Raw genomic sequence first — 144179 nt, 5'->3', positions numbered from 1 at the left:
CTACATATCGATCAAATATGAACAAGACAGTGAACCACACTGCCATGTACAGGTTGGCAGCGCTCATGTAGATAACAAACTTACAAAATCCAATATAGGAGAAGAAGGCGTATATAAACTGAAAATGAAAAATGTGATGCCCATTGAAGAGCACCATCAGAAGAGGAGTTGTTGCCATGACGACCATGTCGGCAGAGGTAGAATCAAAAAGGCAGCACTTTCCCCTGGAGAGAATTATTATTGTCAGAAATCTGGCTGTGTGTGAAATTTAACACAAGGTCTAAAAACAGAATCACTCAATGATCAAAGTCTGGAATTATTTTGAAATATACCCAATGGCGCTCCTTAATTGCACATGAGTTTCGAAATTTCATGATGCCACAACAGCGCATGGGACACTCAGAATAGAGAGAGTGAAAGTTCGGCTCGATTTCAGCATCTTCTCGATCAGTGCTTCAACTATTAAGTAGATAAAAGTATACTGTGGCATTTGACCTTCATTTAGGACATCCGTGAAATTAATGCAGACTAAAACGTAAATCTAATCCACCTCCCTGTTTTCATACATTCATAACACAGTAAAATGAAGTGATTCAATCCCCATTCAACATGACCACAATCTTTCTGCAGTAAACGCTTAATCAGCCAATGAAGGATTTAAATCAATTGACATGAGAAATCTTCCATTCAAACATAGGACAGAACAAGTTATTAAGTGGGCAGCAACTATGGCAGGGCAAAATGAAAATGAAAGGCATGGTTATCAAAATAATGATTCATACTTGAATTTATTTCACTTTGATTCTCGTCCCAACATTCACACAAAGTCAATCAAGCAAATTGACAGATTAAATGGATAAACCGAAGTTTAAAAAACGTGATATAAATCGACAGTTTAAATCAAGGTTTTCCACAAGCTGCAGCAGCACGGCTGCATTGGATTGTCCCTTTATTAGATTCTGATGATATTAACGAATACAGACAACTTCCAATAAGCGCCAATTGATGTCAGTAAAATTCTGATAACTGAGATTCTCTTTCCGAAATGAAGGGCCGAAAAGCCTCACATTGCTCCTGTTTTCTATGTTTCTAATAGATGCGTACCTGTTCACTTAGTACATTGACAGAAGATGTCTCAGGCATCCCATTCTGCTCTGCAGATAAACAGTGATTGAAGCCACACACTCAAGTCACACAGCAGGGAGACTTAAATGTTTGTCCAAAAAATCGGTGGCAACAAGGCAATAAACACCTAACCGATCACATTTGAATGCATTTGTTCGATAAGATTCTAAATCTTCCCTGCTCATTTTCATGTCCTAATAGATTTTCAATGTTATAATTTTACCCTGCTCCACCACTTCCTCTGGCAAATCATTCCATACGTGCACCACTCTCTTCGTGAAAATGTTGTCCCTCAGGTTCCTTTTAAGTATTTCCACTCTCACGTTAAACCTACGCCCTCGAGTTTTGTACTCACCTACCATGAGGAAACAGGCCTTTGCTATTTACATTACCAATATCCTAATGACATTATGTACATCTATAACGTGATCTATCTGCCTCATACCAAAAAGAGACAAAACACCCAGCGTATCAAAATCCTCTTTAACTAAATCCCACAGTTTCCGCAACGTCCTTGATTTGTTCTATGCACTCTTTGTAATTTACTGCATCCTTCCTAAACAAGAGCGAGGAAAAAAACATGCACGCTATTGTAGAAGCAGCATCAACAATATTTTGTACATTTGCAACTTGACACCCCAACTTCTATACTTAGTGCTACGAGCAGTGAAGGCAAATGTGCCAAACACCTTTGGTCACCATCCTGTCCAAGTGCAACGCCTTTTTCAAAAAAAACTATGTATCTGCATCCCTCAGTTCTGCTGTTCAATAATACTCCCTACAGCTCTACCACTAACTATGTAAGTTCTGTCCTGGTTTGCCTAACCAATATGCAACACCTTTCATTTATCTCAATTAAGTTTGAGTTGTCACATCACTTCTCAGTGGCCAAGTTCAAGGCCTCTTGAAATTTGGATAACTTTCTTCACTCTCCTCAATTTTAGTGTCATGCGCAAATTTACTAATCATACTGCCAATATTATCATGCAAATTGTTGAAATAAATTTTCAAACAGAAATGTTGCCAAAAGTGATCCTTGTGGCACAGCACAAGTCAGAGCTCTCCAGTCCAAATAACTATCTCAACCGCAATCTCCATGTTGCTGACATACCAGGAACGCCAAAGGCTTCAAGAATCGGGTAATAAGTTATCTTAATCCTTTGAATTATCGGTTGCGCCATTTGCAGAAGAACGTCTGGAATATACACAGATTGATACTGATACATTGAATGTGTTTGATCGCGGTGAGTATTCCCTATTTATAAAACATCGTGTTCCTGGTTGAGATACACGTCTCGCAATATATCATCGCCATGTTTGCTGAAGAGATTTCACTCAACTTGTCCATGAGGAGATGTCACAGCTGAGTAACAGATGTACGTTTCACTAAAGCTAACAAATGGAGATGATTGGCACATACCGACAGGAAAAGGAGCATATTATTGTACTCAGTTACTGTGTTGGCGTTCTTTAATTTTTAAGGATTATGTTCAATTTTAAAGTATATTTCATAAAAGTTGTCGATTTCACAATCTCACAAGATGACTGGGGATCCAAAAGTGATGGAATTGATCCGCATAAGAATCTTCAGGAGCTTGGCAGAATAAATGTTGAGAGGATATTTCCATTTATTGGACAATCTCAAGGACAGATAGACACACACACCATCACAGTCTCTCCTGCTCACAGACAGAAACACAATCACGTGCAGTCGCGTAAATACACACACATGCACACACACACAGAAATATCGACACACGTGTTACAAAAATGGAAACATAAGACAGAGAGAGACAGAGCTATACCTGGGAATCACATGGAGAGCAGAGCATTCTGAAACAGAACCTCAGCAATTATTCGCATGATTTGCCCCATCCTCTGTGTCAGGGGTTTAGGGTCAGACAACCTTTCATATTAGTGTGCGATTAATGTCGCCATTCTCTCTTGCTTTACCAAATTTATAAAGTCAATGTCAGTGCTTTATGAAATGGCGGCCTTTTACACACATTTAGTATTTAACAGACTCACTTGAATCTGGAATTCTGTCTGCAAGGAGGAAGGGAAAACGTGTCAAAAATCATTTTCCTAAGATCCTTGCAAAGGTATGACATGGCTACAATTTTTGAACGTGAATTAAAATTCAAATTCCAGAGCCTGTTTACAGTGAATGCTTGAGACAATGCCAGTTTCCATACTTGCTGAGATCGAATATGTGAGAGACTCAAACGCACAAAAACTGAATTAGATCAGCCACAGACTCGTAGATGTGCAGCCTTGGAGAGATATGTCGCAGCGTGTGAAGTCTATGTGGCTTGTCCCCATCCCAAGATCAAGTGTTTATCAAATCCCACATTAATCTGCTATGTGGTCAAATTGTGAGCTGTCCACAAATAAAATGAATTAATGCACCTGAGGATGCAGAGGTTAAGAGAGCGAGACACGGAGAAGAAGAAAGATATATGTGTGATGGGAGAGATGTGGTGTGGGGCTGAAGACAGGGAGATGTGGGGGAGGCAAAAGCAAAGGAGAAAAATGAGAGAAAAACTGGTGGAACAGAGACAGACTCTGTGGAAAGACAGAGAGATAAGAGCTAAACGCTGATTACCATTTTAGCAACGAGGCAGATCTGAATATTGCGACGGTAAGCGAGGGTAATTTTAAGGGAACACACATAATTCTGACCCTGGCTCGACGACGGAAAGCAATTTCAAATATAATAGAGTGCAGAACACACTTCCCGTTGTAGTAATGAGATTTGGAAATTAGTTATTCAAGAAAATGAAACATATCGTCACATTTGGGTCAGCATGGTGGTCCACTGGTTAGCACTGCTGTCAAACAAATCACACCCGTTAAAACGATCCTTCAACAGTAAGAAATATAAGGGAATCGGCATAAACATTCGGTAATAAAACGTCATAATAAGGTAATAATAAGACTTCCTGGTAGTAGTATTGAAGTGCCCAAATGAAATCATGAAGAAAATACAATTCATCATTGCGTTATTTATTTGATTTTCATTTTCTTTTGTGCTGGACGTAGATTCACAATATACTTCGGGAGAGAGTTCCAATATTTGGACCAAGTGACAACAAAGAAACGATTGCATCGTTCCAAATTGGAATAGTGAGTGATTTGAGGGGCATTGATAGAGTGTAGTGTTCTCGTGTATCTGCTGCCCTTGTCCTTCCATATGTAATCGCTTGTAGATTTGGAAGATGCCATTTAAGTAAACTTGGTGAGTTTATGCAGTGTATCTTGTAGATATCTTTCCACTGCTGGTGGGATATTATCTTCCCTCTACAGTCAGGTTTACCAAAACATAAAATTGTACTAACCGCACACTTCTTTTTTACAAAGCAATAATTAGTCCTGTGTTACTATGATCTCTGCCAGCCTGAAGTCTCCTTCCTCATGAAATAAGGCTTGTTGACTGCTCTGTGCCAAGCTCACGTAGGTCTGCCCTCTGGTGGCATCAGAACATATTGCCTCAGTCACTTGCATGGAATTTCATCAATAAAAGAAAAAAGACGTACTGTTTCTGCTCCCAATTTAATATGGAATATAAGACAACTTATTTCAAACACGTATATCATCCAATGTTCTGTTTATTTTCTTAATCCATGTGGTCACTTCAGAAATGCTGTCAGGAAGTCCGTAGACAAATTCAATACATTTCAAATGCAATTCCTGAATAGAAACCAGAGTCAGGCTTAACTGTGTTCCTTTCTCTATCTTTCATCTTACTAATGCTGAAATGTATATTTCAATCAATGAGACTTGCACCGCTCCAGTTTCAGCTTGCTTTATTTTCAGAAGATCAGACAAACAAAGTTATTCTGCATATGAATCACTTGGCGGACATCAGCCACACTGTCTGCACCAACATGCATTGCCCATCTCGAGTTGTCCCTTGAGAAGTTGGTTGTGAGCTGCCTTTTCGAACTAATGCAGTCCATGGTTTGTAGGTACACCTGCAATATCCTTAGGGAGGGAATTCCAGGATTTTTAGCCAGCAACAGCGAAAGAGCAATGACATATTTGCAAGTTAGGATTATGAGTGGCTAGGTGGGGAACTTGCAGATGACATAATTCCTCAGTATCTGCTGTCCTTGTCCTTGTAGACAGAAGAAGTTGCCAGTTTTGAAGGTGCAGACGAAGGAGCCTTAGTGAAATTTGGCATGCATCTTCTTGGCAATATCCACTGCTACGAAAGGGAAACTGAATCAAATCACATGTTTCTCTTTCTGTTCATAATAGATAAAACAATGCAATCATCTAAAATCTTTATTCTACGATTACAAAAAATTAATTCAAACTGTTCGACTATTTTAACCATCCTCCTCTCCTTTAGCTCCGTAATCCTCCTAACGTGTTTCTATTCTGATTCTCACTACTTCGTATTATTCACCATTGCTTTCTGGTGAACGGTTGCTTATGTCCGTCAGTGGGAAAAGAACTATTTATGATCAATAATCAGTGCCGTTTTAAAGAAAAGTCTGGGTGAAAATATCCTGTTTCAAATCTATTCTTTTAACCATGTACACTTTGGTTTAGATTGCCGTCTTACGAATCATTTCCTTCCCTCAAACGTTCAGCAAAATTTAAAGCTGTGTCCTGCCTCTCCTTTTCAAAGCAAGCACTTCTTTCAATTTTGTTATGACCTCTACCAAACTGAATATTCATTGATCATTCAGTCGACAATACGCACTGCTTACTGATGGTAAGTGAAATGAAAACACATATTTCTCCATCTGTATATGATGCATAGCAGTCGACTGAAACAACTTGCCTTATGATTTCAAAAGTGTACTTGACTTTTGTCGTTTTAAAATCGCGTGATCCTTCAGGACATTATTGGTGTTCACATATTTCTTTGATATTTCTTCCTTCTTAGTGTGATCTTTAATCATTTTCTGGTGCCCGATTGCTTTGAATTTTAAGTCTATAAAATAATACCTGCAGATATAACTAGCGGTGATTCAACAAAAGTGTGTTGAAGACATCTCGTTTATAAGTTGTGGTGTTATCCAGTTCAAGTTTACTTCTAATTGTTACCTTATCCACAGTCAACATTATTAACGTGTAAAGTAATGCCAATCGCATACTGCTTCTTCTTTTCAAAGTAAAACGTTATTGCAATAGTATTATGATCTTTTCCAGAGTGAAGTTTCCTTGGTCATTCATTATGTCTTATGTCTGGTTGACTGGACTCGAAGTCACGCAGATGCACAGAATGGAAACTTACCATTCAGTCCAACGCATTCATGGCGACCAGATATCCTAAATTAATCAGCCAATCATTTGCTAACACTCAGTCTACATCCCTCTAAATCCGTCCGATTCATCCCATCCAGATGCCTTTTGTACCAGTCTCTACAACTTTATTGGGAAGCTCATTCCATACACAAACACCCTCTTTGAGAAAATGTTAGAGTTTACTCTAATCTGCCTGGAGTGACATTAGATCATAATGCTTCAGACTCTTCACTGGAATCAAAACGAAGGTACAAAGTGATTTCTTTCTGCTGTTAATTCTATTATTTCTAAACTGCAGTCCCTTTTCCCAGGCCAAATCAGTCCAAATAATAATGAATAGAAATATGATTTGGAAATGGACATTTCCACCCCATACTGTTTTTCCTTTCTAAGTTTGTACAAAACTTTAATTTATTTGTGTAAATAGTAAAAAAAAATCGTGGTTTACATTCACAGTCACTCTGTGCAATCACACACTCCGTCTAAACAAAGGAGAAAGCAATTTCCTAATCGCGAAACAAGTTGTCATATTGATCTGAGGTCTGATCCTGCATTATAACACTGATGGTTGGGGTTTGAGGGTGACGGTGAGGGCGAGACCAAGTGTGGTCATTGGTGCAGGGCTTTGAGTCCACTGAAGGTGGCAGTGCAGGTAGGTAAGATAGTAAACAAGGCTTATGGCACGTTTGCCTTGTTTGGAAGAGGTATCGCATATAAGGATTGGCAACTAATGCTGCATCTTTATAATTCATTACTTAGGCCACACTTGGAATAAGGTGTACAGTTCTTGTCACCACACTATTGGAAGGATGTACAGAAAATGTTTACCAGGATATTGGATGGTATAGGGGATTTTGCTGTGAGTAAATTTTGGAAAGACTGCGTTTGTTTTCATTGGAACACAGGAGTTTGGGAGACGGCATGGTAGAAGGGTTTTAGGTTGACAATAACATTGATAGAGTGGAAAGTAAGTGGATTTTTTTCAGCTGAGAGGTCAATGACTAGGGGAGACAGGTTGAAGGTGCGTTGCAGTAGGGTCGCCTTTGGCGGTTGGCAGTGGGCAAGTATAAAATAGATGTGTGAGTCAAGTTTTTCACACAAGGATTGGCGAGTGGACCGCGCTGGCATGAGTGGTGGTGGAAGAACACACAATGGCAGCATTCAAGAAACACAGGATGGTGAAAAAAGGAGATTGGCACATGAGACGTCACTGATCAGAGCATTGAAAGTAGAGGCTGGGGTGTCATTTCGCCACTTTACAATATATTGTTGAAGCCACTTTTGAAATATTGTGAACATATCAGAACGCTCTGCTTTTGGAAGGATGTTGTTAAAGCAGAAATGTACGTTAAAAATTTAAGGATGTTGCTGGGACTGCAGGGTTTACGTGAAAAGTAGGCACTTAATAGACTGGCTCGTTTTTCCCTGGTTGGTAAGACAAATTGAGAGGTCACTTTATGCAGGTAAATATAATGATGAGGTCATCAATAAAGTTAATGGCAAAGACTTGTTTCCCCAGGGTAAGGGAGTCCAAAACTAGAGGGTGTAGGTTTAAAGTGAGAGTATAATGATTTAAAATCACAAAGAGGGCGGGATATATATGGAATTATCTGCCTGAGGTAGTCATGGCACAGGATAAAATTATAACATTTTAAAATAATTTGGACAGTGAAATCAATAAGAAAGCTTTCAAATGATGTAGAACAAAACAGCAGCCAAATGGGATTGTTTAATTTCGAGATACCTTGTTGTCAAGAATGAGTTAGAGCAAAGTGTATGTTTCTGTGACTCTGAGTCTGTGGTAACAATCACTGAATGATCACAGAGCAGAAAGCGAAGACTGATACATCTCCTGTCAATGTGCTCAACGGACAGGTATATTTCAGACAAAAACATAAAAAAGGGGCAGGACGGGTCTTTTGGGCCCTTCATTCAGAAAAGTTGATCTGAGTTATCAGAATTATATTGGCACTTATGACTCTATCATATTAACATGTGAGAGCGCAATGGGAAATGACACTTGGCTTTCAATCGTGCCATGCAATTCAATGGCATCATAGATGATGCGGCATTCTTCACATCCACTTTCCTGAATTTCCTCCTTAACTGTCTGTTCTCCTACTGAGCAAGAATTTATCTCTGCCTAAAAGTGCATAAGGTTACTGTCACCACAGCTCTCCCTGACCAGGAGTTCCAAACTCTCAACCGGCTGACAGAAGAAATTCCTCCTCAGTTCAGTCTTAAATTGATCCCTACGCATTCTCTGGTCTCCGGATTCTGAAACTATGCACTCTGGTCCATTTTCTTAATTGCCTCTGTTTTCATCATTCTGACACTATTCCCTCTGGTCCTAGAATTTCCCTATGAGAGGCAATTTTCCGTTCAGCATTGACTCTGAAAAGCCCCTTTATTGATCCAATATGTTTCAAAGAGATCCAATCTTATTTCTCTCAACTTCATTCGAATCCTAACCTGATTAACCTTTGTTCCTATGTCAATCACTTTAAACTAGGGTTCTCAAGCTATTCCCTCACTTGTGGTGTCGTGACGCTCAGGTTAAACAAATACCAGTTCTCTTTCCCGAATGACAGAGTAGCCCTAGTTTATGCTAGAATGATGGAAACATTCCCATTATCTGTTCCAGTACAAATCTAGGCAAGGGGCTTCATGTTTTGATGAAGAGTCACCGGACAGGAAACAAGAACTCGACCTTTCTCTGTCCACAGCTGTGGACAGTCCTGCCGGATTTCTCCAACAGTTTCTGTTTTACTATCTGATCTCCAGCATCCACACTTCTTTTTTAATTTGAGACGCTTCCTGTGATTAATAACTAGCACTCCCAGCAGCTATCAATCTTCAGTCAATAAATTTTACCTAAAAGTCGCTTTGTTCAACATTAGAATCTCGCACTTCCTCTAGAATTGGCCTTGAACTGCCATGAAAGTCAATGGAAGAAACTATTGATGGCAAAGCTTTAGATTTTCATTACAGTATAAGGTTTGCAGTACATTTATGTCAGAACAAGCATGTAATTTCACTTCTAACAATTTTACGAATTTAAAGAGAAATAGTAGTTATAAAGAATCGAATTCCCATACATTTTACGCAGTATCTGTCACACAAAGGCTGATGTGCCCTCCCAATGACTGTTGTTGCAAACACATTGATTAACATCTCTACTAATTGATTCTTGCTAAAGTAACTTGCTCAAGCCAGGATGTGTTTTTAGCTTTAATTGAAAAATTCTTGGAGTTTTGATTTGTCCTGCATGCCTCCAAGGAGTAATTTTCAAAGCCGCACACTTATGGGTCAACAATTATCATTTAGTTATCGATTTGAATGCAAAGGTCCAATTGGCTAATTAAACTAGAGGTAACAATTGATACGGTCAGCCCGAAGTACAGGCTTATTTCTGATCAGAAACTTCTGAAAGAAGCTATTCAAATAACATAATTCAACACAATGATTGCCAAGAAAATGAAACTCATCTTTACAATGACATTCTGTTTGTAACGTGTTGTTTTGCAACACTGTACCTGAGTGAAAATTTGAACAAGTTCTCCATCCTTTTGAAAATAACACCAGAGAAACCCAAAAGGCAGTGCACAGAAGGGTGTTCTCGCTTGCTTAGTGTCTCTGACAATTAATCATATTGCCATAAAATAATTATTGTGCAAATGTGCAAATTGTTACCAGTTCAACTGGGTTAAAACACACAGAATCGGAATTGACGGAAAAATGGTTATAGCAAACTATGCAGGGATTGTGTTTCCTTCATTGATAACCATGGATTCGTTGCCTCCCTCAGATAGAAAGAGTATATGACTTTCCCATAAACTATTCAATTGTAATGCATCACAAGTTGAAAGGATTGAGAGACTTTTTCGAGCTATCTACATACCGTAGAACGTAAAGGGCAGCACGGTGGCACAGTGGTTAGCACTGCTGCCTCACAGCGCCAGGGACCTGGGTTCAATTCCCGCCTCAGGCGACTGACTGTGTGGAGTTTGCGCATTCTCCCCGTGTCTGCGTGGGTTTCCTCCGGGTGCTCCGGTTTCCTCCCACAGTCCAAAGATGTGCGGGTCAGGTGAATTGGCCAAGTTAAATTGTCCGTAGTGTTAGGTAAGAGGTACATGTATGGGTGGGTTGCGCTTCGGCGGGTCGGTGTGGACTTGTTGGGCCGAAGGGCCTGTTTCCACACTGTAAGTAATCTAATCTAAACATGTACTATGTCCATATCGATCAGAAATCTTCACAGTTACTTCACTCAGAAGTGGTAGTCATCATCTCCTCTTTTGTTAACTTCTTCATCGGAAGTAGACTTGAACGTGTGATCAACATTTCATGTTTTGAGATCAGGCCGACATTACCTTTATGTGGGACGGGGTAAAAAAACACAAATTCATGGTACATCTTATAAACTTGCGCAGACAGAATTTACCAATCCAAATAAATGGAGAGGTAGTTCCGAAGCTGATATCTGCCAACAGGCAAAACATTACAACTTCATATCCTCCATCAGTGTTGAAAGTGGCAAGTTGTTCCAAACAGCATATGTCTCTATCCGCTCTAGGTGGAATCTTAAAATCATTGGGTTTCTAAAAATTGTGAAAAAAGTATATTAAAATTGGGCAGTCATGTCAATGTTTTTGTAATTTATTTTCTGTCATCGATTCACAGAGGTCTCTTATCTTGAAACTGACACTTTCTTTGATATCTCTGGGCAAAGGGTAATATTGTTCTTCCATTTCTTATTCGAAAAAGACAATAATATATTAAAGATTTCACAATACCATTGAACACAACATGTCTTAAATTGTGTGTTTGAATATATGTTCATGTTTCTGCCTGCTTATCTAATTATCTACATATCTATCTATCTATCTATCTATCTATCTATCTATCTATCTATCTATCTATCTATCTATCTATCTATCTATCTTTCCATGAGTACACGCTTTGTCTTCAGGTAAAAACAAATGTGTTAAGTGATTTCCTGGAGGATATTCTTCTCACTGTATATTTAACGTGCAGTTTGTTACTCTTCTCAGGACCAGTTTTAGAAACATTTTCTTTCGTCTTTCAGAAACGGTAGAAAAGGGATATTTCATTGATTATATAATTGCGAGAAGACGTTAGTTGAAACAGGAACTGAGAAATGTCACCATTTTTTTGCAGGAAACGGGTACTTAATTGTGACCCGAGTCTTTATCACCAACATGTTGTAAAGCCGTAAAATCAAACAATTCATTGAAGTGGTCACAAAATGCATGCAGACCTGATGAACACATTGGGGCAATGAATCATTGAAAGCGCTGAGTTCCAGGCTCTGATCATGTCTGTGAGACACATCGTACTGAGTATCACTCTCTTCGGAGAACATGGAAATCACAGAAAAAGAATTCAGTGCATGGGAGGAAGGATTGTCCTTGTGCTGTAGAATATCGCCACAACAACTGTGTCCACGGTGCTGGAGACTTTTCCTCTATCCTTCAGCATCCACAGCATACCTTTGCCAAAATATTCGATTCTGAAGTGGGCAATATCACAGTGCAATGCATTGATGAGTACCCCAGGTGGATTCCACAATGAAGACAGTGGATCTTTGGCCCTTTGAATCTCTGCTTAACCTCTGAAGAGCATTCACCGCAGATTCACCCCACGCCTGTCACCCCCATAACCGATGGCTGATCCTCTTAACGTGGACAACTTTGGATATCATGGGTCAATTGAGCATGACCAATCCACCCGAAGCTGCACACCTTTGTGTCTGTGGGAGGAAAAGCGAGCACTCGCCGGAAACTCAGGCAGATACTGTGGAATGTACCAATTTCACACAGTCATCCAAAGCTGTAATCAAACCCAGGTCCCGTGCCTTGTGAGGAAGCACTGCCTGTCACTGAACCACGGCTCAATGCAAAAGGCGTGTCACTGTCTATGTGCTGTTCGGCAGACAGACAGACAGGTTGAAAAGTAAACAGACATACAGACGGACAGGTAGATAGTTAGACAGACAGATGGACAGATAAATAGACCAGCAGAAGCTAATTTCCATCGTTTTCTGACATTTATGAGTTGACACAATCGAGGATATTTTTTTGATTAAGATTCTGTTAAAATGGTGAGTTTTGTTTGGAATAAAGAATGAGCAGTTCTCCAGATTCAAGTGTTTCTATAGGCGAACTGCATCAGAGATTATAACTAGTAGTTGCTGTGAACAGCACCCAACAAAGATTTTAAGGCCATAGGAAATAGGAACGGGACTGGGCGTTTCGTCCCCAAGACTGCTGCAACATTCAATATGAGGATCGCTGATCTGACAATCTTCACGTCCACCTTCCTACTCTATTCCCCAAAACCTTTCTTTTTCTCACAAAACCTGACAAGTTTGCAATGTTATGATCTGGCCCAGTGGATCGACAGCAAGTTTAGCTTTACTTCATTAAATACTCTTACCCTTGTTCATCTATTTGATTCAGACTATTATTCAAATTTTTCCTTCCGCATTACCACGGAAAGAATTGCTGTGCACCCTGGCACACTGATTAATGCCGCATGGGAACACGAAAGTAGAAAGTAGAACACATGTGCATAAGAACCATGAGTCACAGCGCCATATTCTGAGCCTCCAATACATTCTGCCGCTTTACGTCTTCAGCACCGACCTGACAAAAGTACAATTCAACATTCCTGTCTCCACATTGCCTGTGACAACTTAAACACCCGATCCCCTGTCACATCCTTGGAATCTTTACCTAAATAAATGCAATGAACTTAGCTTTGAATAGGTTTGCATCCCCAGTTACCATGAAAGACTGGGAAAGGTATTTCGCCAACATTCAAAACTCTCTGGCAGAAAATAAATGCTTATTATGTCGGTCTCCAATGGAACATGGGAGGGCAAAATTGAATTCAGCTACAAGGGTTCCAGGTGGATTTCTATACTCATATTCAAACGAATAGAGCAAACTTCATCAGAAGAACTGTGCACACCAAAAATGCAAGGAACAGCAGAAAAAATCTTGAAAAGTCTTGAGAATCGTGAAAGGTGAGCGCAGTACACATCTCAGCGATTTTTTTGGGGGGGTCACTTCCTCCATCGTATGGAAAATAAATGCTGGGTAGTCATGGACACCCAAGTTCGACGAGTGAGTCAATAAAAAATACTATTGCACCACATGAAACCTCCTCTTTCCATCGAACGAAAATCAAAGTTCCATTTTGAAGACCAAAGGCGTGCAAGTGCAGGACAGGCAACGACAATGATTGACGATCGTGGTTTGCTGCATTAAGACAAACCTGTTTTTTCAATCACTTTTATAAATTCAACAGTGATAGAAAATGGGCGTGCAAGTGATGTAAGTATCCAACGTAAAGAATGCATACCCCCAAATTCTTCTCTTAATGTGGAAAGGTAAATACAAACGGTGAAGTGAAAATTCAAGACCAAAGTGTTTCGTTTTTTTTGTCAAATTCCGATTTTTGTGCAGAATGCTGAAATTTGTGAGGGAAATAAATGAGGTTTTGTAAGAATGGGATTTTGTGAGAATGCATCTGAAAAGAAAACGCACAAAGATTATGTTGCATTTTTAATTACAACTGGGAGTCTGGGGAAAACACGATTGTGAACTCAAAAGATATTCATGAAGAATTTTGTCTAAAAGGAGGGCAATTTATTTTCAAGGTAATTATGCTCTCACAGAATCATGGAGCACAGAATACTCTCCTCGATACATCAATTTTGTTCCAGCATAAACAAACTGCTACCTGCAATCGTCCCAATTTCCTGCACTGAACCAGTAGACTTGCATGTCGTTACATTTCACCTAATCATCCAAGTTATTTCTAAAGATTGTGTTGATTGCCGCCTCTAGTACCCTTCAAGCAACTGCATTCTAGACCCCGACCTGACTCCAAGTGAAAAGGTTTCTCATTACATCCCCACTAAAACTGCTGCATTTCAGTTCCAAATTATGTACTCTTGCAACTTACCCTCGTACAAAGGGAAACATCTTTAAGTATACTGTCCATTCCCTTCACAGTTTAAACTGCTTAGGTCATGGGGTTTCCAGTCAAAAGATAGACTAATGATTTTTTTTTCTGAGAATATTTAACTTTCATTCCATATTGTTCAATTAAATCCTTGAAGTCGGTGTTTAAGATAGATGGAGAGTGTATACTGGTCCCATTGTATAAATTCCAGTTGTTGAAGCTAGACTCAAAGTTAGTGTTTATTTTCTTGAACCATGAAAAGTCCAAATACAGAGAACAGTTGCAAGTTTTTTTAATGTTTTATGCAATCGTGTATGGTGAGCGAAGAAATTTTGAAATGAAGCTCACAACCAGGGGTCACTCACATGACGATGAAATGTGAGGATAGCTGCAAACATATGTGAAATTGAACATAATTTAAAAGAGGGTTTCAGCGTCAATTGAATACAGGACGCAGATACAGATATTTGAAACAAAAGCTGAAGCTCAGAGAGTTACTTTTTTTTAATTTATACATTTGCACGATGACATCTGGGCAATTATTAATGGTCCATCCAGGCAATATTGCCCAGATTGCAACGAACTGTCAATTACATTGTTCTGGCTATGGAATCTCATCAGGGGCAGACCAAGAAAGGATGGGAATTTTATTTCCCGAAAAGACATTAGTCAATTCAATCAGTTATGACAATGGGTAGTAGTCTCAATTCCCTAGGAAAGAAACCGGGAACTCCCTTCCTCAGAGCATTCTGGTTCAGTAATTGAATTCGTTCATGAAGGCAGCTCAACATCACCACCTCAATTGCAATCAGGGACAAGCAATAAAACTTAGGCCCAGCCATGAACTCCCATATAAAACTAAAATTTGGCCTTATTTTAATCTGAATTTCATTGTAATAAATATTCAATATCTGCGACAAGAAGAAGTCAACACATGTCCCCAGATATGTTGTCCTGGGTTTTGCACTACCAGTCCAGTGCATTACCAGTACACCAGCACAATCTCTCTCTTTGAAGTTCTTATCTCAATGAATCAAGTATTGTAACACTATTACCAAACAATAGAACTGGAAGAACCTTCAGGTCAAGGAAGATGCAGCATTGCCACTTTTCAGACTAAATACTCCAAACTGTGGAAGAAAAAAACCCTGGAATTACTCTCTATGATCTAGTTATTTTTAGATTCCATGTGAACTGTGAAGAATAGCAATGCAGCAAAGTTTGGAATCAATGGAATATAAGGTGACCAAGGAAGAGGAAGGCAATATGGACTGGAACCCCTTGTGAATGCAATTTTTATCAATGTCAATATTGAACTTAAATTTGTTGAGAAACAAAAGTTTAAGAATTAGTACAACAGTATGTTTATAGTCAGGGCTGTACATAATGGAACAGTCGATGTACGGAGGCAGGAGCACAATTCTGCAACGTTAACAAATTATGGCATTGTGAAATGTTCAGAGTCTTAATTGACGTAGAGACGCCAGTTTTAGATTGGGATGGACATAGTCAGAAGGCACACGATATCATGTTACAGTCCAACAGAGCAACTTAAAAATCACAAGCTTTCAGAGCACTGATCGATGATAAGGTGAAGTGGATGGAAGTGAACAAACATAGAATACACAGGTGGAGCGTTGTTTTGTGTGACTTTTGACTAAGTTTCGAATTGATACTAATATCGCAGACAGGTGCTGTGGAGGTGGATGGATTTGTTGAACAAAGCAATGAATTTATTATTTTTGCTGAGGAGAACGTATGCAGATTCATAAGGTGTGGTTGTATATGCCTTGCGGTTACCAGAACTGATATTAGGGGTCAACAAAAAAAAAGTCTCATGTTCACTCCCTAACCCAACCCTTCCAATTGTTTCATTGTTTATGCTTCCTTGACTCCTCTTTGTCTCTCAATGTTGAGAAATAACACTTGAAGCCATGGTGGGGGTTTAACGCAGGTCCACCAGAACATTACTGTGTTTGGATTAATAATCCGACAATAGTAACGCTGGGCCATCTCCTCCCTCTTGATACTTAAGAAAGTATAGATGATCTGACTTTAATTGCTGCATGGGTTTTGCATGAAGTCGGAGAATACAAATGGAAACTGATGCATCACACTCTTTTGGTGTCACCACGATCATCAAATGACGGACATCTTCGATTTTGTTTTGCCGAGGAGCTGTCCTTGTTTCTACAGCTTCAAGCGAGAAAATCGTAACATTGCAGGATCAACTAAAGATTTTACTCTATTTGATAATGTAATTCCTGACGTTGTATACTCAGATACATCCAGCCACACAGGACCAGAGGAGCAGCAACCTTCCTTATCTTGTCATCATCCTTCTGCAGCTGTACCAACACGGACACACATCACCTTGGAATGTGAGGTGTTCTGAAACTTATTTTTGAATTTTACCTCTTCGATTTTGATTAATCAGATGTTTATGCACTGTGCATTCACTTTTGTTTAAAAAAAGGGTCATCATGGCTTATTCCCAGAAATGGGGAATATGATCATTGTTTATTCTCTGAATTTTGAAATGTGTGCTATCTGATCGCAGACCAAACTATTATTTCAGTCAGTATTTTGTTGTGTTCTGCTCTCAGCCTCCTCATAGGAGGTACATCCAGTAGATTACGATGCATGGGTTCCATGGTGAGTTTGTTGGATTCAGCATCGGCTTGCTCGTAGAAGGCAGAGAGAAACGTTGGAAGCACAACATTTTCTTGCTGTTGGTCCGTAATTGGTGATGTTACAAAGGGATATGAACTGGAACTTCTATTGTTTGTGACAGATGTTAGAACATAAAACGGTACAGAAGTGGCCCAGACTCTTCAGCCCATGATATTGTGCCGAACATGAATCTAAATTAAATTAATCCCTTCTTCCTGAACTCCATTTCTTGCATGTTCATAAACTTAATATAAAGTCCCTTAAATACCCCTACCTGCCGCGATCAACTTCCCTGGCAGGATGTTCCAGACTCCTTCTGCCGTCTATGGATAAACTGTTGCATCTCTCATCTCCTTTGAACATGCCCCGTCTCACCAAAAATGCGTGCCACCTGTTATTAGCCATTTCAACTTTGGAAAGAAGATTCTGACCGTCAACCCTATCTATGCATCGTCAGTTCCAACATGCCAAAACTCGATACTGTAAAGAACTCATCAGGGCACAGACACGGGATTCACAGAGAATCTACCCTTGGTTGTTGAATACTTCCCAGCAACGGAGTGACAATGCCAGATTCTGTGCAGCCTGTAACATATCATCATGAGGATTAGAATCCCATCAAGATCTGCCTGGCATCTCCACTTGTCGGCTTAACCAATTGCCAGAACGTAAACCATTGATCGCAGCAACTGGCGACCCTTCAGGACAAAGTCTACCACAACACCACACAATCCTGCCATGCCAACTAGTGCAAGAAGCGTCAGAGTGTCGACAAGGATACTACCATATCACGTGAGGACACCATAACGTGAGTCTGCAAATGTCGTCTATCTCATATGCTGCAGGCAAGGAAGCCCTGAGGTATGGTACATGGGCAAGACAAAGAGGACGCCATTACAATGGATAAATAGACAATGTGCAACAATCGCCAGAAAATGTTGTTCCACCCCAATCAGGGAACACTTCAGCTGTCAAGGGCATTCAGCCTCGGATCTTCAGGTAAGTGCCCTCCAAGGGATATGAAACAATAAGAGTTTCCAAGCAGATTCTGATTGCCAAATTCGTTTCGGGAGAGGATGTCCTCATTTGGGATCTTGTGTTCATATCATACTACAGATGACAATAATACCCTAGACACTGTCAGACGCACATACATACCAGCACACATGCGCACTAATAGACACACACTTATACACAATCGCCTTCACACACTGACGCAGATGCTCTCTCATGTACATGCACTCTCTGATACACACACATATACACCCATAGGCGCAATCACACGAACACCCTCTCACGCGCATGTACCTAGTCACAATCATGCCCACACTCTGTCAGGTACAGACACGCAAACACACACACACATTCACTCTCTCTCCCCCTCTCCCATACACACGCACGCCAAGACATTTATACGCATGCGCACACTCACTCACCCTTTCTCTTTCTCCCTCTAATGTGCATGCACAGGCATGCACACACACGCAGTGTCTGGGATGAATTGACATTTGCAGATTTATAATTGGAGATATATTCTATTCTGTTTTAGAACACACAATCTGTGGACAGTCAGTCCATGTCACATTTTTAAAAATTCAATTTTCGAAATACAACCAGTCTGACTCAAGTTTGCAATACAGACGACTCGAACCTTAGACGAAAATGTATTTTCTGAGATCAGATTTCAATTTTAATTTTAAAAGCTTATGTTTTCTCGGGAATACGCTTTGAAAGAGATTCTTGAATGTACGTACTAATCAATCAAAACCTGCATCCCTTCTCATTGATTAAGACTTAACAGCAATCCAGGGAGTGTGGAAGCAGATACAATAGGTGGGTTGAAAACACTTTAAATAAGCATGCATGGATTAGAGGAATATGGACTAAGGACAGTCAGAAAGTATTAGATCAATATGGCGCAACATTAGGTGGGTTGAAAGCATTTTAAATAAGCACATGAATGCGCAAGGAACAGAAGAATATTGACAAAAGACAGGCAGAAGGTATTAGTTCAATATGGCGTCACGTTCCACACAATATCATAGGCCGAAGGGCCCCTTCTTATGCTGTATTATTCAATTTTCTATGTAGCAGTCTCCTTAATCTCAATGCAGTTAGCAAAGTTGCAACTTTATCTCAGTTGGCTGAATAACAAGATTGCAGTGTCGAGTACTGCTAACACAATAAGTTCATTTGGTGTTCAGGTTACACTAACTATGAATGTTTAATATTGCCTATGGCCTGAGATGCTGGAACTCAGGTTCAACTATCAGCAGTTGTTTCTCTCTCATTACAGTATTGATGCAACATTCCAATCGATATCCTATTATATATGAACATGTAATCTGCTTGAGTGATTCTACCTCCGGGTGCAAACCATTCACGTTATCAAATTTACACGTAAGTGCTGGTTCCTGGAGAACGTAGTGAAAAACACAAAAGTACTTTCAAAAATAAAATGAAGCACATACGCGATACTGATTTAAATTCCGATCAAATCGTACAAAGCGTGTGTGGAAAATGTGCAATTTTCAAACTGACATTTGTACTCTATGTACAGAATGCTTATTTAAAACAAAACAATAATCACTGTAGCCATAACATAAACTCTGTTTTCTTTCTATAGGTTCTGCAGGATCAGCAAAGCTCAACCAAAAAACAATCTGCTTTTTGTGGCAATACTTGTTGAATTCAGTTTGGAGTGAGAAACGCTGAATGTAACAGTGAAATAAGCCAGCTGCTGCAATGCAGCTGTGAGATGATGGAAATGGAAATTGTGCAAACTGCAAACGAAATGTTCAGGATAAAATGCTCTTCAAGAAGGATCCGAGCTTCTGCCAAAATGGGCAGAACTGAATGCTGCCAGTTATTTTGTAAACTGTGAAAAAATCGCCCTAATGCTAGCCTTGCTCATATAATTTATCTTTCAGTCCATTGTTCTTTATTGCAGATATCTCCACAAGCACACTGGGAAATGGGAAATAACGTATAACTGACTACAGAACACATCATGTGCACACTATTAGAATTGAGGAATTGTCATTACGAATCAAATCTATTTCTTTGAGGTTTCACTGGTTTTAAAATGCCACTTTACTCCCAAATGTGTCATATTTTTGCTGATTTATATGAGCAAAAAAAATGTCTTTGCTACAATACATTTCGTGCAATCAAAACAGTTTGTCCATTGTTCCGTGGGACATGGACAATGTAGGAAGATCTTGACGAGTGAGGAAAGAAAATAGCTGCTAACATATCGCAGAGATCTGAGAAACATTGCAGTTTACCCAGAACATGTTGGCAGACTGCGACAGTTCACACAAATTGACAAAAATAGTGCACATAGATCACCAGCCTGATGAAGGGCTTATGCTCGAAACGTCGAATTTCCTATTCCTGAGATGCTGCCTAACCTGCTGTGCTTTAACCAGCAACACATTTTCAGCTGTGATCTCCAGCATCTGCAGAACTCATTTTTTACACATAGATCACCAGGGAAACCAATGTTTACAAAAACTGGATACATTTGTCTTGGATACTTAGGTACGTGTCAGGCAGGGAGGAAATGGTCGGAGGAGGCAGCCATGGTTCACTAAAGGAGTTTAATCACTTGTCAAGTGTAAGAAGAAGGCTTATGTTGGAATGAGACGTGAAGGCTCTGTTAGGGCTCTCGAGAGTTACAAATTAGCCAGGAAAGAGTGAAAGATAAAGTTAAGAAGAGCCTGGAGAGGATAAGGGACGTCTTTGGCAGATTGGATCAAGGGAGACCATAAAGGTTTATCCAGGTATATCAGGGAGAGAAGAATGACTGGAGTAAGATTATGGTAAATCAAGAACAGCGGTGGGAAGTTGTTAGTGGATTCCAAGGAAGTCGGGGAAGCGCTAGATGTATATTTTCATTGGAGTTCATACAGAAAGGAGACAATGTTGTAAAACAGATTACTGAGATGTAGACCACTCGACTAGATGGGATTGAGTTTCAGAAGGATAAAGTTTTAGAAATTATGGAAAGTGATAAAATAGATAATTCCCCTGGCTTTGATGGGATTTATCCCAAGATTCTCTGACAATCCGAGAATGAGGTTTCAGAGCATTTGGCTTTCATCTTTACGTTGTCATTCTTTACACGACTAGTGCTCAAGACTGGAGGATAACAAATGTTGCCCCCCACTCCTTCTTTCAGAAGGGGAATAGAGATAACCATTAGAATTATAGAGCAGTGAACCTTCCTTCGGTTCTGAGTAAAATGTTGGAAAAGATTAGAAGAAATATGATGTACTATCATCTAGAAAGGAATAAGTTCATTAAGCATAGTAAACACGGTTTGTGAAGAATACGTCGTGACTCATAAACTTTACTGAGTTATTTGAAAAGGTGACTAAATACATGGAAAAGGGTAAAGTGGTTGATGTGGTGTATTTGGATTTCTGTAAGGTGTTTGATAAGATTTCCCATGATAGGCTATTGCACAAAATGTATTGGCATGTGGTTGAGAGTGGTTTGGATCTGAAATTGGCTAGCTGAAAGAAAATAAGGTGTGCTGGTTGATGGGAAATGCTCATTCAGGAGTTAAGTTATGAGTGTTGTACGGCATGGATGGCTTTCAGGGCCACTGGTGTTTGTGATTTTCATAAATGACCAAAAGGAGGACCTAGAAGGATGGGTTTAGTAAATTTCCGGGTGACACTAAGTTCGTTGTAGTAGTGGATAATACAGACGGATGTGACAGATGACAGAGGGACATAAGTAAAGTGCAAAGCTGGACTTAGAGATTGGAAATGGAGTTTAACGTGCGAAAGTATAAGGTGATTTGGAAGGAGCAACAAAAATGACGATTGCTGGGCTAAAGGTAAAATTCTTGGTTTGTAGATGCGCAGCGAGACCTTGGTGCCCATATATTAAGTCCTTGAAAGTTGAAACTCTGGTTAATATAGTTATTAAGAAGGCATACATTGTGTTCGCTTTTATTGGCAGAGGTTTTGTGTTTCGGAGCCAGGTCATGAGGTCATGATGCAGCTGTACAAAACTCACATTTGGCTGCACTTGGAGTATTCCATACATTCTGATCACTGCATTATATGAAAGGTGTGGAAGCATTGAGAAGGGTTCAGAGGAGATTTAATAGTGTATCGCCTGGTATGAATTGAAGGCCTTACAAGGAAAGCCTGAGGGACTGAGGTTGTTTTCATTAGAGAGAAGAAGTTTGAGAGGTGACTTAATCGATACATATGAGATAATCAGACGTTTTGATAGGGTTAACAGTGAGAGTCTTGTTCCTCAGGTGGTGCTGGCGAGCAAGAAGTGACAGTTTTAAATTGAGGGGCGATAGGTGTGGACGGACGTCAGAGTTAATTTCTTCACTCAGAGAGTAGTCAGGGCGTGGAACGCTCTGCCTGCATCAGTTGTATACTTGCAATTCTTAAAGACATTGAAATGGCCAATGCATAAACATATGGGTGGGAATGGAATAGAGTGGGATAGATAAGCTTCAGATTGGTTTCACAGGTTGGTGCAACATCGAAGACTGAACAGCTTGTATTCCACGGTAATTGTCTGTGCTCTATGATATATCTCGCTCTATCAATAGATTTTTTTTGTCTGTTCCATATTTCTGAGAAGAGATAAGTTCTGTTTGATGACACTGACTCAAAATAGTGCACATCGGTACCAGTGGACACATGTTCTATTTAACCTCATGTCATCTCTCAAAGGAATTGGCAAGGTCTACTCTTAATAAACATTTGGTGTAAACTTATCGCAAATACTCGCAAAAACAGAGTAGTGTTTGATGTATCACACAGGGATACATCATTCACATCGGTACAAATCAAATTATGACATAAATATGAGTACAATTCAGATTGTTAACAATAAAACCGTATGTAACCATACAAAGAGTGTTTAGCCCCTTCGGCCAGTTGTGCAATTTAATTCCAGCATTGCTGATAGAACTCTTCTCATGCCCGCTATGTAAGCAACGGAAGAACTTCAGGACAGGAGGCCGCCTTTCAGCCACCCGAGCCTGTTCTGGCATTTGTTGATTTCATGGCACTTATATAGACTCACTCCATCCTTCTGCCTTTGTCCCATTTTCCTTGATACCTTTGCTTTATACTGAATATTGAACTTATATTGAAAATTATTGTTTAAAACAGCAACTACTTTCATTGATGTACACAACTGTATCTTAACATCTCTCCTGAACACAGTAGCACTAATTCACAGAATATATGCCTCATTGTAGAACCCTGAAAAATTGTTTCCTTACCAACACTCTCTTCAGATCACCTCTTAACTTTCAAAACATTGAGAAAACAGTCTTAGGTTTTCAAACTCCCGTCATAATCCTGCACTGCGGTTACTGTTTTTAGAAACTTACATTTTACTCAAACCAAGGTGAAAATACTATGTTGCGGTGTAAAGCCCAGATATGTCTTAGTACTGCATGCGTGTTATAGCCAGGAATTTCAATTATTATAAGAAGATGCCAGTCTCCTTATACCCCAGCCCTCTAATTGTAAAGACCAGAGGTTTCCATTGGCCAAATTATTTTCTGCCCCTGTTTGTAGTTTTTAATATCGATATACGTGAACCCCAAGTCTGCTAAGGTTTTGCCAAATTAACGAAAAAAAATACTTACCTCTTCGGTTGTAACTTACTTTAGCAGGCATTCAGTTTGACAATTGTACATTTGCAAAGGCGAGATTACAGACTGGCCGTTACATCATTACGACTTTCATGGGGGAAGACAAAGATATTTGGTGACGAGGGACAGCCAACTGAAATGGTCTGTAGTACCAAATATTTGGATGCTTGAGTACTGTGCATATATCGAAGAGTACTAACAATATAAGGCTAAGTTTTTTGAAATCATAGACATCTGTCTATTTTGTTGTTTCACTTTTTAAACCAGGTCCGTGTGACGATACCGTAGCTTTGAAAGGGGAATGTTGTCCTTTTTTGTGAAGCAATTTTCAGACAGACATACGAAGATTCTGCATAAAATCTGTTAAATGAATCGCTCGTGAGGCGTTGGTTTATTTGAGTTGGAATAAAAGAAACAGCCTGAATGGCTGTGGTCAAACTCTCACAGAACCAGGATCAATACTGTTGGCTTTCTGAAGTTCTTGGGTCTTGAAGCAGGATGTGGAATCTGTTACCCCTCTGCCTCTTACAGCTATAATCTGGCGTTCTCTTCCTGCTCCTAGAATTCAATGTGATGCGATATTTTTTGATAAGATGGCATTTACCAAATGTGCGTTTATGGGACGTTTAAACAGTGGAACAATTAATTGCTCGTAATTATTTGTATGAATGCACACAAACCCATTAACGTATGCGTTTTGTATGATTTGATCCAATATTCTGATCGAATGAGAGTTAAGCCAATTGTTTTTTTTCATTTTATCTGCATTTCAACTCAAGTGAAAAATGAAAGTGCATTTTGCCAAAGCAAGCAGTTTGAACAATTAACTTATATTTGTAAAGTAATACACTTGCATTTGAAATAATTAAAAGTTAGCGATCTTAACATACTTTGAGCAGGTTTCGTCTTGTCCATAACGTACAGATTTTTTTTTGTATGAAGAGAAACATCCTGATCAGTCAACAGTGACAGGACATATGTGATAATATTCAATAGCACAGATATCGGATTCGCAGTCAAGATAATAAAGAGTGGAGAACAGTTCTTTATTTTTTCATGATGCATTTTAGACAGACATGGTAAGAAAACCTCGGTATCATTGATTGCATGAGTCAACTTGAATTTTATTCTTTCAACAGACTTTTGCTATCATTTACTTTCATATCCAACAAATTTACAATGCATGCACTGGAGATTTTGAGAAGTTACACCAGCCCTTCTCTGCATTTTCTCTGGGTATTTGCACAAATGCACAGTGCTTGAAAAGGAACTCAAATGCTTCAGCATGGTTCCACCTTCAACTGCGATAATTGTTGGATTTCCAAAGGTTTCTCAGTAATGATTGATGTTTGTTAGTCTAGTCGTTAGCCAGGTTACCACAGCTGCTGTCCACAACACTACGAAACTTCCCGATAGAGCAAACAATAACAGAATAGTTGTCATTCGATTCTTCATCTCGGGATCACATTGATTGTAAATTACGTGAATCCAGACTCCTCTTTGGGCTTTACTTTTATTTATTATATTTCTGATTTTCAATGCATTAAATAGGACAATTGAAAGGAAAGGAAGCTCAACTAAACAGATGTTTTAAACCAGATCTACATAATTCTAAAATTTAGGAAAAAATGCTACACATTACTGGCAGTTCCATATCACTTTGTTAATAATGTGTTCATATTCATAGGCAACAAAAATGCGGATATCCTCAATGCACATGTAGCTACAGCTCATGGTTATAATTGTGGCTGTAATTCGCTTAGTAAAGACCTTGTCTAAAACTTTGCACAAAACATGATGACAAATCTATCAAAAGTGAAGGCGACTGTCAATCAAACTGGTAAGTCGAGCTCAAAATAAGTCATGCAGGAATTAAACGTTCAAATATGCGTATGAGACAGAAAAGACACATAAGAATGTTGCACATCCAAGTTACACATAAGAATGTTACTAACGATGAGATTAATGAGCATGACCAGTAAGTCTTTTGTTACCACAGCAAGAACATAGATAGGAATGAAGCGCAAAAGGGGATGGTTCTCTTGCACAAGAATGACAATCGTTACCATTTTTGCTGTTAGCAAGGCATAGGAAAGTAACACTTACTGTTTTTTTTTCTGGCATAGCCATACAGGAAGTAGCATTAATTGTAACGCAAGTGAGTCTACATGTGTAAAAAACAAAATTTGACTTTTTTTGATTGTGTGCCATGGCTCAGTAGGCAGGCTCCAAGTGTCATACACATTAAGTCGCTTGTTTTAACATTGTGATCATGAAAGTTTCAGTGAAAATTATAGGTTCAAAGCAGATTACAGTAGCGAATAAAGACCATTAACACATCAAGTCTTCCCCGACCAAAAATAACCAAGAAAACATTCTAAGATTATTTTCCAGTGCTTGGGAAAAACGTTGCTTGATTTTGCTTTACAAAGCAATGGAAATGGCATTTTTAAAATGTTTGGAGGAGCTCAGCGTATGCCACTCTTTCAAACATTGAACTCCAGATGCTCATAAGCCTTCAGATGAAAATGTTTTCCATCTCATTTCCTGCAATCCTTCAGTCCCTAATTTATATGTACACCCCATGGTGACTGATACTTCTAATACTGCCAAACGATTATTCTGGTCTACATGCCTATGTCTCTGATAATTCCATGCGTTTCCAACATATTCTCTCCCAATCACTTCTGCTCAAATGCTCGTGCTATCAATCGAAGCAATTTTTCTACATGAGAAAATCCCAAAAGACCAGGCAAGATTCTGGCAAATCTGCTAGGGTCCTTTTCGAGGGCAACCTCGTTCCCCTTATTATGTTGATTCTAGAACTGGTCACCATCCATTATTTCAAAAGTTAGCTTGTCCAATTCATTCACTGGTTTATTTTGGAGACATGAAAATTCCGACAAAATTGTCAATCTGCATTACTGATACACTCTGTTTGCCATTTCGTGTGACCATCCAATTTAAAAAGGTTTAAACAACGTGCTCCAAATTTAGCTTTTCCTTTATTATTCTGTTATATTAGACAACGAAAGACATTTCGTAAATCACGAAGGAATTGGACAAATTCATAAATCTGTGAGATATTGCGATTGGAATGATTCAGTCTGCATGACTTTACCAAACTGTGTGGGTCGAGGTTACTCGCTAAGATCAAGGAAGAATTTGATACGAAATATGAAGAACTTTAGTCACCATAAAAACTTGAACAAAAATGGATCGTTCTTGTTGGAATGAAGAAGTTTGAGGAGACATTAAGACAATCTGTTAAGGCAATACAGCCACAGAAAAAAAGTTCCATTATCACGTTAACCTCATATTCAACAATGTTTATTAAATTTGGTTCTGTTCCGATGGCTGTGTTCTGGCTAGGGCTTACCTAATATTTAACTCCAATCTGAATTATTTTAAACCATCAAAATGTAATTCTATTAAAGTAATCTAAAGGGTTGTTTGTTGAATAAGATATCTAAATATTCCAGAGTTAATATTTCAAAGAACAAAAGAAATGGGAGCAGGAGTAGCTCATTCAGTTCCTCTAAACTGCTCCTCCATCTTTTACCATCAAAACTGGTTTCAACCTTATTTTCCTGATTGATTTCCGTAACATTTTTGCCCATTACTAATATATCACTGTTAATTTCACTGTTATGGTGATTTCATTTTGTTCTCCATTTCCGACCCAGTATGGGGGCATTGAATTTCACACGTTCACAATCCTTTGAGAGAAGTACTTTCTCCAAGTTCTCCGTTTTCTATCTGCTGCACATTAAACAACACGATTATCTGTCTAACCAGACAACCCATATGAAGAACAATCCTCTCTCTGCATCGAATCTGTCCATCCAATTTAGTATTTTGCATACCTCAAAGTTGTGATGACATCAGCAGATTATTAGTTCAGTGAGACGAGGAAAATGTCGATAGAGGATTGACAACTGAAGCCAGGGCAATATCTGCAAGTACGTTGCTGATCAGAACTTTCCCACTCATCAAGCATCCATGCACACGGTACGTTCCAAGGTCATTTTATTGGGCATGGACATGTCGTCCCATTGGATGTAAAAAGAAAGTTTATTCAGAAATTTCTCATTCTTTTGACGAAGAAGAAAGTTCTGTTATTCCTGGGGCAGAGAGGGTTTTATCGGGGAGTTGTGACACGTTTTAGCTCCACAGACTGATTGTTGAAGAAGTGCAGAAAATCCCCGTGAACAGAGGAATGTCACCAGGAATTTGACCGCCTAAAGGCTGAGTTAACCATTGGCCCAGTGTTGGACACACATAGTTACGCAAATCCATTGAAAGTGATTGTTGAAGCAACTGATGTGGGTGTTGGTACTGTGCACTTGGAAGAGCACGTTGAGACAGTTGGAAGACATGCTGTGTTTTTTTTCCACATGTTGGGGAATCATCAATAGAAATATTTCAACACTGAGAAGGAATAATTGAGTTTGGTGATTGCGTTGCAAGATTTCATCATTTCTATTGCCAGTAATGTGTCTGAGACAATTGCATGTACTGATCATGAAAACTTAAAGAATTTGGAAAGAAAATAAGAATAAAAATGCCATATTGTTTCGATATATAGTATTATGCAGTCAGTAAAGGAAAATTTATACACAAGGCATGACAAGGGAATGCTCTGTCTCATGCATTGTCATAGCTTTGATGAAGGAAGGCATAAATGGTTGGTGGCAAGAGGGAAGTGAACAGAAATTGATTGCGAATGCTTGCCTGTTGAGAGTCAATATAAACTATTGGCATTGTGGTGTACTGGTAGTACAGGATTAACAGTTTTAAAAATCAGGCCATTTGCATATTTTTGTTTCATTTATTTAGGGACGATTTGTGACGATTTTGTGGATTTAAGAGGTGCACATTTTCCTGTTTTCTTTTAATGACGAAAGTTTTACATAGAGATGCGGTCAGTCTGCTCAATGCTAATAGAGTAAGCACCACGATTGAGGCAGCTTTGGACTTTAATGACAGAAGGAGGCCAATCAGAAACACGAGTTTGCACCGTCATTTATTGAGGTCAGGGCCGAACTTACCTCACTCCATGATGCTGCCTTTGGCTCGTTTCCTTGAAACCTTAGTTTTAGCATTCTGCAGTTGCTGGAGAGTTGAAGCTGGATGTGCAAGTTTTTGTTCATGTCTCTGTTTCAATTCAAAGCCTTGTTTCTGTTCCTGCAGTTAGGATTGAGAAAGCGTCCGTTTTACTGAGTCTTCCTTTGCCAAGGTTGTGTTTATGTGATGATATTATACTGAAGCAGGCAATTATCAGTAGATTACATGTACAAATATTGTTTACTATTTCGAAAAAGTGACAGTGGAGCCAATTGTATTTCATTTATGTTGGATGTATTTTAAACGTAGTGTAAAAATAAGATCTGTTTTGCTTCCAATTGAATAGTTTTCCCAATCAAATTATGCCTGGACTGTAATGTCTTCCAATTACCTTAAAAAAAACAAAAAAAGTAGTTTCTAGACACTCTTCTTAATATATCTTGAGAGGGTTTGGATTGCTGCACATCAGAAAAAAAACATTTACAAGCGAAAGGGATGCATTATCATCCCCCATTAAAAAACAAAGCAAACCAAATATGGAATAATGCGAACATCACTGTCTTAATCAATAAGCGTATGGAACACTGACGTGCTTTCTAAAAATTAACTTTCTTTGTGCAGATATCGCAACAAAATCCCAGTATTATACAAAACATCACTGAACTTGAATTTTAATGAAAACAGGCATTCTCAATTATCTTTTTTCTATTTTTAACCAATTTACAATGAATGCACAGGGCGATTTGAACAGATCCAATAGTTCTTTTCTGAATTTCTTCTGGGTCAATATGTAAATGCACATGTTTGAACAACAACTCAAATACCTCAGCATGGCTCCAGATTCAACAGCGATATATGCCGGATTTCCAAGGTGTCCTCTGTAATAATTAGGCTTTGTCTGTGTCGTCATTACAAGCGTTAGAGCGGTTGTCATCCACAACATAATGAAACTTCCGGAGATAGCAAAGAGTAAAATAATAGATTTCATTCGATTCTTCATCTCAGGATCTGTTTGATTTTCAGTAGTGTAACTCCGAAATTTTCTGCGGGCTTTACTGGACACTAGTATATGTCTGATTGTGAATGAATTAAACAACGCAATTAAAATAAAAGGAAACCAAACTAAACAAGTGCTGAAAAACGTGATGTACACTACCCCTGTAACTGAAGAAAAGAACACCACACGTGGGTTGCAGTTCCATTTCACTTTGTTAATAATGTGTTCATGCTCGTAAGCAAAGAAAATGGGAATATCCTTAATACAGAGGAGAATGCAGATCACCGTTACAACTGTCGCTGAAATTCGCTCAGTGCAATATCTTGTCTTAAATTTTGGACAGCAGATGAAGACAAAGCGATCAAAAGTGAAGGCTACTGTAAACCAGACTGATACATTGATCATAGCACAAACCATGTACAAATTAAACTTACAATTATGCGTATGAAACAGAAAAGATAATGGAAAGTGATACATAAGAACATTATGAATTATTACGTTATTGACTATGACTAGCAGGTCTGCTGTTGCCATGGCAAGCATGTAGATGGAGATACATTTAGAAAGGCCACAGTTTCTTTTCACAAGAACAACAATTGTCATCATGTTTGCTGTAAAAAAAGTTAGAGGAGACCAACCTTTACTCATTTGTTAAAACAAAATCAGAAAACAAATTAAACTAGAATTGATTACAAGACCATAAGACCATAAGACATAGGAGTGGAAGTAAGGCTATTCGGCCCATCGAGTCCACTCCGCCATTCATAAATTGCTGATGGGCATTTCAACTCCATTTACCAGCGTTCTCCCCATAGCCCTTAAGTCCTCGAGAGAACAAAATCTATCAATCTCTGCCTTGAAGACATTTAGCGTCCCGGCCTCCACTGCACCCTGTAGCAATGAATTCCACTGGCCCACCACTCTCTGGCTGAAGAAATGTCTCCGCATTTCTGTTCTGAATTGACCCCCTCTAATTCTAAGGCTGTGTCCACGGGTCCTCGTCTCCTCGCCTAATGGAAACAATTTCCTAGCATCCACCCTTTCTAAGCCACGTATTATCTTGTACGTCTCTATTAAGTCTCCGCTTAATCTTCTAAACTCCAACGAATACAATCCCAGAATCCTCAGCCGTTCCTCATATGTTAGACCTACCATTCCAGGGATCATCCATGTGAATCTCCGCTGGACACGCTCCAGTGCAGGTATGTCTTTCCTGACGTGTGAGGACCAAAACTGGACACAGTACTCCAAATGGGACCTAACAAGAGCTTTATAAAGTCTCAGTAGCATATCGCTGCTGTTATATTCCAACCCTCTTGGTATTAGAGACAACATTGCATTCGCTTTCTTAATCACACACTCAAACTGCATGTTTACCTTTAGAGAATCCTTGACTAACACTCCCACATCCCTTTGTACTTTACTTTACGAATTTTCCTACCATTTAGAAAGTAGTCTATGCTTTTATTCTTTTTGCCAAAGTGCATGACCTCGCATTTGCACACGTTGAATTCCATCAGCCATTTCCTGGACCACTCTCCCAAACTGTCTAGATCCTTCTGTAGCCTCCCCACTTCCTCAGTACTACCTGCCTGTCCACCTAACATCGTATCATCTGCAAACTTCGCTAGAATGCCCCCAGTCCCTTCATCCAAATCAGTAATATGTAATGCGAACAGCTGTGGCTCCAACAATGAACACAGCGGGACACCACTCGTCACCGGCTGCCATTCCAAAAAAGAACCTTTTATCCCAACTCTCTGCCTTCTGTCAGACAGCCAATCCTCAATCCATCCCAGTAGCTCACCTCGAACACCATGGCCCCTCACCTTGCTCAGATGCCTCCCATGTGGCACCTTATCAAATGCCTTTTGAAAGTCTAGATAGACCACATCCACGGGGTTTCCCTGGTCTAACCTTCTTGTCACCTCTTCAAAGAATTCCAACAGGTTTGTCAGGCATGCCCTCCCCTTACTAAATCCATGTTGACTTGTTCTAATCGGAATCTGCTCTTCCAAGAATTTAGAAACCTCATGCTTAATGATGAATTCTAGAATTTTACAAACAACCGAGGTTGTGCTAATTGGCCTATAATTTTCCATCTTTTGTCTTGATCCTTTCTTGAACAAGGGGGGTACAACAGAGATCTTCCAATCATCCTGGGCCTTCCCTGACTTCAACCAGGATCTCAACCAATGCCTCCGCTATTTCCTCAGCCACCTCTCTCAGAACTCTAGGGTGTATCCCATCGAGGCCAGGAGATTTAACAATTTTTAGACTTCTTAACTCTTCTAGCACTATCTCTTTTGTAATGACAACCATACTCAACTCAGCCCCCTGACTCCCTTTAATTGTTGGGATATTACTCATGTCTTCCACTGTGAAAACTGACGCAAAGTACTTGTTAAGTTCTCCTGCTATTTCCTCATCTCCCATCACTAGACTTTCTGCATCAGTTTGAAGTTGCCCAATGTCTATTTTGCCTGTCGTTTGTTTCTTATGTATTGAAAGGAACTTTTACTATCATTTCTAATATTACTGGCTAGCCTACCTTCATAATTGATCATCTCCTTTCTGATTACTCTCTTTGTTATCCTCTGTTTGTTTTTGTAGCCTTCCCAATTTTCTGATTTCCCATTGTTCTTGGCCACTTTATAGGATCTCTCTTTTTCTTTAATACATTTCCTCACTTCCTTTGTCAGCCATGGTTGTCTAATCCCTCCCCGGATGATCTTTCTTTTCTTTGGAATGAACCTCTGTACAGTGTCCTCAATTATACCCACAAACTCCTGCCATTTTTGCTCTACTGTCTTCCCCGCTAGCCTCTGCTTCCAGTCTATTTTTGTCAGTTCCTCTCTCATGCCTTCATAATTACTTTTATTTAACTGTAACACCATTACATCCGATTTTGCCTTCTCTCTTTCAAACTCCAGACTGAACTCTACCATATTGTGATCGCTTCCTCCTAAGGGTTCCCTTACTTTAAGATCGTTCATAGAGTCTGGTTAATTGCAAAGCATTAGGTCCAGAGTAGCCTACTCCCTTATGGGCTCCATGACAAGCTGTTCCAAAATACCATCTTGTAAGCATTCCATGAATTCCCTTTCTTGATCCACTAGAAACATTATTTACCCAGTCCACCTGCACGTTGAAATCTCCCATGATCAATGTGACCTTCCCTTTCTGACATGCCTTCTCTATTTCCCGGTACGTGTTGCGTCCCTGGTCCTGACCACAGTTAGGAGGTCTGTACATAACTCCCATTATGGTTTTTTTTGGCTTTTGTGATTCCTCAATTCCACCCACACAGACTCCACATCATCCGACGCTATGTCATTCAGTGCCTTAGATTTAATTTTGTTCTTAACTAACTCTAAAACCTGCAAGTTCCTCATGGCATATCATGGTGGTGTAATGAGCAATGACTCCTTACCCCAAATGGCATATGTTTGGATGACATTGCATTCATCTTTCGATCTCGATAGTGTCTGTTATTGTCATAGAGTCAGAGATGACGACAAGAGAGAAAAGCCCTTGTCATACATTGAAGTTTTCACCGTTCAATAAAAAGCTCTAGCTATTATAATTCTATTTAAAAGGAAATGGCACCTTTATTACCATGCATTGGCAGTACAAAGCAGATCGAAAATCCTCTGAAATGTGACAACAATTATAAACTCTACCACATAGTAAGCATTGATGCCAGCTTCCAAACTACCTCGGAAATATATCAAAGAACAATAGTTGGGTGTAAATTTGTAAAGTTCAATAAGGGTAACGAGAAATGAAGATACTCATGGCGTTTGTACGTCTCGCTGATAAAAGCTATTTTCCCTAAATGAGCATTTGTCGACAAGAGGTAGGTAAGGATCATACCCTTACAGGCTGAGAGAGAATACGTTAGAACCTTTATCAACATATGGTGGTGTCATATCGAGCAAACTAAGTGAAATCTGTTTGCATCTTCCTGAGTTTTATTCAACGTTCTCGTTTCCACCATGCACTGGGACAGGCAATTCCTAATTTCACAGCCTTTTGAGGTTAATAAATCTCCTCTATCTGTTTGTAATCCATTCCTCCGCATCCCCTCTTTTAGGTTGCCCCACAAAACGAAACATCCTCTCTATATGTATTATGTCAAACATCTATCGCAGAATTCAAACCTAAAGCATAAGATGACATCAACAAAATTATCAGTTCAGTGGAATAAGGGAAATCTGAATAGATGTTTTATAATTCAGCACGGGCATCATCTGCGACTGCATTGCTGAGATCCGAGAAACCTGATGTCTTACCAGAATACATTTCGTCCTTGGAGGAAATTCACACAAATTAACAATAAAAAAATTAAACATGGCTTACCAGGGAAACCGATAATTGCGAGAATTGGATAATAAATCTCCTTTATCAGCACAATTATTGGCCGTTCCATTTTTCTTAGGATGGATAAGCTCTGGTCGACGTAAGAGACTCAGGCAAGTATTCGTTGGTGCCAAACGAGGCATCATCTATTTAAGTACACGTCATCCCTCTAAGGTATTAGGGAGTTCTGTTACTAATCAAAATTGTGTGCAGGCTTTTCACAAACTGAAAGTTGATAACAACATGGGTTGTTTTATCAATCACATGGAGATGCATCATTTGAATTGTTGTTGAAATAAATTATAAAGAGATCTTTATCAATGGTGTAAATGGGTTATGGAGTATCAAACAGAGTTTAATTTGGATCAATCATTTACGAAAACAAAGCAGGGCAATATTTAACAATTAATGTTATCGAAATAGACCTGTGGGTTTCGGGTGTATAATTCTTTGAATTATGCTGCACATCTCTATATGGTGATTAAGGAAGCGCCTTCATTGCTCAATCTTTTGATATTTGATTATAGGGTTTGGGATGGCATGTTGAAATTGTGCAGAACAGTCATAATCTGTTTCTGCTGTCTTGGTTGCAGGTCTGGTATCCCTGTACTCAGAAGGATACTGTTTAATGGGAGAGGTGTAAGAAGAAAAAGCTTTACAAGCCTATAGTCGGGATTGGACGGTTTGAGTGGGGAAATTTAGGCTGGATATATATATAAAATTGATCAGTTACACAATGGAGGTTTAAAAAATCATGAGGGACATAGATAAGGTGAGGGTATTTTTCCTAAAGTGGGTGAGACCAAAACTCGGGGACATTAGAAGAAATACATGAATAAGTTAAATTTGGCGATATATTGGCCAAACGTAGACAAGTGGACCTATTTGTGTTTGGAATATGGTCAGCGTGGACCAGATTCGATGAAGTAGATGGATGATGACTTGTGGTCATTGACTTTATCTGCTTTGTCATTAACTTTATTTATTGATTTTGGATGCTGCTATTGTGAAGTGCATTTGCGTTGCCAGAGGAGGGCGCAACTATCTCTATGTGAAAGCTCTCACCACAGTGGACGAAATGAAATGCATTCAATTGAGTATCATTGGTGAGCTCAGTTGTCTGAGTAGCTTCCAAACAATATGGCATGATGCCAAAGGGAGTGTTCAACCTTGCTGAGGTAGTAATTTCGATTGAAGGTCTCACACTTTTTTACTTCACTCTTGCTTGATATGTCGTTGCAATTACATGAAACAACCGTCAGTTCTTTCTCTTACTCTCTCTCGCTCTCTCACTTTCTTTGTTTCTGTTTCCCTCTCTCTTTTCTTTCAGTGTGTGTGTAGGTGTGTGTGTGTGTGTATGTGTGTGTGCGTGCGCGTGTGTGTGTGTGTTTGTGTAAAACGAGCCATCAGACCATGACTGAGTTTTACGGGAGTGAATTCATCTATATTTGATGAGTCACTGTTGCCCTTGTTCAGTTTTTGATTTAGAGCATTATTCAAAATGTTCCTTCCTCAATGACCACTGAAGGAAGGATTGAATATACGGTAACACTCAGCAATGTTGCATGGGAACAGTGAAAACAGAACTCATGAATACTAGAACCGTGAATCACTGGGGAATGTTTGAAACCTCCAGCACACAATGGCACTTGCTTCAATCACCATTGATCTAATGGGGGAACAGTTAAATATTCCTGTTTCTTGATTGCCCGTGGTGATTTACACTGCCAATCACATGATGCATCTATCAAACATCTTGTGAATCAATAATCCACAGATCTCAGCATTGAGTATATTCGGTTCCCCAGCAAGAACTACCATCTGGGGAGAAGATTACCACAACACTCAGAACTCTCTGAGAGAGAAGAAAAACCTCATCATGCTCTTTCCAATGGCAGACAGGTTTGTAACATTAAATTAGGCTGTAAGGGTTCCACGTGGATTTATATATTCAGAATAAAGCTAGAAGAGCATAATTCCTCAGAAGGACCGTGCACACCATTGAGTCTTGGAAGAGCAGCAATCTTCCAGAACTGTCTTGAGAATCATAAAGCTGAGGGGGCAGGGGAGAGACAGAAAAGGTGGAAGACAACCAAAAACAAAAACGAATGAAGAACATTGTACCAGAAGGAATCATGCTCGTGGTTAATTATCTCCCTGATGGATTGAATGAATTTAAGTATGTGCCTGGGACTCGAGACATCTGGTTTTGTGTCATTATGTGCTGACACGATTACAATTCGAACGAGTGAATATGCAGGTATGACCAAAGGTGTGGAAAAATAATTGAACTTTTGTACTCAATCGAGTCTGCAGTAGGTGACCTGAAGAATTGATTGCAATCGCGTATTCAACGCTGCAGAAGTAAACACGACATCTTTGCCGTTTACTACTGGTACTGAAGGACACAGGTGATGATTTAATCTCTTTCCTACCCACATTGCACTGTTTTTAGAAGGTAGCTCACCATAACCTTCTCAAGGAGAACTGAGAGTGGGCAATGAATGCTGGCCCACCACGGAAGTCCATGGTCCACAAGTGAATATTTTAAAAAAACAACATTCCACAAGATGCAATATCCTCTTTTCATTCTTTGAAAATCGATGATCCATGAGGAGAACCAAAGAGTTGCAAATGCAGGAGACTGACAATAATGAATAAATCCATGAATATAAAATAGTGGGTGGCACGGTGGCACAGTGGTGAGCACTGCTGCCTCACAGCGACTGAGAGCCGGGTTCAGTTCCCGACTCAGGCGACCGACTGTGTGGAGTTTGCACGTTCTCCCCGTGTCTGCGTGGGTTTCCTCCGGGTGCTCCGGTTTCCTCCCACAGTCCAAAGATGTGTGGGTCAGGTGAATTGGCCATGCTAAATTGCCAGTAGTGTTAGGTAAGGGGTAAATGTAGGGGTATGGGTGGGTTGCGCTTCGGCGGGTTGGTGTGGACGTGTTGGGCCGAAGGGCCTGTTTCCACACTGTAAGTAATCTAATCTAAAATTTTATTTACAGAATTTTATAAATTCAACAGGTTTAGGAAATGGGAGAGCAAGGGAAATAAGTATCCATTGTAAAGAATGGATAACCCCGAATTTTCCACTTAAATTTATAAAGGAAACTACAAATGGTGAAGTAAAAATTGACAAACTTTTGCATCTGTAACAAACTGGGACATTTTATTGAGAACGCTAAAATATGAGAGGGAAAACAATGGGTTTAATGAGACTTTATAAGCAATCCTCTGAAAAGAAAACGCAAAATGTAACATCCACAGATGTGCATTGTATTTTTATCTATTGTTCGGAGACTGGAAGAAAACACGGCTGTGAAGGCAGACGAAGTCATTAAAGGATCTTATCGAAAAGGAGGGTCGTGTATTTTAACAACAATTATGCTCTTCAGGGATCATAAAACACAGAAGACTTTCCTCAAAACATTAATAATGTTCCAACAAAGATACACTGCTACCGACACTCGCCCCAATTTGCTACACTAGACTAGTAATCGTGCATGCTCTGACACTTCACCTGCTCATTCATGTAATTTCCAAAGATAGTGATGAGGAGGTGCACTGCTGAACTCAATCTGCCTTTGGGTCAAAAGGCTTTGCCTTCTATTCACTGTAAAACACCTGTCTTTCACGTTCTAATTTAAAAAATTGTAAAAACCCTTGTACAATTGGAAAAACTTCTACGTGCACTGTCCATGTCCAGGCTTTGGGCTATCTGTTATAGTCTAATGAATTTTCCTCGAGAACATTTAATTTTCATCACTGAGTTCAACGTAATTTAATGTGTAGGGTTTTGTTTTGAGATCGAGAGTGAGTATATCCTGATCCCCTTGTATAAATTCCAGTCGGAGATTGCAATCACTTGTACGAGTGGTAGTCAGGAAAGTCAAGAAATCAACTTTGCCTGGAGTTGCTTTACTTCTGGAAATAATGATACAGAAGACAAAGTCAGTTTTTTTTATATCAATTATCATGAAAACTTCAGTTGATCAGACATATACTGAATAGATGCATGAGTGTTATCCTGTTGCTATACGACAACATATAATGAGCAGAGAAATGGCAAAATGAAGTCTATAACCAGAGGTCACTCATGAGACATGCAAATACGAGGGAAGCTGCAAATATGTATGACAATAAGGATATTTCAAAAGAACTTTTAGGCGTTAATTGAAGAGAAGAAACAGATTGAGATAATACAAAAACCTGAAACTGAGGTAGACAGAGTTCCATGGTTTTTATTTTACATTCACACGATGCGGGTATTGTTTTCTGGGCTGAGATGAATTGCCCATCCCACCTATAATTCCCTGAAATCAGCGATATGTCAATGATATTGCTGTGATTCTGGAATCACACGGCGAATGGTAGGGCCTTAAGGATGGTAATGGAACAAAGGAATCTTGGAGATCAGAATCACAGTTTTCTGAAATTGTACAAACATGTAGGCAGGACACTGTATCGCGCTTTTGACAAACTGGCCTTCGTCTGTTAGAGTATTGAGTAGAGAAGTTTCGGAATTGTATTGCAGTTATGCAGGACATTGGTAAGGCCGCACTTAGAGTATCGTGTTCAGTTTTATTCACCTTGTTGGAGAAATGATGCTACTGATCTGGAATGAGTGCAGAAGAAATTTACAAGAATGTTGCCGGAACTCAAGGATCTGAGTTGCCGAGAGAATGTGTACAGGCGAGAACGTTTTTCTTGCGAGCGTATGTGACTGATGGGGACGTTATCGAGGAGGGCATGGTCATGAGAAGGAAGGATAGGATAAATGCACTCAGTCATTTCCCAAAGTCGAGGAATAAAGGAGGAGACGGCGTCAGCTTAATGTTTGAGCACAAAGACTAAAAGAGGACCTGAGGGGCTTTCTTTTTCACACAGAGTGTGGTCTACAAATGGAATAAGCTGCCAATGGAAGTTGCTGAGGCAGATGCATTCAAGATCTTTTTAAAATGCATTTGGAGAAAAACAAGGATAGGAAAGGATTAGAATGATATCAGCGAATTGCAGGAAAATGGGGTTTGCGTAGACCAACGTTTTGGTCAGCATGGAACAGTCTGGGACAAACGGCCTGTCACCATCCTCTACGACTCTCTGACTCCATGATTCGTACAGAAGCAAGACCGGGGAACGATGGCAATTTTCATTCCTGAAAATAGGTTCGTGAAAATGATTTCTTTTTTTCACAATGGATAGTGATCATATTTACCTGGGCTTTCACCTGGGATTCCTCTCCTTACTGCACTGTTGGTAAGTAAATGGACTGTAGTGTTTGAAGAAGGCAGATCACTGTCGCAACTCAAGGGAAACTAGGGGCAGACAGTAAATTGCAGGCCCGGCCAGCGACGCCCATGTGAAAATACATCCAGGCCAGCTTTTTATTTCAAATTTTCATCGAAATAACCTTTCAACATTAGCCACAATAATTTGGAAACATATTCCCCAGATGTGTTACTCTGGGATGCAGCATTAGCAACTGAGTAAATTATCATTACACCAGAACCTCCCCAAACCTCCAGGTTCTCATCTAGACCGATTACGTATTATGTCACTATCATCAAACGTTAAAGCTGTAGGAGCCTTCCGGTCAAAGGATGTTCATCATTACCACTTTCCAGGTAAATACTATAAACTGAGGAAGAACAAATCAATCAAACTACTCTGACTGATCTTGCAATTTTTGGATTCCATGTGAAATGTGAATAATAGCAAAGGAACTCACAGGGGAAAATAAGGAGTTAAAGGTGATTATGGAAGGTGAAGGTGATTTGGACTGGAATTTCTTGTGATTCATGCATTTTTCTGCAGAGCCATTAATGAGTTTAAATTTGTTCAGAGGGGGAAATAAGAGAAATACCACTATATACATTTATAGATCTGTATTTAGAAAATAGAACAGTCAACGAGATCAGCCCGATGTGCAGTTCTGCAAGGTTCCCAATGTGAAAGCGAAGTAATTTCGAATGACATCATTAAATGATTAGAGCCCTAAATGATATAGAAATAGCAGTTATGGACATGGGTAGAAAAGACAAACGTCACACACACACACCAGGTGAATGTGTAACAGCTGTATATGACATCACAAGCTTTCGCCAATTCTCCTGGGTCAGGTGAAATGGAGGGAGGTGCACAGTTACGGTATATATGCATGTTCCGGGCTTTGGCATGGCTTTCGAATTCATGCTAAATGATACAATTTTTGCCGACTCGGGTTGTGGAAGTGGATAGCGTTGATGATAAAACAGAGGATTTACCAATTTTGCAGAAGAGAGTAGAGAGATTTAAATGGTGTGGTGCATATTTGCCTACAGATTCGCCAAAAAGATCGTTCAGGAGTTAAGAAATGTACAGCACGGAAATATAGCGTTCGGCCCAACCCATCCATGCCAACCACATATCCCATCCCAATCCAGTCACACCTGCCAGCACCGGCCCATATCCCTCCAAACGCTTCCGCTCCATATATCCATCCAAATGTCTCTTAAATGTTGCAATTGTAACAGCCTCCACCACTTCCTCTGGCAGCTCATTATATACACGTACCACACTCTGCGTGAAAACGTTGTCCCGTAGGCCTCTTTTGTATCTTTCCCCTCTTACCCTAAACCTCTGCCATTTAGGTCAGTACTCCCCGATCCCAGGCCTATTTACTCCAGCCATGCCCATCATAATTTTGTAAACCTACATCAGGTCACCCCTCAGCTTCCAACGATCCAGGGAAAACAACACCAGCCTGTTCAGCCTCTCCCTATAGCTCAAATCTTCTAACGTTGGGAACATTCTTATAAATCTTTTCTGAACCCTTTCAAGTTTCACAACATCTTTCCGATAGGAAGGAGACCTGAATTGCATGCAATATTCCAACAGTGGCCGAACCAATGCCCTGTACAGCCGCAACATGGCCTCCCAACTCTTGTACTCAATACTCTGACCACTAAAGGAAAGCATACCAAACGACTTCTTCACTATCCTGGCTATCTGCGACTCCACTTTCAAGAAGCTATCAACCCGCACTCCAAGATCTGAGGGAGGAGAAACAGTTTAATGATAATTTCCTCACCTATCCCTTCCAATTGTTTCATTTTCGATGCTTCCTTTCGTACTATCCATTTCTCAAGTGAGATATGGATGAAACCATGTGGCATTTGAAACCATTTCCACGAGGGCATTGCTTGGTTGTTTGGATTCATAAACTAGCCAAAAGAGTATGAAGCCATTGCCTCCATTTTTAACTTGAGAAGATATTTCCGATCGACTGTAGTCTCTGCATGGTTCAGGCAATGCTTTGGAGAATGCAAATGGAAATTAAGGCACGACACACTTGTAATGTCAACACAATAGTCGATGGATGGATATTTTCAATTTTCTTCATGAGCATTTGTCCACGTTTTCACTGCTTTTCCAAAGAAGAATCAGTCACATTGTAAGATCAACTAATCATCTTAAATTAGTTGTTTATATATTTTTTCGATTGGACACAGAGAGTCGTTCAGTTGCACAATTACAGACATTGCCAAGGAATGCAGAGTGCTTCCAGTGTCAGGATCTCAGGGTGTTGTCTTTTTGATTTCCAATTAACTCAAGAGTTTTCACACTGTTCATTCACTTATTTATGATAGTGAACATGGTTTGTTCGTGGAAATGGGGAACATGATCACTTTTCATTCTCTTAATTTGGCAGAAGCACACTCTCTGAAGGCAGATACCCAAGCAGATACACGGGTATGGCGTCATACAGAATGGATACAAACCATTTGGCTCAACAATTTGTTCCGAGCATGTTACCGAACTAAGTTAGTGCCCCGCCTGCATGTTCTTGATTCATATCCATCCGAACGTTTATTCTTCACAAACTTATTCAATAGTCTTTTAAACACTTTCATGTTTGCAGTTGATTCCACACACAAAACATACACGCAATATTCTTTGTGCCAGTGAATGCACGAATCAGGTTCCTGTGCATACCTGACTGAGGAAGTTTGAGGATTGTGTCTTCACTTCAATATTTCCTGCTAACACCTGATTACTTCGGAACGGTCAGGTATTTAACTAACTGGGCTTATCGCTCTGCAAATGTATCCCTCACACTCGCTGTCACTCAGTGCTGTTTTCCTGAAAATTCCATTGACATGTTAGAGCTGATTGCTATGAAATTGTTTTTGTAATCCATGAGTTTTGACATATATCTATACCAGTGTATTTACAATAATTACAATGTTATGCATTACCAGAAATCTGGTTTGATCTGCAGCACATGTCTTTATCGACGAAGTAAGAATCATTGCTGTCATAGGCATATTAATTTCTTAATGGCATTTCATCCTCAGCAGTTCTGGCAATCAGATATCATATTTTTGCATAACACAGATTGACTGCTTCATGTGTATGCATCATGTTTTTACCTGCTTGGAAATCCCAAGAACTTCCAATGTGGCAGGGAGATGTGATAAATTGCATTCATTCCCCATGCGACCATCAACGGGCTTCAGTGTATTGGTGTAGAATCTTCCAACTGCATGTCTCAATGACTTGGATGGTGACCAAACATTAAAATAAATGTAATCTTGTGTTTGATATAAGAATGTCATGTAACATCTTTCATGAAACATAGGACATAACTGAACAATATTCATTATTCTTCATTGACGCGTTCAGATTTCATTCCTTTATTCATTCAAAGGGTGTGTGCGTTACTGACAAGGTCCACAATTATTACCCATGCCACATTGCTCAGAGTACAGTTAATTCCTGTGAGAAACGAAACTCACTGCCAAGTAATTTTTGTCCGAGTCAACTTCCAAGCAATCTTTCTTCTTAGGTTCCTTAGATAAACAAAAGTAGGCACACCCCTGAATAATATTAATGTCCATTTATACAGTTTCTGTGAGTCTCTCTGTACTTCCCCTTTTACGTCATACGTGACAGTTGCATTGCTCTGTGCAGCTGCTAATCTAATCGGTTTACTACATCTGTCTGTGGACTGTTGTTAGCGTGCAACCCCCTCCCCCCGACCCGATAGCTGAATCTTATTACTTCTGCTGACGCATCACTGAGTCTTATCACTTCTGAATACGTAACTTCTGCAGATACAACACTTACACACTATCCAATTCAGCCAATGGGAGTAGATTCATTTTCTAAAGGATTTTTCAGAACGATGTGTGCTTTTTTCTCCTGACAGTTGATGGTTGTCTTCTGGCTTACACTTGTGATTGCGCATATTCACTGATTGCAAATTCTGCAATATTCATTGGCTGAATTCGAAACTGTTACCTAGATCATGAGCTCATCTAATATTCTACCAACACTCTGCATGAAAACATTGCCCCTAAGGTCCCTTTTAGATCTTTCCCCTCTCACTTTAAATCTAGACCATTTACTTCTGAACTCCCCCACCCCAGGGAAAATACTTTTCCTATTCATCCTATCCATGTCCCTCATGAACTTATAAACATCAATCAGGTCACTCCTCAGCCTTCGACGCTCCAGGGAAAGCAGCCCCAGCCTATCCAAACTCTCCCCAAAGCTCAAGTTATCCAACCCTGGCAACATCTTTATAAATGTTTTCTGAAGCCTTTCAAGATTCACAACATTCTTCCGATAGGAAGGAGACCAGAATTGCACACAATATTCCCAAAGTGGCCTAACCAATGTCCTGTTCAGCCGCAACATGACCTTGCAAATCCGATACTCGATGCTCTGACCAAGAAAGGAAAGTATTCGAAACACCTTCTTCACTATCCTATCTTCCTGCGACTCTACATTTAAAGAGCTATGGACCCGTGCTTCAAAATCTCTTTGTATAGGAACACTCCCTATGACCTTATCATTAGGTGAATAAGTCCTGCTCAGATTTGCTTTCCCAAACTGCAGTACCTCACATTTATCTAAATTAAACTTCAGTTGTCACTCCTCAGCCCAATGCCCTATCTGATCAAGATTCTGTTGTAACCTGAGGCAACCTTCTTCGCTGTCCACTACACCTCCAATTGTGGTGGATTCTTCAAACTTACTAATTATATTTCTCATGTTCATAGCCAATTCATTTATATCGTTTATCTGCTTCGTTTAATTTTGACTTTTTCCTCTCCTCTCTCCCATCCAACTCACATTTCATGATTCTCGAGGTCTTTCTGAAAGTTCCGTGCTGTTTCCTGCCTTTGTGTTGTGCACAGTCCTTCTGAAGAATTTTGCTTTATTCGTTTGAATATGAATATAGAAATCCAATTGTAACCCTTGCAGCCTTACTCAATTGTACGCAACCATCTGCCATTGTAGATGAATATAAGTAGAGTTTATTTTCTGTCAGATAGTTGTGAGAGCTGGGGAAATCTCCTCCTCAGACTGTCGATGTGATTGTGTGGAATCAAAAGAATTCAAGGCTGAGTTCGATGCACTATTGATAGACAAGGGATTCCAAGGATGCTTCAGGCAATCGAGTGTGTCAGTTCTTACGTGTAATGGGGAAACAGGAAAGTTGAATTGTGCTCTTATTGGATCAGTGGTGATCTCATCAAATGGCTAAGTGCACTGGAGACTCCAAACAATTACTCTGCAAATCACGATTCTAGTTTTCTTGTGTTTGATTCTTCCCTTGCAGCGTTGATCAATGTGAGAGTCTACACAGCAATTCTTTTAGTCATACAGTGAGGAAAGAAATGTTTGGGCAATCCTGTGAATCAAAACTGAACAAGGAAAACAGAGTTTCATAAAGAAAAGATACATTTTCTGTCGACAGAATGGGCCACATAAAACATTACAGAAAGACAACGGGTGGTGGTCTAATCTCAGTGTCACAGCATCTCAAGCCAGAGACCATTGAAACGTAGTGCAACCTTCAATCGAGAACGAAGCCTAAGCAACAATTGAAGCTGCAAGGTTGGCATTACGTAACATTGCTGATAAACTATCCAGTCAAATGAGTTCTTGTTCGCCAATGACGTCCAAGTGACGGCATTTCTGCATTTACACTCAAGTTTGGAATTTCACGTTAAGCTATTGGCACTGAATGCTGGCCACTTCAGTGCACTTCACAGCTGCTACGTCCAACACCAGTAATTGGCGTCATTGACAGATTGCATAGCGTTAAGGAGTCATAGCGTTAGGGCGGCACGGTGGCACAGTGGTTAGCACTGCTGCCTCACAGCGCCTGAAGACCCGGGTTCAATTCCCGATTCAGGCGACTGACTGTGTGGAGCTTGCACGTTCTCCCCGTGTCTGCGTGCGTTTCCTCCGGGTGCTCCGGTTTCCTCCCACAGTCCAAAGATGTGCGGGTCAGGTGAATTGGCCATGCTAAATTGCCCGTAGTGTTAGGTAAGAGGTAATGTAGGGGTATGGGTGGGTTTCGCTTCGGCGGGTCGGTGTGTACTTGTTGGGCCGAAGGGCCTGTTTCCACACTGTAAGTCTAATCTAAATCATTGAAAAGGATGTTTCAGTCCAACTGATCCATGCCCACCGTGATAATATTCAACTGTACTTATCCAAATGTTTTTTTTTAAAGTCGTAACAGTGCCTGCATCCATCAGTTCCTCTGGCACTTCAATCCACAGAAAAATGACAATCTATGAAAAATGTTGCCTCTCACGTACTTCTTAAAACTGTCTCCTCATAATTTAAAAGTAGAAAGCCTATTTTTGAACTCATCCCCTTTCGGGAACAGACACTCACATGTTTATGCACTTCTTCATTTATCAACATCTCTTGGGTCAACGCTCAACCTCTAGACTTAGACAGTTTATTTTATATTTCGAAAGCTTCAAACACAGTAATATTCTGGTAAATCTTTTCTCACTCCTCTCCCATTAAAAAAAACATCATGTCTATGACTTTGCGACCAGAAATTCATATTGTAATACAAAAGACGACAAACAATCATTCTGTACAACCTCATCCTGGACGTTCCTGTTCTTCTACACAAAGTCTGAGCAATGAATAGAAGCGTGGTAAACGCCTCCTTGGACAGCTTGTCTAACTGTGACGCAAATTTGAAAGAATTACAAATAAAACCCCCTAAATTCGCCTATTCTCCAACATTATAATGTGCACTATCATTAAATGTACACGTTCTGTCCTTCGTTGCTTTCGAAAATGCAATGCCTCACATTGTTCCAAATTAAAGCCCATTTGCCACTCCACCATCCAATTGATCAAGATGTCTTTATAATTTGATTCAATAATAATTTGCATTACGTGCCTTCATATGGTTCATCCAAAAAATACTTGCGAGAGATTTTAATCACAAAACATCTCTAATTTTTTGAGTGATGACGTGCTGTTAAATAGAAGATGCCTCCTATTGCACTGCCAAGCAATTGCCTGAGTTTGTCATAGAGTGATACAGTCATAGAGATGTACACCATGGAAACAGGCTCTTCGGTCCAACTCGTCCATGCCAATCAGATATCCCATCCCAATCTAGTCCCACATGCCAACACCCGGTCCATATCCCTCGAAACCCTTCCTATTTATATACCCCTCCAAATGCCTCTTAAATGTTGCAATTGTACCAGCCTCCAGCACTTCTTCTGGCAGCTCATTCCATACATGTAACACCTTCTGTGTATAAAAGTTGCCCTGTAGGTCTATTTTATATCTTGCCCCTCTCACCGTATACCTATGCCCTCTAGGTTCGAACTCCCCGACCCCAGGGAAAAGACTTTGCCTTTTTACTCTACCCTTGCCCTTCATAATTGTGTAAACTTCTATAAGGTCAGCCCTGAGCCTCCAACGATCCAGGGAAAAATACACCCAAACTGTTCAGCCTCTCCCCATAGCAAAAATCCTCTAACCCTGGCAACATCCTTGTAAATCTTTTCTGAACCCTTCCAAGTTTTGCAACATCTTTTCGATAGGAAGGAGACCAGAAGTGCACGCAATATTCCAACAGTGGCCTAACCAATGTCCTGTACAGCCGCAGCGTGACCTCCCAACTCCTGTACTCAATATTCTGACCAATAAAGGAAAGCATACCAAACGCCACCTTCACTATCCTATCCAGCTCTGACTCCACTTTCAAGGAGCTATGAACCTGCACTCCAAGGTCTCTTTGCTCAGCAACACTCCCTCGGACCTTGCCATTAAGTGTATAAGTCGTGCTAAGATTTGTTTTCCCAAAAAACAGCACCTCACATTTACCTGACTTGACCACCATGTGCCAATGCTCAGACATTGGCCCAGCTGTTGTAATCTGAGGGAACCCACTTCGCTGTCCACTACACCTCCAATTTTGGTGTCATCTGCAAACTTACTAACTGTACCACTTATGCTCGCATCCAAATCATTTATGTAAATGACAAAAAGTAGAGGAACCAGCCCCGATCCTTATGGCGCTCCATTGGTAACAGGCCTCCAGTCTGAAAATCAACCCTCCACCACCAGTCTCTGTCTTCTACCTTAGAGCCAGTTCTGTACCCAAACGTCTAGTTCTCCATGTATTTCATGAAATCTCACCTTGCTGATCACTCTCCCATAGAGAACCTTGTCGAATGCCTTACTGAAGTCCATAAGACCACATCTACTGCCCTGCCCTCATCAATCCTCTTTGTTATTTTCTCAAAAAACTCAATCAAGTTTGTGAGACATGATTTTCCACGCCCAAAGCCATGTTGACTATCCCTAATCAATCCTTGCCTTTCCAAATACATATACATCCTGTACCTAATTGGGCAGCACGGTTTCACAGTGGTTAGCATTGTTGCCTTACAGCACCAGAGAATGGTTCAATTCCCGCCTCAGGTGACTGACTGTGTTGAGTTTGCACATTCTCCCTGTGTCTGCGTGGGTTTACTTCTGGTGATCCGGTTTCCTCCCACAGTCTAAAAATGTGCACGTTTTGTGAATTGGCTTTGCTAAATAGTTTGTAGTGTTAGGTGAAGGGGTGAAATGTAGGGGTCTGCGTGGGTTGCTCTTCGGCGGGTCGGTGTGGACTTGTTGGGCGAAGGGCCTGTTTCCACACTGTAAGTAATCTAATAAATTCCCTCCAACAAATTGTCCACTACCGACATCAGGGTCACTTGTCAATAGAACATAGAAGATTACATTGCAGTACAGGCCCTTCAGCCCTCGATGTTACGCCGACCTGTCATGCCAATCTGAAGCCCATCTAACCTGCACTATTCCATGTACGTCCAAACGGTTGTCCAATGACTTCCTAACTGTACTTAAAGTTGGCGAATCTACTACTGTTGCAGGCAAAGCATTCCATACCCTTTCTACTCTCTGAGAAAATAAACTACCTCTGACATCTGTCCTATATCTATCACCCCTCAATCTAAAGCTTTGCCCCCTCGTGCTTATCATCACCATACTTGGAAAAAGGCTCTCCTTGTCGACCCTATCTAACCCCCTGATTAGCTTATATGTCTCTATTAAGTCACCTCTCAACCTTCTTCTCTCTAACGAAAACAGCCTCAAGTCCCTCAGTCTTTACTCGTAAGACCTTCCCTCCATAACAGCCAACGTCCTAGTAAATCTCCTCTGAAACTGTTCCAAAGCTTCCACATCTTTTTTATAATACAGTGAACAGAATAATGCACAATACTCCAAGTGCGGCCGCACCAGAGCTTTGTAAAGCTGTAGCATAAACTCATGGTTCCGGAATCGATCCCTCTATTAATAAAAGCTAAAACGCTGTTTGCCTTCTTAACAACCTGGGTGACAACTTTTAAGGATCTCTGTCACTGCACACCAAGATCTTTCTGCTCATCGACACTACCATGAGCCCAGAACTTTTCATTATTGCTAGAATATTAGTTAAGCTCATGATCTGGGGAACAGTTTCGAATTCAGCCAATGAATATTGCAGAATTTGCATTCAGTGAATATGCGCAATCACAAGTGTAAGCCAGAAGACAACCATCAACTGTCAGGAGAAATAAGCACACATCGTTCTGAAAAATCCTTTAGAAAATGAAACTACTCCAATTGGCTGAATTGGATAGTGTGTAAGTGTTGTATCTGCAGAAGTTACGTATTCAGAAGTCAAAAAGACTCAGTGTGCAGAAGTGATAAGACTCAGTGTTGCTTCAGCAGAAGTAACAAGATTCAGCTATCGGGTCTAGGGGAGGGGGTTTCACGTTAACAACAGACCACAGATAGATGTAGTAAACCGATTAGATTAGCAGCTGCACAGAGCAATGCAACTGTCACGTATGACGTAAAAGGGGAAGTACAGAGAGACTCACAGAAACTGTATAAATGGACATTAATATTATTCAGGGGTGTGCCTACTTTTGTTTATCTAAGGAACCTAAGAAGAAAGATTGCTTGGAAGTTGAATCGGTCTAAAATTACTTGGCAGTGAGTTTCGTTTCTCACAGGATTTAACTGTACTCTGAGCAATGTGGCATGGGTAATAATTGTGGACCTTGTCAGTAACGCACACACCCTTTGAATGAATAAAGGAATGAAATCTGAACGCGTCAATGAAGAATAAGGAATATTTTTCAGTTATGTCCTATGTTTCATGAAAGATGTTACATGACATTCTTATGTCAAACACAAGAATACATTTTATTTAATGTTTGGTCACCATCCAAGTCATTGAGACATGCAGTTGGAAGATTCTACACCAATACACTGAAGCCCGTTAATGTTTGCATGGGGAATGAATGCAATTTATCACATCTCCCTGCCACATTGGAAGTTCTTGGGATCTCCAAGCAGGTAAAAACATGATGCATACACATGAAGCAGTCAATCTGTGTTATGCAAAAATATGATATCTGATTGCCAGAACTGCTGAGGATGAAATGCCATTAAGAAATTAATATGCCTATGACAGCAATGATTCTTACTTCGTCGATAAAGACATGTGCTGCAGATCAAACCAGATTTCTGGTAATGCATAACATTGTAATTATTGTAAATACACTGGTATAGATATATGTCAAAACTCATGGATTACAAAAACCATTCATAGCAATCAGCTCTAAAATGTCAATGGAATTTTCAGGAAAACAGCATTGAGTGACAGCGAGTGTGAGGGATACATTTCCAGAGCGATAAGCCCAGTTAGTTAAATTCCTGACCGTTACGAAGTAATCAGGTGTTAGCAGGAAATATTGAAGTGAAGACACAATCCTCAAACTTCCGAAGTCAGGGATGTACAGGAACCTGATTCGTGCATTCACTGGCACAAAGAATGTTACGTGTATGTTTTGTGTGTGGAATCAACTGCAAACATGAAAGTGTTGAAAAGACGTTTGAATAAGTTTGTGAAGAATAAACGTTCGGATGGATATGAATCAAGCACATGCAGGCGGGGCACTAACTTAGTTCGGTAACATGCTCGGAACAAATTGTTGAGCCAAATGGTTTGTATCCATTCTGTATGACGCCATACCTGTTTATCTGCTTGTGCATCTGCCTTCAGAGAGTGTACATCTGCCAAATTAAGAGAATGAAAAGTGATCATGTTCCCCATTTCCACGAACAAACCATGTTCACTATCATAAATAAGTGAATGAACAGTGTGAAAACTCCTGAGTTAATTGGAAATCAAAAAGACAACACTCTAAGATCCTGACACAGAAAGCACTCTGCATTCCTTGGCAATGTCTGTAATTGTGCAACTGAACGACTCTCTGTGTCCAATCGAAAAAATATATAAACAACTAATTTAAGATGATTAGTTGATCTTACAATGTGACTGATTCTTCTTTGGAAAAGCAGTGAAAACGTGGACAAATGCTCATGAAGAAAATTGAAAATATCCATCCACCGATTATTGTGTTGACATCACAAGTGTGTGGCGCCTTAATTTCAATTTGCATTCTCCAAAGCATTGCCTGAACCCTGCAGAGACTACAGTCGATCGGAAATATCTTCTCAAGTTTAAAATGGAGGCAATGGCTTCATGTTCTTTTGGCCAGTTTATGAATCCACACAACCAAGCAATACCCTCATGGAAATGGTTTCAAATGCCACATGGTTTCATCCATATCTCACTTGAGAGATGAAGAGTACGAAAGGAAGCATCGAAAATGAAACAATTGGAAGGGATAGGTGAGGAAATTATCATTAAACTGTTTCTCCTCCCTCAGATCTTGGAGTGCGGGTTGATAGCTTCATGAAAGTGGAGTCGCAGATAGACAGGGTAGTGAAGAAGTCGTTTGGTATGCTTTCCTTTAGTGGTCAGAGTATTGAGTAAAGGAGTTGGGAGGCCATGTTGCGGCTGTACATGGCATTGGTTAGGCCACTGTTGGAATATTGTTTGCAATTCAGGTTTCCGTCCTATCGGAAAGATGTTGTGAAACTTGAAAGGGTTCAGAAAAGATTTACAAGAATGTTCCCAACGTTAGAGGATTTGAGCTATAGGGAGAGGCTGAACAGGCTGGGGTTGTTTTCCCTGGATCGTTTGAAGCTGAGGGGTGACCTGATGTAGGTTTACAAAATTATGATGGGCATGGCTGTAGTAAATAGGCATGGGGTCGGGGAGTACTGACCTAAATGGCAGAGGTTTAGGGTAAGAGGGGAAAGATATAAAAGAGGCCTACGGGACAACGTTTTCACGTAGAGTGTGGTACGTGAAGATAATGAGCTGCCAGAGGAAGTGGTGGAGGCTGGTAAAATTGCAATATTTAAGAGGACATTTGGATGGATATATGGAGCGGAAGCGTTTGGAGGGATATGGGCCGTGTGCTGGCAGGCGTGACATGATTGGGATGGGATATGTGGTTGGCATGGATGGGTTGGACCGAACGCTATATTTCCGTGCTGGACATTTCTTAACTCCTGAACGATCTTTTTGGCGAATCAATAGGCAAATATGCACCACACCATTTGAATCTCTCTACTCTCTTCTGCAAAATTGGTAAATCCTCTGTTTTATCATCAACGCTATCCTCTTCCACAACCCGAGTCGGCGAAAATAGTATCATTTAGTATGAACTTGAAAACCATGCCACAGCCCGGAACATGCATATATGCTGTACCTGTGCACCTCCCTCCATTTCACTTGACCCAGGAGAATTGGCAAAAGCTTGTGATGTCATATACAGCTGTTACACATTCACCTGGTGTGTGTGTGTGCCGTTTGTCTTTTCTACCCATGTCCATAACTGCTATTTCTATATCATTTAGGTCTCTAACCATTTAATGATGTCATTCGAAATTACTTCGCTTTCACATTGGGAACCATGAAGAACTGCACATCGGGCTGATCTCGTTGACTGTTGTATTTTCTAAATACATATCTATAAATGTATATAATGGTATTTCTCTTATTTCGCCCTCTCAACAAATTTAAACTCATTAATGGCTCTGCAGAAAAATGCATGAATCACAAGAAATTCCAGTCCAAATCACCTTCCCCTTCCATAATCACCTTCAACTCCTTATTTTCCCCTGTGATTTCCTTTGCTATTCTTCACATTTCACATGGAATCCAAAAATTGCAAGATCAGTCAGAGTAGTTTGATTGATTTGTTCTTCCACAGTTTATAGTACTTACCTGGAAAGAGGTAATGATGAACATCCCTTGACCTGAAGACTCCTACAGCTTTAACGTTTGGTGATCGTGACATAATACTTAATCCGTCTAGATGAGAACCTGGAGGTTTGGGGAGGTTTTGGTGTAATGATAATGCTGCATCCCAGAGTAACACATCTGGGGACATATGTTTCCAAATTATTGTGACTAATTTTGAAAGGTTATTTAGATGAAAATTAGAAATAAAAAGCTGGCCTGGATGTATTTTCACATGGGCATCGCTGGCTGGGCCTGCCATTTACTGTCTGCCCCTAGTTTCCCTTGAGTTGCGACAGTGATCTGCCTTCTTCCAACACTGCAGTCCATTTACTTACCAACAGTGCATTCTGGAGAGGAATCCCAGATGAAAGCCCAGGTAAATATGATCACTATCCATTTTGAAAAAAATAAATCATTTTCACGAACCTATTTTCAGGAATGAAAATTGTCATCTTTTCCCGGTCTTGCTTCTGTTTGAATCATGGAGTCATGGAGTCGTACAGCATGGAGACAGGCCGTTTGTCGCAGACTGTTCCATGCTGACCAAAACGTTGGTCCACGCTAACCCCATTTCCCTGCAATTCGCTGATATCATTCTAATCCTTTCCCACCCTTGTTTTTCTCCAAATGCATGTTAAAAAGATGTTAAATGCATCTGCCTCAGCAACTTCCATTGGCAGCTTATTCCATTTGTAGACCACACTCTGTGTGAAAAAGAAAGCCCCTCAGGTCCTCTTTTAGTCTTTGTGCTCAAACATTAAGCTGACGCCGTCTCCTCCTTTATTCCTCGACTTTGGGAAATGACTGAGTGCGTTCATCCTATCCTTCCTTCTCATGATCATGCCCTCCTCGATAACGTCCCCGTCAGTCACGTACGCTCGCAAGAAACACGTTCTAGCCTGTACACATTCTCTCGACAACTCAGATCCTTGAGTTCTGGCAACCTTTTGTAAATTTCTTCCGCACTCATTCCAGATCAGTAGCATCATTTCTCCAACAAGGTGAATAAAACTGAACACAATACTCTAAGTGCGGCCTCACCAATGTCCTGCATAACTGTAATACAATTCCGAAACTTCTATACTCAATACCCTATCAGGCGAAGGCCACTTTGTCAAAAGCATGATTCAGTGTCCTGCCTACATGTTTGTCCAATTTCAGAGAACTGTGATTCTGATCTCCAAGATTCCTTTGTTCCATTAAAATCCATAAGGCTTAACATTCGCTGTGTGATTCCAGAATCACAGCAATATCATTGACACATCTCTCACCACTGGGAATTATAGGTGGGAATGGTAATTCATCTTAGCCCAGCAAACAATACCCGAATCCTGTGAATGTAAAATAAAAACTATGGAACTCTGTCAACCTCATTTTCAGGTTTTTGTATTATCTCAATCTGCTTCTTCTCTTCAATTAACTCCTAAAAATTCTTTTGAAATATCCTTATTGTCATACATATTTGCAGCTTCCGTCGTATTTGAATGTCTCATGAGTGACCTCTGGTTATAGACTTCATTTTGCCATTTCTCTGCTCATTATATGTTGTCGTATAGCAACAGGATAACACTCATTCATCTATTCAGTATATCTGTGATCAACTGAACTTTTCATGATAATGGAAAAAAAAAACTGACTTTGACTCCTGTATCATTATTTCCAGAAGTAAAGCAACTCCAGGCAAAGTTAATTTTTTGACTTTCCTGACTACCACTCGTACAGGTGATTGCAATCTCCGACTGAAATTTATACAAGGGGATCAGGATATACTCACTCTCGATCTCAAAACAAAACCCGACACATTAAATTACGTTGAACTCAGTGATGAAAATTAAATGTTCTCCAGGAAAATTCATTAGACCGTAACAAATAGCCCAAAGCCTGGACATGGACAGTGCACGTAGAAGTTTTTCCAATTGTACAAGGGATTTTTTTACAAATTTTTAAATTAGAACGTGAAAGACAGGTGTTTTAAAGTGAATAGAAGGCAAAGCCTTTTGAACCAAAGGCAGATTGAGTTCAGCAATGCACCTCCTCATCACTATCTTTGGAAATTACATGAATGAGCAGGTGAAGTGTCAGAGCATGCACGATTACTAGTCTAGTGTAGGAAATTGGGGCGAGTGTCGGTAGCAGTGTATCTTTGTTGGAACATTGCTAATGTTTTGAGGAAAGTCTTCTGTATTTTATGATCCCTGAAGAGCATAATTGTTGTGAAAATACATGATCCTCATTTTCGATAAGATCCTTCATGGATTTCGTCTGCCTTCACAGCCGTGTTTTCTTCCAGTCTCCGAACAGTAGATAAAAATACAATGCACATCTGTGGATATTACATTTTGGGTTTTCTTTTCAGAGGAATACTTATGAAATCACATTAATCACATTGTTTTCCTTCTCATATTTTGACGTTCTCAATATAATGTCCCAGTTTGTTACAGATGCAAAAGTTTGTCAGTTTTTACTTCACTATTTTGGGGTTATCCATTCTTTACAATGGATACTCATTTCCCTTGCTCTCCCATTTCCTAAACCTGTTGAATTTATAAAATTCTGTAAATAAAACTTTATATTCATGGATTTATTCATTATTGTCAGTCTCCTGCATTTGCAACTCTTTGGATCTCCTCATGGATCCATCGACTTTCAAAGAATGAAAAGAGGATATTGCACCTTGTGGAATGTTGTTTTTTAAAATATTCACTTGTGGACCATGGACGTCCATGGTGGGCCAGCATTCATTGCACATTCTCAGTTCTCCTTGAGAAGGTTATGGTGAGCTACCTTCTAAAAACAGTGCAATGTGGATAGGAAAGAGATTAAATCATCACCTGTGTCCTTCAGTACCGGTGGTATACGGCAAAGATGTCGTGTTTACGTCTGCAGCGTTGAATACGCGATTGCAATCAATTCGTCAGGTCACCTACTGCAGACTCGATTGAGTACAAAAGTTCCATTATTTTTCCACACCTTTGGTCATATCTGCATATTCACTCGTTCGAATCGTAATCGTGTCAGCACATAATGACACAAAAACAGACGTCTCGAGACCCAGGCACATATTTGAATTCATTCAATCCAGCAGGGATATAATTACCAACGAGCATGATTCCTTCTGGTACAATGTTCTTCATTCGTTTTTGATTTAGGTTGTTTTCCACCTTTTCTGTCTCTCCTCCCGCCCCCTCAGCTTTATGATTCTCAAGACATTTCTGGAAGATTGCTGCTCTTCCCAGACTCAATGGTGTGTACGGTCCTTCTGAGGAATTGTGCTCTTTTAGCTTTATTCTGAATATAAAAATCCACGTGGAACCCTGACAGCCTAATTCAATGTTACGAACCTGTCTGCTTTGGAAAGAGCATGATGAGTTTTTTCTTCTCTCTCAGAGAGTTCTGAGTGTTGTGGTAATCTTCTCCCCAGATGGTAGTTCTTGCTGGGGAACCGAATATACTCAATGCTGAGATCTATGGATTATTGATTCACAAGATGTTTGATAGATGCATCATGTGATCGGCAGTGTAAGTCACCATGGGCAATCAAGAAACAGGAATATTTAACTGTTCTCCCATTAGATCAATGGTGATTGAAGCAAGTGCCATTGTGTGCTGGAGGTTTCAAACATTCCCCAGTGATTCACAGTTCTCATATTCATGAGTTCTGTTTTCACTGTTCCCATGCAACATTGCTGAATGTTACCGTATATTCAATCGTTCCTTCAGTGGTCATTGAGGAAGGAACATTTTGAATAATGCTCTAAATCAAAAACTGAACAAGGGCAACAGTGATTCATGAAATATAGATGAATTCACTCCCATACAACTCAGTCATGGACTGATGGCTCGTTTTACACACACAAACACACACACACACACAGACACACACACACAGAGACACACACACATACGCACACACGCGCGCGCACACACACAAACACATACGCTGAAAGAAAAGAGAGAGGGAGACAGAAAGAAAGAAAGTAAGAAAGCGAGAGAGAGGAAGAGAAAGAACTGACGGTTGTTTCATGTAATTGCAACGACATATCAAGCAAGAGTGAAGTGGAAAATTGTGAAACCTTCAATCGGAATTACTCCCTGAGCAAGTTTGAACACTCCCTTTGGCATCATGCCATATTATTTGGAAGCTACTTAGTCAACCGAGCTAATCAATGATACTCAATTGAATGCATTTCAGTCCGTCCACTGGGGTGAGAGCTTTCACATCGAGGTAGTTGCGCCCTCCTCTGGCAACGCAAATGCACTTCACAATAGCAGCATCCATCATCAATAAATGAAGTTTATGACAAAGCAGATAAAGTCAATGTCATCAATCCATCTGCTTCACTCAATCTGGTCCACGCTAACCATATTCCCAAACACAAATAGATCCACTTGCCTACGTTTGGCCGATATATTGCCAAATGTGACTTATTCATGTATTTCTTCTAATGATTATTAAAAGCTGAAACTATGCCTGCACTTCATTCAACAGACAAATGACTCTGTGAAAAACGTTGTCCTTCACGTTCTTTTTTAAAACGTCCTCCTCTCGTGTTACGAATGTATCCACGAGTTTTGATCTCATCCACTCTAGGGAAAAGACCCTCACCTTATCTCAGTTCCTCATGATTTTGTAAATCTCTATTGTGTAACCGCTCAACTTCATGTATATATCCAGCCTAAATTTTCCCACTCAAACCGTCCAATCCCGACAACATCCTTGTAATTTTTTTTTCCTGACACCTCTCCTGTTAAATAGTATCCTTCTGAGAGCAGGGATATCAGACCTGCACACACGCTAGCCGAAACGGACTCATGAATGTTCTGCACATTTTCATCATACCGTCCCAAACCCTATAATCAAACATCAAAAGTTTGAGCAATGAAAACGCCTCCTTAATCACCCTATTGACATGTGAAGCATAATTCAAAGAATTATACACCCGAAACCCTCAGGTCTATCTTTTCAATAACATTAATTGTTAAATGTCGCCCTGCTTTGTTTTTGAAAATGATTGATTCAAATAAAACCCCATTTGATACTCCTCAACCCATTTACCCCATTGATAAAGATCTCTTTATAATTTATTTCAACAGTAATTCATATAATGTGTCTTCATGTGCTTGATAAAATAACCTACGTTGTTATCAACTTTTGGTTTGTGAAAAGCCTGCACACAATTTTGATTAGTAAAAGAACTCCCTGATACCTTTGAGGGATGACGTGTACTTAAATAGATGCTGCCTCGTCTGGCACCAACGAATAGTTGCCTGAGTCTCTCACGTCGACCACAGCTTATCCCTCCTCAGAAAAATGGAACGGCCAATCATTCTGCTGATAAAGGAGGTTTATTATCCAATTCTTGCAATCATCGGTTTCCCTGGTAAGCCCTGTTTACATTTTTTATTGTTAATTTGTGCGAATTTCCTCCAAGGACGAAATGTATTCTGGGAAAGACATCGTGTTTCTCGGCTCTCAGCAATGCAGTAGCAGATGATGCCCGTGCTGACTCATAAAACATCTATTCAGATTTCCCTTATTCCACTGAACAGTTTGTTGATGTCATCTTATGCTTTAGGTTTGAATTCTGCGATAGACGATTGACATAATACAAGTAGAGAGGATGTTTCGTTTTGTGGGGCAACTTAAAAGAGGGGATGTGGAGGAGTGGATTACAAACAGATAGAGGAGATTTATTAACCTCAAAAGGCTGTGAACTTAGGAATTGCCTGTCCCAGTGCATGGTGGAAACGAGGAAGTTGAACAAAACTAAGGAAGATGCGAACAGATTTAACTTGGTTTGCTGGGTATGCCCCTACCGTATGTTGATAATGGTTCTCACGAATTCTCTCTCAGCCTGTAAGGGTATAATCCTTACCTACCTCTTGTCGGCAAATGCTCATTTAGGGAAAGTAGCTTATATCAGCGAGACGTACAAACGCCATGAGTATCTTCATTTCTCGTTAACCTTATTGATCTTTACAAATTTACACCCAACTACTGTTCTTTGATATACTTCCGAGGTATTTCGGAAGCTGGCATCAATGTTTGCCATGTGGTAGAATTTATAATCGTTGTCGTATTTCAGAGGATTTTCGATCTGCTTTGTACTGCCAATGCATGGTAATAAATGTACCACTTCCTTTTAAATAGGATTATAATAGTTAGAGCTTTTTATTGAACGGTGAAGACTTCAATGCATGACAAGGGCTTTTCCCTCTTGTCCTCATCTCTGATTCTATGACAATCACTGACACTATCGAGATCCACAGATGAATGCAATGTCATCAAAACATATGCTATTTGGTGTAAGGAGTCATTGCTCATGACAACATCATGATATGCCATTAGGAACTTGCAGGTTTTAGAGTTCACATCTGCATAATAAATTCTAGTTGAATTTGTTTTCTGGTATTGTTTTAACAAATGAGTAAACGTTGCTCTCCTCTACCTTTTTTTTACAGCAAACATGGTGACAATTGTTGTTCTTGTGCAAAGAAACTGTGGCCTTTCTAAATGTATCACAGTCTACATGCTTGCCATGGCAACAGCAGACCTGCTAGTCATAGTCAATAATGTAATAATTTATAGCGTTCTTATGTATCACTTTCCATGGTCTTTTCTGTCTCATACGCAAATTTGTAAGTTTAATTTGTACATGGTTTGTGCTATGATCAATATATCAGTCTGGTTCACAGTAGCCTTCACTTTTGATCGCTTTGTCGTCATCTGCTGTCCAAAATTTAAGACAAGATATTGCACTGAGCGAATTTCAGCGACAGTTGTAACGGTGATCTGTATTCTCCTCTGTATTAAGGATATTCCCATTTTCTTTGCTTACGAGCATGAACACATTATTAACAAAGTGAAATGGAACTGCAAGCCAAGTGCGGTGTTCTTTTCTTCAGTTACAGGGGTAGTGTACGTCTCGTTTTTTAGCATTTGTTTAGTTTGGTTTCCTTTTATTTTAATTGCGTTGTTTAATTCATTCACAATCAGACATATACTAGTGTCCAGTAAAGCCCGCAGAAAATTTCGGAGTTACGCTACTGAAAATCAAACTGATCCTGAGACGAAGAATCGAATGAAATCTATTATTTTACTCTTTGCTATCTCCGGAAGTTTCATTATGTTGTGGATGCCAACCGCTCTAACGCTTGTAACGACGAGACTGACAAATCCCAATTATTACAGAGGACACCTTGGAAATCCGGCATATATCGCCCTTGAAACTGGAGCCATGCTCAGGTATATGAGTTGTTGTTCAAACATGTGCATCTACACAGTGACCCAGAAGAAATTCAGAAAAGAACTTGAGGATCTGTTCAAATCGCCGTGTGCATTCATTGTAAATTGGTTAAAAAAAGAAAAAAGATAATTGAGCATGCCTGTTTTCATTAAAATTCAAGTTCAGCGATGCTTTGTATAATACTGGGACTCTGTTGTGATATCGGGACAACGAAGGTTAATTTTTAGAAAGCACGTCAGTGTTCCATCTGCTTAGTGCATTGATCAAGACTGTGATGTTTGCGTTATTCCATATTTGGTTTTGTTTTTTTTAAAATGGGGGATGATAATGCATCCCTTTCGCTTGTAAATGGTATTGTTTGATTTGCAGCTATCCAAACCCTCTCAAGATATATTAAGAAGAGTGCCTAGAAACTACCTTTTTTGTTTTTTTAAAGGTAATTGGAAGACATTACATTTCAGGCATAACTTGATTGGGAAAACTATTCAATTTGAAGCAAAACATATCTTATTTTTACACTACGTTTAAAATACATCCAACATAAATGTAATACAATTGGCTCCACTGTCACTTTTTCGAAATAGTGAACAATTTTTGTATTTGTTATCTACTGATAATTGTCTGCTACAAGATAATAACATCACATAAACGCACCCTTGGCAAAGGAAGATTCAGTAAAATGGACGCTTTCTGAATCCTAACAGCAGCAAGAGAAACTCGGCTTTTAATTAAAACATGAATAAGGACTTGCACATCCAGCTTCAAGACTCCAGCAACTGCAGAAAGCTAGAACTAACGTTTCAAGGAAACGAGCCAAAGGCATAATCATGGAGTGAAGTAAGTTCGGCCCTGACCTCAATAAATGACAGAGTAAAAATATGCAAAAATATGTACACTACAATGCCAATAATTTATATTGACTCTCAACAGGCAAGCATTCACAATCAATTTCTGTTCACTTCCCTCTCGCCACCAAACATTTATGCCTTCATTCATCAAAGCTATGACAATGCACGAGACAGAGCATTCTCTTGTCATGCCGTGTGTATAAATTTTCCTTTACTGACTGCATAATAATATATATCGAAACAATATTGCATTTTTATTCTTATTTTCTTTCCAAATTCTTTAAGGTTTCATGATCAGGATATGCAATTGTCTCAGACACATTATTGGCAATAGAAATGATGAAATCTTGCAACGCAATCATCAAACTCAATTATTCCTTCTCAGTGTTGAAATACTTCTGTTGATGATTCCTCAACATGTGGAAAAAAACACAACATGTCTTTCAACTGTCTCAGCGTGCTCGGCCAAGTGCACAGTACCAACACCCACATCAGTTGCTCCAACAATCACTTTCAATGGCTTTGTGTAACTAGGTGTGTCCAACACTGGGCCAGTGGTTAACTCAGCATTTAGGCGGTCAAATTCATGGTGACATTCCTCTGTTCACGGGAATTTTATGCACCTCTTCAACAATCAGTCTGTGGAGCTAAAACGTGTCACAACCCCCCGATAAATCCTTGTCTGCCCCAGGAAATACAGTACTTTCCTCTTCGTCAATAGTATGAGAAATCTCTGAATAAACTTTCTTTTTCCATCCCATGGGACGACATATCCATGCCCAATAAAACGGCCTTGGAACGTGCCTTGTGCATGGATGCTTGATGAGTGGGAATGATCTGATCAGCAACGTACTTGCAGATATTGCCCTGGCTTCAGTTGTCAATCCTCTATCGACATTATCCTCGTCTCACTGAACTAATAATCTGCTGATATCATCACAACTTTGAGGTATGCAAAATACTAAAGTGGATGGACAAATTCGATGCAGAGACAGGATTGTTCTTCATATGGGTTGATCTGGTTAGACAGATAATCGTGTTAGTTTAATGTGCAGCAGATAGAAAACGGAGACTTGGAGAAAGTACTTCTCTCAAAGGATTGTGAATGTGTGAAATTCAATGCCCCCATACTGGGTCGGAAATGGAGAACAAAATGAAATCACCATAACAGGGAAACTAACAGTGTTATATTAGTAATGGGCAAACATGTTACGGAAATCAATCAGGAAAATAAGGATGAAACCAGTTATGATGGTCAAAGATGGAGGAGCAGTTTCGAGGAAATGAATGAGCTACTCCTGCTCCCATTTCTTTTGTTCTTTGAAATATTAACTCTGGAATATTTAGATAGCTTATTCAACAAACAACCCTTTAGATTAGTTTAACAGAATTACATTTTGATGGTTTAAAATAATTCAGATTGGAGTTAAATATTAGGTAAGCCCTAGCCAGAACACAGCCATCGGTACAGCACCAAATTTAATAAACTTTGTTGAATATGAGGTTAACGTGATAATAGATTTTATTTCCTGTGGCTGTATTGCCTTAACAGATCGGCTTAATGTCTCCTCAAACTTCTTCATTCCACCAAGAATGATCCATTTTTGATCAAGTTTTTATGGTGACTAAAGTTCTTCATATTTCGTATCAAATTCTTCCTTGATCTTAGCGAGTAACCTCGACCCACACAGTTTGGTAAAGTCATGCAGACTGAATCATTCCAATCGCAATATCTCACAGAGTTATGAATTTGTCCAATTTCTTCGTGATTTACGAAATGTCTTCCGTTGTCTAATATAAATCACGATTTCAGAATAATAAAGGAAAAGCTAAATTTGGAGCACATTGTTTAAACATTGTTTTAATTGGATGGTCACACGAAATGGCAAACAGAGTGCATCAGTAATGCAGATTGACAATTTTGTCGGAATTTTCATGTCTCCAAAATAAACCAGTGAATGAATTAGACAAGCTAACTTTGGAAATAATGGATGGTGACCAGTTCTAGAATCAACATAATAAGGGGAACGAGATTGCCCGCGAAAAAGACCTGAGCAGATTTACCAGAATCTTGCCTGGTCCTTAGAGATTTGCTCATGAAGAAAAATTGATTCGATTGATATCACTAGCATTTGAGCAGGAGTGATTGTGAGAAAATATGTTGGAAACGCATGTAATTATCAGAGACATAGACATGTAGACCAGAATAAACGTTTCATAGTTTTAGAAGTATCAGTCACCATGGGGTGTGCATATAAATTAGGGACTGAAGGATTGCAGGAAATGAGATGGAAAACATTTTCATCTGAAGGGTTATGAGCATCTGGAATTCATTTTTTGAAAGAGTGGCATGTGCTGAGCTCCTCCAAACATTTAAAAAATGCCATTTCAATGTTCTTTGCAATGCAAAATCAAGCAACGTTTTTCCCAAGCGCTGGAAAATAGTCTTAAATGTTTTCTTGGTTATTTTTGGTCAGGGAAGACTTGATATGTTAATGGTCTTTATTCACTATGGTAATCCGCTTTAAACCTATAATTTTCACTGAAACTTTCATGATCACAACGTTAAAACAAGCTACTTAATGTGTATGACACTTGGAGCCTACCTACTGAGCCATGGCACACAATCAAAAAAATTCAAATTTTGTTTTTTACACATGTAGACTCACTTGCGTTACAAGTGATGCTAATTTCTGTATGGTTATGCCAGAAAAAAAGAGTAAATGTTACTTTCCAATGCCTTGCTTACAGCAAAAATGGTAACGATTGTCATTCTTGTGCAAGAGAACCATACCCGTTTGCGCTTCATTCCTTTTTATGTTCTTGCTGTGGTAACAATAGACTTACTGGTCATGATCATTAATCTCATCATTAGTAACATTCTTATGTGTAACTTGGCATTGTCTTTACTGTCTCATACGCATATTTGAAAGTTTAATTCCTGCATGACTTATTTTGTGCTCGACTTACCAGTTTGATTGACAGTCGCCTTCACTTCTGATAGTTTTGTCATCAACTTTTGTGCAAAGTTTGAGACAAGGTTTTTACTCAGCGAATTACAGCCACAATTATAACCATGAGTTGTAGCTACATGTGTATTGCAGATATCCCCATTTTTGTTGCCTATGAATATGACACATTATTAACAAAGTGATATGGAACTGCCAGTAAAGTGTAGCATTTTTTCCTAAATTTTAGAATTATGTAGATCTGGTTTTACAACATCTGTTTAGTTGAGCTTCCTTTCATTTCAATTGTCCTATTTAATGCATTGAAAATCAGAAATATAAGAAATAAAAGTAAAGCACAAAGAGGAGTCTGGATTCACGTAATTTACAATCAATGTGATCCCGAGATGAAGAATCGAATGAAAACTATTCTGTTGTTCTTTGCTCTATCGGGAAGTTTCGTAGTGTTCTGGGCAGCAGCTGTGATAACCTGGCTAACGACTAGATTAACAAACATCAATCATTACTGAGAAACCTTTGGAAATCCAACAAATATCGCAGTTGAAGGTGGAACCATGCTGAAGCATTTGAGTTCCGTTTCAAGCACTGTGCATTTGTGCAAATACCCAGAGAAAATGCAGAGTAGGGCTGGTGGAACTTCTCAAAATCTCCAGTGCATGCATTTTAAATTTGTTGGATATGAAAGTAAATGATAGCAAAAGTCTGTTGAAAGAATAAAATTCAAGTTGACTCATGCAATCAATGATACCGAGGTTTTCTTACCATGTCTGTCTAAAATGCATTATGTAAAAATAAAGAACTGTTCTCCACTCTTTATTATCTTGACTGCGAATCTGATATCTGTGCTATTGAATATTATCACATATGTCCTGTCATTGTTGACTGATCAGGATGTTTCTCTTCATACAAAAAAAAGAATCTGCACGTTATGGACAAGACGAAACCTGCTCAAAGTATGTTAAGATCCCTAACTTTTAATTATTTCAAATGCAAGTGTGGTGCATTACTTTACAAATATAAGTTAATTGTTCAAACTGCTTGCTTTGGCAAAATGCACTTTCATTTTTCACTTGAGTTGAAATGCAGATAAAATGAAAAATAATACAATTGGCATAACTCTCATTCGATTAGAATATTGGATCAAATTATACAAAACGCATACGTTAATGGGTTTGTGTGCATTCAGACAAATAATTACGAGCAATTAATTGTTCCACTGTCTAAACGTCCCATAAACACACGTTTCGTAAATGCCATCTTATCAAAAAATATCGTATCACATTGAATTCGAGGAGCAGGAAGAGAACGCCAGATTTTAGCTGTAAGAGGCAGAGGGGTAACGGATTCGACATCCTGCTTCAAGACCCAATAACTTCAGAAAGCCAAGAGTATTGATCCTGGTTCTGTGAGAGTTTGACCACAGCCATTCAGGCTGTTTCTATTATTCAGACTAAAATAAACCAACGCCTCACGAGCGATTCATTTAACAGAATCTTCATATCTCTGTCTGAAAATTGCTTCACAAAAAGGACAACATTCCCCTTTCAAAGCTACGGTATCGTCACACAGATCTGGTTTAAAAAGTGAAACAACAAAATAGACAGATGTCTATGATTTCAAAAAAACTTAGCCTTATGTTGTTAGTACACTACGATATATGCACAGTACTCAAGCACTCAAATATTCGGTACTACAGACCATTTCAGTTGGCTGTCCCTTGTCACCAAATATCTTTGTCTTCCCCCATGAAAGTCGTAATGATGTAACGGCTAGTCTGTAATCTCGCATTTGCAAGTGTACACTTGTCAAACTGAATGCCTGCTAAAGTAAGTTACAATTGAAGAGGCAAGTATTTTGTTTTCGATAATTTGGCAAAACCTTAGCAGACTTGGGGTTCAGGTATATCGATATTAAAAACTACAAATAGGGGCAAAAAATAATTTGGCCAATGGAAAACTCTGTTCTTTACAGTTAAAGGGCTGGGTTATAAGGAGGCTGGAATCTTCTTATAATAATTGAAATTGCTGGTAAAAACACGCGTGCAGTACTGAGGCATATCTGGGCTTTACACTGCAACTTAATATTTTCGCCTTGGTTTGAGTACAATGTAAGTTTCCAAAAACAGTAACTGCAGTGCAGGATTATGACGAGAGTTTGAAAACCTAAGACTGTTTTCTCAATGATTTGAAAGTTAAGAGGTGATCTGATTTAAAATTTGAAGATATCAACACATGAAGAGAAGGAAACAAATTTTCAAGGTTCTACAATAAGGCATACATTCTGAGATTAGTGCTACTGCGTTCAGGAGAGATGTTAAGATACATTTGTGTACATCAGTGTAAGTAGTTGCTGTTTCAAACAATAATTTTCAATATGAGTTCAATATTCAGTATAAAGCAAAGGTATCAAGGAAAATGGGACAAAGGCAGAAGGATGGAGTGAGTCTATATAACTGCCATGATATCAACAAATGACAGAACAGGCTCGTGTGGCTGAAAAGCGGCCTCCTGTCCTAAAGTTCTTCTGTTGCTCACATAGCGAGCATGAGAAGAGTTCTATCAGCAATGGTCGAATTAAATTGCACAGCTGGCCAAAGGGGCTAAACAGTCTTTTTATGGTTACATATAGTTTTATTGTTAATAATCTGAATTGTACTCACATTTATGTCATGATTGGTTTGTGCCAATGTGAATGATGGAGCTCTGTGTGATACATCAAACACTACTCTATTTTTGAGAGTACTTGTGATAAGTTTACACCAAATGTTTATTAATAGTAGACCTTGCCAATTCCTTTGAGACATGACGTGAGGTTAAATAGAACATGTGTCCACTAGTACTGATGTGCACTATTCTAAGTCAGTGTCATCAAAGAGAACTTATCTCTTCTCAGAAATATGGAACAGACAAAAATTCTATTGATAGGGCGAGATATATCATAGAGCACAGACAATTTATGTTTATGCATTGGCCATTTCAATGCCTTTAAGAATTGCGAGTATACAACTGATGCAGGTAGAGCGTTCCACGCCCTGACTACTCTCCGAGTGAAGAAATTAACTCTGACGTCCGTCCACACCTATCGCCCCTCAATTTAAAACTGTCACTTCTTGCTCGCCAGCACAACCTGAGGACCAACACTGTCACTGTTCACCCTATCTAACCTCTGATTATCTCATATGTCTCGATTAAGTCACCTCTCAAACTTCTTCTCTCTAATGAAAACAGCCTCAGTCCCTCAGGCTTTCCTTCTAAGACCTTCAATTCATACCAGGCAATACTCTATTAAATCTCCTCTGAACACTTTTCAATGCTTCCACGCCCTTCATATAATGCAGTGAACAGAATGTATGGAATACTCCAAGTGCAGCCAAATGTGAGTTTTGTACAACTGCATTATGACCTCATGACCTGGCTCCGAAACACAAACCCTCTGCCAATAAAAGCGAACACAATGTATGCCTTCTTAACAACTATATTAACCTGAGTTTCAACTTTCAGGGGCCTAATATATAGACACCAAGATCTCACTGCTCATCTACAAACCAAGAATTTTACCTTTAGCCCAGCAATCGTCATTCCTGTTGCTCCTTCCAAATCACCTTATACTTTCGCACGTTAAACTCCATTGCCAATCTCTAAGTCCAGCTTTGTACTTTATTTATGTCCCTCGGTCATCTGTCACATCCGTCGATATTATCCACTACTCCAACGAACTTAATGTCACCCGGAAATTTACTAAACCCATCCTTCTAGGTCCACATTTTGGTCATTTATGTAAATGACAAACAGCAGTGGCCCTGAAAGCCATCCTTGCCTTACAACACTCGTAACCTAACTCCTGAATGAGCATTTCCCATCAACCAGCACACCCTATTTTCTTTCAGCTAGCCAATTTCAGATCCAAACCACTCTCAACCACATGCCAATGCATTTTGTGCAATAGCCTATCATGGGAAATCTTATCAAACACCTTACTGAAATACAAATACACCACATCAACCACTTTACCCTTTTCCATGTATTTAGTCACCTTTTCAAATAACTCAGTAAAGTTTATGAGTCACTATGTATTCTTCACAAACCGTGTTTACTATGCTTAATGAACTTATTCCTTTCTAGATTATAATACATCATATTTCTTCTAATCTTTTCCAACATTTTACCCAGATACGAAGTAAGGTTCACTGGCCTATAATTCTAATGGTTATCTCTATTTCCCTTCATTCAGAAGGGGGGCAACATTTGATATGCTCCAGTCTTGGGCACTAGTCGTGTAAAGAATGACAACATAAAGATGAAAGCCAAAGGCTCTGAAACCTCATTCTTGGTTTGTCAGCGAATCTTGGGATAAATCCCACCCAAGCCAGGGGAATTATCTATTTTATCACTTCCCATAATTTCTAAAACTTTATCCTTCTGAAACTCAATCCCATCTAGTCGAGTGGTCTACATCTTCCGTATGAATTCTAGTGAAAAATATACATCTAGCATTTCCCCGACTTCCTCGGAATCCATCCACAACTTCTCACCGCTGTTCTTGATTTACCATAATCTTACTCCAGTCATTCTTCTCTCCCTAATATACCTGGATTAACCTTTAGGGTCTCCCTTGATCCTATCTGCTAAAGACGTCCCTTATCCTCTCCAGGCTCATATTAACTTTATCTTTCACTCTTTCCTGGCTAATTTGTAACTCTCGAGAGCCCTAACAGAGCCTTCACGTCTCATTCCAACATAAGCCTTCTTCTTCCACTTGACAAGTGATTAAACTCCTTTAGTGAACCATGGCTGCCTCCTCCGACCATTTCCTCCCTGCCTGACACGTACATGAGTATTCAAGACAAATGTATCCAGTTTTTGTAAACATTGGTTTCCCTGGTGATCTATGTGCACTATTTTTGTCAATTTGTGTGAACTGTCGCAGTCTGCCAACATGTTCTGGGTAAACTGCAATGTTTCTCAGATCTCTGCGATACGTCGGCAGCTATTTTCTTTCCTCACTCGTCAAGATCTTCCTAGATTGTCCATGTCCCACGGAACAATGGACAAACTGTTTTGATTGAACGAAATGTATTGTAGCAAAGACATTTTTTGCTCATATAAATCAACAGAAATATGACAAATCTGGGAGTAAAGTGGCATTTTAAAAACGGTGAAACCTCAAAGAAATAGATTTGATTCGTAATGACAGTTCCTCAATTCTAATAATATGCATATGATATGTTCTGTAGTCAGTTATACGTTATTTCCCATTTCCCAGTGTGCTTGCGGAGATATCTGCAATAAAGAACAATGAATTGAAAGATAAATTATATGAGCAAGGCTAACATTAGAGAGATTTTCTCACAGTTTACAAAATAACTGGCAGTATTCAGTTCCGCCCATTTTGACAGAAGTTCGGATCCTTCTTGAGGAGCATTTTATCCTGAACATGTCGTTTGCAGTTTGCACAATTTCCATTTCCGTCATCTGACAGCAGCATTGCAGCAGCTGGCTTATTTCACTGTTACATTCAGCGTTTCTCACTCCAAACTGAATTCAACAAGTATTGTCACAAAAAGCAGATTTTTTTTTGGTTGAGCTTTGCTGATTCTGCAGAACCTATGGAAAGAAAACAGAGTTTATGTTATGGCTCCAGTTATTATCGTTTTGTTTTAAATAAGCACTCTGTACATAGAGTATTGTGTCAGTTTGAAAATTACATATTTTCCACATACGTTTTGTACCATTTGATCGGAATTTAAATCCAGTATTACGTATGTGCTTCATTTTATTTTTGAAAGTACTTTTGTGTTTTGCACCACGTTCTCCAGGAACCAGCACTTACCTGTAAATTTGTTAACGTGAATGGTTTGCACCCAGAGTTAAAATCACTCAAGTAGATTACATGTTCATATATAATAGGATATCGATTGGAATGTTGTATCAATATAGTGTCGATATAGTCTTGGACTGTAATGAGAGAGAAACAACTGCTGATAGTTGAACCTGAGTTCCAGCATCACAGGCCATAGGCAAGGTTAAATATTCATAGTTAATGTAACCTCAACACCAAATGAACTTAGCAGTACTCGACATTGCAATCTTGCCATTCAGCCAACTGAGATAAAGTTGCAACTTCGCTAACTGCATTGAGATTAAGGAGACTGCTGCATAGAACATTGAATAATACAGCACAAGACCGGGCTGACATTGTGCGGAACGTGACGCCATATTGAACTAATACCTTCTGCCTGTCTTTTGTCCATATTCTTCTGTTCCTTGCGTATTCATGTGCTTATTTAAAATGCTTTCAATCCACCTATTGTTGCACCATATTGATCTAATACTTTCTGCCTGTCCTTAGTCCAAATTCCTCTAATCCATGCGTGCTTATTTAAAGTGTTTTCAACCCACCTATTGTATCTGCTTCCGCACTCCCTAGATTGCTGTTAAGTCTTAATCACTGAGAAGGGATGCAGGTTTTGATTGATTAGTACGTACATTCAAGAATCTCTTTCAAAGCGTATTCCCAAGAAAACATAAACTTTTAAAATTAAAATCGAAATCTGATCTCAGACAATACATTTTCGTCTAGGGCTCGAGTCTGTCTGTATTGAAAACCTGAGTCAGACTGGTTGTATTTCGAAAATTGAATTTTTCAAAACGTGACATGGACTGACTGCCTACAGATTGTGTGTTCTAAAACAAACCAGAACATATCTCCAAATATAAATTTGCAAATGTCAATTCATCCCAGACACTGCGTGTGAGTGCATGCCTGTGTATGCACATGAGAGGGAGAAAGAGAGAGAGAGTGATTGTGCGCATGCGTGTAAATGTCTTGGCGTGCGCCTGTATGGGAGAGAGGGAGAGAGAGTGAATGTGTGTGTGTGTTTGCGTGTCTGTACCTGATAGAGTGTGGGCATGAGTGTGACCAAGTACATGTGCGTGAGAGGGTGATCGTATGATTGCGCCTATGGGTGCATATGTGTGTATATCAGAGAGCGCATGTATATGAGAGAACATCTGCGTCAGTTTGTGAAGGCGATTGTGTATAAGTGTGTGTCTATTAGCGCGCATGTGTGCTGGTATGTGTGTGCGTCTGAAAGTGTCTAGTATATTATGGTCACCTGTAGTATGATATGAACACAAGATCCCAAATGAGGACATCCTCTCTGGATGAGCCTATTATGAGGAGGCTGAGAGCAGAACACAACAAAATACTGACTGAAATCATAGTTTGCTCTGATTGTTCGATCGCTGCTTGTGCATCTGCGATGAGAAAACACACATTTTCAAAATTCAGGAAATGAACAATGATCATGTTGCCCAGTTCTGGGAAAAAGCCATGATGACCTTTTTTTTAAACAAAAGTGAATGCACAGTGCATAAACATCTGATTTAGTCAAAATCGAAGATGTAAAATTCAAAAATAAAATTCAGAACACTTCACATTCCTCGGTGATGTGTGTCCGTGTTGTTACAGCTACAGAAGGACGATGAAAAGATAAGGAAGGTTGCTGCTGTTCTGGTCGTGTGTGGCTGGATATATCTGAGTATACAACGCCAGGAATCACATTTTCAAGTAGTGTAAAATCTTTAGTTGATCCTGCAATGTTACGATTTTCTCACTCGAAGCTGTCGAAACAAGGACATCTCCTCAGCAAAACAATATCGAAGACGTCCGTCATTGGATGATCGTGGTGACACCAAAAGAGTGTGTTGCATTACTTTCCAGTTGTATTCTCCGACTTAATGCATGACCCATGCAGCAATTAAAGTCAGATCATCTATACTTTCTCAAGTATCAAGAGGGAGAAGTTGGCCCTGCGTTACTATAGTCGGATTATTAATCCTAACACAGTAATGTTCTGGTGGACCTGCGTTTGTGGGCGGCACGGTGGCACACTGCTGCCTCACAGCGCCAGAGACCCGGGTTCAATTCCCGCCTCAGGCGACTGACTGTGTGGAGTTTGCACATTCTCCTCGTGTCTGCGTAGGTTTCCTCCGGGTCTGCGTAGGTTTCCTCCCACAATCCAAAAGATGAGCAGGTTAGGTGAATTGGCCATGCCCGTAGTGTTAGGGGCAGGGGTAAATGTAAGGGAATAGGTCTGGGTGGGCTGCGCTCGGCGGGTCGGTGTGGACTCATTGGGCTTTAGGGCCTGTTTCCACACTGAAAGTAATGTAATCTAATCTAAACCCCCACCATGGCTTCAAGTGGTCTTTTTCAATATTAAGATATAAAGAGGAGTCAAGGAAGCACAAACAATGAAACAATTGGAAGGTTTGTGTGAGGGAGTGAACATGAGACTTTTTTTGTTGACCCCTAACATTAGTTCTGGTAACTGCAGGCGCATATACAAACACACCTTATGAATCTGCGTACATTCTCCTCAGCAAAAATAAGACATTCATTGCTTTCTTCAACAAATCCATCCACCTCCACAGCACCTGTCAGCGGTATTAATATCATTTAGAACTTAGTCAAAAGTAACACAAAACCACGCTCCATCTGTATATTTTATGATTGTTCACCTCCGTCCACTTTTCTTACATCGATCAGTGTTCTGAAAACTTGTGATTTTAAGTTCCTCTGTTGGACTATAACATGGTATCGTGTGACTTCTGACTTTGTCCATCCCAATCTAAAACTGGCATCTCTATGTCAATTGAGACTCTGAACATTTCACAATGCCATAATTTGGTCACGTTGTAGAATTATGCTCCTGCGTCCGTACATCGACTGTTCCATTATGTTCAGACCTGACTATAACAATACTGTCTGCTAATTCTCCAACTTTTGTTTCTGAACAAATTTAAGTTCAGTATTAACTCTGATAAAATTGCGTTCACAAGGGGGTTCCAGTCCAAATTGCCTTCCTCTTCCTTGGTCACATTATATTCCATTGATTCTAAACTGTGCTGCATTGCTATTCTTCACAGTTTACATGGAGTCTAAAAATAACTAGATCATAGAGAGTAATTCCAGGGACTTTTTCTTCCACAGTTTGGAGTATTTAGACTGAAAAAGGTCAATGATGCATCTTCCTTGACCTGAAGGTTCTTCTAGTTGTATTCTTTGGTAATAGTGTTACAATACTTGATTCCCCGAGATAAGAACCTCAAAGAGAGAGATTGTGCTGGTGTACTGGTAATACACTGGACTGGTAGTCCAAAACCCAGGGCAGCATATCTGGGGACATACGTTTACATCTTCTTGTCGCAGATATTGAAGTTTTATTTCAATGAAATTCAGATAAAAAAAGGCCAAGTTTTAATTTTATATGGGAGTTCATGGCTGGGCCTAAGTTTTTTTGCTTGTCCCTGGTTGTAATTGAAGTGGTGATGTTGAGCTGCCTTCATGAACCCCAACAAATTCAATTACTGAACCAGAATGCTCTGAGGAAGGGAGTTCCTGGTTTCTTCCCCAGGGAATTGCGACTACTACCCATTGTCATAACTGATCGAATTGACTAATGTCTTTTCAGGAAATAAAATTACCATCCTTTCTTGGTCTGCCCAGATGAGATTCCATAGCCACAACAATGTAGTTGACAGTTCGTTGCAATCTGGGCAATATTGACTGGATGGATCATTAATAATTGCCCAGATGTCATCGCGTGAATGTATAAATAAAAAAAAAACATGGAAGTCTCTGAGCTTCAGCTTTTGATTAAAATATCTGTATCTGCGTCCTGTATTCAATTGACGCTGAAACTCTCTTTTAAATCATGTTCCTTTTCACATATGTTTGCAGCTATCCTTACATTTCATCGTTATGTGAGTGACCACTGGTTGTGATATTCATTTCAAAATTTCTTCACTCACCATACACGATTGCATAAAACATCCCAATTTTTGACAACTGCCTCATTGTCTAAGTTTGTTTGAGGAATTTACAATTCAGAATCCTCTGAACTTGGCTATTCACTCTGTTTTGTCAGCAATAACACAATAAAATTCTGCTTTCCATCCCCATAAAAAAAATACTTTTTGAGCATATTCATATGACTCAGTCCTTGAGAGTTTTTTTTTCTGGAGTCCTTATCAAATAGCTCACGTCATTCACTAAGCCTTGTTTTTCAAGGCTCACCTATTACTGGAAGTAGCACTAACACCTGATATCTGAAAGCAAAATTTTGAGTTTTTGACTTCTTGTCTGCTTTCTCATTCGTTGCATATTGTGATACATTTCAACGCCATCAAGCCATCTCTCCATTCGATTTAATCATTCCTGAAAATATGATACATGTTCCAAATATTCGGTCTCTGAATTCTGATTTACAATTTCTCCATTATCAATTTTACCGTTTCTCTCACTTCATTCCAAAACATAACTTAAATTTTATAACAGTGGATAGTGGTCATATTTCTTTGGATCATTCTCGTGAAACTCCTTTCCTGCGTGCATTATGGATCAGCAAGTGGAATACAGGGTTCAATAAGGCAGGTCACCATTCATTTGGCATCGGAAAATAATGATGGGCATTGAAAGTGACACTAGCCAGTGATGCCCGTGTGTAAAAAAAATGCTCGCCTTTTTATTTCTGACTTCAGTAAAATAATGCGCCAGCATCTGCAAGAAGAATATATCAACATTTGCTCTCAGATGCATTATGCTGGGGTGCTGTGTTACCAACAACTAGATTATCAATATAGCTGTGCCTCCTCTCTTGTCTCAGTTGTGATCTCGATGGATGAATATTGTGACATATATCTCTGACCGTAAAAAAAAACACGAATGGAATTCCCTTATCCCAATCATCAGGATAGTGTTGACTATAAACTCTAAACATGATCTTCAATGTATGTTTTCGGTATGGGTCCTAAACAATAAATTAACACTCTTGTGAAAGGATTCTCAAATGCAGGAATAGTTATTAACGGTATGGGTTTTATCTCTGTCTGTGACTTTACAATTAACTGACATTTATGACATGCATGACATGTCTGGCAAAATTCAACGACATCTTTTTGCACTCCAATCCATTTTCTTTTTTGCATTTTACCTTCAGTCTTTGTCATTCCTGAAGAACACCTCATGTGGCACTTGCAACACCTTCGTCCTACACAAGTCTGGCAACAAGACTTGATGAATCTCTACTCATTTGTCATCTGAATGAATATATTATGATCTCCATTTACAAATGAAGACATAATTTTTAAGATAATCACGTTCAGGAATACATCTGGATTCATTTTCCTGTGTATGACCTCGTTGAAAGAATTGCTGTAAATATTCGTCCGTCTGATGTAACTCGGTTCATTTATTCAGAGCGAAGGATGACTGCTTTATCATCTGTCTGCTCCTGGTTTGTATCAACGATCCGACCAAACAGGATCCCTGCTAATTCTACTTCACCACTTTTACCTATACAATTTGATCTCTCCTGTTTTAATTGGTGACATTATGACATCATCACTACTATGTTCAGAAAATAAAAATCCCAGGAATATATGAAGTGCAACTGTTCAGTTGCCCGAGCTTCCATTGGCCTTTCAAACACAGTGAGCAGCAGTCCCATCTGTGAACCAGCAATATCATTACCAGGGATGAATTGTATTCCTGGAGTTGAGAGTTTTTCCAGTCATCCGACCATGATTTCTCCACGTTTTACTGGACACTCTAAGCTCATTTTACGAAATTGTGTGCTTCCTGTCTCACCGTGAACTCTCATTACCAGCACGTTTTCTGATAATAATCCTGAAGAAGTACATAAATACTTGTCTTTCAAAATCACAGATTGTGAGGATCCTGCGTTGTCGTTCCTTTGTCTATTGCTCCTGGTCTATCTGACTAAAATTTGTCTTCGTAGTTATCTGGTTAAGAAGATCTGGCACTTCCTTCTTAACTACTGCTGAAAAACAAACCAAACCAAAGAAGAAGCTGAGCTGGGAGAACGGGACAGTCCCCTTTCATTGTGTAACTTGTTTTTGCTCTCTCTCTCAAAAACGTGAAAGCCTTTTGCCTGAGGCAGAATCTATTAATTACAATCAAACTTCCCCTAAAACCCTTCGACTTAGACATCAGAATCTCTGCGTTTCACAACATCGCTGAAGAAAAACCAAGGTCAACATAACCTTGTTGAAGGAGCAGCATCGTCACAACTTCCATTTGAGCAGTTTTCTCCGTTAAATTGCAACACAACGTCTTACGCTTACTTTTAAATTAACAAAACCTGAGCGTCTGGACTTTCTTTTAAATGAATCATAAGGGAGTTTTGAGTGGTCCACGATATATGGGAGTGTTTGCACATGAATGAGGATTCTTATCGTCCTCTAACAATGACCATGCCAATGAAATGTCGGATAACACAGACATCCCTTTATTGCTTAATGCAATAACTGCGAGGAACACTGACATTGTTTTTATCTACCCGTTAATCATCTTTATGCAGATATGACAAATGAATCTCAGTATTAACCGAAGCATTTTTGAACTATGATTCCAATGCAAACAGGCATTCCTAATTATCTTCCTTTCAATTGTACCCAATTTACAAGGAAAGCACAGGACGATTAGGAAAAATCCAGAAGTTCTCCTCTGAATTGACTCTGGTTCACTCTATGGATACACGTGTTTGAACAGGAAATTAAATACCTCAGTTTGGCTCCAGTTTGACGGCGATATTCGTTGCTTTTCCAAGGTGCCATCAGCAATAATTGGGATTAGAGATATTGATCATTACAAAGGTTACCACAGTTATCATCCACAACAGAAGGAAATTTCCTGAGATAGCAAAGAGTAAAACAATCGATTTCATTCGATTCTTCATCTCGGTATCACGTTGATTGATGATGTGTGATTCCAAAGCACTCTGCGGGCTTTAATGCTCACAAGTATATACCTGGTTGCTAATGTATTATCGAAGGTGATTAAAACTAAAGGAAGCTAAACTAAACGAATGGAGCAAAATGAGATGTACTCTACTCCTGCAATTGATGAAAAGAATGCCACACTTTACTGGCTGTTCCATTTCATCTTGCTATTAATGGGTTAATGTCCATGTGCAAAGATGCTGAGGACATCCTTGATACAGAGGAGGACAAATATCACAGTTTTAACAACCGCTGAAATTCGCACAGTGCATTATATTGTCTAAAGATTTGAAAAACAGATGATGACAAAGCGGTCAAAAATGAAAGCGACTGTGAACCAGACTGATATATTGATCACAGCATAGGCAACGTAATGATTAACCTTACAATTACGGGAATGAGACAGAAAAGACAATGAAAAATCATGCAAAATAATCCTATAAACTACTATATTACTGATTATGACGAGTAGGCTTGCCATGGCAAGCTCTTATATGTACATATATTTAGGGAGACAACAATTTCCTCCTACAAGAACGATAATTGTCATCATATTCGCTGTAAGAAAGGTAGAGGAGAGTAACGTTCGCTTTTTAAAAAAAATCAAATAAAAATTAAACATGAATTGTAGATCAAATGACTATGCAAATGCATTTGCATTTTGCATTTTGCAACTTACATTTTGCACAACTTTAAATTGACGTACAAACTCCGATATTGGGTTACCACTCGACTTCATATTGCAAACGAGACTATTTTTTGGAACTCAAAACCTCGAATCCTGCCAACATCCTAACAAATCTATTCTGAGCAATCTCTAATTTAGTAATATCTTTCTTGATGATATGGCGACCAGAACTGCCCCCGGATGAGGGATGCGTACTCACTAACATTTTGCACAAATTTAAAATGACGTACGAACTCCGATACTTCATGTCTACTTATTGCAGGCAAGAGTGTGAAAGGCATTCTGAACGACTTTTTCTGCATGTGACACATATTTCTAAGAATTTAGACCTGAACCCCCAGGTCTGTCAGCTCGAAAACACTACACAGGGCATTAACATTAATTGTTTAAGTGTCTTGTTCCACGCTGTAGGTAATCTAATCTAAACGCTGTTATCCCTGTTCAGGTTCTGTTTAAGAGTTTGATTCAACAGTTCCGTCTTCACTGATCACTGAAGTAATTGCTGTGTAGACTGTCACATTGAGCAACGTTGTATGGGAACAGTAAAAGTACAACACAAGAAACATTGGGCCCTGAGTAGCACGGCAATTTCGGAGACTCCAGCAGCCACTATCATTTGTTAAAATCTTCGCTAATGTGATGAGAGCAAATTTCAATTTTCGTGTTTCCCAATTGCTCATACTGACTCACAGAACTGAATCGCCAGACACATCCACGGAATCCCTTCTGAATCAATAATCCATTGATCTCACACTTGAATATATTAGCTCCTACATCCATCACAGCAACCTGAGAATTAGATTTACCTCGTCCTCACAACTGCCTCAGAGAAACAAACAATTATCATGTGGGTCTTCAGTGGCAGATGGCTACAAAACAATTGAACGACAGAAGTAAAGCACATTGTACCAGAAGGAACCATACTGAGGGATACTTAGTTGTCTGCTGGATTGAGTGAATTTTGATATGTGTCTGGAGCAGTAGACCTCTTTTGAATGTGCCATTGTGTGCAGACATGATTGCAAAATTAACGACCGAATGTGCAGAGCTGACTGAAGCTGCACAAAAGTAATGAAACTCTTGTCTTCAATATAATCTTCTGTGGGTAGTCACAATAGTTTAATAATCGATGGCAACTCGTTATTGAAAGCTGCCTAAATATCAACAGAGTCTTTGCCTTTGTATTGCTGGTTTTGAAGGAGAGACGAGATGAGATAATCTCTTCATGCTCCATGACGACCACTTTTTTGGGGAGGCAGCTCACCAACACTTTCTCAAGAGCAACTAAACATGGACAATGTATACTAGTCAAACACGCTCGCCTAAGTTTCATGCCTGAACAAAAAAAACCTTTCCATAACATTCACAAAATTCTCTTTTGATCCGTCGAAAATCGGAGGCCCATATTGAGGTTCAAAGGTTTCCAAGAGCATTAAAAACAGTTAAAATGGCGAACGAATATGAATTGGTCCATAAAGCAGAAGATTTTTTCAAACACCGTCGTGAGTTCAACAGGGAGTTTAAATTGGACTGCAAGCGAGATAATTACTCATTGTAAAGGAAGGACAGACCCAAATTCGCCTCTTAAATTCCGAAAGGTAAATACAAATGGTGGAAGTGAAAACGAACGCGTTACGTATGTAAAAAATTCATAAATTTTATTCAGAATGTTGAAATGTGTGAGGGAAGCAATGAGTTTTTCGGAACTTTGCTCGAATGCATCTGAAGCGAAAGCTGAAAAGGAAACGTGCAAGTATCCCATGGTATTGTTATCTACAACTGGGAAACTGGAAGAAAACACCGCTGTGAGTGCAGAAGAAATCCATGACGGATTATTTTTCTAAGAGAGGGATAATATGACTTCAAAACAAATATGCAAACATGGAATTATGCAACATAGAAGATGGCTCCTCGGTACAACAAACTACACCAGCAAAAATAAACTGCGAGCTACACTTGTCCCAATTTCCTGCACTAGTCCAGTAGCTTAGCATGTTATAACACTTCACCTGACAATCCAATTTCTTCCTGAGGATTACGTGATTTCTCGCCTCAACTACCCTTCACGGAAATGCGTCTCAGACCATCACCTGACTCAAGGCCAACAATTGATTTCCGAATATCGCCTCGAAAATCCTTGCCTTTCATTTTCAAATTATGTACCCTTGTAACGGACCCTTCTAGAAAGCGGAACAATTCTACCCACACTGTCCATGCTCTGCCCTATTCGTTACTGCTCAGACCTTGGGCTACCTGACCACAGGGAGGTCTAATGAATTTTACAAAGAATGACTAATTTTCGTGAGAAGGAGTTCAGAACATTTACAAATGTCGGCGTTTGAAATAGGTGGAGGGTACATCCCCCCACTCGTTGTCTAGTTTCCGAAAGGAAATTCCAAATGTTTGGATCAGTGGTGCTCAGGATTCTCAAGAAATTATTTATGCCTGGAGTTGATTTGCTCCACGGAATGAGAAAGCAACAGTCAAAGGCAGGCTTATTGTACGATTATGAAAAACAGACAGAACAGTTGCAAGAAACTTTTTGGGGTGTCGTACAATCATGTATAGTGATGGGAGAAATGGCGAAACAAAGTCTAAAACCAGAAATCGAATGTGAGGTCAGGTGCAAACATACATGAGAATGGTGATGATTGAAAAGAGGTTTACTTTGTCAGCCGAAGAAAAGAAGCTCATCCAGAGAGAAAAATGCTGAATGAATTATTTATTTATGACAGGTTATGAGTTCCGTTGGCTGGACCAACATTAATTTTATTTTGGGCCAGGTCGGGCACAACCAAAAATTGGAAGAAGTAAGCACGAATCTTGACTTTGCAAGTTGTTTTAAGCAGGTGTGCTATGGATATACTAGGTGCGAGCAGCTGACCCAAGCAAATACTTTTACATAACACAGTTTATTTACAGAAATGAAACACAAACGAAACAAAACAGAATATGGAATAACTGAACTCATCCGAACATGCAACAATTGACCCCAGTTTGATGATGCTATTGCAAACTCCAGCAATAATCCCGATATACACCCGTTTCCGGAAGAGATACAATCAAACACGGGCACTGACAGGAGAGAGAGAGAGAGAGAGAGAGAGAGTGAGAGAGAGAGAGAGAGAGAGAGAGACGGCGGACAGAGACACAAAGAGAGAGAGAGACAGACGGAGAGATGGAGATAGAGAGAGAGATAGACAGACAGAGAAATTCAGCATGGAACATTTTTTCCATGTCACTTGGACCAGCAGCCTCAAAACAAAACTGCTTGCTAAAAGCAACACGTCCCAGGGAATGGCTGAGCGAGGAGAACTGGCCACTCCCCTTTCATTGTACATGCGGTTCTTTCAAAACTTGAAAGCCTTTTGTCTGAGGCAATATCTCTCAGCTTTCGTAACAGTGACCCTAAAACACATGCAAACCAGAATCTTGGGAATAGTGCTTTTGTGATGTCTGGAAAGAAGAAGCTTACGGCAACATAACCTTGTTAAATAAATGGCATCGTCACACCTTTCCCTTAAAAAAAAATCAATATCCAAGTATAGATTCATTTCAAAACAACCTAATCGTAAATTATAACACACGTACATTCAATTGGCACTTATCACGCAAACGTTCATTACGAATTTCTCCTTCAATTTGTTTTAGTCTGTGTTGGCATACACATGCCACATGCACAATTTTCAAATTGAATGGCTGTAACAACAAGCTCCATCTAAACCGAGCGCCATTTCTGTCCTTCAATTTCTCGACAATCTTCAACGGGTTATGGTCAGTGTGTATTTGTCTCAATGTGCATCGTTGTATCAGTTACATTATTGCTAGTATAAACATGGAGATATTTTAACACCAACACAAAACTCAAAGTGTCCTCAAATGTTGAATATTTTGGGGATGAATGTTCAATTTCTGGAAGGAATGCCTGATAGAACTTTCTATCTTCTTGTCGACTTTTTGCAAAATACAGCAGCGATACCCACATCACTCACATCGATAGCCACCTTGAATGACTTTGCGTTATTACATTTGGATAATAATGAGACAGATAGTCAAATGCATTCCAACATGCCGGTGTCCACTGAAACTTTTTGTTTTTCATTTGCACTTAATTGAGTGGAGGAGCCACATAGCAAAACTTTGATACGGACATTCGACGAAGTGCACACAATTCCTCGAATCATCATACAGCTCTTTTTGTGAATAGTACCAGAAACCCCCCCAAATACCTTTGTTTTTGCATTCCCATCTCCAAAAAAAATGGTGCCAGAAGATGACTTCCAATGTCGCAAACCCACTTTTAGCTAGATTTATCAACGAACAATACTGATAAACGTTTGCAAATATTCCAGCCACGTGTCACTAAAAATCACAGGTCGTCAATATAAACTATAGATTGGTTAATCTAGAAATGACCTTAACAATGAGTCTCTAAAATGTGGCAGGTGCATTTTTTAATACCAGATGACATGACTGTTACAGTCCATTCAGTGTTACAAAAGCCGAAATTGTCATTGCTGTTTCGGGCAAAGGTACAGTCCAATACCCTCTGAGGAAGTCCAACTCCGTAATAAAAGTTGCTCACACCAACTATTCAACACAGTTTTCCAAACGCGAAATCGGATATGCATCAGTCTTTGGAATGGCATTGGCTTCGTCATACCTTATACATAGCCGTTGGGGGCCATCTGGTTTTGAGACCTTCACTATGGTTGAGCTCCAGTAACTATACCTCACTTTGAATAAGTCATCTTGAAGCATGTGTTCAATCTCTTTGTGAACCTGTGCCAAATGTAGAGGGTTATCCCGAAAAAGATATTGCTTAATCTAAACAGCATCACCTACATCTTCCTCATGCATCAGTACGTTTATGATTCACAGCCTATTTCCACATATCTCCCCATAACACAGCAATAACTCTTTCAGTTCAATTCGACATTCCTCTGGAAGATAGCTCAATAATTGATCTCAATTTTGAAAACTTCCTCATGGCGCAATTTAATTTGAGGAATGTAGAATTTAGGATCCTCTGAACTTGGTTCTTTCCTCTGTGTTGCAAATATTAACACATTCGCCTTTGGCTTTCCTTCCCTGTCAAATACCTTTTGAGCATATTCATATGACCCAGCATTCTCGCAGGCAGGTTTGAGACTGAAACACATGTGTGTTTAAGTTAAGTCGTGGGGGTACAAATTGTAAATTCAACGAGGAAGTTCAAAGCAAAGTTAGAATGAGAGAAGTAAAGGAAGACAATAGAATCAACGGAGCAGAAAAAATCAGAAGGGATCATACAGTATGGTCAAATGAAATAGGGATTCATAGGAAGGGTAAGGGGAGTAACAAATTAAATAAATTGCGTATGGATGCATGAAGCATGAGAAATAAGATGGATGAGCTTGAGACTCCGTTGGAAATTGACAATTATGATGCTGTGGGGATAACTGAGATGTGGCTTCAAGTGGACAGATTCTGGGAAATGAATATCCAAGACTCTACATGCTATCGAGAGGACAGACAGACGGGCAGAGGTGGTAGGACTGCCCTGAATGGTGAGGAATGACGTTGAGTCGCTTGCGATTGGGGACATAGGATCAGGAGATATAGAGTCAGTAGAGATAGGGCTGAGAAATTCTAAGGGTAGAAAGACCCGAAAGGGAGTTATCTACAGGCCCCCAAGCAGTCGTTTGGATGTAGGGTGAAAGTTGAATAACGAGTTTAAATTGGTCTGTTGCAAAGGTATTACTACAGTGGTTATGGAATATTTCAACATACAAATAGTCTGGGAGAAATAGGATGGTACTGGACGCCAACAAAGGGTGTTTGTAGAGGGCCTCCAAGATGGTTTCCTTGAAGGTCTTGTACTGGAGCCTACCAGGGAGAAGCAATTCTGGACGTGATGTTGTGCAACGACTCGGATTTGATCAGATACCTCAAAGTAAATGAGCCTTTAGGGGATAGTGACCATAATATGATCAGTTCTAATCTGCAAATTGATATGGAGAAGGGAGAATCGAAAGTGTCAGCATTGCAAATGAACAAAGAGAACTGTGCAGCTATGAGGGAGGAGCTGGCCAAAGTTCAATGGTTCAATACCCTAGCAGGGATGGCAGTGGAACAACAATAGCTGGTTATTTCTGGTTATAATGCAGAAGGTACAGGGTCAGTTCATTCAAAGTGGGAAGAAACATCATAAGGAGAGCCAGGGGCGGCCGTGGCTGACAAGAGAAATAAAGGACTGAACAAAGTTAAAATGTATAACATAGCAAAGATGAGTGGAAAGCCGCAGGACTGGAAAATTTAAAGAGCAACAGAGGGTAACAAAAAAGGCAATACATGGTGAAAAAAAGAGGGAGGAAGGCAAACTGGCTAAAAATATAATGGAGGATAGTAAAATCTTTTTAGGTATGTGAAAAGAAAAAAATGGTTAAGACTAACATTTGGTGCTTGAAGACAGAAACAGGGGAATTTATTATGGAGAACAAGGAAATTCCAGAATGTTGAATAGGTACTTTGGATCTGTCTTCACTGGAGAAGACACAATCTCCCAGATGTAATAGTGGCTGAAGGACCTTGGGTAATGGATGAACTGGAGGGAATTTATATCGAGAGCAGGAAATGGTGTTGTGTAGTCTGTTAGCCTGAAGGCTGATAAGTCCCCGGGAACTGATGATCTGCTTCCAGATTACTTAAGGAGATGGCTCTAGAAATCCTGGTGGCATTGGTAATCATTTTTCAATGTTCCATCGAATCAGGATCAGTTCCTGCGATTTGGAAGGAGGCTGATGTTGTTGCACTTTTCCATGAAAGGAGGGAGAGAGAAAACAGGGAATTGTAGACCGGCTAGCCACACGTCAATGGCGGGGAAGATGCTGGAGTCAAATATCAAAGATGAAATTACTACTCGTTTGGATAGCTGTAACAGCATAGGTCAGTCGCCATGGATTTACGAAGGGGAAATCGTGCTTGACTAATTTCTGGAACTTTTTGAGGATGTCAATATGAGCATTGACAAGGGAGAACCAGTGGATGAAGTGTGCATGAATATTCAGAATGCTTTTGGAAACGTTGCAAACGTGAGATTAGCGAGCAAAGTTAGGTCACATGGTATTGGGGACAAAATACTGACTTAGATTGCTAATTGGCTGTCTCATAGAAAGTAAAGAGTAGTGATAAATGGGTCCCTTTCGGATTGGTAGGCCGTGACCAGTGGGTTATCACAAGGTTCGGTGATGGGACATACATTAATGATATAGAGGAAAGTATTAAAAGTAATGTTTGCAAATTTGCTGATGACACAAAGCTAGATGGCAGGGTGAAATGTGAGGAGGATGTTATGAGAATAGAGAGTGACTTGGGCAGGCTAGGTGAGTGGACAGATGATTGGCAGATGAAGTTTAATGAGGATTAATTTGTGGTTATCCACTTTGGTGGCCAGAACAGGAAGGCAGATAATTACTTAAATGGAGTCACGATAGGTAAAGGGGAATTGCAACGAAGATCTAGGTGTTCTTGTACATCAGCCAATGTAAACGAGCATACAGGTACAGCAGGCAGTGAAGAAAGCCAATGACATGCTGGCCTTCAAAACAAAAAGGAATTGAGTACAGTAGCAAAGTGATCCTTCTACAACTGTACAGGGCCCTGCTGAGACAGCACCTGGAGTATTGTGTGCAGTTTTGGCCTCCACATTTGAGGAATGTCAAATTCTGTCTATTGAAGGAGTGCACAATACGTTGACGGGGTTAATTCCCGGAATCGAAGGACTATCGTATGTTGAAAGATTGGAGTGACTGTGCTTGGAGACACTTGGGTTCAAAAGGATGAGAGGGGAACTGATTGAGATGTATACGATTATTAATTGATTGGACACTCTGGAGGCAAGAAGCATGTTTCCGCTAATTAGTGAGTCCAGAAACAGAGGACACTGTTTAAACTGAATGGTTAGGTGATTTAGAGCAGATTTGAGGAGAAACGTCTTCATCCCGGAGTGGTGGATTTATGGAATGCTCTCCCCCAGAAGACAGTGGAGGCCAAGTGTCTGGATACTTTCAAGAAAGAGATGGATAGAGCTCTTAATAATAGTGGGATCAAGGGATTGGGGATAAGGCATGAACAGGATACTGATTGGAGATGATCAGCCATGGTCATGATGAAGGGTAGTTCAAACTCGAAAGGCCGATAGGCCTACTCCTAGACCTATTGCATATTGTCTATTTACACAATCTGTGAAATTTCGTTCTGTCTTGATTCCATATCAATTGGTTCCCATCGCACAATTTCCATTCCATTAATTACAATTGGAAAATCCAATTGTCTAAATGAGTGAGTTTCGGGAGAGACTAAAAATGCCCTTTGTCTGGAGTTCATTTACTCTGCGCAATGATGCAGCTGGAGTCAAAGTTCGCCAATTTCTAGAATCATGACAATTTAAGTTCCTCCCCAATGGGCAGAACTGATGTAACAATTTTCTTTTTAGGGCTTAATGCGATCGTGTAAAGTTTACAAAAAACGGCAAAATAAATGCTACAGTCCGGGGTCACTCGCATGACAACCGAATGAGAAGGCAGATGCAAATATGTGTGAGAATGAGCATAACTTGAAAGAGGTTTTCAGCACTATCTGAATAAAAGAAGCAGATTCAGAGCTTTTAATCTAAAACTCAGACTGAAGGAGTTCCATTAGTTCATATATTCACAGGACTTGGTCAGTGACGTCAGGACTAACACGAATGGCCGATCTCATCAGTCTATCCCAGAGTGCAGCAAAACATCAACGACATTTCTGTAGATCTGGAATCTCATGGAGGACTGAACATGGAAGATGGAAATTTATTTTGCCAGAACGTCATTAGTCATTTCGCTTAGTTTATGACAATGGACAGTAGTCACATTTCTCGGTTTTAGAATCCAGAAGCAGCGTTCTACAATGTATTGCAGGTCAGCAAGTGAATTTGTTGCTCTTCAAGACTGTAGCTTAACGTCACCACCTCAAGAGCAATCAGGGACATGCAATAAAGTTCATGCCCAGCCAGCAATGGTTATGTAAAAATAAAAATTCGGTCGACTATTGTGTTTCTGAATGTCATCAAAATAGAACATCAACATCTGCGACAATAACAAGTAAGTGTATGCCCACAAATAAAATGTCCTGTTTTACGAGTATACCAGTACAACAGCACACCCACTCTCCTCCAGGTTCTCATCTCGATGGATTAATGATTGTGAAACTCTCAACAAACGTTACAACTGTGAGAACCTTCAGGTCAAGGAGGTTATATCATTATCCCCTTCCAGGTTAATAATACAAGCTAGAAAAGAAAAATCGATCGAACTACTCTGTGTGACTTAGTTATTTTTTTAGATTCCCTGTGAAAGGTAAATAATAGCAAATTAGTGCAATAAGGAATCCGTGGGTAATAAGGTGACCAGGGAAGAGGAAAGTGATAGCAAATGGAAACTGTTCTGAATGCATTTTTTTCTGAGTCAATATGAACTTAAATTTGTTTAGAAAGCAAAATTGGAGAAACAACACTTAAGTATTGTTACATTCAGATATTTAGTTAATAGAACAGTCAATGAGGCGAATCCGGAGCAGAATTCTACAAGGTTACCGAAGTGGAAATGAAGGATAGTAGGGATGTCATTGTGAAATTTTCAGAGTCCTAAATGATGTGGCGATGCCAGTTTTGGTCTGGGATGGATTAAATCAAAAGTCACACGTCACCACGTCCGATAGATGTACTTAAAATCACAAGCATGCGGAGCATTGGTACTTGGTCAGGTGAAGTGGAGGGAGATGCACAGTCACAAAATATATAGATGTAGCATGGTGTCTTATGACTTATCATTTCGTCCTAAATGATACTCATGTCGCCGACTCGTGTTCTGGAGATGAATGATTTGTTGAATAAAGCAATGGATTTATCATTTTTGTTCGGGGGAACAGTACACAGATTCATAGGTGGGGTCCATATTGGCTTGCAGTTAACATCAATGATATTCAGGGTAGACAAGAGAAAGTCTGATGATAGATGTCTCAACCATCCCTTCCAGTTGTTTCATGGTCTGTGCTTTGTTTGCTATTCCTATCTGTCAATAATGAGAAAGAATGGCTCAAGCCATCGTTGTATTTGAACACAATGCCACCAGAGTATTACTTGGATGTTTGGATTAATAATCCAACAATAGTAACACTGGGTCATCTCTTCCCGCTTGGACCTTGAGATAATATTACTGATCGAGTGTATGGTTCATTCATTCCTGTGGAGAATGAAAATGAAAACTAAAGCACGATGTTCTTCTGGTGTCACCAGTTTAATCAAAGGATGGACATCTTCTATTTTATTGCTGCATAGATGTCCTTGTTCCTGCAGCTTCTACCAAGAAGAATCATTTACATTGTAAGATCAAGTCATGATTTTAAATTCGTTTATAATAAAGTTCTTGGGATTGGATATTGTGATCTGTCCAGTCACACAATAACAGTATACCAACAACGTTCCTTATTGTTCCAGCTTCCTTCTACAGCTATAACAACACCGACAGACATAATTTTGGAATGTGAAGTGTTATTAGTTTTTGGATGTTCATTAAATTTAGATATTCATTAAATCAGATCTTTTCGCACTGTGCATTCACTTAAATTAAAACTACAAGTTCAGCATCGCTTGTTCCCTGAACAGGAGAATATGACCACTGTTATTTAGTGCATTTGGAAGATGCGTGCTTTCTGAATGCAGATAGACAAGCGGTAGTCGAGCAATCTGAGGGATCTATGACTTCAATAACTGTTTCAATCTGTTCCTCTCTCAGCCTCTTCAAGGCAGTTTCATCCAGAGATTAAGATGCATGGGATCCATGGTGACGTGGTCACTTCGATTCAGAATTGTCTTGGCTCGCGGAGGCAGTGGGAAGTGGTGAAGCACATTTTTAGTCTTGCAGTCAATCCATCAGAATTTGTGTTTCAAAGTGACCTGAACTTGAAATTCTGTTGATTGTGATAAAATATAGGATAGTGCAGCAAAGGATCGAGGCATCCAGCCCACACTGTTGTGCTGAACATGACACCAAATTATACGCATCCCTTCTTTCTGCCCTTCATCCATATCGCTCCATTCTGCTCATGTTATTGTACTTATCTTAAAGTGCTTTAGAAATCTCTAATGTATATGCCTCCATCACCACTCCTGGCAATGTGTTCCAGATCCTTGTTAACATCTTCGTAAAAACTGGTGCGCCTCACAACTCCTTTCATGATCTCCCACTCACCTGAATGCATGCCACCTCGTATTCGACATTTCTGCTCTGGGAAAAAAAGATTCAGACTGTCAACCATATCTATGAATGTTCCCACATGCCACAATGTGAGTCTGTAATGACTTCGTCTGGAGAAAGACACAGGATGCGACAACTAATGTTCCCTTTGTTGACTGGTAATTCCTGTGAGTAGAGAAACAGTGTCATGTTCTTTGCAGCCTGCAACACATCATCGATGAGAATGAGCAGCTCACCAAGATCTGCCCGACGCCTCCACTTCTCAATTTTAAGTAACTCCCAAAACATGAACACTCCATGGTTTGCAGCAAACTGTCTAGCCTTCAGGACAACATTGAATACAACATCATACAACGCTGTAAGAGCAAGCATTGTAAGGTATATCGGAATGTCGACATGGCTACTACTATAGCACTTGGAGACACTACCCATGACGGGGCAGCAAATACTCGTGTGACTCGGCTAATGTTGTCTCACTCAAAAGCTGCAGGCAATGATAACTGGGGAATGCTACTTGGGCACGACCAAGCAGTCACTGTAAAAATGGAGGAGTGGACACCACCCAACGGTTGCCAGAGAGCAATCTCCTATCTCATTCTGGAAAACTTCAGAAGTCATTGACATTGAACATGGATCTTTCAAGACGACTTCGGGATACATAACAATGCAGAGTATAAGTTGATGGCCATGTTTGACACCCATGATGATGGTCTTGAATGGAATCTTAGGTTAATGTTTCATGACAGGTTTCCCCATTATACGACACAATCTGACACATAAACCCACACACCAGAAAGATACTCACACAACCTTACGCATGATGGCACTCACACACTCACGTAGACTCTGTCTCATATGAACGCAATTTCAGATATACACATGTACATTCACATTCAACACCCACTCTCTGACAGATATATACTCTGTCACATTTGCGCAATCACACTATAAAGCACGGACACACACTCACGCTTTCTCTCCCTCTCTACCACACACATACTCACTCACATATTTACACACACAAATGCACACCTACACTCTCCCGCTCTCTCTCTCTCTCCATCTCACGCACATACAAATGCACGTACACATACGTACATTTATGGTATGAATATGCAAATTCAGATGAGCAGATGCATTTTAAAAAAACACAATCTGTAAGCAGTTAGTCAATGTGACATCATATAATTTCCTACTTTAGAAATACAACCAGTCTGACTCATGTTCGTAATACAGACAGATTCCAAACTCACAACGTCAATGCATTGTCTGTACTGATATGCCACTTTTTTTTAACAAAAAATGATTATCTAGCGAATGTGAATTGTGAATGTTTTGGGATTTACATATTAATGGTTTGAAACATGTAACCCCATTATAAGTGATTAAGACTGATCAGAAATTTAGGTTTGTGCAACAGATTGCATCAGTTGTACAACAATTTTGTCTTTTAGTATGAATGCTGTGCTCTATGATTCTGCCCCACCAGCGACGTAATGAAGGAGCAGTTCTCCAAAGGCTTGTACTTCCAATTAAACCTGTTGGACTCTACCCTGATATTGTGCATTTTTTTAAACGTTGCCCACACCAGCCCAATCCCAGCATCTCCACAATATGAAATTTCCCCTCAGCCTCTGCTGCTCAGAAGAAAACAACTCGTGTTTTTCTTGCCTCTCTCTTCAGCTCACACCGTCTATCCAGGCAGCATTCTGGTAAACCTCTTCTGCATCCTCTGCAAAGCTTCCAGATTCTTCTTCGAATGCTGTGAGCAAACTTTAACTCAAACTGTCAGTGTGGCCTAACCAAAATTTATTAAAGCTGCAACACAGCATGCTGAATCCTCTCCTCAATTCCCCGACCAATAAAGGCAGGCATGTGACATGCCCACTTTACTACCCAATCATCTTGCATGGCCACTCTCAGTGAGCTGTGGCCTTGAACTATAAGATATCTCTGCACATCAATGCTCTTCCGGTCCTGTCATTAACTGTATACTTTTCCCTAATATTTGATCTCCTCAACTGCACCACCTCATAGTTATCCAGGTAAAACTCCATCTAACACTTCTCGGACAACTGCCGCAACCGATCAATCTCTTGTCTCATAACGGATGGAATGCATTTAAGATGAGAGGGGAGAATTCGAACAAAAAGAGAGTAGCATTTTTTTGCACCATAGTAATATGATTCTTAGATACCCGATTAAAGATTGTGGTGCTGCTAGACACGATAGGTAGGCTAAAATAATTTCTGGGTGACCACATGAACATGCAACGAATATAGCATTAGGGATAAGGACAGGCAGATGAGATTAATTTAATTTGGCACCATGGTTGACACAACATTGTGGATCGAAGTATCCTTTCCTCTTTTAACTATTCCATGTCCTACTTTATAAGTTGATGTCGCCCTATTATCAGTGGAGTTAGCAAACTTGCAACAATATCTCAGTTCACTGGATGGCGAACTTGCAATACGGAAAAATGCTAACATAACAGGTTCAGTTGGTGTTCTGGCTGCATTTGCCACGAAGATTTAATCTTGTTTCTGGCGTGTGGTTGTGACACACAGTTGTAATCACTAATAGTTCTTTCTATTTCATGAGAGTGCAAGACTATAGGAACATTATGCTTAGAAAACTTTGCAAACAATGTCCTATTCTGTATGAACATAGGTCCTGCTTGAGTGATTCAGCCTCTGGGTGCAAAAACAGTGACGTTATAAAGTTTACAGTTGCCATGGTCGTTGCTAGAGAACGAGGGTACAACATAAAAAGAAACTCAAAAAGACAAAATGCTGGAAAATCTCAGCAAGTCTGGCAGCATCTGTAAGGAAAGAAAAGAGCTGATGTTTCGAGTCCAACTGACCCTTTGGCAATGCTGAATAGTTTGCAGTTAAGGCGTCCAATAATACGAAGGATGAAATGAAACTGTGGACCAGGACAGCTTTGATAGATAGTAAGCTGGTGCTGCTGCAGAGAGGTGTCGAGTGCTTTCATGTGGAGTCCCATGGCCCTGACTGTTGCTTTTATGATGTGGTGAGAACAGCAGTTGGAACAAAGTTGCATATCGTGCAAGTACCTGTGATCCTGGCTGATGCATGCAGTGTGGAATTTGAGTTGAAATCCACGTGGAGTAAGTCGGAGGTGAAGACAGTCACTGAGGAAGGAAATATTGCTGTGGAACCGAGTCTTTGTAAGTACCTTGTCTAACACTGAGAGAGAAAAGGAAAGTCGTGAAGGTGGACGGGGAGAGAGACAAACGAAAATCCTATAGGAGAGAAGAACAGTTCTTCTTCAGGGTAGGCATTCTTGGAAGAGAGGTGGCAGTGAGTTAAAAGCAAATTACTGCGGATGCTTGAATCTGAAATCAGAAAACATGAAATACTGGAAAATCTCAGCAAGTCTGGCAGTATCTGTAACGAGAGAAAAGAGCTGACCTTTCGACTCTAACTGTCCCTTTGTCAAAGCTGGGGAATTTGTATTACAACATACGAAATGTTTGTCCAACTTAAATTAACTATGTACATGATATTCGAGTTAAATTTGGAACGAACGAGAAAATGAACCAATTGTGTAGAAAATGTGCAATTTTCCGACTCAATGTGCCCTGTTCAGAATGCCATAGGCTGTTAGGTTTTAGCTATGCTATTCTGTATTCTGCTTTCTTTAGTTCGTGCTTCATTCCGGACTCTAAATAAATTCTGTTTTGTTTAATTCTAAGTGGTTAGGCCAGTTTCATCATTCGAAGAATATCCACTGTGCACCTGATTAAAACAATTAGCGAAGTTAGGGCCTGGGCTACATTTAAACAAATGTTTTGATGGGGTCTGGCCTGGTCTGTAACAGTGGAGTATCGAAGGCAGTACAATATTTTATCCTTTGCAATATCGCACAGATTTATTTTTAGGTGGTTGACAGTTTTAGTGAGATTTTCATCTACAAGGATAACAAGCATTGCAATTTAACAATGTGATTGTGCATTTCATAACATTGAAACATGCCTCATGCTCATGTGTTTGAATTCATGTAAAACCATGCAATTATGCAGGCACAGAAAGTAAATTCAGACAAGAGCTGAGGGAAGTGTGTATATCTGCATCGGTGAAATAAGCTGAAGTGTGGTAACAGGCCATTTGGCCCAACAAAGTCCACAACAAATCTTCGAACAGCATCGTACCCAGACACATTCCCTTACCCTATATTTACCCCTGATTACTGCACCTAACACAGTGGGAAATTTAGCACGGATAATTCACCTGAACTGCACATCTTTGGATTGTAGGAGGAAACCCACGCAGACCTGGGGAGAATGTGCAAACGACACAGAGCCAGTCGCCCGAGACGGGAATCAAACCCGGGTCCCTGGTGCTGTGAGGCAACAGTGATAACCACTGAGCCACCATGTTCCCCTCCCGTCATGCATTCTAAAATGAGCCAAATCAAATCTAAATTGAGTAACGTTAAACTCGATGTTTGCTTGCGTTGCCTTGTCTCAGTTCTCCATCAGAGAAGTGCGTCTTTTACCTTTCAATTTCCTCAATTCAAATCTGAGAGCTTGATTAAACAGAGATGAAAACGGTGTAATTACTTAACAATTAGTTAGATCCATGTGCGTGCTATACCTACATACTAGTTACTGCGACTTATTTCCAGGCAATCCAAATCCCTCTGCACTGAAACAGTCAGATGTTTCTCTTCATTTCGATAATAAGTTGACTTTCTCTTTCTCCAATTAAAATAGACAACCTCACAGTTGTCTGTGATAAATATAATCTGCTAAGGTTTAGCCCATTATCCGTAACGACTTTGAAAATTTTTAATTTCTTCAGTACATATGACGTCCAAAAGCGTATTATAGTGTAATCTGCAAATTTATTCTGGTGTGGATGAAGCCTCATCCTCTGAGGTGCCTAGGTTAGTTGAAGGGGACTATAGTAGTGGGTCTGTGTCACACTCCCCATGCGAGGAGGGAGAGTGCTCCTTGATATAATCTATTAATTCAACTGAAGCGAGGTGTTGGCAGTGTTGGTGCTGGTATTCGAGGAACATGAAAATCACCGTTTCGAGCTTAAATATTTCATCAGGATTAATCACATGGGGATCGCCGCAAGCGGGGACCTTGGGATCATGTCATAGTACACGTGATCCCACTGCACGACGCACACACACAAAGAAACAAATACACATTCACACACACCACACAGACCCATACATTCACGCAAACACTCTCTCATACATAAATTCTCTGTCATACTTTCACACATGCAGACCTACACTCATACCCACTGACGGACCCTCTCATAGACTGATACCTCTTTACACTCTCACACGTGCAGTCAGTCTCCACCTCCCACCCACCCCCCTCCCCAACCACACACACACACACATACACATGCACACCCACATGCACACACACATATACTCGTTCTTGGGGTGATTTCCTAGTTGCAGAATTACATTTTATACTTGTGAGAAACTGCATGAATCCATGTTAGATTCTGCAAATCCCATTCTTTTAGAAATAGAATCAGTCTGAAAATTGGGCATAGACATTGCGCACCTCTCACGTTCAATGCAATATCTACGTGGACATAACACCTACTGTTAAAGTTCATTTGAGAATGTAAGTTGTAAAAAGTTCCTGGGATTTACATATGAGAAAACTGAAACCAAAATGGTAATTGAAAAAGATGACTAAACGCACAATTCAGGTCTTTTTTCAATATTTTTCAGCTGCATCACACTGCAAACTTTTGCTATAAATTCTGTGTCTTAACATTTTGTACTCCATAACCACCTAATGAAGGAGCAGCGCCGTGACATCTAGTTATTCCAAGTAAACCTGTTGGAATATAACCTGGCGTTGTTTGATTTTTAACTATGCATTCCCAAGTCCAACACAGCATCTCCAAGCCATGCATTTTTACCCTGTATTCTGCATTCAAATTCGACCTTCCCAAGTAGATGACTCCACACATTTCCGGTTTGAAATCCATCTACCACTTTTAGGTTAGATTAGATTACTTACAGTGTGGAAACAGGCCCTTCGGCCCAACAAGTCCACACCGACCCGCCGAAGCGGCGCCCACCCATACCCCTACATTTTACCTCTTACCTAACACTACGGGTAATTTTAGCATGGCCAATTCACCTGACCCGCACATCTTTGGACTGTGGGAGGAAACCGGAGCACCCGAAGGAAACCTACGCAGACATGGGGAGAACGTGCAAACTCCACACAGTAGTCACCTGAGTCGGGAATTGAACCCGGGTCTCAAGCACTGTGAGGCAACAGTGCTAATCACTGTGCCACCGTGCCGCCCACTTATCAGCCTACTTCTGCGATGTCTCATTGCAAACTACAACAGCCCTCCACATTATCCAGAACTCCACTAATCTTCGTGTCATAGGAAAATTTGCTAACTCACCTTTAAGCTTCCTCATCCAGCCATTTATAAATATTATAAAGTACAGAGATCCAAGAACCGATCCCTGCAGAACACAATTGGTCATTGTACTCCAGACTGAATGTTTTCCACACACCACAATACTCTGTCTTCAATGGGCCAGCCTATTCTCTATCCAGACACACAGACTTTCCTGTATCCCATGCCTCCTTATTTTCTGAATGAGCATGCTATGCGGAACCTTATCTCTCGCCTTGATAAAATCCATGTATAGCACATCCACTGCTATACCTTCATCAGCGTGTCTTGTTACATCCTCAAGTAATTCAGTAATATTTGTGAGACGTGATCTTCCCCTCGCAAAGCCATGCTAACTATCTTTAATCAAACTGTGCTTTTCCAAGTTATCGAAAATCATGTCTCCCACAATACTCTCCAATGCTGTGCATTCCACCGACGTAATTGTCTGTCATACTCAGGAGTATCCCGTTTCACTTTGTTGCATTATTCAACCTCCAATCATCTGACTCTACTCTAGAGGACAGTAAGGACGCAAAGATTACCGCCAAAGGTACAGCAATCACTTCCGCTGATTCCAGTAGTAAGTTTGGTTTATCCCGACTGGCCCAGGAAGGTTACCTACCCTGATTTTTTTCAAAATGTTCAGCATGCCCTTCTTCCTAACATCAACCTGTTCTAGCATATCATTCTGTTTCATGCTGTGCTCAGAAACATCAAGGTCGCTCTCATTCGTGAATTCGGAAGCAAAGTATTCATTAAGTACCTACCCAAATGTCTCCAACTCTCCAATTCTCTCCACTATCCCTGATCAGCGCTAACCTTACTCTGGCCATCTTCTTGTTCCTCACTTAAGTGTACACTTCGTTGGGGTTTTTCTTAATCCTGCCTTCTAAAACTTCTTCATGCTCTCTTCCAGCTCTCCAAGCCCATTCTTCAGTTTCTCCCTGAATGCCTTTTGACCCTCTAAAGACCTGGATGGTCCTTGTTTCCTCTGTCTTAAATGAGTTTTCTTCTTACTCTTGACTCAATATTTCACTTCCCTTGTCACCAAAGGTTCTTCAAACCTATCAACCCTTACTTACCTCAGTGGGACAAAACAATCCAGTGCTATCAGCAAGTGCTTCCTCAACAACCTCCACATTTCCGTGGAGAAAAAAAAACTCCCAATAATGTGACTGCTCCTTCACTGTTTCTGACGTCCACTCATGCTGACTCTGTAGACAAGCAATACTCGATGACGTCCCTTTCTGCAGTTTTGAGACAATCCATTTTGAACAGAGCAGCGAGGAGAGAGGGCGGAGAGAAGCGAGGGTTGCCGTAGAGGTGCATTTTTCCCACTTATGAAAAGGGACTTACCTCTGGAGTCGGGCTCCATTTTGAACAGAGCAGCGAGGAGAGAGGGCGGAGAGAAGCAAGGTCTGTTGGGACGATTTTAAGTGACTGACATCTAAACCTACCAACATACACCATGGGGTCTCCTTCCCAACCACCTCCTCAAACCCTATTAAGAGCCTGTTTTCAGGTTTTCACCTTATTTTCTTTTCTGCTCGTCCATGTTTGGTCCTGTGTGGGATTTCAGATTAGTGGAGTATGGCTGTTAGGGCATTTGCATGTTCCTCCTGCAGAATGCAACAGGTGAGCGATACGACAAATGTTTCTGCCGACCACATCTGCTGGAAGTGCACCAACAGCGGCTCCTCAAATACCGTGTTAGGGAACTGGAGCTGAAGCTGGATGAACTGCAAATCCTCCAGGAGGCTGAGGGGGGAATTGAGAGAATGTACAGGGAGATGGTCACTCCTCAGACAGAGGATAAGGATAGCTGGGTTTTATTTGGGCGAGAAATGGGAACAGACTGACAGAGCAGGAATCCCCTGTGGTCATTTCTCTCAACAATAAGTATATAATTTTGGATACTGCTGGTAGGGATGGCCTACCAGTGGAAAGCTATACCATTGTGGCGCAGAATGGACTGTGGGCGAATAGAATTGTGGTAGGGGTCTCAATAGTTAGACGGATTGACAGGCGACTTTGTGGTCAGGAATGAGACTTCTAGTAACTATAGGCCAGTGAGTCTGACTTCAGTGGTGGGCAAAGTCTTAGAGAGAATGGTAAGGGATAAGATTTATGAACATCTGGGTAGGAATAACGTGATCAGGGATAGCCAGCATGGTTTTGTGAAGGGCAGGTCGTGCCTCACAAACCTTATTGAGTTCTTTGAGAAGGTGACTAAGGAAGTGGATGAGGGTAAAGCAGTAGATGTTGTGTATATGGATTTTAGTAAGGCGTTCGATAAGGTTCCCCATGGTAGGCTAATGCTAAAACTTCGGAAGTATGGCATTGAGGATACATTAGAGGTTTGGATTAGGAATTGGCTGGCTGGAAGGAGACAGAGGGTAGTAGTTGATGGATTATGTTCATCTTGGAGCGCAGTTACTAGCGGTGTACCACAAGGATCTGTTTTGGGACCATTGCTTTTTGTTATCTTTATAAATGATCTAGAGGAAGTACTTGAAAGCTGGGTAAGCAAGTTTGCGGATGACACAAAAGTCGGTGGAGTTGTGGATAGTGAGGAAGGAAGTGGTAGGTTACAGCGGGATATAGATAAGTTGCAGGGCTGGGCGGAAATGTGGCAAATGGAATTCAATGTAGCTAAGTGCGAAGTCGTTCACTTTGGTAGGAATAACAAGATGATGGATTACTGGGCTAATGGTAGGCTACTTGGTAGTGTGGATGAGCAGAGGGATCTTGGTGTCTATGTACACAGATCTCTGAAAGTTGCCACCCAGGTAAATAGTGCTGTGAGGAAGGCATATGGTGTACTGGGCTTTATTGGCAGAGGAATTGAGTTCCGGAGTCCTGAGGTCATGTTGCAGTTGTATAAGACTCTGGTGAGGCCTCATCTGGAGTATTGTGTGCAGTTTTGGTCGCCATACTATAGGAAGGATGTGGAAGCTTTAGAACGAGTGCAGAGGAGGTTTACCAGGATGTTGCCTGGAATGGTAGGAAAATCTTATGAGGAAAGGCTGAGGCACTTGGGGCTGTTTTCATTGGGGAAGAGAAGGTTTAGGGGAGATCTGATCGAAGTGTATAAGATGATTAGGGGTTTAGATAGGGTAGATACTAAGAACCTTTTACCGCTAATGGAGTCAGGTGTTACTAGGGGACATAGCTTTAAATTAAGGGGTGGTAGGTATAGGACAGATGTTAGGGGTAGATTCTTCACACAGCGGGTTGTGAGTTCATGGAATGCCCTGCCCGTATCAGTGGTGAACTCTCCTTCTTTATGGTCATTTAAGCGGGCATTGGATAGGCATTTTAAAGTTATTGAGCTAGTATAGGTTAGGTAGGATTCGGTCGGCGCAACATCGAGGGCCGAAGGGCCTGTACTGCGCTGTATCCTTCTATGTTCTATGTTCTATGAGACACGCAGAAGGTATGTTGCCTCCCCGGTGCCAGGGTCCAGGATGTCACCAATCGGGTTTACATGATTCTGATAGGGGAGGGGGAGCAGCCAGAAATCGTGGTACATCGTGGCATTAATGATATGGCCAGGGAACGGACTGAGGATGTGAAAGGTGACTAAAGAGAACTAGGTTGAAAGCACGAATAGAATTGTGTTCTCAGGTTTGGTATGGTGTAACAAAACGGTGAGTTAAGGAACAAGGATTGCGTTCAGCTTAACACGTGACTGCGATGCTGGTGCAGGAGGGAGGGCTTCAGATAACTAGACCATTGAGATGCCTTCATGGGAAAGTGGAATTTGTACATGAAAGATGGGTTTCTCCTGAGCTGGCGGGGTACAACTGTCCTTGGTGAGAGATCCTCGTATGGATCAGGAGAATTTTAACTAGTTTGCTGGTGGGTGGGAACCAGCGCTTCACATCTGAGCTGGGGGATAGTTGTTTTGTGGCAGTGACAGGATTTAGTGAATCTATCGACAGGGCGCTTCATGTGATGAAGCAAGGGGATCAGTTAAAGTGCGTCAGTTTTAATGCCAGGAGTGTCAGATTTAAGAGCGATGAACTTAGGGTATGGATCAGTACTTGCGACTATGATGCTGTGGCCATAACGGAGATGTGCAGGGTCAGGATTGGTTGCTAAGTGTTCCAGGGTTTAGACCGTTTAAAAAGAACAGGAAGGTTGGAAAAGGAGGAGGGGAGTAGTATTGCTAATTAGAGAGTGCAGCAACAGATACATAAACGAAGGTTGTCGAGGAAGATTGTCTACTGAGTCAGAATGGGTGGAAGGTTGGAACAGCAAAGGAGCAGCCACCTCATTCGGGGTTTTCTACAGACCTCCCAAGAGCAGTAGGGAGTTTGACGAATTTATAGGGCGGTAGATTTTGGAAAAAAATAACAAATGTCGCAGGTTGTTGTTATGCGTGACTTCAACTTTCCCAATATTAAATGGAACTTCCTTAGTGCAGGTGATTTGGATGGAGCCGTTTTTGTCAGGAGTTTTCAGGAAGGTTTCCATACTCAGTATGTAGACAGGCCGACGGGATGAGCGCCCATTTTGGATTTGATGCTCGGCAAAGAGCCAGAACAGGTGTCAGATCTCGCAGTGGGAGAATACTTTGGTGTCAGTGACCATAACTGCCTCACATTTACCATAACCAACTAGAAGGAAAGGAGCAGTTAGCATTAGAAGATATTTAATTGGGGAAATGGATATTATGGAGTTCTCAGACAGGAGTTAGCAAGTACAGTTTGGGAGTAATTGTTCAACACAAAGGGCACAACAGACATGTGCAAATTCTTTAAGGAGTAGTTGTTGCGAGTGATACATAACTTTGTTCCTCTGAGACATACAATAAGGGGTAAGATGAAGGAGATTTGTATAATGAGAAGAGAGGAGCTTATCGCGAAAAAGAAGAAGGCGGCTGACGTAATTTGGAGAAAGCCAGGATCGAGCGCAGCTTTAGAGGATGACAGGCTTGCTAGAAAGGAGCTCAGAAGAGCCATGAAGGGGCACGAAAGCGAGTTGGCAGGAAGAGTTAGGGAAACTCTAAAGGCATTTCACTCATATATGAGGACTAAGAGAATGATCAGGGAGAATGTAGGTCCACGTAGCGATAGCGTAGGAAACTTGTGTGTGGGGTGTCAGCAATAGGGAAGCCCTAAATTAGTTTTTTTTTGTGTCGGTTTTCACGGGGGAAAGGGACTTTGTTACAATGAGAACATTGAGAAGCTGGGAAACAGGCTTGATCAGATCAAGATTGATGAAGTTGATGAGCTACATATTTGGGCAAACAGTAAGAGTGATAAGTTCCCAAGGCCAAACCACATTTATTCTAGATTGCTCTGGGAAACAAGAAAAGAAGTTGTTAAGCCATTGGCGATGATTTTTGCTTCCTTACTGTCCACGGGAGTCATAGCAGAAGATTGGAGGGAGTTGAATGTTGCTCTTCTTTTCAATCAGGAAATTTCTTGCAATTGCAGACCAGTCAGTCTTATGAATGTCGTCATCAAGAGTTTTCAATAAAAAAATCTGAGGGGAAGGACTTTAGACATTTTGGAAAAAGCATTGCTTGATTAATGGCAGTCAGTATGGCTTTTTGAGGGGCAGGTCATGCCTCACGAATCTTATTGAATTCTACTAGGAGGTGTCAAGACAGGTGGACGATGGTCGAGCAGTGGATGTGGTGTATATGGATTTCAGCAAGGCATTTGCTTGGTTTCCCCATGGTAGTCTCATTCACAAAGTCAGGAAGTATGAGATACAGGGCGACCTGGCTGTCGAGTTTCAAAATTGGTTGGCTAAGGCAAGTCAGAAAGTGGTTGTAAATGGAAAGTATTCTGCTTGGAGGACAGTGGTGAATGGTGTCCGGCAGGGCTCTGTTCTTGGGCCTCTGCTCTTTGTAGATTTTATAAATAGCTTTGATGAGAAGGCGGATTGGTGGCTAAATAAATTAGCCGATGACACAAAGGTTGAAGGTGCTATTGATAGTATCGAGGGTGGTTGCAGGCTGCAGCACAACATTGATAAGATGCAGAACTCGACTTCGAAATGGCAGATGGAGTTCAAGCTGGATAAATGCGAAGTGGTGCATTTTGGGAGGTAGAACTTGAGTGCTGAATCTCGGAGGAATGGCGGGATTCTTGGCAGTGCGGAGAAACCGCAGGAATTTGATGCTCACGTGAATAGATCGACAAATTTGCCACCCAAGTGGATGGGGTTGTTAAGGAAGCACATGATGTTTTGGCGTTCACTATTAGGGGGTTGCGTTTAAGAGCTGCGAGGTTTTGTTGCAGGTCTACAGGTCCCTGGTGAGACAAAGCTTGGAATATTGTGCACAGTTTTCGTTGCCCGATTATAGGAATTAGACGGAAGCTTTGGAGAGAGTGCAATGAAGGTTCATCCGGATACTGCCTGGACTCGAAGGTTTGTCGCGTGAAGAGAAGCTGACGAGGCTCGAACTTTTCTCTCTGGAGAGAAGGAGGAAGGGAAGTGAACTGATTGAGGTATATAAGGTAATGAGAGGCTTGGACAGAAGCAATAGTCAACAACTTTTCTCCAGGGCAGGGTTGACTGGGTATCATATTTTTAGGAGGAAGGTCCAGAGGAATTGCCAGAGGTCGGCTGTTTACACAGAGAGTCGTGAATGCATGGAATACATTGCCAGAGACGATGGTTCAAGCAGAGTCTTTAGTGACATTTAAGCAACTGCTCGACATGCACATGGACTTCTTTTACCTCTCCCGCTATTCCTTTCAAAACATCTAAATCCTACAATATCGAACAACTATTCCTGTCCCTGTGGTATTCATGTCTCCAGAAGTGCCACAGCATCATCGTTACAATTAATAACCCATTGTCTGAGTTCGTCACCTTATTCCTGATACGTCTTGTCATAAAATAGACATACTTCAACATACTGACATCACCGTGGCCCTATCGATTCCCTTACTCTCTCCATAGATTCTCTTCAAGCTGTATCTAGAGTTTCCCTGTTTACTCCATCATCTGACCCGTAGCTCGGGTTCCCACCCTTTTGGAAATCTAGTTTAAACTCTCTGAAAGATCTCAAAAAAACCTTCCACTCAGTATATTGTTGCTCTTCTGGTCAGGTGCAAACTGTCCCTCTTGTGCAGTTCCCACTTCCCCCAGAAGGTATCCCAATGCACCACATATCTGAATCCCTCTGTCCGCAACCAGCCCTGCAGCCACTTGATCATCTGCCGTCGCTCTCTATTCCTTGATTCAATGTCATGGAGCACATGTCGTAAACCTGAGATTGTCACTCTGCTTTTCCTGCTTTATATCTTCCAAATTAACTCACTATATTTTCTTTCCGGGTCCTCAAACCTTTCCCTTCCTTTGTCATTGGTACCACTGCTTACAACGAATTCTGGCTACTCTTCCTCCCCCTTAAGAATCCCATAGATTCGATCCAATACATCCCTGAACCTGGCACCTAAGAGGTAACACACCATCTGGGAGTCTCGCTCGCAGCCATAGAATTACATGTCTGTTCCTCTCAAATTGACACTTTATCACTATAAAACCTTTTGCCCTAAACATCGATGTTTCTTCTTCTTCGGCAGCTGCCTGACCTGCCATGCTTTTCCAGCGCGACTTTAATCCTGGCTCTAATCTCCAGCATGTGCAGTACTCACTTTCGCCTTCTTATCATTATTGGTCACCTGTTCTCCCCGTTTCCCTTGTGGGCCACGAAGTCACGTTCAGTGCCAGAAGCTTTGGCTTTCCACTGATAGGATTCCCATCTGCACACCCCCCTTCCCCCAACCTTCTAAGCAATATTGAAAACCATACACTCAATATTGAGGGAAACGATAACAGATTCTGTCATTCCAAGGTTTCTCCTTGCAACCTTCCTTAAAGAATGGAACAACATTAGCTACCCTCCCGTCATCAGGCACCTTTCCTCACCCTTTGAGATGATGCAAATATTTTCTTCAAGGGGTCCCTCAATTTTCTGTCTTACGACCCAAAACCTTTTGTAATAGATTGGATTCTTTCTCTGCATTCTCTGGACTTCATTTCTTTCTCCACAATAAAATCAGCTGTCAAATCTTCATTTACTATATCTCCCAACTCCTGGAGTTGAACACAAAGATGACCAGATTGATCTTAAGGGGTCATACACTATCTCTAGGTGCCCTCGTGTTTTAATATATTTGTAGTCTCTCTTTGAATTATCCTTAAAATTTTCTGCCAATATTATCTCATATGTCCTCTTTGCCTTTTTGATTTCTGTCTTAAGATTGTCTCTACATTTTTTATATTAATGAGGAGATTTATTTGAACTTAGTTTTCTATATCTAAAATAAGGTCCATTTTGATTCTTAACAAGAACCTCAATACCTTCATTCATCCATTGTTCATTATTCTGACCAGCCTACCCCGTCATTTTAGCAGGAATATAATGCCTCTGAACTCTTGTCATCACACTCTGAAATGCCTCCCACTTGGCAGATGTCCTTTGACATGGAAAAGTCGATCTAACCAACTTCTGAACGTTCTTAAATTTAAAATTTGCCTAAGTCCATTTACAAACGTCAACTTGCAAGTAAAGCGTACCCTTTTCCATAACTATTTTGAAACCAGTAGAATTATGACCGCTCGAACCAAAGTGATCGCTCCGTTTACTTCAGACAAGTCATCCAAAACCGATAAGGGCCAGACTCTCTCCAACCGTTAACGTCATGGCATTTTGTCAGTGATAATTTCATAAATAATACGATTGATCGTCATGTTTGTCTCGCAAATGTCACTGCATCTGAGGCACTGATTTCATATGAAGGGGAATATTTAATCAAGAGCAATGTGTAAGTCGGCCACTATATAATAACACATTCCTGCTCAATATACCAATAGTCGAACAACATTTATTTTTCTCTCTCCATTAATCATCTTTATGCAAACGCGACAAGAGAATGTTGGTATTAAAACAAGCATTGTTTAGTCATCTTGCCTCATGTTCCATCTCTTTACAATGAATGCACACTGCCATTTCAGAATATCCAAAAGCTCTTCTCTGAATTTTCTCTGAGTCACTGCGTAGATGCACGTGTTTGAACAGGAACTCAAATACCTCAGCATGGCTCCTGTTTCGACAATGATGTAGGTTGGATTTCCAAAGTCTCCTCGGTAATAATTGGGATTTGTGATTCTAGTTATTACAAGATTCATGACAGTTGTCAGCCACAAAAGAATGAAACTCCCTGAGATAGCAAAGAGGAAAACAATAGATTTCATTCGATTCTTCATCTCGGGATCACATTGATTGTCAGTTGTGTGAGTCCGAAGTGCTCTGCGGGCTTTGCTAGTCACTAGGACATGTCTGACTGTCAATGCATTAAAGAAAGCAATTAAAATGAAAGGAAGCCAAACTAAACAGATGCTGAAAAACCAGATGTACACTACTCCTGCAACTGAGGAAAAGAATGCCAAACTTGACTGACAGTTCCATTTCACATTGTTCACAATGTATTCATGTTCATATGCAAAGAAAATGGGGAATTCCTTGATCCACATGAGGACACAGATCACACTTATAATTGTGACTGGAACTTGCACAGTACAATACGTTGTCTTAAACTTTGGACAACAGATGATGACAAAGCGATCAAAAGTGAATGCGACTGTGAACCATACTGAGAAATTCAAAATAACACAACCCAGGTAAAAAATAAACTTACAAACATGGGTATGAGACAGAAGCGATAATGGAAAGTGATACGTAAGAATGCTGTAAACCAGTACATTAATGATTAGGACCAGTAGGTCTGCTGTTGCCATGGCAAGCATGTATACAGAGATACATTTCGAGAGGCCACACTTTCCTTGTACAAGAATAACAATCGTCATCATGTTCGCTGCAAGCAAAACATAGGAGAGGTCATCATTACTTCAACAAGTGAAAGTGCTTCCTTTCTAAATTGTCTATATCAATTTAGTAGATGTTCATCATATCCTTCTCAATCTTGTTTGCTTTGATGCTAGACTCCAGTCAATCGAATCTTTCTTTTCTGATAAATCTGCTCAGTGCTCTTGGAAATGCAAGCATAACCATCACATCAAACAGTTCGCCCTCAACCCTAACAGTGCGGATTCCAATAAAAAAAATTCCAAATGTACTGCGCATTGCACTTTTTTGTGATGTGAAAATTCTGACAGAGATTGTCCTTTCATCACCTTAATGTTCTACGTATGTTCACGCAGCTTTCAAAGTCATTCGACTAAAAAACATAATACATTTTTTTTAAAAAAGCACAACTCTTCATATTGATGGAATGTTATCGCCAGGATTTTATGTCTTTGTCATCATTGGCAAACCATAATACAGACGAAAGTAACATTTGCATGCATTTTTTTTGTGAGAACATATCAGTTTTGCTATCTGAAACTCGAATGCACATGGAATATAAGTGACATTCCAATGCATGAAGAGTTTAAGAAAAACCAGTCAAACCAAGACCAATTCTTCTGTTTATTAAATTGAAAGTATCTTGCCCTCTCTACTGTAGGCAAAAACTTAGTTCCATGAAGTTAGTTTTAAAAAGCGAGCTGCAACAACAACAACAACAACAACAACAAATCAACTGAAAGTGATGTTTGAGTGCTCTGAGATGTTTGGGTGAATATTTGCAAACTTTAGATGGATTTTGATATACAAATCGAAAAATTACGTTCACTAACATTCAACCACTGAACGTCCTTCCATATATTTGTTTTCTCTCTACCTCTTGTCTCATGATTATTCAATTGGTAAAAATACAACTTTGATAGATAGGGCAGATTGACAACTCTTCATGTTGATGGAATGTTGTGAACTGGGCCTTATGCCTCTCTCATCATTGGCAAAGATATGTTGCATACCAAAGTGACATTTGTATGCAGATAATTATATTTCTGCACAAATAAATCAGGCTGAGCATCTGAAACCTGAATGTGTATGGAGTGTCATTGAACTTCGGAGCAGCTTTGAAGGAAAATCAATCAACCTCAGGCAATGTCTTCTCAACGTACTGACTCAACAATTTATTCACCTTATAAAATTGAAGGTGTCTTGTTCTCTCCACTGTCGGTCACAATGAAATTCTATGAAATTAACTTTTACAAGCAAACGGTATCGAAAAATTAATCTGATGCTTGAATGTTCAAGGGTACTTCGGTGAACATGGAGCATCTTTCACTAGATTTTTAACAGTAAATCGAGATGCCACATATGCTTTGAGCAATTGATGTACACTGCACAACAGCAGTGATAACGGAGAAGGATGATGTAAATACCAGGCCAGACCCCGTCAAATCATTTCAGGCAAGTAATCCAGCCGCTACCTTTGGAAGTTGTTTTAAACCGATGTAAGGCAGATATTCTAGGAGGGATGCAGTTAGTCAAACCACGTAGTTTAATTAAAACGCGATTTATTTGCAAGATTACTAAATAAAACACAAACAACAGAGAACAGAATAAAGAATAAAGTAAATTATCTGAAAACCCTGCACATCACCCCAACTTAACGATGCTGTTACAAATACTTGCAACAATCCCCACGAACACGCATTGACACAAAAGATAAAGTCAAACGCATGGTCTCATAGGAGAAATGTCAGAGAGAGAGGACGATCTGCATGAACCAGTTTCTTTGCGTCCAGCAGATTTTAAATCTGCCTGACTGCTTTCAGTGAATAGTTGGTCTAAACCAAACCAGAGATATGATGAACTGGGTGAACTGGTTCCCCTTTTACTGCACAAGTGTTTTGCTTTAAAACAAAAACGTTAAAGCCTGCTTCCTGAAGCAGTATGTAAAACCGAATCAAACGCAGACATTGATAACTCCGTACCTTTTATGATGTCTCTGGAAAAGAAGACATGGACAACATAAACATGTTAAAGGAGCATCATCATCACAGAATTAAACAGTGGAAACTGAAGACTTAATTACAGAAAATGTTTGAAATTTGCTCCACATAACATTGGGTAAAATCTTTTTGTTTTCACCACTGAAACAAACACGAAGGGAGAAAGATTCATTATCAGATTAGTTTGTGATTCAGTTTCACAATATGTGAATGTTGTTGCAGTTGTGTTTGTACACACCAGGGCAATCAGAGAGTTTTCAAGCTAGCATGAGGAAATGTGTATTGAAATATTCTAATGAGATCCTGTTGAGAAAAGGATTGAAGCAGCCATGAGATAATCTTTCTGAGAAAATAAGAACTGGAATCTGGGGGAAATCGTGCAGCCTCGAGAACCGTCTATACCATACAACATGATTTCATCTCAGCCTCAATTCCGTCTTACTCTCCATAACATTGCACACATAACAAGTTACAAATCTATCTATTTTCTCCTTAAAGTTTATGCAATGTTCCAGCTTCTACCGCACGTTGGGGCAGAAAATTCCACAGTTTCACGGCCCTTTGAGAAAATAAATGTCTCCTCACGTGAGAGACTCAGATAAAAGCTCATCGGTGCCAGAGAAGGCATTTTCTACTTAACTGTTCGCACGTCCTCAAAGGAATTGACAAAGTCTATTTTGAATGAACAGTGGGCGTATGCTTTTCATAGTTAAACTCACATGAATGGTATTGCTTTGATCAATCCCATGAACACATATCATTTAAATTCTTGTTGAAACAAATAATCGATGAAAGGAGAGGTCAACTGAGGTGATTAGAAATAACACCGTGGATAAAAGCTGCAAGAGTAGTGTTCTTGGCACCTTGAGCCTTTTCAGAATGAAATATGGTCACAGTTCATCTGGCATCCCTCACATCCACTGTCCTGCCTCTTCCCAGGATCCAATGATTCTCCAACTGGTCAAACATCAGTCTCTATCTCCACGTTAAATATACACAAGGCGTCTGCCCCCAGTGCTGCGTATCACAACAAGTTGCAAGCACTCACAACTCACTTAGAAATGAAATCCCTTTTCATTTCACTCTTAAATGGGAGCCCATTAATTCTGGCATGATGCTTTGTGGTCAAAACCTCTTTGATGGATAAGGGAGGAAGAAAGGAGAATACCGTCTCAGGATTAACCCTGTAAGTCTCTTTAGGAATCCTGTATCCTTCAACAGGATCACCTCATATTTATATCAACTCCAGTGAGTAGATTTCCAACCGATTTAAACTTTACATCATCAAAAGTTCACACGTAAATATTTCTTAAATGGTTTAAAGCTCTCTACCTCTGTCATGCTCACAGACAGCGATTTCCACTTTCACAATATCCTCTCGGTTTACAAAAAAAACATATTTCTGCTCACATCTCCAATAAACATTCATCACCATAGCTTTAATCAATGCCTCCGATATTGCTGCCTCAATGACAAGGAATATGTCGTGTATGCCTTCACTCTCTATGCCTCTCACGTTTGATACTTCTCAAGTACGTCCCCTCTCAATCTCCTCTGTTCTCATGAAAACAGCTCATCTTGTCTAATCTCTCATCATAATTTAAATTCTCCAATGTCTTGGTAAATACTTCCACGCCACTTCAAGTTCTATCCTGTGCTTCTTAAAATGCAGATTCCAGAGCTGCCCAATGTATTCGACCTCTGGCTTTCTAGACGTTTCTTCTAGTTCTCGCGTTTCCACCCTGCTCTCTATCTCATTTGATCCAAACACCAGATACCATCTGACTTTCCAACAGCAGTATCCACGTGTCCTGTAACCTTTAGAGACAAGTGTCCATGCAGTGAATATGCAACAAGTTTCCTCTGATATCCATGCTTTCCAGGGTTCGACAATTCATCATGTGTTCACTTTTATCAAAGATAATAACCAGAAATGTTAACTGATTTCTTTGCATGGATGTTAACGCATTTCCAATATATTCAGTTTTCATTTTTAATCAATTTATTTCTGAGGTTAAAACATGCAGTCAAGAAAGGTATCATGTGCATTTCTTTTGCATTGGGTGAGGACACCGTCAGCTGGGCTGTATTTATTGTCCATCCTTCATCATTCAAAGGGCTGTTAAGTGACACCCACGTCTCTCTGCACCCAAACCAGGTACAGTCAGCAGTTTCCTTCCCTAAAGGGCAGTAAGTAACCAGATGAGTGTTTTTCTTTCCTGACAATCGATTTATCACCAGATTCTTCATTAAAGATAGTTATTGAATTCAAATTCCACTCTCCACTATGGTGAGATTCGGACTGCCATCCACAGACCATTATTCTGGTCTCTGAGCTAACAGTCCAGTTATAATGACATTAGGGCATTGACATTCCATGCATGCCTGCGATTTCTTTGGGCCGATTATGCAATTGTGTTCTCGGCTGCACCTCATCGTTTGCACAACATCCTTTCGTCTTGGGGCACAAATTGCTTTCAAATTTTGTTTTCTAAATTCATGAAGCACAGGCGATGCTGCTTGGTGATACAAAAGTAGATACAAGTTGCTATATCACCTGATTTGAGGAGTCAGGTGATTGTTTTTGAGCCAATAAAAGTAGATCCTCAGACAAGAGTGCCATCAAATGGTGTTTCTTTATGTCTCGTGAGCGGCTGTGTTCATGTTAATATCTTCGGGACAGGGTTTGAGATCTACCTGCTTCAGATGTGTGTTCTAACATCTACGATTAGAACTATTAGCAGTATCTAAAGTCTTCCAATGCTGCACAATTAACTTGTCTTTTACTTTTTGTCTTAATTGCATATGAGGATGAACATATAGTGTATATGACAGTTTGTTCCACGAGAAACATATGTAATATCGGGGTTATTGGAAGTGCACGGTACCAGGAGTACCACATGAATATTAGCGGCATTACAATGAGTGTTGGCTTCCAATGTTAATGTTACACCAATTTTATAATTTCAGTCAATGAAGGATCGTCACTTGACATAATTTCCAGTTTATTAGAACATCATCACCAGTATCAGATTCCTCTTGGTCTATTACACAATAGTGATTTGGATATACCAAGATAAGTTAAAAATCCCCTCATCGCTTGTACAACATCCTTTTGTCTTGGGACATAAATTGCCTCAGATTTTGTTTTCTAAATTCATGGAGCATAGACGATACTGCTTGGACATACAAAGTTAGATACAAGATGGTATATCACAGGATTTGAAGAGCCAGGTGAATGTTTTTGATCCAAGACAACGTAGACAATCAAGGAAGAGTGCCATCATATGGTGTTTCTTTACAGATTGTGTATGGCAGTGGTCGTGTTTTTGTGTTTGCGTCTGCGTTTAAGGCCTACCTGCTTCAGAGCTGTGTGATAACATCTCCGATTAGATGGATTAGAAGTATTTAAAGTCGTCTATTGCAGCACATCCAACTTGCTTTTTACTGTTTCTGTCAATTGTGTATGAGCCTGACCATATGGTATATATGGCAGTGGATTCCATGACAAACATAAGTAGCATTGGAGTTATTGGATGCGCATGATACCAGGAGTAATGGATGAATATGAATGGCATTACAATGAGTGTCGGTTTTCATTTTTGATGGGACATCAGTTTTGCAATGTCAGTCAATGAAGGTCGTCATTCTACACAATTTCCAGTGTAACAGAACATCACCACCAGTATCAGAAGAACAGAGAATTCTATGATGTGACATGGGCCCCACAGGTAGCAGACGTTTTTGGAGTACAAATAGTGGGCGGGAGACAAATCTGTGACTGTTAATGTAAGGACCACAGGAGGTTAGGCCCACGAGGAGGCCATTCAGCCCGTTGAGCTTATTCTGTCATTCAGTGAGACCATGTTTGGTCTGCGGTCTCACTCCACATACCTGCTTTTGTCTCATTTCCACAAATATCTTTGCTGAGCACAAAAAGCCATTCCTCTCAGATTTAAAATTATCAAATTATTGCTATTCATGGAAGACCATTTAAAAATGCCTCCCCCTTTGTGTATAGAAATACTTCTGAAAATCCCTCTGATCAGTTGGATGCTAATTCTTAGATGATGATACTTAATGTGTGAAAAGTGAAGAGTGGAAGCGATTCATTTTCATATGTCATCTGCATTTCCCTGTTGATAGCTTGAGTATTTCGATTTATACCATGAAGACTTTAATTGCAGTATAAACTTCAAAATCGTTGGGAAAACAGGCCTAATGCATATAATGTACATATCCTCCATGCATAACTTCGAGGTCCGGATTAACCCTATGTTATACTCTCTCCAAAAACCAACCTGCCATTCCTAAGGTGTCATGCACAGATTTGCGTACAGCGCTCCAAGATTGGTCTAAACTGGGCTCTGTCTACTTGCAATATTTATTACTCCATTCTCAAAAAAAGGGCCAACATCCTCGGAATACCTGGATCATATTCTGGGTGGGTTTGTGTATTCTAAAGATCTAGGCATGTGAAGTATGAAGTCCCACGACTGTTTGTCTAATTACACTTGAATACACAGGAACATAAACAAAACTTTGACAGCATCAGAAAACACAGAAGACTCTAACAGTGCACAGGTAGACCATTTGGTCCATTGTGGCTGAACCAGATCTCTCAGCATTTTGGCATCAGGTCAATATTCTACCTGTTGCTATTTACTGAATCAATTAATGCTCTACTGAATGTGCCAGTTGAAAACCCCTCCAGCATACTTACAAGGAATGTGTTGGAATATTGCCAAAAGGACTGAAGACTACAAGACCATTAAAAAAGGATCAGGAGTAACCGTTCACCCACTCAAGCAGGCTACACCTTCATTACTATCTTGGCTGGTATCAAACTTGCCATGCCCATTTTTGTATATTTGACACATAACTCATGAATTTCTATATTTCGCATGATTCTTTATTCTCACCAAAGGTTTGCTCCTTTTCGTAAATACTTTCAATCGTTTCCTTTGTACTTTTATATTTTTACTTTATGTGCGTGGAACAACTTGCCCCTATCTGCATTCTCCAAGCCGACCAGTATTTTGATATTTCGATTGTGTCTCCACTGAACCTTCTCCTCTCTTAAGGAAACAACCCCAAATTCTCCAATAAATGTCCAGAATAGGAGGTTTTCATCTTCGAACACTTCTTCTAAACCTTCTCTGCTCTTATTTTAATGTCTTCACGTTTCGTAAATGGAGTAAAGATCTGGAAATGGATCTATCACTGAGACCTAATAAATGCCTTACAAATGTCTATCATAAAATCATTGCTCTTGTAATCCATGCCCTAATTAATCAGGCATAGGTACTGCGTGCGTTTCAAAGAGATCTCTCGATGTACCAACTTCAGGAATTCATTTAAGTGCGCATAGAAGCCTCTTTAAACATGCACCTCCTTTAGAATTGCAATCCTTGTTTAATACTCTCTTTCAATGTTCATTGGACTGAATTGTACCACCTTAGACTTATCCCGCTTTTATCTTGGTGTCAGTCTCTCGGCATTTCCCTTTAAACATCGACACTGCTTGTGTTTGATTAATCATCTAATGCCATATTCAATGCCTCAACTGAAGCTGCCTCGAACACACTCCCAGGCCGAGCTTTCTATTTCCTAACTGCACGCAATCTGGAAAAAGGTCCTTGTTTCTTACTTAGCTCTCTTCCAATTTCTATCTCAACTGTAGCCACACGGCCCTCGCATGTGTCAATCCATATCTGAATCGGTGCACATTCTCTCTGGGGAGAAAATAATGAGTGCAGATGCTGGCGATCAGGGTCGAGAGTGTGGCACTTGAAAAGCAGAGAAGGCCAGGAAGCATATGAGGAGCAGCAATTCCAGTTTATTACCAAATCGTCGATATACTTGGTCCTTGCATGCTGCTTGACCAGCGGTGTTTTTTCCAGCACCACATCCTCGATCCTTTCTCCCCATCTATTCTGACCAGGCTTAACGAATCTCCATCTAGTTTTTTTTCTTACAATTCTGGGAAACCTGCCTTGTCTACTTGCACTGATATTTCTCAGCCCTGGAAACCTTCTTATAAATCACCTCTCTACTCGTCCAACTGCATTTCCTTTGCGCCTAAAATGTGTTGGTTCGACCTGTCTATGATACTCCAGTTAAGTTACAGCTAGCACATTTGATAAGTTAATTTTAATCAGTTTGTTCTTACTTCAACTCTCCCTCTATTTCCGTTCTACTCCGTTTCATGACTTTATGCACATGCACACCGAAATTTTCGTGTACCTGCACTTCCTTTAGAACAGTTGAGGTTACAATGTATTGTCTCTCCATATGCCTTTGTCCTAACCTACACCAGCTCACACATGTCCACATTGAAACAATATCATCAAAGACCCGTGCAATCTTGGTTATAACCTATCACACCTTCTGTCAGGCAGAGGATCTAAACGTTTGAATACATTCACGAGCACATTCAAGAACAACTTTCTCCCTGCACTCTTCACAGTTTTGAACGGACCTCGCGAAAGTTAATATTTCTGTCTCCAGATTCAGTAACCAGGAGGAAAAACAGTGCCTGTACTGTTCAAAGCTGTTCAGAATTGTTCTTCAGATTCTCGTTATTCTCAACCTGATACAGATAGTTCCACTTTCCTCAGTTTCTTATTGCTAAAGAGTGCTCTCACCCTATGGACAAATCTGTCGAGCCGTCATTCGCAAAGCAATTGGATTCTAAAGATCGACATTGTTCGGAAAAGTAAGTGTCCAAATGAACTCGAGGAACTGTGTCGAAATGGCTGTATTCTGATCCACCTGTAAGAAGATGTAAAAACCTTTTGTTTGCCACATTGTTTGTGGTCCATGCATCTAAATATTTCACCGTCAAGCTGTAAGTACGCACAAGATCCGCTGAACAACAACATTCACAAGTTGCCTGTCTTATGAACAACATTGTGGCTTCGCATTCACACTCTCAAAGTGAATGACGTCACCACAAAAGCAGAACACCAGGAGATGTGTTCCTTTCCATTTCTCTGCTGAGTTTCGAAGAGGAATCGCAATAGGATTTGACATTAACATTTGCGTCTCTTCTCAAATACTTCCAGACCTGTGAAGTCTCACCAACACTTTGCAGTGATTAACTTGGCACTTCCCACCATATACTTTGTGTGGCTCTGGTTTTGTTTTGTTTACTCACTGAACTTGTTTATGCCACTTTGCAAACTGTGTAACTTCCTCGTCCATTTTTATTTAGCATTCTCTGCAAACCTAAATGCATTCCTGCCTGTTTCTTCATCGGAGTGATTAATTATGTTATGCTATGACTGAAAATTCAGCAATGTTCTTTGCAAAACTCAAAATGTATTAACAGATAATCAAAATGCTGAGATTGCCCCAGTGACATATTCTCAAATTGCTTTCGCTGCCTTTCCAGCTGGTGTTTTACCCCCCAAACCGTAAGGCAAAACCTTGAGAAGTACCCGTTCTGTGTCTCGTATTTCACTACTTGCTGACGTTGTTGCAAACATTAATTCATTTTTGGCATCCTAATGCAGTCCTCATTATCTGACATTTAACTGTGAGACATACTTTGTAAAGAGACATTTTTAAAAATCCTGCTCTTTAAAGCTTGAAATCTTGCAACGTGTAATCGTGCTCAGGTGGTTCTTGCCTTTCTTTAAATCTTATTTGATATCACCCTTCAATATTATGAAACAGGTCAGCCATTACTGTGTTGCGTGAAGGGCCAGTTACAAGTCTCAAAGAATCTACACCTTCTCTTTCACCTGCTCATGGGTTCAGATGTTATATTTACTTGTGTCTTGATCGTTTATTCCCTTTGGATCCTTTTCTCTCTGATCGCAAATAAAGTGATTATCGCGAAATACTGTGTTCCCCCCTCCCCCACCCCGCCCAAGGTGAATGCACAATGGCTTGTTTCGTAATGTTCACGAAATAGATAAAATCAACAAACTGCTTTACTTGATCTTTTTGTCCAAAATAATTCGGTCAAATGGTTGCAGATTAACATCCCGCACAATTGTTACGTTTCCATTCTCACTTACACTACTTTCCTGTTTCATTCTTCGCCAAATTGTATCAACTGGTGATAGAGAGGAATGCTACAAGTCTTTCCTGGCCCTTTATTATTTGAAATCGCCTTCATTCTTTGATCTCCTAAAGCCCAAATGGTTTCACACTGATGCTCTTATATCATTGTCCGGGTTATTCCTTGACATTTTTTCATTCAGCTTCCCTTTTTCCAAAGGCAACATACCCCCGAAAGTCTAGTTCCCAAACTTGGAGAACAACAATTGAAGTGTTTATTGTGTTAAAAGCTGTAATCTGAATGCATGTTTTGATGATACCATTGTTATTCTGCGTCTCCAAAGGCAATTGGAGTGTGACATTTTGCTTCTCTTCTGAGGCATAAATTCACTTTTCCTGATATAAGTTAAACTCACACTCATATTGCCAATTATTGAGAGCGTTTTAATGCATTTACTTAATTGCTGAGATACTATTTTCACGGATTTCTCAGTCCTTCCTGATCCACGCTCTCTGCAGTTTTCGCATATCTGTCAGTTTATGATTAGTAAGCTCTCGTTGTGTTTCAGGATCTCGCTGTAAACAAATACTTCGAATAATTATTTTCGTTTAAAAACTACATTTGTCACGTCAGTCACATAATTTGCTGAGATATAGATTCCAATGAGACTTAAGTCAAGCCCATTCTAAGGGAATTGTTTTGAGTATCCCAAGAACATTTGTCAGTGAGATAATACTTGATTCAATCAAGATAAAGAATTTTACTTTGGTGCTCCTTTCAAAAATGATATATTCTATCTCCATCATTGATATTGAATGATCTGAAACAAGAATCTACCTAATATATTTTTTATTCAACAAGGGGCAAACGTTAGTTAACGTCACAAAAACTAAATGTGCAACCGAAGCATGTGCCGAAGAAGGGAAATGATGTGTTAGTCTTCATAGGGAGAGGATATGAATACCTGTACACAGATATTGTGCTGGAATTACATCGGCATTGGTAAGACCACACCTCGAAATATGTGTACACTTTCCGTCTGAGGAAGGATATTGTTGCTACAGAGGGAGTGCAGCGAAGCGTTCGTGATATGATTCCTAAGGTTGACTTCTGAAGACATGGTGGCTCGGTGGTTAGCAATGCTTGCTCATAGTGCCAGTGTCCCGGCTCGGGCGACTATCTGTGTGGAATTTGCAATTTTCCCTGTGTCTGCTCAGGTTTCCTTCTGGTGTTCCGGCTTCGACCCAACGCTAGGTGAATTGAGAGGTGAATTGGCTGTGCTAAATTACCCATGGTGTTCGGGTAAATGGAGGGTAGAGGAATGGGTCTGAGTGGTTTACTCTTAGGATGGGTGTTGTGGACTTGTTCCGAAGGTCCTGTTTCCATACTGTATGGAATCTAATCTGAAGAAAGTCGAGATCAATTGCAAATATATTCTCCGGTGTTTCAGGCACTGAAGCTGAAATCCCATATCCACCTATGAATTTCTAACAGGACTAGGTAGAGTACATAGATGAAAGATGTCATTTAATACGATGTTACAGGTCTGATCCATCGTTTATATGCTGGTATTGCTTCCCTGTGTTCGGACAATGTTCTTCCTCATGTTTGTTTTCTTAACCTGTTTAATTACTTTGTCAGGACCGCTGACTTTTTGAGGTTCTCGTAAAAAGTAAACAATTTTTGATTCGTTCACGAATGAGTTGGTTTACCATCCAAATCCTTCAGTTTTACACGTGGATTGCTTGTTTCTCTGCGCTTGTTAAATTGTCCACGTTTGCATAATTCCGCTCAGAAGTAGAGACACAAAATGCAAAATTGATGAATACCCATTTTTTTCTAAAATCTTTCTTTGAACAACACAAATAGATCGTCTATTTTTCGAAGGAAAACTGCAAGATCCATTTCAGAGCGTCTGCCAACAAATAAGTGAGCATCCATCCTGTTATCCCAATGTTTCTCTTGTGGAAACAGATCGAGCAGTTCAGTCCAGTACCCAGTGAAGTTTTGAAGAATGATAGCTGATCTGAATGAAGGATATGAAATTATTGAAAAGCAGATGTGAAGTTGATGTTTCCTTCTGGAATCCAGATATTGAAGAAAGAGGCCATTCGACTTTGAAGTCTGCACCAACGCTCTCATGGGCACTGTTTATTTTTACCCATAGCAATCCCGCCGAGCCCGCACATCCCTGGACGCTATGTACAACTTAGCATGGCCAATCCAATTAACCTGTGCTCCTTTACATTGTGGGCGGGAATTAAAATATCCAAATGGAAATCCTCGTAGACTTGAGGAGAATGAACATGTTCAGGCAGGGAAACGCCAACTGTAAGTATTTAATCTGTGTCGCTGGTGAAGTATAAAAATGATGCTTAGTCCCTTTGTCAATGCTTCCTATGGCCGCCTTGATTAAATTTTTCAAACAGATATCCAACAACACTGAAACCAAAGTGTGTTCATTATTGCAGGAAATGTATCAGATTGTAGCAGGAGATGTATCTTCTGTGAATGAACACAGTGTCTTTACAGTTTGAGATCAGAAATGGTTTACACAAAGGGACAGAGTGGACAGGCCTGACTTGAGCAGACAACTCAGAAAGACCATGGGACAAAGTTCAGTACAGTGGAAGAACAGCTAAAAAGTTGATACTGCAATTTAGCAACACAATACCCGGTGTCTGTCACCATCAGAGTGTTACTGGTGAACATCATCAGAACTACTCCAATACTCCAATTGAAAAGAGGAGCCAGACAAATTATGAGGATTCTGTATTGAGTAACTTCCTAGCCCTGCAGCAATGCCACAATAGTTCCACGGTTACCCACAACCCTCCCAGTCAATGTTACAATTCAGAACCTGACCTTTGAATTCAATGTGACTGTTAGCTTAGGGATCAGTAGCTTGCTTTGTCTGTGTTGGAGGTTAATTGTGTGACTACAATGCAGTGGCTCTGAAAAGAGAACAAACTTGTTTTTAAAGGATTAAACAAGTAAAGTAACGTTTGTATTGTATAAATATGTGTGCATGTGTGTGTGTGTGTGTGTTTGTGTGTAAATGTGTGTGTATACACACACACACACACTCAATAATCTTTGAATTTATTTTCTTATAATTCAGAAATAATTCAATAAGCAGCGGAAGGGAGCAAATTCTCCAAGAAACACATCTCCATAGTGGAGTGGGTTGTCTACGAGAGGGTAGCAATGTCTTACATTCAGCACATTTCTCACGGTCATTCTGGCCCTAATCCCAGGATTACGCTCCATCGTTCAAGTACAAGTGTACAAGTGGACACTGTACAAGATTCAAGTACACTCTGAACAAGTGGACATAATTCATCGACCCTGTCTTTTTCTTTTTTTCTCTGCCACACTAAATAGTTGAACAAAACATTCAATATTTTCAAGGAGGCAAATATTTTTCTGAGCACAAAATGGACAAATGAGCGTGCAGAGAAAGTGGTCATATAATTTTATGCTTAATTTTATCTCTGATTGTTTTTGACGCATTTTTGAGGGGTTCATTAATGGGTCAAGTTGTGTTTGGACGTATGAAAAAATGCTACATTAAATTCATGTCTAGTTAAATAATCCTCTTTTAAACTTGTAATTACATCCAAATGCTGTTCGATTTTTATTGCTAAATTGTGTCTCTATTTTCCTTCTCATTACAGTATGCTTGACCAAGATGCAAAACGTTGGGAACTATATACTGCTTCTTGTCTTCAACGCAAACGTTTTTACGTCCGATTGTTTTAATTGGTGACATTGTGACCTTGTCATTACTAAGTCCAGAATATAAAACTCCCAGGATATATGACGTGTGACTGTTCAGTTGCCCGAGTTTCCACTGGCTTTTCAAATACAGTTGGCAGCAGTCCCATCTGTGTACCAGCTCTATCATTACCAAGGATAAATTGTAGTCCTGGAGTTGAGAGTTTGTCCAGTCGTCCTACCATGATTTCTCCACATTTTCCTGGACACTCTAATCTCATTTTTCATAATTGTGTGCTTCTTGTCTCACGGTGAATTCTCATTACCAGCGCGTTTTCTGCAACAGTCCTTCAGAAGTACATATTTCCTTGTCTTTCATAATCACGGATTGAAAGGATTGTGCATTGTCGCCTCTTTGTCTGCTGCTCCTGGTCTATGTGTATAACATTCACCTTCATAGTTAAATGGTTTAAGAATATCTGGCACTTTCTTCTTATGCTACTGCTAAAAAAAAAGAGAAGAAGCTGAGCTGGGAGAACTGAACAATCTCCTTTCATTGTGCAACTGTTTTTTCCCTCAAAAACGTGAGAGTCTTTTTTTTTGCCTGAGACAGATCCTGTTAGCCATAATCAAATTTGCACTAAAGCCCTTCAACATAGACTTTTCAGAATCTCTGCTTTTTACGACATCTCTGAAGAAAAAAACAAGGTCAACATACCCATGTTAAACGAGCAGCATCGTCACAGTTTACATTTGAGCAATTTACTCAATTGAAACTGAACACAACATCTTACACTTACCTTTGAATTAACAAAAACTGAGCACCTGGACTTCCTTCTAGTTTTACTATCAGAGAGTTTTGAGTGCTCCACGCTACATGGGAGTGTTTAAATCTTATTATTATCCGGTAACAATGACTAGGCCAATGAAATGTGGAATACCACAGACTTCACGTTATTGCTGCATACAATATCTGAGAATAACACTGATACTGCTTTTATCTCCCCGTTATGGAGATATGATAAATGAATCACAATATCATACAATTCATTTCTGAACTTAGATTCCAATGCCAACAGACATTCCTAATTATCTTTATTTCATTTGTGCCCACTTTACAAGGAATGCACAGGACGATCAGAAAAAAATTCAGAAGTTTTTGTCTGAATTGATTTTGGTTCAATCTATAGATGCGTGGATTTGAACAGGAACTCAATGACCTCAGCTTGGCTCCATATTGACGGCGATAGATGTTGGTTTTCAAAGGTGTGATTGGCAATAATTGGGATTAGATTTTTTTTTCATTCCAAAGGTTATGACTGTTGTCATCTACAGCAGAATGAAATTTCCTGAGATATCAAAGGGTAAAACAGTTGATTTCATGAGATCCATCTCGGTATCACCTTGAGTGGTGATGTGTGACTCCAAACCACTCTGCGGGCTTTCCTGCTCACTAGTATATGCCGTGCATTGTCAATGTATCATAGAAGGTGATTAAAATGAAAGAAAGCTAAACTAAACAGATGGCAAAAAATGAAATGTACGCTACTTCTGCAATTGATGAAAAGAATGCCACGCTTGACTGGCTGTTCCATTTCATCTTTCTAATAATGTGTTAACGTCCATGTGCAAAGATACTGAGGACATCCTTGATACAGAGGAGGACACATATCACAGATTTAACAACCGCTGAAATTCGCACAGTGCATTGCATTGTCTTAATTTTAAAAAAAGATGATGACAAAGCGATCAAAAGTGAAGGAGACTGTGAACCAGACTGATAAATTGATCACAGCATAAACAATGTAATAATCAACCCCACAATTATGCGATTAAGACAGAAAAGACAATGTAAATATAAGAATCCTATACACTACTACATGATTGATTATGACCAATAGATTTTTCATTTCTAGCATTTACATAGACCAACGTTTCCTCGGACAAAAAATATAATTATCATAATATTCGCGTTAGAAAGGTAGAGGAGAGCAATGTTGACTCGTTTAAAAAAAAGTAAACATGAACTGTAGACCAAGTGTCAGCCGAGATGCAAATACCAAAACCTGGATAGTTCCGATTGTGTATTATGGTTGTCTAATTAGCAACGACTCCTTGTCCAAATTATTATATGTATTGATTGGATTGCATTCAAGTTCGGATCTCGAATGCGTCAGTGAATGTCATAGCGTTAGAGAACACCAATACAGAGAGAAAGGTCCTTCTGAAACATCGAAATGTTCATCGTTCAAAATAAATCAAATCCCATTTTCCAGCACTGGAATCATTGACTTACATGTTTTGTCATCATAAAGAATATCTAAATGCCTCTGAAATAGGATGGGGAATTCTGACCATAATGGCGTGCAGACATTAAGTTCCAGATTTCTGAGTAACTCGGAAATAAGTCAAAGATGTGCAGAACAATAGTTGGGTGCAAATTTGCAAAGATCAAAGAGGAGAACGTGCAATTAAGATACACCTGGGGTTTACGCATCTCAGGAATATAAAATATTTTCCCTAAATGAGTAGCTGCCGACAAATGATATGTAAAGAGTATGACCTTATAGTCTGATCAGCAATTCGTGTGAATCTTTATCGACATACAATGGCATCATACCCAGCAAAGCAAGTGAAATCTGTTTATCTCTTCCTCAGGTTTGTTCAACATTCTGGTTTCCAACATATCCCGGGGCAGTGAATCCCACAGTTCATGGCTGTTGAGATAAGTAAATCTCCCCCATATCTGCGTGAAATCTGCTTCCCCGCAAGCTAGGTGTACGACCTCTCGTTCCGGATTGCCCCACTTGAACGAACATGCTCTCTACATTTTCTTTGTCAACCACATTTAACAGATTTCAAACCTCAAACATTTGGTAACACCATCACAATGATCACCTCCATGACAAGGGGAATGTCAATAAATGGTTTACAGGTGGTTTGGACAACCATCTGGCAAAGCATCGCTCAGCTTTTGGAACTCTGAGGCAATTCACACAAATTGACATTATAAATTTTAAACAGTGCTCACTAGGGAAACCAATTGTTGAAATAATAGAATAATAAGCCGGCTTTATCAGCAGAGTCATTGGCCGTTCAATTTTCCCGAGAAGAGATACGTTGTGTTCGATGTGAGACACTTATGCAAGTATTCGCCAGTGCCAGAGGAGGCAATTTCTTTATGGCATCCCTCAAAGGAATTAGCGAAACCTATTACGATTAAAAATTGGATACAGGCTTATCACAATAGGCTTACGAACTTTTCTTTTAGTCAATCACACGCTGTTCAAACATGTGTTGACTTGAATTGGGTCTGTGCATTGACGATTGTCAGGTGGAGTTAAACTTAGATAAACATGAGGCTTCGCGTTTAGGAAAGAAAAGGTGAGATTTACACAATTAATGTTATTGCTTGAGTAGTGTTTGTGAGCTGACAGACCTCTGTCTTCATGCTTATAATTCTTTGAAGTATGTGTGATACAGATCCATGGGGTGATTCAGGAGGCGTTAAGCACTCTTGCCTGCATTGCCTCGACTTCGGATTTGAAGCATAGGAGTTGGGGCGTCATGTTGAGGTTGTACAGAACGTTTGTGAGACAATTCCCTCGCCCGTGTGCAGGTCTGGTCGTTCTATCATTCAGAAAGATATTATTAAATTAGGGGGTGTCCAGAACAGATTTGCCACGATGTTGACGGGATTGGAGGTTTTGAGTTCCAAAAATAGGCTGGGTAGTAATATGAAGTTGAGTGGCAAGCCAATAGAACTTGTAAATTCCAGCGGGATATTAAGAAGTGAAGGTCTTTTCCCAAGAGCGGAGGAGATCAAAACTACAAGATATATTATAAATGGATAATAGAAAGTTTAGTAAAAGATTTGGGAAGCATTGTTTGTGACAGAGAGTGGTTTGTCTGTGGAATGAAGTTCCAGATGAAGGGACGTGTGCAGGTAGAGTTACAACTTTTAGAAGATATTTGCATAAGCACAAAGTTTAGACTGATATGGACAAACAGAGGCAATCGGGGCTAGTTCTGTTCGGAAACGTGATCAACGTGGACAAGTTGAACTGAAGCGTTATTTCGATGATTTGATTGAATCGATCTGCTTTGTTGGTGACCTCATCTTTTGTGCTGGATGTCGCAATCATGAAGTGCATTAGAATGGCCAACAGAGGGCGCAAAACCTCAAAGTGAAATCTCTTATTTGAGTGGAAATGCTGAAATGCCTTCACTTGGATATCGCTGCTTCGTTCCTCAGTTAACTAAGTAGCTCATTATTAATATGGCGCAATATCAGTAGAACTGTTCAACTGTTGCTGAGGCTGCACTCATGATTCAAGATCCCAATCTTTTACATTTGACTCTTTCTGGAAATGTGGTGCTGACGAAGTTAAAATAATATCAGTTCTCTCTCATTCTATCTCTTTCTTGAAATCTCTCTTTCTCTCTCTGTATCTCTCTCTCCCTCAATCTATCAATCCCTCTCTGCAGTGAGCCATCAGATCCTCTAGCGCAAAGAAAGCTGAAAAGGAAACGTGCACGTATCACATTGTATTTTTATCTACAACAACGAAACTGAAAGAAAACACATCTGTCAGTACAGAAAAAAGTCAAAATGGCCTTTTTACCTAAGAAGGGGAGAATGTATCTTTAAAACAATTATGCAAACATGGATGCATGCACACAGAGGAGGATCCTCAGTAGAACAAACAGTACCAGCAAAAATAAACTATGAGCTGCACGCGTCGCAATGTCCTGCACCAGTCCAGCAGTCTTGCATATTATCACATTTCGCCTGATAATCCAAATTCTTTCTGAAGATTGCGGCATTTCTTGCCACAACTACACTTCAAGGAAGTGCATCCCAGACCACCATCTGCCTCGAGGTCAAGTAATGCTTTCCTTACATCTCCTCAAAATCTCCTCCCGTTCACTTTCAAATTATGTACCTTTGTAACTGACCATTCTAGGAAAAGGAGCAATTCTACCCAGACTGTCCATGCTCTGCTCTATTCGTCACCCATCAGACCAGAACAAATTTGCAAAGATCAATGAAGAGAACTATCAGCCTAAATACATGTAAGATTGATGCATCTCGCTGACATAAGCTAGTTTTGCAAATGAATATGCACCGACAAGACATATGCAAGGAGTGTACACTTACAGGCTGTGACGGAATTCGTAGGAATCTTTATCAATATACGTTGTTGCCATACCCAGCAAAACATGTGAAATCTGTTTATCTTTTTCCTTTGGTTCATTCAAAGTTCTGGTTTCCATGGTGAACTGGAGCGGGGAATTCCACAGCTTCACAGAATTTTGAGGTAGGTAAATCCCACCATATCTGTTTGTAATCTGCTCTCGCGCATCCTAAAACTAAGGCCACTCAATCTAGATTGCACCACGTAAGGAAACATCCTTTCTGCATCTATTATGTCAATCATCTGACGCAGACTTCAAACTTAAAACATGTGGTCATTTCTGCGCAGTTATCAACTCAGCGAAACAACGACAATGTTAATACGTAGATTACCAGTGAGTAGGGGAAACATCTGCTGGCGCATCGCTGAGATAAAAGATTCTTCAAAGCTTACCAGAATAGGTTTGTAACCCTGAGCCAGTTCACCAAAATTGACAATAAAAAGTTTAAACAGGGCTCACCAGGGAAACCGATGGTTGCGAGAATAGGATAATATATCTCTTTCATCAGCAGAATCATTGGCCGTTCCATTTTTCTGAGAAGGAATACGTTCTGAGCGACGTGAGACACTTGGGCGAGTGCTCACTAGTACAAGCAGAGGCGCCATCTATTTAACCACACGTCATCCCCCAAAGGAATCAGCCATCTCTATTCCGAATAAAAATTGAGTGCAGGTTTCTCACTAAAAAAGCTTGCAAACCTAGCTTTTGTTGTTATGAAGTACATGAAGACACATCATTCAAATTGTTGCTGAATTGAATTACAGAGACATATTGATCAATTGCACCTATAGGCTGAGGAGTGTCCAATAAGTCTTGTTTAGATCAGTGCGAGGTAATGAATTTTAGAAAACAAACAAGGGCGGAAATTTAACAATTACTGTTTCTGCACTGAATACTGTGGTAGCAGAGACAGACCGGGGATTCGGGTCTATAATTCGTTGAAGCAAGTGTCACAGGTCGATAGGGTGATTAAGGAGGCATTTAGCAGGTTTGCCTGTGTTGCTCAGACTTTTGATCTTTGAGTATAGCAGTTGGGATATCATGTCGAATTACTCCAGCACTTTTTTGTCGTACTGTGTGCAGTCTGTCTGTCCTGTTGGAAGAAGGATATTATGAAATTGAAGAGGGATCAAAAAAAGAGTTACCAGGGTGTTGCCGGGACTGGTGGCTTTGAATATATAAATCAGCGGGACAAGTACATGAATTTGCATGGTTACACAATGGATGTTTATAAAAATCATGAGGGGCAGAGATGAGCGAGGGTTCTTTCCCTGGAGTGGATGAGTTCAAAACTCAGGAAAATATTTCTAAAGCGAAAGGAGAACGTTTGAAGAAGAACTTGAGGGGCAACGTTTTTTTTCCCCCTAGAGAGTGATTTGTCTGTGGTTTGAACTGCCAGAAGAAGTGATAGATGTAGGCACATTTATAATTTCTGAAAGACATTTGAATCAATGCATGAGTTTGAATAATTGAAGGGATATAGGCCAAAAAGTGACAAGTGGGACTAGTTCTGTTTGTGAACATAGTCAGTGTGGTCCAGCTGGACAGACGCAGTTGTTTCCATGAGTTGTTACTCATTGACTGTATCTTCTTGATCTGTAAACTTATTTATTGGTGCTAAGATCAGAGTGTTGCTGGGAAAGTACAGCAGGTCAGGCAGCATCTGAGGAACAGGAAAATCGATATTTTGGGCAAAAGCCACAGCCCCAACCCCTCCTATTTATCTCCCCACCCCCGAGCCTCCCAGCCTCATTCCTGATGAACAGATTTGCCGGAAACGTCGGATTTCCTGCACCTCGGATGCACAGTTCAATTTTGCTATTTCCCAATTGCCCTTAACAAATCACGGACATTTATTCATGACCGTATGAATCAAGAGTCAATTGATCTAAATCTTGAATATATTGATTGTGGGCTACAATCAGAGGATGACATTTACCGAGGCCTCTCAACGCTCCGAGAGAAAAGAAACACTAATCACATCCGTGTCCAATAGTAGATAGGAGCGTAAAGTTGAATTGGACTGCAAAGTTTCAAAAGGAACTTCTCTATTCATAATAAAATGGTAGGAGCAAAATTCCACTGAAGATCTGTGCACACCACTGTGGCCGAGAACAGCTAAGAAGTTCCAGAAATAAACTGAGAACCATGAAAGGTGAAGTGGGTAAAAGACAGAACAGGGAATTAGTTGTTTGCTGGATTGAATTAATTTAGATATGTTTTGGACTGCGGATCTCTGTTTATTTTGTCATCATGTGCTAACATGATTGCAATTACATTCTCTGAATTTAGAAGAAGACTGCTCACTGAAGTTCGACGTAGAAGTATTTGTAGAACCATACACAACATTTGGTTAAAATATTCTGTACCGATCGTGATTTCAGACAAAATTAGACACGCATGCCTGCATCTGAACCATATCAATGCAAACGTGTTCTTTCATTCAAATTCCTTTCAATCAGTTTTACTTCACATGCATCCAGCAGTTATATTGGAATTTTGTTTCACACATGAACCATACACGAATCACGCTATGGGTCAGTAAAACCGTGAGTAGGATTCCTGTGCACGCCTTACATCTGGAGTTTGAAGATTATGTCTTCTCTTGAACATTTCCCTCTACCACCTGATTAATCAGTGATGATCCGGGCTTTATTGAAATGGGCCATTCACCCTGGAAGCATGTCCTTCACACTCGCTGTTACACAGTGCCGCTTTCCTACAAATTCCATTGACCTGGTAGAGCTGACCATTGTGAAATGGTGCTTATAATCCATAAACCTCGACGTACTTGCATTCAGAGTAAGTTGGGAAGAAATATAGTATCAACATCCTGCTTTGTTCAGCAGCACCGATGTTAGTTAACTTTTGTTGCATAACACTGCAACATGTATACTTATGACATTTTTACCTGCTTGGAGGTCATTTGAAAATGCAGTATGGTTAGGAGATCTAATAAATTGCATTCATTGCCCATCTGACAATCAGACGTCCTTGGTGTATTGGTGTAGAATCTTCCAACTGCATGTGTGGATGATTTGGTTGGTAAACAAACACTTTAATAAACGTTTTATTTTGTTTCACACAAGTGTGTCATGTATCAGCTTTCAGTAAACGTAGGTCACAACAGAGCAATTATCATTATTATTTAATGAAGTGTTCAGATTACATTCTTTTATTCATTCACCAGATGTGGGCGTCACTGGACAGATCAAAAGTTATTACCCATGCCACAGTGCCCAAAGTGCAGTTAAGATTCAACCATATTATCGTGTCTGAAGTCAAATGAATTTCAGACCAGCCATTAAGAATATTGTCATTTCCTAAAGAATATTAGAGAATGAAGTGTTTTTTTTTTTTCCCTGACAATTGACGATGGTGCTCTGGCTTAGACTTACCAATGCACGCTTTTGATGAATGTAAATTCCACAATATGTCATGGCTGGATTTAACCGGCTCCACAGAACATTCGCAGAATTCATATTCTAGAAATAGTACCAGTTGACCATCACCTCACTTGCAGTTAAAAGATGAAGAAAGTAAGTTCTTTGAGAATTAGTTCTCGGGATGCGAACTATGTGGAGCAAGGGAAATTAAGGTTGCAGATTTATTTTCACATTTCTTTTCAATATACCAATATCTGAGGTTTGACCAAGGCGATGTCTATAATTCATTTTGAGTTCTTCTCTGAATAATTTTTGTGTTCCTGCATAAATACTCTCATTTGTACACGAACTGAAATGCATGAGTATGCAGCCAGTTTCACTGGAAATGGCGTCTGAATGAGTATAATCACCTTGAGAATGTGTGGTGTTTGTTATTTCAGTGTATGAAAATCTGGCAGATACTTAGCTGTGGAAGAACAGCACTACATGTCATAGTGAACAGGATGGTTATGCACTCCGTTCGACTCTCTATTTCTGGGTATTTTGTTCTCACTATGGCTTCCACACATAGCCCTGTGTGCTCTGTTGGCTACGAAAAAAAATCTAAATATTAAGCAATTCAAAGCGAAGGGAATCCAAGGGACTAATATATTTTATAATCAGGAGAATTCTGCACATAGTGGCTAAGTAAAAAAGTTCAAATTAGCGCGATAATCTTACTGGAAATTACCAAAATTTTCTTCATATGCAAACTGAAAGGCCTTAGATCAAATGTGAATATGGCAGTGAACCACACTATCATTAATAGGCTTAATGACTCCATGAAATTGAAAACCATACAAATTCCAGTGGAGGAGAAGAACAATTTTTTTGAAGTGAAAACCGAAAATGTGATGCACAGTTCATTTGAAGATCATGATCAGAAGACCTCCAGTTGCCATGGCCCCCATGTAGGCAGAGGTGCATTCAAAGATTCTGCAGCTTCTTCTGGACAGAATTATCATCAACACCAGGTCTGCTGTAAGTAAGATGAAAATTTGCATCTGAAACTTTTCTGACGAAATTATCAAAAGGTTTATCACTGAGGCTCATCACTATTGATGTTTTTATTGTTATGCGTATTAAAGTGTTAGAAATGGCATTATGGAATAACAATATTCTGAATACCCAGAACAGAGCGACCAAAAGTTAGCTTGTTTCCAGTATCAGCGAGTAAAGTGCTTTCAACGATGACCTGGACCAAAGTTTTCAAGAACAGTTGTCTTATCATTATGTTACAAGTGTCATGACATGGAGACAGACAACTAAATCAAATGTTCACAACACAATCCCTTTAACATACCCAACAGCCATTAAACTCTACATCAGTGGTTCGTAAATGGACTTCTTAAATAATCAGTGCCAGCTTTTATGAATCACATTCCGGTTTGAGAACACAAACAAAATATTTGACTATTTTTGTCAGAACAATAGCCTTTGGAGGGCGACGTTGAAGAATAAATTATTCCAACTCTCGTCTATGAATTAACACAATGCCCTTTAACTCTCATCCCATCTCTCCGGAAAAGGTAGACGGAAAAATCGACGCTGTTAAGCGGTAAATCGTGAGGAAAAAGAAGTCGGAGATGTAGTTGACAAGTTTAATTAAGCTGTTGCTATGTTCCACAGCATCACAGGCATTTGGTTCTGATGACACTGATCCATGCAGAGAGCTTCCAGTCGGCCTCAAGAGATATGAAGTATTTGCAAAATTGACATTCTATTTCCTGAAATTTCAAGAAACTGATAAGAGTTCAAGTAGAAAATTGCAATTACTTCATTTCAAAGACATCTGAATGGATACATGAATGCGAAAGCTTTAATGAGATATGGGCCAAGTGATGGTAAATTGAACGAGATTAATTTAGGATATCTCGTCGGCTTGGAGGATTTGGATTGAAGGTTCTGTTTCCATGTCGTACATCTCTATGAGACTGCGAAATTGAACCTCTGTCGTGAATCTTTCCAACACAAACAGAATTCAATCATCAGAAAATTCTAGCCTCTCCTTGCTCGATTTATTGCCTTGCTATGCGACCCCGTTTTCATTCAACCTCTGCTTGAGCATAGGTTCCATCTGGAGCAGAGGCATCTTTAGAGCATTTTCCATCAAGAAACAATCTGTATTTAACTTTCAGAGCTGGCCTCAGCAACCAATAGAGGCTTGTTTGTTATCGTCTTCTTTGAAGTAAACAAGCTACTGCTGCCATCCCAAAGTCAATTTTCAGTTTGCAGTTGAAAGCTCCTACCAAAATGATAGAAACAATGAAGTATGACAATGAAAAATCAACAAGACTTATAACGAAGAGCACCTCGTGTAAAAGATCATAAATGCATTCGTTGTGAAATGATATTGATTGTGAGATGACAGATGCTCACTCTTTACATTCAGGATTTGTTCACAGGAATCAAAGTGTGATCAACTGTAGCTGGCAGGTATGATCAGCACTTCATAAGTAAACGTCATCCAGTATGGAGAAAGAGAGCTTGCTTGCTATCTACAACTTGCATATGTCAAGTCTTTGCAAATTGGAGGAACAGCACGCTATTTTCTGTTAAAACTCTCTCCAAGCTATAGAGACACATATTTTTTTTTTTGCTGAGACACTTTAATAAATTCAGGTCTCAACATTGATTTCTGACCTCTAATTGATTTAGTAGATCATCAGTCCCGCACATCGACCCATATGACTATGCAATTTGTGACTTGTTGGTTTGTTAACTACACAGACTCTTCTTATACCAATATTGCAATGAACTTTTGAGTATTACAGAATTCTTAACGTACTGTGGAGAGCTATTTTATTTTTCGTGTTGGCCCTGTTGCGATAAATTACGAAGATTATCAAGTTGCAATCTTCTTCTATCGCCCCACATCTTCACCACAAAATTCAACTATTGCCCAAGGGAAGGCCTCAACTGATTTGCCTCCAACACATTTTCAGTGAATGAAATGTTGTGAAAATTCAGAGACAGATGGTTTGTTCCTCATTTCATCCTTGCTTATTTAAGCAGATTAGTCTTAATGTCCGCACACTAGTTCTTGTTCCTTTTACCAGTGGAAACAGCTTCTTCCCATTTGGGTTTTCTCGCCCAATCACTATTTTGGAAAACACTATCATGTCTGCTCACTGATCTTCCCTCCAAGAAGAACAAACTCAGATTCTTCAATCCATCCACATCATTGAAGTTCCTCATTTCTGACACCATTTTTGTCAATGACTCCTGTGCTCTTTCCAAAGCATTCATGTATTTCCTATAATACAGTATGTGTACCTGTACACAATACTTAGCAAGTTCATTTTACAGGTTCAACATCGCATTATTTCTCTTGCACTCTGTGCCCCTTTTTTCAAGATGAGAACTCTGCGTGGTTAACTTCTGAACTCTGGACGTACCCTGCCACTTTCAATGAACTGTGTCCATAAGTACACAGATCCCCATGCTCCTGCACGTGCTTTCGAATTCAAAGTGACAGAAGATAGGGTTCTTTCTCTGGTTAAATCGTTATCTATTCTTTCCGATCATTAGCATCAAAATTAAGTATTTTCTCAGGCCACGTTCACTGTCACTTGGATATCATGGTTCAGGATTCTGTTAAACTGCGCGTGAAGTTTCAGTTGTTAATCCAGAGGAAAAGGTAATGTTAACAATAAGATCAAAAGTGATAGAAAGCAGGAAATGTTCCGTTGTCTCTCATCCCAGAGCTGTTTCGCTCAAGCATCAGTTTCATGTCGCTTTTTTGTGCCATTTTTAACATTTTTGGACACATTAGAGCAACTGTTCGGGAGTTATTGAGAGGAATTACAGGGAGGTCGTCACTCTGAAGGTACAAGAAAAAGGCAGATGAGTTACAGTCAGGGGACGGAAAGGGAACTGGTAGGCAGTGCAGGGATTCCCTGTGGCCATTCCCCTCAAAAATAAGTGTACCATTTTGGATACTGTGGTGGGAACGATTTACCAGGGGAAAGCAGTGGGGCACAGGTCTCTGGCACAGAGTCTGTCACTGCTGCTCACAAGGGAAGGGGGAAGAGGATCAGAGCAGTGGTCATTGGGAATTCCATTGTTACGGGGACAAATAGGATGTTCTATGGGGACGAGAGAGACTCATGGTTGGTGTGTTGACTCCCAAGTGCCAGGGTTCGTGATGACTATGATCGTGCTTTTGGCATCCTTAAGGGGGAGGGAGAACAGCCCGAAGTCTGGGTCCACATAGGCACCAACGACGTAGGTAGGAAGTGAGATGGCGATTTGAGGCAGAAATTCGGGGAGCTAGGATGGAAGCTTAGAGCTATACGAACAGAGTTTTTGTCTCTGGTTTGTGACACATTCCAAGTGCTCATGAGGCAATGAAAAGGGAGAGAGAGGAGTTGAAAACGTGCCTACATGGATGCAGGGGAAGGGACGAATTTGGATTCTTGGATAATTGGGGCTCTTTCTGGGGTAGGTGGGTCCACTACAAGTAGGATGGTCTTCATCTGAACCAGAGGGGGACCAATATCCTGGGGCGGGGGAGCGTGGTGGGGGTGGAATTCACTCAGGCTATTGGTGTGCATTTAATCTAATCCAGCAGAGGGGTGCGAAACAAAATTGTAGTACGAGTATAGAAAGGTTGAGAGTAGAGAGGTCTGAAATCAAGTGTCAGTGACGCAAGGTGGCACCGGCAAGCAAGAATTTGGTTTGAAATGTGTCTACTTCAACGCTAAGAGCATCCGGAATAAGGTGGGTGAACTTGCAGCATGGGTTGGTACCTGGGACTTAGATGTTGTGGCCATTTCGGAGACATGGATACAGCAGGGACAAGAATGATTTTTGCAGTTTCCAGGATTTAGATGTTTCCGTAGCAACAGAGAAGAAGGTAAGGTGGGGGGGTGGGGCATTTTTGGTCAAGGCAGTATTACAGTTGCAGAAAGGATGTTTGGGGACTCTTCACCTGAGGTAGCATGGGCTGAGATTAGAAACAGGAAAGGAGAGGTCACCCTTTTGGGAAGTTTCTATAGGCTTCTGAATAGTTTCAGTGATGAAGAGGAAAGGATAGCAAAGATAATTCTCGATAGGAGTGAGAGAGACAGGGGCGACTTCAACTTCCCAAATATATACTGGGTATACAATAGTGCGAGTACGATCGATAGGTCAGCTTTTGTCCAGTGTGTGCAGGAGGGCTTCCTGACACAGTATGTAGACAGGCCAACAAGAGGCGAAGCCACATTAGATTTGGTACTGTGTAAGGAGCCAGGCCAGGTGTTAGACTTGGAAGTGGTGATAACTTTGGTGGTAGCGATCACAATTCTGTTATGTTTACTTTAGTGATAGAAATGGATAGGTGTATACTACTGGACAAGAGGTATAGCTAGAGGAAAGGCAATTAAAATGCGATTAGGCAAGATTTAGGAAGCATATGATGGGGAAGGAAACTGCAGGTGATGGACACATTAGAAATGTGGAGCTTATTCATGGAAAAGCTCCTGTGAATCCTAGATAAGTATATACCTATCAGGCAGGGACGAAGCTGTAGAGCGCGGGAGCCGTGGTTTACAAAGGAAGCGGAATGTCTGGTCAGGCTTATGTTGGGTTTAAATGTGAAAGCTCAGTTAATGGTTGGCCAGGGAAGACCGAAAGAGAAAGCTCAGAAGAGCCAGGAGGAGACACGAGAAGTTGTTGGCGGACAGGATCAGGGTAAATGCTAAGGCTTTCTATCGGTATTTAAGAAATAAAAGAATGACGAGAGTCAGGATAGGGCCAATCAAGGACAGTAGTAGGAAGTTGTGTGGACCCAGAGGAGATAGGGGAAGCACAAAACGAATATTTTTCGACTTTATTCAACCTAGAAAACGACAATGTTGTCGAGGAGAATACTAAGATAACGACTACTACAGCAGATGTGATTGAGATTGACAAGGAAAAAGTATTAGAAATCCTGCAGAGTATGAAAATAAATAAGTCCCCTGGGCCTGATGGATTTATCCTCGGATTCTCGATTATATCAGGGATTTGAGATTATGATCACTGCAAGTTATATTAAAACGATCATCACAACAGAACGAACCTTTGCGAGGCTTCAAAGAACGAAGTTATAGTTTTCAGTTGATTCTTTAATTTGGGATCACATTGTTTTTCAAAAGCGTGACTCAAAATCTCTTTGCGGCATTACTTTTCACAATTATGCGTCTAATTGTGAATGAAATGAATAACATAATTGGAATGAAAGACGCCAAACTAAACCGATGCCTCAAAACCAAATATACACTCATCCGCTAATTGAGGAAAGGTTTATTAACTTTGCTCCCAGTTCCATTTCTCGTCGATAACGTGTTCATGTTCATATGCAAAAAAATCGAAGATTTCCAAAATAAACATTTATAAGTGTGGCTGAAATGTGCACAATTCAATAACTTGAATTATAATTTCTTATAAAGATTTGGGTGTCCTGTCGTTTTAAGAAAGATTAAAGCCATAAGAACTACTTGACAGCGCCAAGTGGTCTGATTAAGATACAATGCAACTCGTGTGCCAGCTACTGGGGTAGTTATGGTAGCTCATTAACAGGAGATAAAAGCAGATTCGGATTAGCCCAACCAGTTTAAATGATACACCCCCCAAAAAATCCCCAACTCAAATGAAGTTTGAATTTAGTATATCGAAAATCTTAAAAGACAATGACACAATCTGATGTTTTGAGGTTATAAGACTAGGGAATTTTGAATAGTTGGTAGGAAAACAGCCAAAACACCTGCAGACAGCCCGGAGAATAGCTCTCTTAAAGGTGCCTTTACTGATCCATGACTTGTGATGTATTATTCCAATGGAAAAATGAAGAAGACAGAGGAAGTTTCAAATTCGACAGCTGGCTCGTTTTGAAAATTGAATTTATGGCAAATCTTAATTTGGAGGTTTTATCCGACGGGTATAATAGAATAGAAAATAAAACATAGGTTAGAGCAAGGAGTTGTAAATAATTGTTCAATAATTAGTAAATGAAGTTGTGAATTTTTACTTTAAACAGTTCTTGACCTCTCGAATTGTCACAGCAAACCTTTTTTGTGTTGCTGGTTAAAATTAAACGGGGGATTTTAAGAGGCCAATTTATTTTGCAAAATCACAGATAAAAGGATTGTAGAGGAATTATTCTTTTATTTTCGCAAGATACGCACTTTCCACAGAAATAAAATCAGATCAAGGGTTAAGCTTCCCATCAAATGTATTCGACAAAATCATGGACAGCTAACGAAGATAAACATTCACATGAACTGCGTCCCATCCAGAGTTGCAGGGAGGGCTAGAATGGGTGCATCTGACATTACAGGCCAAGCTGAGGGCTGAGAATCAAACGTATCCACATGATTGGGACAAGAGAATTCGGCTTGTTCATTTGTGATCAGAGGTACACCACATGTTTTGACCAAACTAAGTCCATTTGGCTTACTTTTGGGGCATGAAGTGAGACGACTGCTAAAACTGTTTCAGGAAGAATTGTTGAATCGTAATTCGGAAACAACATGTTTAGACTATAAGGGAAACTTTTGGGAACAATGAAATAGTGCGGGGGAGCTGGCTCGATAGCATTTAGAAACGTCGTAGCGAATAACGAACTAGGAAGCAGACAAGAAATCGAAAGCTTGCCATTTTGCTATGCGAGGTACGTTATTAGGATAAAGTGAGGTCTGCAGATACTGGAGTATCAGAGCTGAAAATGTGTTGCTGGAAAAGCGCAGCAGGTCAGGCAGCATCCGAGGATCAGGAAATTCGACGTTTCGGGCATAAGGCCTTTTTTCCTGATAAAGGGCTTATGCTCGAAACGTCGAATTTCCTGTTCCTTGGATGCTGCCTGACCTGCTGCGCTTTTCCAGCAACACATTTTCAGCTGAGGTACATTTTTAGTATTACTCTCAGTGATAAGGTTAAACATAAGGTTTAGCGAATCTTATCAAGTCAAAAAGCAACTGAGTGATGTGGACTATTCGATAAGGAATCCAGAGAGAAAGAAATTTCACAAATTATTTCATGTGAATATGCTCAAAACGTATTTGGACAAGGAAAGAAAGCCAAAGGCGAATGTGTTATTATTTGCAGAACACAAGAAAAAAACAAATTCAGAGTATCCTAAATTACACATTCCTCAAATTAAATTGGACAATGAGGAAGTTGTCAAAACTTGAGATAAATTATTGAGCTATCTTTCAGAGGAAACTCGAAATGATCTGAATGACTTATTTCGATCTTATGAGCAGCCAAATGGAAATAGGCTGTGAGGTATAAACGTACTTATGCATGATGAAGAAATAGGGGATGCTGTTCCTATTAAGCAACGTCCTTGTTGGCATAACACTCCATCTTTGGCACAGGTTCCAAAAGAGATTGAACGCATGTTCCAAGATGACATATTCAAAGTGAGGCACAGTTACTGGAGCTCAATCATAATAAGGATGTCAAACCGAGATGGTCCCCAACGGTTATGTGTACGCTGTGACGAAGCCAATTCCGTTCTTAGGACTGATGGCAATCCGTTTTCTAGTTAGGAAAACTGTAAAGTTCGTACAAGCAACTTCTTTTTCTTAGTTGAACTTCCTCAGAGGGTACTTGGAAGTTACTTTGCCCGAAAGAGCAAAGACAAATTCAGCCTTTGTAACACTGAATGGACTGTATGTTTAAAGTTTAAAGTTATGTTTTTTTGTATGAAAAATGCACCTGCCACATTTTAGAGATTCATTGATAAGGTAATTTACAGATTATACATTCGACAATTTATATTGACGATCTGGTAATTTTTAGTCAGATATGGATTCAATATTTGCACAATTCAGCAGAATTGTCTGTTCATAAATTTGGCTAAAAGTGAATTTGCCAAAAGGCAACTCATATTGAGGCACCATTTGTTTGAGCATGGCTGAATGGCCATGTAATGAAAAATACAAAGGTAATAGGGGCGATTGTGATACAATGGGCAAAAAGAGCAGTACTGTGATTCGAGGGATTGAGATCACTTAATCTAAAATTCGCATCAAACGTTTGCAGTGTGGCTGTTCCACTCATTGAATTGATGAAGAAAAGCAAGAATTTTCAATGAACATCGGAATTTTGGAACGCATTTCACAATCTCTTTTAACCACTACCCCATTATTAAACAAATGTAATTATACAAAGCCATTTAAGGTGGCTATCGAGGCAAGTGATGTGGGTGTCAGTTCTGCACTTTTGCAGAAAGTTGACAAGAATATAGAAGGTTCTATCAGGCATGCCTCCAGGCAATTTAACTTGTATCACAAAATATTAACATCTGAGGAGACTTTGGGCTTTGGGTCGTGTTAAAACATATCTATGTTTACGGTATCAATAATGTAACTGATTCAATGATATACACTGAGACAAATCCACGATGATCATAAACCACCGAGAACCATGGAGAAATTGAAGGATAGAAATGCCAGAATGTTTAGATAGAGCTTGTTGTTACCACCATTCAATTGGAATACTGTGCATGTCACAGGCGAACAAAATGTCATTGCCGATACCTTCTTGAGACTTGGGTGAGAAACGGACGAAAATAGACTGAAAGAGGAATTAGTAATGGATGTTTGCATGATAATTGTCAATTGAATGCACATGTGTGTTATAATTTACGATTCAGGGCCTTATAACATTGGATACTGATTATATTTTAAGGGGATGCTGTTTATTTAACAAGGTTATTTTGTCGTTGGCTTCTCCTTTCAGAGACGTCATAAAAGCATGATTCCGAAGATACTGAATTGCATGAGTTTTAGGTCCACGGTTATTATAGCTGAGAGATACTGCCTGGGGAAAACGGCTTTCAAGTTTTAAAAGAACTGCGATACAATGAAAGGGGAGTGGCCAGTTCTTCCCGCTCTGCTATTGTCCAGTATGCGTTGCTTTTAGCAAGCAGTTTTGATTTTGAGGCTGCTGGTCCAAGTGACATGGAAGAAAGTGTGCGCTGCTGTATCTCTCTGTCTGCCTGGCTCTCTGTCTGTATGTCTGTCTGTCTGTATGTCTGTCTGTCTGTCTGTCTGTCTCTCTCTCTCAATCTCTCGATTTCTCCTGTAAGAGCCTGTGTTTGATTTTATCTCTTCTACCAACGGGTGTTCATGCAACAGCATCATCGAACTGGGGTCAGATAGGTTCAGACATTCCATGTTCTGTTTTGCTTTGTTTGCGTTTTATTTCGGTACATAAACTCAGTTTTATTTAAAAGTAAATGATTGGGTCAGCTGCATCACTTCTGGAACATCCATACCACACCTGCTTAAAACAACTAGCAAAGTCAAGATTCGTGATACATCCTTCCATATTTTTGATGTTGTCTGGCCTGGCCCAGAACAAAATTGACTTTGGTCCAGCCAACGACACTCGTACCGTGTAAAAAATAAGGAATTACTCCAGCTTTTACTCGCTGGCTCAGCTTCCTTTTTCAGTTGACAAAGAAAACGGCTTTTCAATTATCCCCATTCTCCTGTACGTTTGCTCCTGCTCTCGCATTTGATTGCCATATGAGTGACTTCTGGTTTTAGACTTTGTTTCTACATTTCTCCCCTCACTGTACATGATTGCACAACAACCCGAAAAGTATTATTGCAACTGTTCTATTTTCATGATCGTACAATGCGACTGACTTTGACTATTGGTTCCTCATTCCCAGGAGTAAATCAACTCCCGACAAAGACAATTTCTTGAGAATGCTGACTACCACTCATCCAAAAAATTGAAATTTCCTTATGGAAATTGGACAACGAGGCGCGTAACCACGCCCCCTCCCCCCCCCCCCCCCCCCCCCCATGTACCCTCCACCAATCTCAAACGCCTACACTTGAAAATATTCTGAACTCCATCGAATGAAAATTAGTCATTTTCTGGGAAGTTTATTAGACCACCCTGTGGTCAGATAGTCCAAGGTCTGATGGGTGACGAATAGAGCAGAGCATGGACAGTCTGGGTAGAATTGCTCCTTTTCCTAGAATGGTCAGTTACAAGGGTACATAATTTGAAAGTGAACGGGAGGAGATTTTGAGGCGATGTAAGGAAAGCATTACTTGACCTCGAGGCAGATGGTGGCCTGGGATGCACTTCCTTGAAGTGTAGTTGTGGCAAGAAATGCCACAATCTTCAGAAAGAATTTGGATTATCAGGCGAAGTGTAATAATATGCAAGACTGCTGGACTGGTGCAGGACATTGCGACGCGTGCAGCTCACAGTTTATTTTTGCTGGTACTGTTTGTTCTGCTGAGGATCCTCCTCTGTGTGCATGCATCCATGTTTGCATAATTGTTTTGAAGATACATTCTCCCCTTCTTAGGTAAAAAGGCCATTTTGATTTTTCTCTGTACTGACAGATGTGTTTTCTTTCAGTTTTGTTGTTGTAGATAAAAATACAATGTGATACGTGCACGTTTCCTTTTCAGCTTTCTTTGCACTAGAGGATCTGATGGCTCACTGCAGAGAGGGATTGATAGATTGAGGGAGAGAGAGATACAGAGAGAGGAAGAGAGATTTCAAGAAAGAGACAGAATGAGAGAGAACTGATATTATTTTAACTTCGTCAGCACCACATTTCCAGAAAGAGTCAAATGTAAAAGATTGGGATCTTGAATCATGAGTGCAGCCTCAGCAACTGTTGAACAGTTCTACTGACATTGCGCCATATTAATAATGAGCTACTTAGTTAACTGAGGAACGAAGCAGCGATATCCAAGTGAAGGCATTTCAGCATTTCCACTCAAATAAGAGATTTCACTTTGAGGTTTTGCGCCCTCTGCTGGCCATTCTAATGCACTTCATGATTGCGACATCCAGCACAAAAGATGAGGTTACCAACAAAGCAGATCGATTCAATCAAATCATCGAAATAACGCTTCAGTTCAACTTGTCCACGTCGATCACGTTTCCAAACAGAACTAGCCCCGATTGCCTCTGTTTGTCCATATCAGTCTAAACTTTGTGCTTATGCAAATATCTTCTAAAAGTTGTAACTCAACCTGCACACGTCCCTTCATCTGGAACTTCATTCCACAGACAAATCACTCTCTGTCACAAACAATGCTTCCCAAATCTTTTACTAAACTTTCTATTATCCATTTATAATATATCTTGTAGTTTTGATCTCCTCCACTCTTGGGAAAAGACCTTCAATTCTTAATATCCCGCTGGAATTTACAAGTTCTATTGGCTTGCCACTCAACTTCATATTACTACCCAGCCTATTTTTGGAACTCAAAACCTCCAATCCCGTCAACATCCTGGCAAATCTGTTCTGGACACCCTCTAATTTAATAATATCTTTCTGAATGATAGAACGACCAGGCCTGCATACGGGCGAGGGAATTGTCTCACAAACGTTCTGTACAACCTCAACATGACGCCCCAACTCCTATGCTTCAAATCCGAAGTCGAGGCAATGCAGGCAAGAGTGCTAAACGCCTCCTGAATCACCCCATGGATCTGTATCACACATACTTCAAAGAATTATAAGCATGAAGACAGAGGTCTGTCAGCTCACAAACACTACTCAAGCAATAACATTAATTGTGTAAATCTCACCTTTTTTTTCCTAAACGCGAAGCCTCATGTTTATCCAAGTTTAACTCCACCTGACAATCGCCAATGCATAGACCCAATTCAAGTCAACACATGTTTGAACAGCGTGTGATTGACTAAAAGAAAAGTTCGTAAGCCTGTTGTGATAAGCCTGTATCCAATTTTTATTCGTAATGGGTTTCGCTAATTCCTTTGAGGGATGCCATAAAGAAATTGACCCCTCTGGCACTGGCGAATACTTGCCTAAGTGTCTTACATCTAACACAACGTATTCTTCTCGGGAAAATGCAATGGCCAATGACTCTGCTGATAAAGCAGGCTTATTATTCTATTATTTCAACAATTGGTTTCCCTAGTGAGCACTGTTTAAAATTTATAATGTCAATTTGTGTGAATTGCCTCAGAGTTCCGTAAGCTGAACGATGCTCTGCCAGATGGTTGTCCGAACCTTGTCACGGATGTGATCATTGTGATGGTGTTTCCAAATGTTTGAGGTTTGAAATCTGTTAAACGTGGTTGACAACGAAAATATAGAGAGCATGTTCGTTTAAGTGGGGCAATCCGGAACTAGAGATCGTACACATAGCTTGCGGGGAAGCAGACTTCACACAGATATGGGGGAGATTTACTTATCCCAACAGCCATGAACTGTGGGATGCACTGACCTGGGATATGTTGGAAGCCAGAATGTTGAACAAACCTGAGGAAGAGATAAACAGATTTCACTTGCTTTGCTGGGTATTTTGTCATTGTATGTCAATAAAGATTCACACGAATTGTTGCTCAGACTATAAGGTTATACTCTTCACATATCATTTGCCGGCAGCTACTCATTTAGGGAAAATATTTTATATTCCTGAGATGCATAAACCCTACGTGTATCTTAATTGCTCGTTATCCTCTTTGATCCTTGCAAATTTGCACCCAACTATTGTTCTGCACATCTTTGACATATTTCCGAGGTACTTAGGAATCTGGAAATTAATGTCTGCACGCCGTTCTGGTCAGAATTCCCCATCACATTTCAGAGGCATTTAGATATTCTTTATGATGACAAAACATGTAAGTCAATCATTCCAGTGCTGGAAAATAGGGTTAAATAGATTTTGATTTATTTTGAACGATGAATATTTCGATGTTTCAGAAGAACCTTTCTCTCTGTATTGGTGTTCTCTAACGCTATGACATTCACTGACGCATTCGAGATCCGAACTTGAATGCAATCTCATCAATACATATGATAATTTGGGCAAGGAGTCGTTGCTAATTCGACAACCATAACACACAATCAGAACTATCCAGGTTTTGGTATTTGCATTTCGGCTGTCACTTAGTCTACAGTTCATGTTTAATTTTAAGGTCTTTTAAAAAATTAGTCAACGTTGCTCTCCTCTACATTTCTAATGCGAATATTGAGATAATTATCTTTCTTGTCCGAGGAAACTGTGGTCTGTCCAAATGTATGCCTATGTAAATGCTTGCCATGGCAAATCTACTGGTCATAATCAATCATGTAGTAGTGTATAGGATTCTCATGTTTTCGTTGTTTTTTCTGTCTCAATCGCATAATTGTGGGGTTGATCATTACATTGTTTCTGCTGTGATCGATTTATCAGTCTGGTTCACAGTCGCCTTCACTTTTGATCGCTTTGTCATCATCTATTTTTTTAAAAATAAGACAATGTAATGCACTGTGCGAATTTCAATGGTTGTTAAAACTGTGATATGTGTCCTCCGCTGTATCAAGTATGTCCTCAGTATCTTTGCTCAGTGACGTTAACACATTATTAGAAAGATGAAATTGAACAGCCAGTCAAGTATGGCATTCTTTTCATCAATTGCAGGAGTAGCGTACATTTCATTTTTTGCCATTTGTTTAGTTTAGCTTTCTTTCATTTTAATCACCTTTTACGATACATTGACAATCCAAGGCATATTCCAGTGAGCAGTAAAGCCCGCAGACTGGTTTGGAGTCACACATCACCATTCAAGGTGATACCGAGATGGATCTCAGGAAATCAATTGTTTAACATTTGATATCTCAGGAAATTTCATTCTGCTGTGGATGACAACAGTCATCACCTTTGTAATGAAAAAAAAAATCTAATCCCAATTATTGCCGATCACACCTTTGAAAACCAGCATCTATCGCCGTCAATATGAAGCCGAGCTGAGGTCATTGAGTTCCTGTTCAAATCCACACATCTATAGATTGAACCAGAGTCAATTCAGTCAAAAAACTTCTGAATTTTTTTTCTAATCGTCCTGTGCATTCCTTGCAAAGTGGGCACAAATGAAAGGAAGATAATTAGGAATGTCTGTTGGCATTGGAATCATAGTTTAAAAATGTTATATTGTGATAGTATGATATTGTAATTCATTTATCACATCTGCATAACGGGGAGATAAAAACAGTGTCAGCGTTATTCTTAGATATTGTTTGCAGCAATAACGTGAAGTCTGTGATATTCCACATTTCATTGGCCTAGTCATTGTTGCAGGATAATAGTAATACTCAAACACTCCCATATAGCGTGGAGCACTCAAAACTCTCTGATAATAAATTTAGAAGGAAGTCCAGGTGCTCAGTTTTTGTGAATTCAAAGGTAAATATAAGATGTTGTGTTCGAGTTTAATTAAGGAAATTGCTCAAAAGTAAACTGTGACGATGCTGTTCTTTTAACATGGGCATGTTGACCTTGGTTTTTCTTCAGAGATGTCGTAAAAAACAGAGATTCTGAAAAGTCTATGTTGAAGGGTTTTAGGGCAAATTTGATTATGACTAACAGAATATGTCTCAGGCAAAAAAAAAAAAGATTCTCACGTTTTTGAGGGAAAAAAACAGTTCTACAATGAATGGAGACTGCCCAGAATTCCCGTCTCAGCGTCTTCTCTGGTTTGTTTTGTTTTTTTAGCAGTAGAAAAAGAAGGAAATGCCAGATATTCTTAAACCATATAACTGCGAAGTTAAATGTTATATGCATAGACAAGGAGCAGCAGACAAAGAGGCGACAATGCAGAATCCTTTCAATCCAGGATTCTGAAATACAAGGAAATATGTACTTCTGAAGGACTGTTGCCAGAAAACGCGCTGGTAATGAGAATTCACGGTGAGACAAGAAACACACAATTATGTAAAATGTGGTTAGAGTGTCCAGGAAAATGTGAAGAAGTCATGGTAGGACGACTGGACAAACTCTCAACTCCAGGACTACAATTTATGCTTGGTAATGATATTGCAGGTTCACAGATGGGACTGCTGCACACTGTTTGAAAAGCCAGTGGAAACTCGGGCAACTGAACAGCCACACGTCATATATCCTGGGAGTTTTATATTCCAGACTTAGTAATGACAAGGTCACAATGTCACCAATTAAAACAATCGAACGTAGAAACGTTTGCATTGAAGACAAGAAGCAGTATATAGTTCCTAACGTTTTGCATCTTGGTCAAACATTCTGTAATGAGAAGGAAAAAAGAGATACAATTTAGCAATAAAAATCGAACAGCATTTGGATATAATTACAAGTTTAAAAGAGGATTATTTAACTAGACATGAATTTAATGTGGCATTTTTTATACGTCCAAACACAACTTGATCCATTGATAAACCTCTCAAAAATGCGTCAAAAACAATTAGAGATAACATTAAGCAAAAAAAATCATATGGCCACTTTCTCTCCACGCTCATTTGTCCATTTTGTGCTCAGAAAAATATCTGCCTCCTTGAAAGTATTGGATGTTTGTTCAACTATTTAGTGTGGCAGAGAAAAAAAGAAAAGACAGGGTCGATGAATTATTTCCACTTGTACAGAGTCTAGAACGATGGAGCAAAATCCTGGGATTAGGGCCAGAGTGACCGAGAGAAATGTGTTGAATGTGAGATATTGCTACCCTCACATATGCATATATGAGTGCGTGTGTGTGTATGTGCGTTTGTATGTAAATATGTGTGTGTGTGTGTGTATATATATATATATGCACACACACACAAACACACATATATATATGTATATATACACACACACATGTTTACACAGAAACACACATACACACAGACGCACACATATATGCACACATATTTATACAATACAAACGTTACCTTACTTGTTTAAGTCGTTAGAAACAAATTTGTTCTCTTTTCAGAGCCACTGCGTGTAGTCACACAATTAATCTCCAACACAGACAAAGCAAACTACTGATCCCTAAGCTAACAGCCGCATTGAATTCAAAGGTCAGGTTCCGAATTGTAACATTGACGGGGAGGGTTGCGGGTAACCGTGGAACTACTGTGGCATTGCTGTAGGGCTAGGAAGTTACTCAATGCAGAATCCTCATAATTTGTCTTGCTCCTCTTTTCAGTTGGAGTATTGGAGTAGTTCTGATGATGTTCACCAGTAGCACTCTGATGATGACAGACACAGGGTATTGTGTTGTTAAATTGCAGTGTCAACTTTTTAGCTGTTCTCCCACTGGACTGAACTTTGTCACATATTCTTTTTGACTTGTCTGCTCAAGTCAGGACTGTCCACTCCATCCGTTTGTGTAAACCATTTCTGATCTCAAACTGTAAAGACAATGTGTTCATTCAC

This window comes from Hemiscyllium ocellatum, chromosome 40 (assembly GCF_020745735.1).
Source record: "Hemiscyllium ocellatum isolate sHemOce1 chromosome 40, sHemOce1.pat.X.cur, whole genome shotgun sequence".
Classification (NCBI taxonomy): Eukaryota; Metazoa; Chordata; class Chondrichthyes; order Orectolobiformes; family Hemiscylliidae; genus Hemiscyllium; species Hemiscyllium ocellatum.
Note: the sequence above shows the minus strand (reverse complement) of the source record.